General features: G+C 41.0%; 4 protein-coding genes across 6 annotated transcripts in view; 2 read left to right on the top strand and 2 right to left on the bottom strand.

Moving 5' to 3' along the window:
- Positions 1–25,937: 25,937 nt before the first annotated feature.
- TPP2 (tripeptidyl peptidase 2) lies at positions 25,938–84,939 on the top strand. 2 transcript variants are annotated; one of them, XM_064440618.1, is made up of 30 exons: positions 25,938–26,172; positions 32,614–32,742; positions 33,880–33,975; positions 34,397–34,501; positions 35,139–35,263; positions 38,409–38,572; positions 40,643–40,797; positions 41,815–41,891; positions 42,387–42,514; positions 44,399–44,498; positions 46,666–46,814; positions 46,931–47,046; positions 48,634–48,802; positions 50,756–50,913; positions 52,240–52,316; positions 54,182–54,288; positions 55,106–55,260; positions 56,436–56,552; positions 58,100–58,200; positions 60,259–60,355; positions 60,632–60,769; positions 62,529–62,773; positions 62,975–63,053; positions 64,847–64,885; positions 71,947–72,098; positions 72,193–72,289; positions 73,186–73,316; positions 74,517–74,724; positions 82,843–82,962; positions 84,024–84,939. In XM_064440618.1, exons 1-30 carry the CDS (start codon positions 26,011–26,013, stop codon positions 84,111–84,113), a joined length of 3,786 nt encoding a protein of 1,261 aa, XP_064296688.1. In that variant the 5' UTR covers positions 25,938–26,010; the 3' UTR covers positions 84,114–84,939. The 2 variants fall into 2 exon arrangements, with proteins under 2 accessions (XP_064296688.1, XP_064296689.1); XM_064440619.1 differs by lacking the exon at positions 64,847–64,885 and having other exon boundaries at positions 25,939–26,172.
- METTL21C (methyltransferase 21C, AARS1 lysine) lies at positions 84,375–124,395 on the bottom strand. Its single transcript, XM_064446770.1, has 5 exons — positions 124,328–124,395; positions 88,476–88,636; positions 87,539–87,681; positions 85,990–86,107; positions 84,375–85,694 (listed from the first exon to the last, which is right to left on the bottom strand). The coding sequence occupies exons 1-5, from the start codon at positions 124,393–124,395 to the stop codon at positions 85,300–85,302; spliced, it is 885 nt and encodes a 294-aa protein (XP_064302840.1). The 3' UTR covers positions 84,375–85,299.
- Positions 124,396–124,540: 145 nt separating this feature from the next.
- TEX30 (testis expressed 30) lies at positions 124,541–130,621 on the top strand. Of its 2 annotated transcripts, none has more exons than XM_064440617.1 (5): positions 124,541–124,606; positions 125,592–125,822; positions 127,295–127,346; positions 128,887–129,092; positions 130,266–130,621. In XM_064440617.1, the coding sequence occupies exons 1-5, from the start codon at positions 124,589–124,591 to the stop codon at positions 130,437–130,439; spliced, it is 681 nt and encodes a 226-aa protein (XP_064296687.1). In that variant the 5' UTR covers positions 124,541–124,588; the 3' UTR covers positions 130,440–130,621. The 2 variants fall into 2 exon arrangements, with proteins under 2 accessions (XP_064296687.1, XP_064296686.1); XM_064440616.1 differs by lacking the exon at positions 124,541–124,606 and adding an exon at positions 124,653–125,047.
- Positions 130,622–132,505: 1,884 nt separating this feature from the next.
- Positions 132,506–143,700, bottom strand: part of POGLUT2 (protein O-glucosyltransferase 2) — an 11,939-nt gene continuing 744 nt past the window's right edge. Inside the window, exons 2-10 of the mRNA XM_064440615.1 lie at positions 141,671–141,876; positions 141,048–141,253; positions 140,201–140,278; positions 136,189–136,361; positions 134,892–135,129; positions 134,096–134,305; positions 133,640–133,729; positions 132,994–133,098; positions 132,506–132,776 (exon numbers count right to left, since the gene is read on the bottom strand). Of these exons, the coding sequence (XP_064296685.1) occupies positions 132,759–132,776; positions 132,994–133,098; positions 133,640–133,729; positions 134,096–134,305; positions 134,892–135,129; positions 136,189–136,361; positions 140,201–140,278; positions 141,048–141,253; positions 141,671–141,876 (1,324 nt within the window). The 3' untranslated portion in view covers positions 132,506–132,758. The remainder of the gene's footprint in view (positions 132,777–132,993; positions 133,099–133,639; positions 133,730–134,095; positions 134,306–134,891; positions 135,130–136,188; positions 136,362–140,200; positions 140,279–141,047; positions 141,254–141,670; positions 141,877–143,700) is intronic.

Here is a 143,700-nt window from a genome sequence, read left to right as displayed (position 1 = left end):
GGTGTGAGCATCCTTTAGGAACAGAATTGTTTTCTTGTATACAGTACAATTCTTGTACTATACTATCTCCTTGACTTATAAAATGCCATCTTGTACGGCCAAAAAGGGAGAGCTTCTCTCCACAGACAGGATCGGCTCTGCACAGCTGGGGCAAATCCATCCAGGCTACCTCTGATGCTGCACAAATGCAGGTGCGCAGCGTCTGAAGGGACATAACATTTACTCACTCTCTTATATTTCTCTTCTGTCATATTAAAGAAGTTATCTTGTTAAGCCTTTTATTGTCAGCCCTTTACTATTGAGATCCAGGAAAATCTCTGCACAAGCTCACCCTCTCTCACCCTCCCCCAGAACAACCTCCCCATCACTCCCCTTTCTGCTCTCACACTGTGCAAAGTCACTAAGGCTCCTAAACAAGCACTAAACTGATTTTTAAAAGATACCTAAGGAGCAAAAGCTGAAAGAAAAAAAAAGAGGAGAGTGAAGCAGCTTCCAGTAACTGTGTTCAGGACCTCTCTCTGAATTATGCATTGTTTTCTGTGGTCACTGTCTACAAAAACCAGAGGGTTTTCATTCATATAGCTTAGTAACAGGGGGCAAAGCAACACATGGGAGGAAATAAAATTCATGGTATATTTATTGCTAAAATATTACTCTGAGCTTGGAAAACCAGCACCTGAGGACTTCTGATTCTTAGGCAAGAAATTTGGTGGGGCATCTATACGCTTACAATACTTAGATTCCTCGGGCACAGAGCCAGATGATGATATGATTAAATCATGGGAGCATAAATCAGGATTCTCATCCAGGTGACTTTCATGAGAAACTTTAATTAAACTTTAATAAGGTGTAGATTTGAGAGGAGAGGTATTTTTGTCTTGCCTATCCACCTCTGTGTTCACCTCTCTGTTCACTGTCCAATAATTTTTGAACCTACTAGCCAATTTCAATCAAATTTGACAGACTGGTTGAGGTCCTAAATATATCAGGCACCAGGCAAAGCGGAGGCTGGGTAGAAGAAGGTCCCCACAGAACACTGCCATGAAAGGAAAGGTAGTGATTTCTCAGCCTCCTATCAGTCCCCAGGAGAAGCTGTCCCCCGGCAAACAGCAAGTGCCTGAGGGGCAGCTGGCCAGTGCATGACAGCCCTGAGCCTGGCAGAGCTCAGACTGAGCACCCAGGAGCTGGGAGCATGGTCTGCCACACCAAAGGACAGGGAAGATGAGAGCTGGGGTGGGGAAAACCAGCTCATGTCCCCTTGCAGTATAGGGAAAACCAGAACACGCCAGTTCTACTCAGAGAACTATTTGCTTTTTTAAAAAAAATCTTTCTGTTGTATAAGAGATGGAAATGTGTCTGTCCTTTTTGATCAGCCCATAAAATCAGTTAACCCACATCCTATTTCCAGCAGTGGCTGGAACAAAAAACCCATTTGTAGAAGTACAGAACTGCCCATCCACAGTGGGACCTCTATTCCCATGCCCTCTCAGTTAATATCTGTAGCTTGAACATTTTCAGCTGTAGCTGAACATGATGCTTTGTATCACTTCTCTTTTCTAGGTTGGCTTTCTGAGGGCAAAAGGAATTCATATTATTGCCCTGCCTACCTGCTTGTGTGTCCAGGTGTCTCTCACGCCCACCAAAAAGCATTGAACCCGCTGGTTGTTTTTAGCAAAACCTGAAAAAGATAAGAGAAGTCTGCGATAAACCATTGGTCGTTCTAGAAAAGGGCTTCTATTATCATTCCCACTGAGAAAAGGCCTGGCAAAATTCAGCTGCAATGCACCCAGTGTGGCAGCAGCCCGGGAGCCAGCCTGCACAGAGAGCTACAGCAGGGCTGGCTCTGGCAAACGAGCATCGCGGCGCCAGTTAGGGTTAGGGCATACTGGGGGAAGGCAGATGAGAGGATAAAGGATACAGTAAAGCAGTTGGATTACTGTTTACAGACAACTTGCTTCAGACTGTTGCTTCCATAACAAGAAAGCAAAAAGTACAAAAAACTCATAATTTTAATGTCAGTCTCTTCCTGTTAGTTGTTCAGGAGGAAAGGAAGAAAACGCTCTCTGGCACCGTGAGAAACTGTACAGAATATTTGCAGGGAGCAACTCCATTGTACCAGCAGAAGCTTTAACCAAAATGACTGAAGTGTTTATGAATTTTTTAATCCATGTAAACCAGAGTAGTTTAATTACATATAAAAAAGGATTGCATAACCTCTGTAAGGTGTTGAATATTTCATCTGAGCCTAAGGATGCTAGAGTGCTCCATTAGTTGAAAAAGCCCTTGAGGATGTGTGAAAGTGGCGTGTGAGAGTGTCTCTGTGTATGTTAGATCAGGAATGCATGCATACATATAGACATGCATGTGTGTATATATAGGGGAGGAGAGAAAATAGCTATGGGCAGTGTAATATTATGAGGAGTAGGTTGTATCTCACTGAGAGGAAGCAGGTATTTATAGAGAAAGATACAATAAGCTTTCATTGTATGTTCCTATTTTAATAGTACAATAATTTTGACTTGAAGCATTGCTTTGCCTTGAGTCTGGCCTTTGATTTCCTATAAAGAGAAAAGGGAATGCTTATGTAAAATCTGAATAACATTCATAAAGTCTTATCTGAGTATCAGGATGTTAAACAATATCTTGTTTGTAGTATTTGGCATTTGCCTGAGATGTCTTTGTTTTTATGCAATCAGCTTGCTGCTGAATGTTCAAACTCCTTGTGGCTATTTGAAGAAAACAAGATTTAATTTAGCAAGGTATTTACTGTTAATTTGTTAGATAATTTGGTCTCCACTGACGTACAGAGAACTTATTCATTCAGTCATTTATTTTGCTCCTGGCTTCGGCAGAAGCACACTATAAAACATATGAATGCTCCTAATTGCAGTTCAGAGACTGCATATACTACATTCCCTGTAGCTCAGGATTACAGGTTCACATCTTCCGAAGAGCAGGGATTTGAAATGAGTTCATTGCCTATGTTGGGTAAAGGTAAGTTCAGCTATCCAGCCATGGTCAGTCAAGCAAGAACATCCCTCTCTCAGTAGTTATTGAAAACTGCTGCTAATACTTGGTTATATTCATCTGTCCTTGCCATGTCTCCTAGATTAACCCATTAAAAGCATGTAAGAGTTTAATCATTTAAAGCTGTTCCATATTTAGCTCTTATAAATGATAACACTTGGCTTTTTTTGCCTGTCACAGACCTGGAGCCTAGGTCAGCTCTGAGTTAGATAGTTAGAATCATGGAGACAACGTTCCTCTGTAGGTGTCTGGTCGAGAAGACAAGGAGACGTGCCCAGACACAAGGATCACTGCTGCGATGTGGCAGAGGAGAGCAGGTGAGGAAGAAGTTCAGCAAGCGCTGTTGTTGCTTACAAGGCAAATTGCAGTTTACCTACTCTGTCTGACCTCCTAATATGCCCACCCCTCCTCCTATGTATCTCCCCTTAAAGACAGAGCCACTTGTGGAGCGGGAGTCTGGGACAAGATTCATGGTACAGGCACCAAAAAATCTCTCTCCAGGAGTTATGTGGCCAAAAACCTGTAGTTTTCTAAAAAACCCCCACGTTTAATTAAAGGTCTGTAAACGTCTGGGGAAATAAAGCAATAAAAAGCTGGTCTTTGCGATTTTCCTGGGAACATAAAGAGGTCTGACAAGCAACCAATCTCTTCTGCTGGTGAACCAGACTGATGCTTTCCTGTCCCTTCTTTGACTTAGTCCGAGATGTCCACAGCGCTCCTTGGCCCACCTTTCATTCTGGTGCCACAAGAGGAGGTTGTCCTGAGCTCCTCACCAGAAGGCCCCTGGGCTGACCTGCCCACCTTGTGTCCATGTGTAATGCTTCCTCCAGGGTGGGTGGGGTGAACAGCAGACCTGCTGAGCCCATCCCTTTCATACTGCAGGAAAAGCAAAGCCCATGCCAAGGGGAAGCAGAGGCCTGGGCTTTCCCCTTTAACATGCCCTGAAGCTCCTCAAAGCCCTAAGCCTTTAAGTCACGTTGGGCTGGTGCAGGTGCAAGACAGGCTTGGATCCAAAAGGACATGGGCCCATGCTGTAACACAGTGTCCACCTTCTTGTCCAGTATGAGCTCAGGGTTGTATTTCATTTGGCAAGTTTAAACAAGGCTTTTATTGAACATTGGCAGAGGACTTAACCACAGAGGCAAGCTTTTCTGAGGTAAACGTGGGAAATGCCATCAGTGTACCTGCGTGGCAGAAACTCTCTTTTCCCCCTTGATGAGGGGTTAAGAGTTGTAGCTCTCAGGTCTCCTGGTCAGCACCTGCCATATAAACACACTGGGCATCTCCTCAGCAACAACTGCATCTCACTTGGCTTCAAGGGTTCATCCCCTGTGTTAGCCTGTGATCTCACAGACAGTTGCCCTGATATAATGGCTTGTCACCAAAAGGACACCAAAAAGGAGATGATTCACTTCTCTGTCGTGCTCCCTTCCCACAATAAAAGCAACCAAAAACACCAAAGCAAATAAACACACAAACAAAAAGAATGGTTTGCTTTGTGCTAGGTTAAGAAATCAAATTTGTTTCCAAAAGCTCAGCAGGAGGAGTATGCATGCAGGAGAAGGCAGCGAGGCAGACTGAAAAAGAAGCAAGACCTCTCAGTTGGCAGCTCTGGATTTTAAATCTGTTCACCCCGTCCTGTGAAACTAAGTTATGAACGTAGAGAGATGAGTAGCTTCTAGCCTAGTGACTTTAAAATGGCTCTTACCTAACTGCAATTCAAGGCAATTTAACCAACAATTCAGTCCATTCATTTAAAAAGCTAATTGCAGAGAGATGCTTATTGAGATTGCTCAAGGTGCATCAATGCTTTAGCATTGCTTTGTCAGTGCCTCACCCTGTCCACATTAGGAACACACCCTAAATCCCATTTCTACAAAAACTCTTGGTTTTGCCTTTGAAAAAATAGCTTAATCAGTCCTGGTTATCACCTGGAAGATATAATTTCACTCAATGGATTTTAGCTGTTCCCACAACTACTCTAAGCAGTTTTTCAAGAGATATTTCATCTTTGCTTCACTCACCATCCTCTTTCCCCTAATCCTTTACTTTAATGCCATATAATGAGACAGAATACTATCAGTCAAATTAGAGCGCAGATGACACTCCATCAGCCAGAAGGAAGAAGAGGAATTACAGAGGCTGGTCCAGACACATGCCAATATCTAATTAGTTGACATCTTATGAAATCCTGGGAGATTTTTGGAGAGTGGGAGTAGGGAGTAGAAGAAGAGAGGGCGCTAATAGGTGTTGGTGATAATTTTTTCTAATCGTCTCTGAAGGAAGTGACTGGTGCCCCTGTCTTTGAGTATTTTGAAAATTGTCTTGGGTAAAGCAATTTTCTATCTCTAAGCATTTTCCATCTCTACTCTCTATGATGCTGCCAGGAAACACTTCAAAGTTAATTAGAGAATATTTGTAAAGCGCTTTGAATATTCAAGTGCTGTGTAAGTACGAAGGTATTATTAACTGCAATGCCAACGAATTAGGGAGGAAGTTTAGACTCCAACAACACCAAGCAGGCAGTGGTGCCAGGCTGGCTTAGAGAAGAGGGGAGATGGGTGGGGAGAAGAGGGCTTCAGAAATGTATTGCAAACTCACCTGAGACCAGTGAGTACCAACATGAGGAGCTGGCCATCCTAGACATGGTAAACCAGCAGCCGCTGAAACAGCTCACAGGTATAATTCTCCCTTACTACATGTTCCTAAACAGAAATCTCTGCAGCACAGCATTCGTAGTTACCAGTTCCTAGTTGGGAGCAACAACCATCAGCTTCGTCTTTGCTACACTGTTCCAGTCCCTTTTCATATAGAGAACAAAGAACCCACGCCTTTTGGTGTATGACCATTTTCATGTTGACTCTTCGATGTTATATACGGAGCATCTCACACATTCCCAACCTGAAGGGAACGGCTCTTCTCCTGGGGCTCCTGCTGATTTGAGCTTTTCAGCTGGATCTCATCTCTCACCTATCCACAAGCACAAGACTGGAAGTGATGAGAACTCTGTGATGCACTTGATGGTTTTTTGGTAACTTCCCATCACCCTGAGTTACATGAATGAAACTCAGCAATGGGCTGCAGCTCACTGACAGAAAGGATCTGGAAGACTTCTGGGTGGATACAATCCCACTATTATTCCTCCCCAGTTGTGCTGCTAAGCTCAGCTACGTAAGTTTGAGGGAGCAAAACTTGAGGCCGGGGAAAAAGCACTTTCTTATGGCAGTGTGCTGCTCCATTAATGTTCAGTCTTTCCAAAATAGATGGTTCCTTTGAAATCCCTCCAACCTGGTACGGTTTGGACCAGAGATCTGGTGATTGCAACACTAAATTTTGAAAAACAGTTGACTTCTGTAATTTCTTGGATCCACAGAGAGACAGGTAAGCCATTTTACTTACCTTTACTTTTAAGAGAACCATGGAGATCCTCATGGGATGGATTCTTCATTCACTTGGAGTATACTGTGAAAAATGTGATTGGTAGCTACCACCAGCCAGTGCAAATGTGTTTTACAGTGTGTGCAATGGTCTCATGACCCACAGGAGCTTTGACTGACTAGCAGTTTTGCAAATCAGGCCTTTTCTGCTCAACCAACCTAAAACATGTAACTTTAAGTACCCAGCAAAAGTAGTTAGAAATCCATTTTATTGCACAGCTTGTCGTAATTGTCTAGCCTTTCTTATCTTCTGCCATTGTTCTCAGCAATTTCTGGAAAATTCAAGGGAGAAGAAAGGGGTAATAAGCTTAATCAAAAAAGAAAAGAAGCTTCTCTTAAAGCACATTAAAGACATTAGAGGCCATTGTATATTTTATACAAAATATGAGACAATGTGAAGGTGATGAGCAGGACCCTGAACACTGTTACCATCAGGACAACTGCCACTGGTTTTAATGGTATGTGAAGTTATTCTTACCGGTGGTGAGCATTGCCAAAATTTTCATACTTAATTTTAAAAGCCAAGAAACTGAATATTACATATGCCAGAGTGACTGAAAAGGAATCGTTCCTGAGGTCTCAGGGTTCAGAAATGTGCCTTTAACATCTATTAATTAATTTTACGTCTTTTCTCAGGGAATAGGCAAGCAGAATGCCCACACTGACCCCTGGCAGACTCCACTTGACTAAGGAGCACCATGCCTGCATGGTACAAGATGGACAGTTGCCACAAGCCCATCCTTCAGCTTTGAGACATGAGTCTGCAGGCTGAAATCTGAGCACATTTGTACAGGAAGGTTTTGGTCCTCAGCCTCTGCAATGCAGCCAGCCGGTGCCTTGCTTCTCTTCCTGAGCCACTCCGACTGCCCACCCAAGTTTTACTGCTCCAGGTGATGAGCCCTGGATATTTTAAATGTCCAGTAGTGCTTAAATAATTCATTCAGGCCTTTTAATAATGCTCACAGATGGGAAGGTGCCCTGAGTGGTCAGTCACTTCACTTCCAGTAGGGCTTCAAAGGGTCTAGTCACAGGACTGAGAAATGCTACGGGAAGTGCTGGGATTATAGCTATTGCTCTTGCTGTCAGGAAAGCTAAAAAATACTAACCCAGTGACAGAGCAGACTTCACAGCACACAAGGCTGGAAGATCCTCCACAGGACTCTCAAAAAAAAATTAGTTTTAAGCAATCTTATAAAATGGAGAAAGTAACTATTGATTTTACCAACAGGTAAATAACAGCATTTCTTTTTGCCCACACTTCCGAGCGGCAGTGAACACTGGAGCCTACATGACGCCAAAAGGAGTGAGTCCTGCCCCTTTTGGGTACAGCGGCTGCCATGTCACTACTTCTCTCTCCTGCAGGACACTATTTGACCTCATGAACATCAGGGTTTTGCTTTTAGACTTCTAAGAATACCAGTGTAAGAGCTGCTCAAGCTGCCAGCCAGAATCCTGTCAGATCAAATTGCACCACCTGGGCAATAACTTGAATGAGTATAAACAAAGGGGTTTGTATCAACAGTACTTTCTTTGGGGGCAGTATGTGAGGAAGAGAAGGCTGGCAAACCTACTGTTGGACCAGCCTAGGAAACTCAAACTGTTACTAGTCCAGGGGACTACTGCTATCACCTCCTGACAGAAGGAAGCAACTCTCCCTACTCTTCAGTCCTTCCGTTGTTGTAAATAGCTGTTGAATCACCAGGTACCACCTTCCTCCATGCGTACACCCACTGAAACCTGGACCCCAAATACTGGGAAACTCTTGTCTCTCATTCCTGCCAAATGGACAATGCGCAGGGGCCTCATTACCTTCCTGGGTAGCTCTGGTGTCTGTTGTGGCTCTGCCACACAGTAGGGATGCCCACCAGGAGGGTTCCTGCAGGAAGTGGTCATGGCCCCAATTAACAACCATTTCTGCTACCACCACTTTGGTGCTGGTGGCTGCCTGCACTCCTTCAATTGCCAGAAGTCTGCTTTTTGTCAGAGGCATCATCTACAAATGCCATTTAGAACCTTTGCCTGCACCTTTGCCACAAAAAGGGAGACAGCCTTTGATGGCCTTTTTTTGTTCCACTTCCCTTTCAAGGCCACAGCAGCTAACTCAGGTGGCTCCTTCCCCTGGACATTTTTACCACAATTCTCTCATTCAGATATTTTCAAATAACAACACAAATATATGACACATCACTATATGCATGTATGTGTATATATATTTATATATATAAAATTGTATCCCTAAATGGTGTATACATATAAATGGAGTGTATATATATGGGGTGTATGTGCATATATAAAAAATGGTGTTTATATAGATATACGTAGAAATGGTATCTGTATATATGTCTATATATATGCATATATATATGAGGCATATTTTAGGAAAATGTCCTAAACTAGTACTTAATTGCATGGCAAATAAGTCCTAAATGACCCAGTCAACAGAACTCTTCCAGTAAAGGCTGATCCCTGCTTCCTTCCCTAATTGAAGTTCATGAGGACGTTACAAGATCAGCTGGACACCACCCTCTCTTCATGATGGGAGATGAACAGTAACCTTCTCTGCAAATTGTGAAACTACAGGCTTACGTATGCTTCAGAAAAAGCTCGATATTTCACTGTTTGCAGCCTAGGGTTCACTAATAAAGTTTGAAATGCGTATTAAAGCTGTAGTGAAATGGGCACTGAGAATGCTGATCTCCCAAAGCAGTGAGAAAAAGGGAGATCTACTTTTTTTTAATGTTTATCTCTCTGTTTTCATTAATATACTAGCCTGTCACAATCTGATCCGGCAATCTTTACCTGAAGTACTATTAACACATTGAGCCATTTATATATTTTTTTGTTTTATTACAAAACTACCATAATGACTCAAACATTTGCAGCATGCTAGTAATGGTTTTGCCATTTGATTGTACTCCATTTCATATCAAATAACATATTAGTGTAATTTTATAATGGGCATGAATAAGAAACATATAGCTTAAAGCAGAAGCTGGGGCAAACATCATTATTTCTCATGAGAAAAAACTGGTTCTGAGGTTTGACGATACTTTGTTGGCAAAATGACAGCTTTTGATATTTGGTTCACATTCTAGCTGGACAAACTGAAATACAAGAAGGTTATAAGACAAAGAAATCTAATAACTATAACATCTGACAGAGTCTGAAAAGGTGTGACTCCCTTAGGACAATGGACGATGCAAGTTCTGATATGCAAGGGCATGTGGTAAAGATTAATAAATTCTGTAAAAACTGCAAACAAAGAAACAAAGATTGGTGTGATGTGGAATATTTCTTTTTTAAAGGACCAATTAAATATTATAAGAAAAATATATAAAAACTTTTGACTGCAGTCAAAACACTAAAATGTAGAGGAAGGAGAACTGGATCAAGCAGTCATTTCCAATTGACCAAAAACCTCTTTTTTTGGTGGAGAACCAGTAGAATTACATATTTTACTGTAAGCGATCTTGCAAATCCTCTTGGAAGCCACATTATTGTATGTAGTCTCTGATGTCTCCCACTCTCCATTGCAATCTTCCAGCACTCATGGCTATCCAAATGTTAATTATAAAGCAGACAGTTGATCTACGTTTTGTCCCAGTTTACTGTGAAATCTATGAACTTGCTCATCCTTGTAGCTCTTCTCTGAACTTCTTCCAGTTCTGTTTTCTTATTTCTCCTGTCTGGACACTTTTTGTGTTCTTCCTTTTTCGAGATAAAAAAGCAGAACTGCATGTAATGAACCGTCGTGCTGTGACATAATGATGCTCTGTCTTATTCTCTGTACCTTCTGCTAATAACTCTTAATATTTCATTTGGATTTTTGACCTCGCAGGCACTCGTCGGATGATTTCATCAAAACATCCACAATAATCCAAAATGGCATTTCTGAGTACATGTATATATAGAGACATATAAAATGTATAATTATGTCTCATATATAAGATACAATCTTCCTTTGACCTCATTTCCCTGAATGATTTAGTATTATCTGAAACCTACCTTGTCACATCCCCTTCTCTAGGCACATGCACATGTCCCAGCACAGATCCATGCAGAACTCACTTACGACTTCCTCCCATTTAAAGAGCCGAAAACTTATTTCTGTGCTGTTTCCTATTCCAACCAATTACTTGAACACGAGCCAGCAGCATCCCCTGGCAGCAGAGGCATCCAACAACATCTGGGGCTGCATCAGCAGGAGCACAGCCACGAGATCAGGAAGCGCTGGTTATCCCCTTCTGCTCAGCAGTCACTACACCACACGTAGATACTGTGGGCCACTTTGGGTCCCCCAATACAGGAAAGACATTGATAAACTTCAGCGAGTTCAGTGATGGTGAGGGCTGGAGCAGTGCCCTTGAGGAGACCATGGGGCAGGGGGCTTGTCCAGCCTGGGGCAGAGGTGGCTCTGGGGTCACCTCACAGCCACCCCAGTGCCTACAGGGAGCTCATCAAGGAGATGGGAGTCAGAGTCTCCAATGTGGTGTGCAGTGGGAGGATAAGAGACAATAGACATAAACTTAATCTTCTCTAAGTTTCACCTTTTCTGTCAAACAAAAACATTTTAAAACCTGTGGACTGTCTGCACTGACTCAAAACTTAAAAACCAATATGTCATGCCCACGCCTCACAGTCTCTTAAGGCTCACAGAAAATAGCTCTTTTATTTTTGAGGATTCAGAAGTAGCGGAGTCCCATTCTGAACTGGTCTTCACCTCACAATGGCTTGCAATTCCCCTTTGTGATTCCACTTTCCTGATCATATTTGTATTCATCATTAATTCATAGGCAAGGATAAGTAGAAGACTGACTGCAGGAGACAGTTTGGGCTAGTTCTCTGGACAGGACAAACAGGTGTTAGGCATCCTATTGGTGTGATATGGAAAAAAAAAATCACTAAATTTATTGAATTTATTATTACTTAGGCCTAAGGGTTATTTTGGAGCAGGAGGAAATAAATTAGCAATTGAAAAGGCATGTTGTCCATTTTCTCAGTTCTATCTGAACCATAAAATATTTTGAGCATCTAATCAAATCAGAGAATCAAAGAGCATCTAGCAGATTTTCCATGCAAAGAACTACTAATTTATTTTTCTACTACCAATATGATTTTCTAGAATGTTTTCTTCTAATACAAAGATCCAATTGTTAAGAATTCAGAATAATGAAATAACATTTTTTGTTGCTCTTCAACTTCTAAGCTGTAATTTTTAACAGAAATGCTGAATATTCACTGTACAGAATTAAGGACACAGCACTAGAAAGCTATAGTTATCCCACAAATTTTTTTAAGGGACTACAACTTAGAGCAATGAATGATGCTTCAGCTACATTTACATAGAGCAACAGTCACATCTAGTGGCCATAAAGTTAATTATTTCTATATACCTTGCATGGCTAATCTGAAAGGAATTTTTTATATTGATGCTATTATTTTCTATTTACATTGCATGCATCTTAATAAAATTTGAAATACCCGTATTAGGAAGACACACATATATCTGTGTACCAATATATATTTTATAATTCTGAATTCTGTTAGAGAAAAAAATGCTACAAAACTAACAGAAGGAAGAAGAAGAAATTCAGAAAGCATTTAAAAATACTCAAATGGATAAAGAAGCCTTTTTGAGTTTGGCAGGGGATGATGCCATTTATGAATCCAGTCAAATGTAACATGTAAAATGATAATAGAGCCAGAATTATCAAGGATTTGAGGTTTCTATCCCCTTGAAAGCAGAAGGACCATCCTGAGGCTTGCCATATATGACAGAAAGCAGACTTTTACAATGCTTTATTAAACTAATCCTTCAGGGCATGTTAGAGTATATGGACAAAAAACTTTCCTCTGTTGGCTAGCCCAGATAAGTTGCTCTTCTGGCAGAAGAGAGATCTGCTTGGGAAAAGAAAAGGAGCTCTTCATGGAGATCAGATGAGGGCTCCATGGCCACCACTCTCAAGGATTTCAAAGAAGCTATGCTGATTTCCCTGGGTCCCCTAGTGCAGCCACTTACCATGGCACCTGGCCTTCCGGACTGCTCCCTGCAGAGCCACCAGTGCCTTAATTCCCAATGAGGACCAGTCAGCAGCATCCAGTCCTTCAGTTCCCCAACCGAAAGAGAGGATATGGCACAACGCATGGACAAGGGATAGCTCTGCTCCCCAGCCCAGCCCTATGCAGGATGAACGGATGCTTCATCTGATGCTGATCTTGTCCTCTGGCCTCTCTTCAAGCGACGACACAGGCAGGAGGAGGCTCCACATGATCCAACAACAGCCTCTTATAGATGAGCAAGAAACAAGCTGCAACAGCTGCTAACAAGTCAACCATCCCGGAAAGTGATGGGAGTAAGTCCAGCCATAAGGATAGATGGAGCATTGAATTATATGTGCACTCACCTAGATGCAACCTAGATGCAGTTTCCCCTGCACACCATACAGAACAACCTACATGGGCAGGACTCCTCCGTAAGCCTGCATGGGCATGCAACACCCACTGGCTTTCACATCATTATGCGTTTCATTCTTCTGGTCTCCATGATATTCCTTGAATATCCCTTCCCCAAATTTCCTCTGCCTTATGATGAACTGATCAATATCATGAATGAAGAATCTAATTATATGTAAACTACCTGAGGATTTGAGGTATGGGATTTGGATAATGCATCCAGAGTATACGTTCTTGCTACGAAACTGCAAGTATTCCTGTAGAGTGCAGTTTGGTACAAACCAGCTACCCCACACTGAGAATGAAATCCAGCTTTCCTGGGAGCTGGAAGTACGCCACAGAACAAGCAAAGGACCATCGAACTCCTTCCATTGTTCCTGGAGCTCTGCATCACTCTCCAAGTTTGAGGTCATTCTATTTTCTAGTACATGAAGTGAGTTCAAGGGAAGCAGGTCGTTCCTGGGTCAGGCATACTTTCTGGGTCAAAAGCAAAGAGAAAAGTTCTGAATCACAGAGTTTCTATTAATAAGATCAATGTAACGGTAAATTAAGACATGCCAATGTGCGTTTGTAGCATGGCCAGCATGAAATGTTACACTTAGACTTGCCTAATTTATTCTTTTATCTAGCTTCATTCAAATGGTACATAGAAGTCATAGTTATCTTCAGTGGTAAATATAGCACTAGTTCAAGCTGTTCTTGATAGCTTTTTTCTTAATTAAAGAATGATGAAAGAAAGATTGTTCCTTTTAGGCTTGCACTGAATTTGATAACAGCAGTTAAGGAAGTTTGCTGACCATTGATGCAGTACACTGCACCGACAAAAGAAGTAGCAAGAGCAGGTGTCATGCTGAGGTGCAGAAATACTTCCTGAAACCTGTCGCAGACGTACTGACCACTGCAATCATTTGCATTTACTTGTTCAGCAGCATGAGACTGCACTGAAGAATGAAGCTACGTGGGAGACACACAAACAATATACAGGCAGACCCAGCACGTATGCTAGTAGGTTCTGCTATCTTGTTTGTAGTTGTTTCCTTTTCTCTGTTTGAAGGCATAGCACTACGTCCATGATAAAGACACAGTGGACAGAACATAGCCAGAGATGTCATTTGTCCTGGCTGGGCAGGCTCATGAATCATCAGAGCTGTCCAAGGCACCTGAGCTTCTCACAGGGCCTTTGGTTGAGCTCCATTATTATGAAGCCATATTTTAAAAACTAATTTTAAACTTTATCACACACAACTGGCGTTAGTTGCAACAATGCACAGAAAAAGAAAACTGCTTAATTTTTAGTGGATGTGCACATTTTTTCACCTGACCTTACAAACAGTGGTGAGATTATGAAGTGTAGGATGTTTCTACTTCTCAGTTACTCTGTTCTCAGTTGGTTTATAAGGTGAAGCCTTGGTTTCATCTGCTGTATTTTTCACCTAATTTTTCACTTAAGCTTTCAGGCTTTGTCCTTTAGAATAAGAGCTGTAAAGCTGTAAGTAGGGCTATACTCTGAACCATGGAGGCCAACAGGCAAGCTAGCCCTGGCCTATCTCAAATTCAGGATATTCTTTATCACACCATTAAGAAACATGAACAACATTTAGTTCTGATTGTTTGCTGCCCTCAAGAGGAGAACTTCAACAAATATTGAATCCATGACATTATTAAAAGCAATGACCGAGGGGTGTCGTTTTTATGTTTTGCAAAACAAAAACACATCCCAGTCATTAAATCTCCAGCTGACTGTCTTTAAAGAGTTTGCAGAGTCTGAAACACTTAGCTTTAGAGTTATTCATATTTTTAGATCATATAAAAAGAAAAAACATGTACTAGATAGCTGTAACCCCACCATTGCCAACACACAGTTTCAACTGGAGATTAAATATGTATTTGGAAGACAGATCCATGTAAGGTTACTAAATAGGCAAGCCTCATCAGGTTCAGGAAGTCCCCTGAACTGAAAGTAGTAGAAGTTTAGGAGACTACTCACAAATATAATTTGTGTTTGCACAGATCTTACTCCTCCCTTGGCGTTTGCTAATGGGCTTCATTGGGAGACAGGACGCTGGATCAGACAGACCCATTAGCCACTCTTAGGTTAAGTAATCTAGCAAATGCCTCTGAGGAGCCCAGTGTCCTCATTATTTCTGGAAGAAGCTCTGCAGCTCTTCAGAAAAAGTATTTGCTGGAAGTCAAAAAATTTCCGGGAGATTCTTGGTAGTTTGTTCTTTCAGCAAAACTCTACCAATGGATTTACAAATTTCTTTGAAACTTCTGTTTTGCCACATTTTTGTCTTTCTGGGAGAACTGAAGAGTAACAAATGGAATTAGAGAGCAACTTAAGAAAAACAAACCAAAAAAAGATATATTTGAGTATTTAAGCTCAAAAACAATCTAGTTTCAGGTATCATTCAAGCCTTCTGTGAAATACTTTCCTTAATTACTAGATGTTCTTTTAGCCTTGTGCTGCTCAAGAAATTATGTTAAAGGCTCATATGCCGTATACAGAGAGTATGCCTGTGATACTGTTTAGCTGATGGGGATCTCAACAGAAAATGTTGTACCAGATGTCTGCACTTGCATATAAAACACTGGAGGTTGAGACAACAGTTCCATAAAAGCCAAAAACAGCACAGGTTATGCTGTTCTTTGTCACCCACTGGAAAACAGAAGGCCATTACTTTGTACAGGACCTTGTAATTTTCTCCTGTGCTTCCTTTTCTCTTGTCAGTCCAGGCTGTCACATAACTGTCTCCATGTCCCTGAAGAGAGACAGCAATATCCCACTGAGGGCTACTAATGTGTTCAAGTAGTCATTAAAAAAAACAGGGGGAAATTACTTACAAGATGTAAAAAGTTGCTACGTGTTGTAACTAGTTTGTATGAGGTTTGCAGCTGCCTCGGTTTTAAAATGGAGGTAAACTTTCGCTATTTGTGCCACTGCATGGTGCACAACAAAGAAAGATTTATGTGAGAGATAGGCACATCCCTATCTTCAAGGAAAGAGCTGCTTCTGTTTGGAGATATTTCTCACAAAAGACACCCTTTACATTAAAGGAAATTCACAGTAACTTCTCTTACCTTGATGCAAATGTCTTTTTTTTTTTCTTTCAGGACATGCTGGTACTTAAAGCACATTCCTTAATCCTGTCTACTGGAATCCAATAGCTGCTGCCCATTTCATATTTGTGTAAGCCAAAGAGACACTTGGTGTTCAGATTTGTCCCTTAGAGACAAGAACTAGGACTTTAGAGCTCAGGTCATCTCTCCATTTTAGTCCAGGCAGGCTCATCAATAATAAAAAGCATTGCCAAACAATGTTGTAAAAGTGGTTTCAGGAAAATCTGGCAATATTCCTATTTGGCTTATTGTATCGTTTCTGACTATGAAAATATAGTTTCAATCACCTCGTATATTTACTTCTAAGTGAACAAAGCATTTCTCAGGCAGAAGCTCCTGAAATCCATTATAGATAATATGTATATATTTCTGTATGCAGATACATGACACATTTTTCAGCCTTTCTAATGTGGGGCTTTAGAGTTGAAACAGATATATGAAATCTACAGAAACAGCTTGTAAGGATGTATGATTTACATTCCATCATACATGGGCTGGGGCAATCTCAAGCACAAATACAGGCTGGGCAGAGAATGGATTGAGAGCAGCCCTGAGGAGGTGGTCTTGGTGGTGTTGGTTGATGAGAAGCTCAACATGACCCAGCAATGTGCTCTCACAGCCCAGAAGGGCACCAGTATCCTGGGCTGCATCAAAAGAAGCGGGACCAACAGGTTGAGGGACGTGATTCTGCCCCTTTACTCTGCCCTCATGAGACCCCACCTGGAGTACTGCTTCCAGCTCTGGAGCCCCCAACATAAGAAGGGCATGGATCTCTTGAACGGAGTCCAGAGGAGGGCCACAGAGATGATCAGAGGGCTGGAGCACCTCTCTTACAAAGACACGCTGAGAGAGTTGGGCTTGTTCAGCTTGTAGAAGAGAAGGCTCCAGGGAGACCTTATAGCAGCCTTAGAGTTCCTGAAGGGCACCTACAGGAAAGCTGGAGAGGGACTTTTTACAAGGGCATGTAATGATAGCACAAGGGGTAATGGCTTTAAACTGAAAGAAGGTATATTTAGATTAGATACAAGGAAGAAATTTTTCACTATGAGGGTGGTGGCACACTGGAACAGGTTGCCCAGAGAAGTTCTGGATGCCCCATCCCTGGAAGTGTTCAGGGCCACGTTTGATGGGGCTCTGAGCAACCTGGTCTAGTGGAAGGTGTCCCTGCCCATGGCAGGGGGTTGGAACTAGATGATCTTTAAAGGTCCTTCCAACCCAAACCACTCTATGATTCTATGATAAATCAGCATGAATTGCTGTACTTAAATCTTTAGTAGTGTGTGCTGGTTTTGGCTGGGATAAAATTAATTTTCTTCACAGTAGCTAGTATGGGGCTGTGTTTTGGATTTGTGATGAAAACAGTGTTGATAACACAGGGATGTCTTGGTTACTGCTGAGCAGGGCTTACACAGAGTCAAGGCATTTTCTGCTCCTCACCCCACCCCACCAGCGAGGAGGCTGGGGGTGCACAAGGAGTCGGGAGGGGACACAGCTGGGACAGCTGACCCCAACTGACCAAAGGGATATCCCATACCGTAGGACATCATCCTCAGCATATAAAGCTGGGGGAAGAAGAAGGAAGTGGAGGGATGTTCAGCGTGATGGCGTTTGTCTTCCCAAATAACTGTTAAGTGTGAGGGAGCCCTGCTTTCCTGGAGATGGCTGAACACCTGCCTGCCCATGGGAAGTAGTGAATGAATTCCTTGTTTTCCTTTGCTTGTGTGTGCAGCTTTTGCTTTACCTGTTAAACTGTCTTTATCTCAACACACGAGAGTTCTCACTTTTACCCCTCTGATTCTCTCCCGTATCCCAGTGGGGGAAATGAGTGAGCGGCTGTGTGGGGCTTAGCTGCTAGCTGGGGTTAAACCATGACACAGAGTAACTTGCAGAAGAGTATTTGCGTTCCTAAATTTGAAAAGAAACAAAGCTGTGGTGTCTTACAAAATTTGACTAATTTTTTATTTGACTAAGCCTAAAAACCCCAAAGTGACTTTTGTGTAACAGAATAAACACTGTTGCAATGCCGACTGCTTTGGCAATCACCCTATTAGTACAGTATTGTTCCAGTGCTCCACCACCCTCTGGGTGAAGAACCTTTTGCTAATATCCAATCTAAACCTCCCCTGGCACATCTTCCTGCTGTTCCCTTGGGTCCCGTCATTGGACACCAGAGAGAAGAGATCAGCGCCTGCCCCTCCTCCTGCCCTTGTGAGGAAGCTGTAGACCGCAAAGAGGTCTCCCCTCAGTCTCCTCTTCTTCAGGCTGAACAAGCCAAGTGACTTTAGACACTCCTCGTACGGTTTCTCCTCTAAACTCTTCACCAGCTTCATGGTTCTCCACTGGACACTTTCTAGTAGCTTTATATCCTTAATGTACTGTGGCGCCCAAATCAGCTCACAGTTGTAAAGGTGAGGCCGCACCAGCGCAGAGCAGAGCGGGACAATCCCCTCCCTCGACCAGCTGCAATGCAGTGCTTGTTTCACCCCAGGACATGGTTGGCCCTTTTGGCTGCCAGGGCACACTGTTGGCTCATGTTCAACTTGCCATTGACCAGAACCCCCAGGTCCCTCTCTGCAGAGCTGCTCTCCAGCCTCTCGTTCCCCAGTCTGTATGTACATCCAGGGTTGTCGTGCCCCAGGTGCAAAACCCAGCACTTGCCCTTGTTAAACTTCATACGGTTGGTGACTGCCCAGCTCTCCAGTCTGTCCAGGTCTCTCTGCAGGGCCTCTCTGCCCTCAAGAGTGTCAGCACCTCCTCCCAGTTTTGTGTCATCAGCAAACTTAATTACTATTCTTTCAAGTCCTGCATCCAAGTCATTTATGAAGACATTAAAGACCACTGGCCCCCAAGATGGATCCCTGTGGAACCCCACTAGTGACTGGCCCCCAGCCCAATGTAACCCCATTTACTATAACCCTTTGAGCCCAATTCATCAGCCAATTGCTCACCCACTGCATTACGTGTTTATCCAGCTCTAGGCTGGACATTTTGTCCAGGAGGATACTGTGAGAGACAGTATCGAAAGCTTTACTGACATCCAAAAAAATTACATCAACCTTCTTTCCTTGGTCAACTAGGTGGGTAATCTTGTCATAGAGGGAAATCAAATTTGTTAGGTGGGTCTTTCCCCTCGTGAACCCGTGCTGGCTCGGGCCAGTGACTGTGTTGTGTTTCAGGTGTTTTTCAGTAACTCTCAGAATAATCTTCTCCATAATTTTACCAGGCACAGAAGTGAGACTGATGGGCCTATAGTTACTGGGGTCATTCCTGTTGCCCTTCTTGAAGACTGGGACAGCGTTTGCCAGCTTCCAGTCAACTGGGACCTCTCCAGATTCCCAAAAGCATTGAAAAATCACTGAGAGAGGTCTCGCTATGACATCAGCCAGGTCTTTAAGTACCCTTGGATGAATCCCATCAGGCCCCATCGACTTACAGGGATCCAGCTGGAGCAGGAAGCCCTGCACAAATTCAGGGTTTGTTGGAAATTTATCATTTCCACAGGCCTGAGGTTCCCTAGCCCAAGTTTCTGGGGGTCCCAGAGCCCATCTTTGGTGTTGAAGAATGAGGTGAAGAAAGCATTAAACATCTTAGCCTCATCTATGTCCCCTTTGCGTTATCTATGTATCTTTTGCCTTGCCTGCCTGACTTCCTATGCTTCGGGATTGCTTGCTCCGGTGCTTTTAATAGGTGGTACTTAAAAAGTGACCAGCTTCAGAGAAACCTGAAAAATGAATCTGCATGCTCAGGTCTACAAATAGCAAGTATTTTTTATATTCAGCAATTTCTGTGCTCATTTCTGCAGCATAGTTAAAGAAGGCCCCACAGGCGTTCTTGCATCTGTCCTTTGCTCATGAAGGCATGGCTGTCTTGGTTTCATTCACATCCTTAAACAGAACATATTACCTTGGCTTTGAATGCTCTCCAGCTAAGTAATGGATCATGGAGGCTACATTTGCTGTATCCTCATAATTTTGTTACACCATTGCAAACCTCAGCTGTAAGTTAATGAGGGAAGTACCTTCCCTCATTCCTTTAAATGTCTGCTCATCTCCCCCGTGTCCAGCAAAAAAATGCATGTCTAATTTTTCAGGGAAGACAGGTTTTTAAAAGTCACTCTGCAACTGGAACACAACCTCCAATGATTTGGGTGATTCTGAATTCAGAGAAGGAATACTTCCTATAGGGTCTGCTACCAGCTGTGTTGAGGGCCTGTGGTAGCCCTCAAGACGCTTATGATGGGGGATGTGTCTGTCAGAGCCCAATAATCTCTAAGCAGGTTCTTTGAGATATTCCACACGAGAAAGGCTTAATGTTTAATGCCAAATTTCTTTATTTGTAGATATTTGATGTTACACAGGATTTTGATTTAGCAGAGTGATACAGCAATGTACTAAAACCACAAGTGCAATATAGCAGTTGCAGTACACTGTTGGATCACAGTACAAACCCGATTGCCATTACCAGTCCCTGTACGCTCACCATTACAACACTGGGCATCCCAGTCTCCAGGGAGGAGTGAGCTGAAATGAGCTCAAGTCAGTTGCTCTCTTCAAAGTTAGTTCTCTTGATTCTTCGGCTTTTATACTTTTAGGTTTGGCTGAGTTGCCTACACGCTTCTCCATCCATGCTGTTTCTCTCCCCCCATTATCTCAGGGAAGGCTGTTTACACAAATCAAAACCCCACTGGTACAGCTGGATATCTAAAACAAATATGACCCTCAACACCCTTCATGCTGACGCAAGTTCAGCTTCTCTTATGATAATTGGAGGCCATTCCTTATATTCTCCTCTGAGCGCATCAACCTCGCCCATCTCCTCTGAGCCTTCTTTCATTGTAGGCATCTGTTGTCACAGGGTGTGATTCTCTTCTTTACTTCTTTTCATACCAAAAAAAAGCAAACTTGAAAAACATTCATTACATTGAAGATAAAAAGTGAGTATGCCATTTGGCTTTGTGCCTCTATTCTCAGTTAAATATATTTTTTAAACAGCAACCCTACTAATAATTTTGCCACAGAAGACCACTAGATGTTTGAGGTTCAACTGGTACTGAACTTCAGTTGCAGCTTTTTGCTGAGGCCAGTATCTTGCTAAATGAACCCCACCTTCTTAAATTTCCAGGACTAACCGGTTCTTTGAACAGAGTATTGGGAAAGTGTTTAACGCAATATATGAACAGCTCTCCATATGGATATCATTTCAGAAATTTTTTAAAAATTTTATTAATGACAATATAGCCTAAAACCATTAGCTGGGCCTCAAAAGCCTGTGACAGAGGACAATAAGAACTCATTAATTTTAGCTTCTGCTAACTCTGACAGGCATATCTGAAATACGATTATATTGGGGAGTAACAGCCAGTTGTTGATGACTAATGATCTCATCATTTTATGTGTATACAATTATCTTCTTATTTTGTATTTATCAAGGGACAAACATGGCAAGCTGACCCAACCAGGTAAACAACTTCATGAAGACAAAGCTGAGGACACATTGTCCAGGATGGAAGATTTGTTATCAAAACTAAAAGACGGGTATGTGGTTTTCTGTCTACGAAGAAAGAGTGCCACAGTGCTCACCGTGTAGATCTGCTACCTTTGTCCACGCTGAACTCTTTTGTGCTAATCAGAGAAAAAAGTACTAGGATTGAACCTCCTCTAAAAATCTTTATGAAATAGATCCACCAAAAAACTTACACAGGCTTGTAGCTACCCAGGCACTTTATGGAATTCTCAGTACAGGGCCTGGTAAACAAAATCTAAATCCTGTAAACCCAGCTTCCCTGCCAGAGCATGCTGCGGAATGTGTGCGGTGGCCAGGGCTCCCCATGCGGCACTGTCATCCCATGGCCTATTTAACCAGGGAGTGCCATGTTGTGAGGAACCATCTCCACACTGCACCAGAACAAGCATGACAGAGATGGCACAGGAACCTGTCTCGGGTAAACGCTCCCAACTGCTTTTGTGGGATAGTTTTCAGCCAGATTTATTCCTTGATCTGCTCTACCATGAAGCCAGACCAGCACAAGTGACTGGGGATGCAGAGGAAAGAGAGTGAACAGCCAAGGATCAGGCTGGGAAGGAGTGGGAAACTTCTTCTGGAGGACTTGTGCTGATTTACACTTACATGGAAATAACAAGAGCCAGTGTGAAGGTAAGGGAGACAAAAGGCGATGGCAGGAATTAAGTACATCTTGATGTCCACCTCTTTCAAGGATCGTCTATCCCCATTGTGACCTAGAAGTTAAATACTGAATACTCTCATAAAGTGGGAATGGGGAGGAAGGAGTCTTTGCTGAACACCTTGGTAATTAATTAACTCACTCAGAATACTGTAGTGCCTCCCTCACCTAACATGATTTGATCAAACACCTCTTTTCCCGGTCTAACTGGTAGGCTCATTCCTCTTCTCAACGTGTTGTAACCAAGGCAGGGTTGAAAGAAGACATGAGTCGGTGAAATCTGTAACATGGTGACTAAGGTAATTGCTTGCAACTGAAATTTAAAGAGTTCTTGTGCTCAACTCTGATTAATATGTTGCATAAAATAATTAAGTGTTAATTAGAGGAAGAATGAAAACCCCAGTACTTCTCCATCCATGTCAATGCCTGCACGAGTGAGATACTAGGTCATGTTGTCTCCTGTACACTTTGGGGTGCTTCCATGCAAAACAGAAACGCCTGACGCAGAGAGAACCCTGCAGCAGCTAGAGCATTTAGTTTGCAAGAAGATGCAAGCTCAGACAGAAAAGAGATTTGAATCCCGGCATCCAACTTCTGGGTGTAACATCAGGCAGAAGACACAGCAAGTATCCTCAACCTTCTTGCCACAGGTGTGTTGGGGCTGCATGTGGAATCGAAGGGGATCATTGGCCCGGCTTTGCATCCTGACAGGACTAACACAAGCAACACGGGGAACTGCACAGTGCTGCCGAGGCTGAAGCAGCTGGTTCTCAGAAGCAGACCTAGACACACATCCGTATTGGGAATATTCAGAGCTGAATCTGGATGGAGCATCAAATGCCCACGGAAATCTAGCCACCTGAAGACACTTAGATGTTGCCAGGCCTGAAACCTATTTCACAGTAGAGAAATGATTGTTGGGGAAAATGAGCAGCCCTGGTTTCCAATGCTTTCAAAAGGATCTGCAAATCATGTGCACCTTTGAAAATCAGAGTCCTGGGATGTGGCAGCAGTTGCTTTACTCATTCACTTTGGCTCAGTCCCCAGACTTGGATACAAACAGCTGAAATGGTTCCTAACAGGGAGATGTGAATCTATTTAACACAACAAAGCCAGACAAACTGCTGTACAAACTTAGATCCCAAGAGAGGCTAAATCATCACTATGATGGCCAAACCACATTGTCTCAAGAAGTTTTGTGACAAACACTCCTGTGTTTTCAACATGACAACTTTACTTTTGCCTTTACGTCTGTGGAAGAGCAACAGTATTACTCAGAGCAAAATATAGCTCCATCTGTGTCAATTCACAAACTTAGATACAGTAAGGGGAATCAATGTTGAGTGTGCATATTATCATTATAAAATAAATACATTGCCGAATTATTGTAACAAGCTCTATAAGCAAACGAAAGATCAGAAGGCTGAGAAGCTCAGAATCAAATGCAGAATTTAAAAAATCTCAGTATGTTCAGATCTGCAAAGGCTCAGTAAGGTGCACCACCTTAACCCTGTCTCCTAACCCAGCAACTGTACTCATACAATACAGTTATGTTTTAAAGACTGCAACCGAAAGTGGGTGTTCTTTCTTCTCTCACTGTATTGCTTTAAAATCTGTTAAAAGACGTTTGGCACACCTTCCTGAAATCCTGATTTTTCCTGCAGAACCTGCCCTGCTACTTGGCAGTGCACATCATTGGGTTGCACATATCTGTACAATTACTGTACCTGCTAATTAGACGAGTTGTCTGTGGTATAACTCCTAAGACCAAGGCAACAGAACAGAGCAGAAGTTTTCATGTTTAGTAATACATGTTTCCAAATTGTAACATAGAGCTTGTTTATTGCATGGGATATGAAATATTTTGAGAATCTGATGTAGTTTAATGTCTCAAAATATACTCGGAATAGGATATATTAGACTTCTGTTAATCTGAATGTGCTGCCAGAAATATAAGCATCTCCCACGGAGATGCACTTGCAATGAGACACAGAAGGAAAACTCAGCTCAAACGGGCAGTGAATTAGATTATTAAACAAGTGAATAACCATCTTGTCAGAATAATTCTCTCCCTGAAGTAAGCTCAGCCAAGGTTTTATGTAATTCCAAAAAACCTGAATATCGCTGTCAGGTACCAGCAGTGTTCTAAGAAAGTCAAGCACATGGTATCTAGACATCAAAATGTAAAATTTTGATTTATGATTGAAAGCAAAAAGGGAAGCAGATTGAGTTACACGGTAAGTACATATGGTACCGCGTTGACTTTTTTTTATAATATGTATTTTTAAGGCAGTGCTTTTCAGGTTTATTTTAGTACTTTACTTGCATAAAAAACTCCATCGATCTCTAAAGCCACCGATGAGCTGGAATACATTGCTGATGATGGCCCACAACACAGGGAAAATGCTTAACGTCACTATTTGCTAGCAAAGCTCCACCCATTTCTGCTAAGAACAAATGCCAGCTTTAGTTCAATGAAGATTAACGTGTGACAAACATTCAATAACAATCTCATCAGACCCATGAAGCAAAAAAATTACACAAAAATTCTCAAATGCCAAAATCCCCTGTGCTTCACAGCAAACTTGTTAACATATCCAGAAAAAATTAATGTTTTTCCCCCAAGGCAACCCTCTGAACAGAAACTTGCCTGAGGAAATTGAAGTGATATCCAAGTAACCAGTTAGTACCATTACTGCTAGTTAAAATGGCTAAAAAGGCATGTATCAGACACTACAAATAAGACATCTTTTTAATAGAAGTTCTCTGTGTATTTGGTTTCAGATACTCGACAGTTCACCTTTCTTTGCAAGTTGATATGTGACTGCGAAGGCCAGAAACTAAATTTAAAACCCCTCTTCAGACTTGAGATTTTCCCTTAACTACTTCACCAAAAATTTTATTTGGAGCTCGCCGCAGCCTTTAGGTCGTCTTTATAGTTATTCTCTTTGCTGAAAGAAGAACTGTGTTCAGTTCTTGCCGTGCTCAGTTGCCCAGGCATCGAACTGCCGTGCAACACGTTACAAAAGCCGCCTCGACCCACAGTAACGGGGATGCAGCGTTCCTGCAGGCGCCGCAATCACGTAACGTGTTTTTACCCCAGACGATGAATCAGCAAAATGAAAAATTTAAAAAAAAAAAATAAAAATTGGACGTAAACGCTTGCACATCGGTTCCGTTTCCCCTTCAGAGGATTTCGCGCGTTCCCGCGCTGCAGCAGCGGCGTGTCCCCTCACGGCTGAGGAGCCGTGCACGAGGCGGGGTGGGGGTGGGGGGGCACCCGCCACCGCCGCGGCCGGGCAGCGGCCCCGAGGCGGGACCGGCCCCACGAGCAGGCTGCGGCCATCCCGCCCGGGGGATGCAGGAAGCAGGGCCCCAAGGTGCCCCAGGCCGGCGGCTGCGGGAGGCGACTTCCTCCCCCCCGCGGTACGTGGCCACCTGCGGCCCCGCCCCGCGCGGCACGCGCTGCTGCCCCAGGCACCCCTCAGACCCGTCAGCGCGCGCACCGGCTCACAGCGCGTGGAGAACGCCGCTTACTCTGCCTCCACCACAGGCCCCGCCGCGCTCCAGCGCGAGCGCCCCACCCACCGCCCGGCCGTATTGGCCGGTTTAGCCCCGCTGCTCTCGCGCCGCGGGCCGCGAGAGGGTGCGCCTCCCCACGGATTGGTGAGGCGACGCGGCGCATGCGCCTCGCCGTGGCCTCGCCCGCCCTCCCCCTTCCCCCAACCGCCGCCGCCGCCGGCCGCGCTCTGGTCTCGCGCGGCCCCGTGTTCCCCCCCGCCTCCCCCTCCCGCCATGGCGGCCGCCGCGGAGGAGCCCTTCCCCTTCCACGGCCTCCTGCCCAAGAAAGAGACCGGCGCCGCTGCCTTCCTCGCCCGCTTCCCCGACTTCGATGGGCGGGGGGTGCTGCTGGCGGTGCTGGACACCGGCGTGGACCCAGGGGCGCCGGGCATGCAGGTAGCGGGCGGTGGGGAATAGCCAAGCCTCGGCGGCCGCCCTGAGTCACGGCGGATGGACGGGGGGGTGGCGCCGGGGGGAGCACCCGGGCCCTGCCGGACCCTTCCCGTGGCGGGCAGCGGCCGCTTTCCCGGGGGAGCGGGGGCGAGTGCGGGGCCGGGGGCGCTCGGCTGGGGGTGGCCCGAAGGCTCGGCGGGAGCAGGGGAGGCCCCTGAGGGGCTGTCCCGGGGACTTGTCGCTGTTTGTGAGCACACGGCTCCCGCCGAGCGTCCCCTGGCGTGAGCCTGGGCTCTGGCGCGGCACGGCGGAGGGGTCCCGTAGGCAGCGGCTCCCCGCCCGTCACCTCGGCGTGTGTGTAAGGGTCCCTCCCTTAAGCCCTTCACGGGCGATTTGTGGTACTTAAATCTCTTTGGCTGGCTTCCTTCACGTAGAACTCATTATGAAAGAATACTTTGTGTTTTGGTTAAACCTTAGCGTTAGTTCAGCAGCAGGTAGCTAGAGGCTATAAACAGCCGCTTAGATCTTTTACGTGGAAAGCGTACTTCTGGAAAATTTGCATATCTCTCTTTCTCAGTGTGGTTTTTTTTGTGCGTGTGTGCATTGTATTACAATACCAGTCTGTATCAGATCTGGATCTGCTAGCATTGTCGCTCGTATTGCACAGTGATTGCCATTATGATCTCCGTCTCAGATTTGTAAATTTCTGTGTATGTGGTTTTAATCTTGGCATTTCACAGTATTTCCTTATTTCTTTCAACTTTTGTCTCTTAACGTTTCTTTATTGTGTAAGTTTGTACGTGGCCTTTTATGTCACTACTGCTTCAAATTTCTTGTCAACATGTTTACTCTGAGATGTGGCAAAGGAAGCTGTGAGAAATGATTCAGAGAGAGTTGTATGCAACTTGCCTGGATACTGCATCCTTTATTTTTTTTAACGAGGGAGTGCCTGTGTCGGTTTCTGCCCTTTCCTTGGCACAGGCACATATTTTACTCCTTAAGTGACCTAGCTCAGGGACCTAACCATGGCAGATCTTTAGTTCAGTGATCTGAAATGACTCTGTATGGGGTTCAGGTAAGTGAAAGGATGAGTGGCAAGGACAGGTAGGGTGGAAGGAGGGACTGGACAGCTGTAACTTCGATTGACTTAAGCTGGAACGAAACTGGTGCTTTTGGCAAAAAATTGTGGGTAAGTGGAATAGTAATTAGGAAGTTTAAAGAAAGCTAGTTAGAAAGCAAACAAGATAATACCGTGGGCAGACCAGGAAGTAGTAAAAGACAACTAGGAAGGTGTGAATATAAATGGGATGTGAAAAGTTCTGAAGTTTCACATATGAAAGCAAAAAACCCTAAATCTCTAGAGGTTATAAATGAGGAGTGGTCAAGCAAAGAAAAAAAAGGATGAGTTTATTGGCAGTAGAGGGAAGCTTTATTCTGAGATGGGTAACCCAAGGCTCATAAGGGGTACTTATGAACCCTCATGATCTCAGTGTTGACTATACTAATTTTCTTCAACCTGTTTTCTTTCTGTGGAGGATAAAAAGATTTGTAGAGAACTTGGGGTGGGGGGGGGGGGGGCATGTGTGAAATTCATTTTGCAATGGGTGAGAGTGGGTTTGCAGGGATGTTAGAAAACACATAAAGAAGCTGTGTGCTCCCTCCATGCTGCCCGCTTAATACATCTGATTTGGGCTAGTTGCTAAACTACAGAACAGGAGACTTATTGAACAGGGTACAGGGAATTATAAAGGAGACGTAGGCAGCGTGCAGTCTGTAGAATAGCTTTATAAGTGGTTTTTTTCAGTAAGTGGATGTCCTCTGTGGAGTATTGGGCAGTTTACAGTTTGCGTCCACAGAACGTGTGTCCTGGGCACTGACAGTTGAGACAGTGTAGCTCTACTGAGACAAGTAGTTTCTAACCTTGGGACAATGTTTTTTTTTGTTGTTGTTGGGGTTTTTTGGGGGTTGTTTTTTTTTTTAATGCTTCTGTCTTCTCTGCTGCTGCTTTTTGTTACTGTCAGACTTATTGTTAGTTCTTGGCCTGGCATTGAGTTAGAGCTATGAGAATTGAGTCAGTTGCTCAGAGGGAAGAGAAGGCATTATATGTGGCAAGGTTAATAGGTATTACAGTTCTGAGTTCAGGTTAATGTCAGTAATGATTACAGGCCAAAATGAGCTACTCTGTTTTGAATATAGTGGGGGTTTGTAGTCAAAACAAAACAGTTCATGTTTTGCTGCTCCCTAGTGTCTCATACCTGGGTAAAGTTTCTTTGCTTGTTAATGTTATACTTTGGTTTGTAAACACTGATACCATAAATGTATGGCAAAGGATCATTTGCTGAGGGACAAAAAAATTTGGGTACAGAGTATAACAGGGAAGTACCGTTATGTTTATATTCTGCCCTGGACGCTTGCTGCTATAGAGAGAATAGTTACTGGGCTTAAACTCTCTTGCATCAATTTCAGTTTTCTATTTGTTGGCTTGCTTTGCCACACAAAATATTAATCTAACTTGTACTTATTTTCTTTTTCTTTCTGAGTCTTTCTGAGTCTTTTGTAGTCAGTGCCCTCTAGGGAATATTTTTCACCTTGTCTTCCATTGCTTTACATTCCACCTGTTGATGCCAGCTGTAAAGTTCACTTTGTCTGCTTCTTTCATGCTAGCTTTTTCCCCTGTCAGCCTTGGTAGAATCTATTTCCTATTGCTGTCTGCCAAATCATGGCTTATAATGCCTCGTTAAGGCACAGTGACTGAAATTTTAGGTGGGCAGATAAGGTACATTTAATGGTGTATTGTGGTTGTGTATGTGTAGTCTTTGTTCAGCCTCACCCTGTCCTTTCCCTGTTGCTGTTGTCACTTCTTGTTATGTTTCACCATAGACAAGTCAGTTCATCTGCTTATTGCAAGTTTGCGTATTTTTTGAAGTACCTGTTGGAATTATTATTTACTAAAATTAGCTTGTACTTTTATGAGACAACCTTTTAGCAGTAGCAGCTAGTTTGGTTGACTTGCTTTTCAGCACTGAGTTTAAAAAAAAATAATTCTTGAAAATTATTTTATTTGGGATGATGATCTGCTGTCCTGAGATCAAAGTGCTGAAGAACCTGTTCATCTCTTGTTGCCGCAATAGCTGTCAGTTGGAATCAGTAACACTGTATGGTCTGGCAAAAATATGTTCAAATGCATCTGGGTTTGCCTTTTAATTTTGGATTTTCACAGATACTGGTGCTCCTCTGCTTCTATTATACTGATCAGCTGCCAGGATTATGCATACAAATTAGTAAATTGAGCACATTAAAAATAATCTATTTGTTTTACAAATTCAGAGCTAACATAAAAGTATGTTTTTCAAACTTCAAATTAAAATGTATAAACAAAATAATTTTAGAAGTAGTTATATACTAGTAGCCTATTTTATTTTTTTCTAGTGGCTGTAAGCAAACCATGATATTAAAGGGAGGATTGGCAGTTTTTTTATAAATACACTATAAAATATTTTTAATTGTATACAAGTTCTTCCTTTTTTTGAATTTTAATGTGAAAAGTACTTAAGCATGCCTTCTGTCTGTAATAAATTCATTACTTCAGGATTTTTCTGGTCACACAGGGGAATTGATCAAGTTCACGTGATTATTTTTTTTTAATTATTCTTGTCCTCAGAATGACAAGATTTGAAAAGGAAAACGCAGTTGAACTCTGAGTTTCACTGTAGATTTACTACTGGTGGGCAGTATGCCAAACAATGGTTCATGTCAGCAGAAGAAGCCGTATCGGTTACTTGCACTAAATGATCGTGTGCCTGTCTGGATCGCTGCCGTTAGGAATTGAACCTTGGACCTTTTCACGCAAAACTCTGAGTGTCTTGTGTCTGATGGAAAGACTCTGATTTGTTGATTCTAATTGTACAAACTCATGTGCTTGTATGGACCTGCTACTCAGCTAGGAGGCAAAAAGTTGTATAGTGTAGGAGTTGCGCATTGTCTTCCTGGCTAGGAAACAACTTTTAAAACTACCCAAGCTCACTACGGCATAAATCTGTGTTCTGGCCACCTGTTGCCGTATAACTTGTCTACTTCAAACAAGTCGCCTTTGATTACATTTTCAGTCTTATTTTCTTGTGCTTTGATCACTGAATAATTCCCTTTGATTAGAGGCATATTGAAAAATGTCTGATTCTGATAATCTCAATTGCAGTTGCTTTATTATTGGAACAGCTCTTGACTTTTCCGTGCGTGGAGACTGGCATTTGAAGGCATTAATTACAAAGGCTAGAAAATTATGCGGTTTGAGTGCCTACACACTGTGCTTCTCAAGTAAATTTTCACTACTGTGAGACTTGTTTAGTAGATGTTTTACCATGTTAACACGCCTTAACAATTTTCTTAACCAAATATGAATTTCTGTGAACAGAGTAACAGTGTTGGTTTCTGTAATGGAAGTTGTTCCTTAGCAAGCCTCTTCAAAAGCAATGTTTGTTACCTTCTGGGAGATGAAATGAATGTCCATTTTATGGTTGCTATGGGTTTGGGATTTTGGGACTTGGTTCATTTTTTTTTTTTTCTTCAGTTGTTTAAATCTGTATTTATGGAGGGGCATTTTTTGTTATTTTTCTGTTTGGGGTTTTTTGGTTGAGTTTTTTTGGAGCTGTGTTGATTTTTTTTTTGTTGTGTTGGTTTAGTTTGTGGTTTTGGTTTTGTTTTTTTTAACCGTGAGAATTTGAGACCTCAGAAGTATTTGCCCTTATTTGTTGAGGTGTGATAAAAGCTTGACCCTTGTCTTTTTGGCAGCAACAGAGTGACTTTTATGAAACAGCTTGATCATGTTGTTGACTTTAAGCAGCTGAATTCACAATTCCAGAGTGTGATTTGAGCAAAACTACCCTCCATAAATGTTATGTCCAGCATCAAAATTGTTAGTAGAGAATAAAGGCAACAATACCAAATATTTAAATGGTAGAAAATAGCAAATGTTGCTGCTTTTCTGAACAAGAAACTTTTTTTACTTTCAGTGTAGTTAGTGTATAGGAGATGTTGGGAAGATTATTGATCTCCTTTTTTCTTTTTTTAAAAAACAATCTTTAATGCAGAACTGTAAAAATAGGTGCATATGGCCAATTCATAGAACCATGGAATGGTTTGGGTTGGAAGGGACCTTTAGAGATCATCTGGTCCAACCCCCCTGCAGTAAGCAGGGATGTCTTCAACTAGATCAGGTTGCTCAGAGCCCTGTCCAACCTGACCTTGAATGTTTCCAGAGAGGCATCTACCGCCTCTCTGGGCAACCTTTTACAGTGTTTTACCACCCTCATGATAAAAAATTTCTTCCTTGTACCTAGTCTGAATCTACCCTCTTTTAGTTTAAAACCGTTACCCCTTTTCCCTGCTAAAAGGTCTGTCTCCATCTTTCCTATAGTCCCTCTTTAAGTACTGAAAGGCCACAGTAAGGTCTCCCCGCAGCCTTCTCTTCTCCAGGCTGAACAACCCCAACTCTTTCGTCCTATCTTGGCAGGAGAGGTGCTCCAGCCCTCTGAATTCATATTGCCCTTCAAGCAAATTTACTGTCTGTGGACTATAGTTCATTTGCTGAATAGACTCATACAATGACTATTAGATGAACCATTTTATTACAAGAAGATTACATTGAATATTTTTGCTGGATGTTAAAAAAAAAATCTTAATCATACTCTTGGTGATTGTGTAGAAGGTTCCTCTAGGTGAAAAGAACTTTAGTGGTTTTCTTTGTTGTTGTTTATTATCTGCAACTACTGTAAAGTCCATCAGGGCTAGTTTTCATTTAATTTGAGAAGGCTTTAAATTTATGCTCGTAAACTCTTCTTAGCTAGTCAGCTCTCTTTCTCCTCAGCCTAGTAAAAATACTCCTTATACAGTATTAGATGTATATAGCTATAGTTACTAATACTTCAGATTGATTAAAACATGAAGCAGAATCCTTGAAACAGGAAAAATAAGAGCTTGTGTTCCTGTTAGGTTTAAGCTCTGTTAAGAAGCTCAAGCTTGCGAGTGTATGTACTTCAGCACCTTTCATTTTGTTAGTCGTGCACTTATTACTGTAAAATTTTGGCAGAATGGTAGGATAGAAGCAATGCAGCAAATCACTTAACACAAATAGTAGTTTTTACAAATGGCTTTGCAAATTTAGGCCTGGTTTTAAATTGAGGTGTCTGTGCTTTATTGATACAATGTTTCGCCTTGTTTCTCTTCTAAATCCTTTTTAGAAATGACCTAGCGAATTTGTATAAAGCAAAAGGGTGGGCACATTCCTCTTAGTTCCTTGAAAATTTAACTAAATTCAAGTTGGTTTTATGTCGTTGAGTTAAAGGTTGAGCGCTTAAGAAGTTAATCTTTTTATTTGCAATTCACTGATTTGTGTGCTAAAGGGTAATCAACTACATTTTCAAATTTTCTGTGCTTGTGTATTTTCAGATTACAACTGATGGGAAACCCAAGATAATTGATATAATTGATACAACAGGCAGTGGTGACGTAACAACGTGTACCATTGCAGAACCTAAAGATGGGGAAATTACTGGTCTTTCTGGAAGAACTTTAAAGGTGAGTATTTGCTGATACAGAGGCACCACTGGGGATCTTTCCTTTATTTCTTGTTTAACAACAAATTTAGCACCTGTTTTGGTTTCTGCAGAGCTCACTTCCTTTTAGCCAGATCTTATCCAAAACTAATCTTCATAGGATTGCTTGTCCTTTCTTTTGCTTTTCATATGCCTTTATATTGAATAGTCTCTGTAGCTGAATAGAGGGGTATACAGAGTTTTGCTGGGGGCTTGATAATAATTTAATTACTCTTTGTTCAAATGAGTATCTGATATAGTTTTGGAAGTTGGCTGAAGAAAACATGCTAACATGCTTTAAGAATATCATTCACGGTTCTGTCTTTAAAAGTGCTAATATTTTCCACATTAACACGATCCCTCTTATAGGTTATACAAATCTTGTCATAAATAGTTCTGGAGACTGAAAAATCTGTGAGGACTAAGTTGTAGGCTCACTGTATTCTCACTGTGAATAGAAGAGAAATGGTGTAGGGTTTTCAAAACGGATATGATGAAATCTAGAAGTCTAGGCTACGCAGAATGGCTGATGCCGTCATGTTCTTGATTGGCTGTTTAGATTGATGATGTGATATGGAGGCATCAAATATTTGGATCTCTTCGTGCTATCAGATTTCTTCTGAATTTTGCACGGAATATGATTGTAAGGGTGAATCTGTTGCGCTCTCTTGCTGTTGTTACTAGGAATACTGAGTGGATCTGATATACTGAGTGTCTAAACTGCAGCAAGATATGAAGTTAGACATTCAGATATTTGTCATGACCTCTAACCATAATACCCTTTCATGCTAGGGTGCTTCTCTGCATTTCTAGTGCTATTATTCCCCCCAGACCTCTGCCCAATAAAGTCAGTAGTGGGGCTGTATGTTTTAAAAGTAGAGTATTAAGGCAACTGATACAAGACGTTCAATGGCAGTGTCAAGTAAATTGATACTGATTCCTTTAGAATTGGATTGAAATTGCCATGTCATGTTGTTGAAACTTAGTGCAGTAGTTACTGTCATGGAGGCAGGGAATTAAACTGGAGGTATTTGCATATCCATTCTGCTGAGCTCTCTTACACAGAGTTGATTTTTTTAACACCATTAGTTAACGTATTTCTGAATATACTTTTCTGTAGATTCCAGCGAACTGGGTAAATCCTTCAGGCAAATATCACATTGGCATAAAAAATGGCTATGATATCTATCCTAAAGCTCTTAAGGAGAGGATTCAGGTAAGGAATTACATTTTGCTTCTTGTGTAGTTATATTTCACTGTTCTGATTCTTAAGTTTTTCTAGGAAACTAGAGGATGTGATTTGCTAACACACATAGTCTGCTAGCCAGCATTTGAGAGCTGTGCTGCCACTGATTTTTTGTTTAGTTTTGATATGATCCATTTCTTCTGTGATTTTTCAGAACAACAGGAGGTTACTCAGTAGTCCTCCTCACAGTGGTCCATTGAGGCAAAAAGTCTAGAAATTACTGACAATCATTTCTTTTTTTCCTGTGTAGCAATTGATGTTTATTTATAGTATTGTATTGAAATTTTTAGCCATTGTGTCTTAAATCAGAAATTTCAAATTATTTTTGTAGTCTTCATACTTTGACGTATGCATTTGTCAACATATTGAGGAACCTGGTTTTATTTCACAGAAAGAACGCAAAGAAAAGCTCTGGGATCCTGTTCACAGACTGGCTCTTGCAGAAGCCTGTAGGAAACAAGAAGAATTTGATGCTGCTCATAACTCTCCCTCCCAGGTTTGTACAAGTCTAAATAAAGTTGTAAACTTGCTGTTTGCAACAATTTGTTACTGGTTGAGAGGATTAAAGTATTTTATTAGATGAGTGAAGGAGAGATACTTGTGATCATTTTGGCAGAAGCCTTTCCTGTGTATCTCCTGATTAATAAGTCTGCATATGAATTGTGGTTTGATTTGCTTAGTGTTGTTAACTTTCTAAACTTGTCAAATATGAAGCATATTTTTAGTGAGTTTTATTTTTAATTTAGTATGTTCTTTTTTGAGGCTGTTGGTCTTGCTATGTTCAGAGTTGGAATCTTCTAAACATATCCTTTCCTTTGTAAACTAGGTACTATTTCAGTGAAGTACCAGAAATGCCTCAGATCACTTCTGTATCGTTTAGCAATCTGTAAAAAAAAAAAAAAAAAGAGGGCTTTAAATGTTAGTTACAGAAACTGGAAATGGTTACACATAATGGGCCAAAAATAAATAGTGCACTGTTGAAGACCACTGAACTTCTAGATGTTTGCAACTCCTAGGATAGTCTTATATTCTTGATGAAGTAACAGAACAAATATATAGCATCAGAAAGGAATATAGGATTACCTATCGTGTAATAATTTTAGAAATAATCTGTGTTTTTGTTGCTTTATTAGGTAAATAAGCTAATAAAGGAAGAACTTCAAAATCAAGTGGAACTGTTGAATTCTTTTGAGAAAAAATATAGTGATCCTGGCCCAGTATATGACTGTCTAGTATGGAATGATGGTGAGACCTGGAGGTAAATGCCTAAACTTGTCTAAAATGTCTTGTTCTACATGTTAAAGAGCTTGCATTGAAGATTGTGTAACTTATAAATCTACCCACTTTTTAGAGGTCTTAAATACTATTTGCTTTAAAATAATCCTGCTGTATTGTGTTGAGTTTCATGACAATGTTCTGATCCCTAATAGAGATGGGGAAGAATGAAGACTTCCTAAAGACAGCATGATAAAAAGTGTAAGCTTGTGGGATTTTCCTCAGAGGCAGAGTAAAATTGCTTTGAGTATCCGTTAGTAATGGGGAGTGGAAAAGAAAAAACCAAAACCAATGGAAATCTCCACACAAACTTCAGGATGTAATATAGCACTTCTCTTATCACAGAATCATAGAATGTCCTGAGTTAGAAGGACTCACGAGGATCATAGAGTTCAACTTGCCATTGACCAAAACCCCCAGGTCCCTCTCTGCAGAGCTGCTCTCCAGCCTCTTGTTCCCCAGTCTGTATGTACATCCAGGGTTGTCGTGCCCCAGGTGCAAAACCCAGCACTTGCCCTTGTTAAACTTCATACGGTTGGTGACTGCCCAGCTCTCCAGTCTGTCCAGGTCTCTCTGCAGGGCCTCTCTGCCCTCAAGAGTGTCAGCACCTCCTCCCAGTTTTGTGTCATCAGCAAACTTAATTACTATTCTTTCAAGTCCTGCATCCAAGTCATTTATGAAGACATTAAAGACCACTGGCCCCCAAGATGGATCCCTGTGGAACCCCACTAGTGACTGGCCCCCAGCCCAATGTAACCCCATTTACTATAACCCTTTGAGCCCAATTCATCAGCCAATTGCTCACCCACTGCATTACGTGTTTATCCAGCTCTAGGCTGGACATTTTGTCCAGGAGGATACTATGAGAGACAGTATCGAAAGCTTTACTGACATCCAAAAAAATTACATCAACCTTCTTTCCTTGGTCAACTAGGTGGGTAATCTTGTCATAGAGGGAAATCAAATTTGTTAGGCGGGTCTTTCCCCTCGTGAACCCGTGCTGGCTCGGACCAGTGACTGTGTTGTCTTTCAGGTGTTTTTCAGTAACTCTCAGAATAATCTTCTCCATAATTTTACCAGGCACAGAAGTGAGACTGATGGGCCTATAGTTACTGGGGTCATTCCTGTTGCCCTTCTTGAAGACTGGGACAGCGTTTGCCAGCTTCCAGTCAACTGGGACCTCTCCAGATTCCCAAAAGCATTGAAAAATCACTGAGAGAGGTCTCGCTATGACATCAGCCAGGTCTTTAAGTACCCTTGGATGAATCCCATCAGGCCCCATCGACTTACAGGGATCCAGCTGGAGCAGGAAGCCCTGCACAAATTCAGGGTTTGTTGGAAATTTATCATTTCCACAGGCCTGAGGTTCCCTAGCCCAAGTTTCTGGGGGTCCCAGAGCCCATCTTTGGTGTTGAAGAATGAGGTGAAGAAAGCATTAAACATCTTAGCCTCATCTATGTCCCTGTTTGTGAGGTAACCATGCTCATCCAGTAATGGGTCAATGTTATTTCTGGCCTGCCTTTTTCCTTTAACATATTTTAAAGCGCCCTTTTTATTATCCCTCACAGTACTGGCCAGCTTCAACTCTTAACTGATCTTTGGCCACACGTATTTCCTCCCTGCAGTGGCAAACAGGATCCCTGTAGTCCTCCTTTCTTCCACTGGCCATATACTTTGTTTTTGTACCTTATTTCTGGAAGAATGTCCCTGCTCAGCCAAGCAGCCTTCTGCCGCATGTGCTTGACTTCCTACATTTTGGAATTGCCTGTTCCTGTGTTCTTAGGAGGTGGTACTTAAAAAGCAACCAGCACTGATGGACCCCAGCACCTTGAAAAGCTTTTCCCCAGGGGTCCTTACTAAGCATTTCCCTGAGCAGCCTGAAGTCTGCTCTCCTTATGTCCAGAGTTGAGGTTTTGCAGTCAAGTTTATAATCCATGGTAACAGGAGAAAAACTGCCAGCTTCATGGTCACTGTGGCCAAGGCAGCTACCAATTGCCACTTCACCCATGAGACCCTCTCTGTCTGTTAAGTCACCTTTCCTGGTCGGTTCCCTTAGTACCTGTACCAAGAAGTTGTCATCCAGATGGTGTAGGAATCTTCTGGACCTGTTTGTACTAGCTGTGTGGTATTTCCAGTTGATGTCTGGCAAGTTGAAGTCCTCCATAAGGACAAGGACAGCTAACTTAGAGGCAACCTGTAGTTCCTTAAAGAATAATTCACCAGTGTCATCCTCCTGGCTGGGTGGCTGGCCTACAGTAGACTCACACAACATCATCTGCTTTATTTGTCTGTCCCTTAATCCTTACCAGAGGCTCTCAACTGTGCTGCCACCATCTGCAAGCTCCGTGCATTCCAGCTCCTCCACTACATACAATACCACCCCTGTGCCTCCCCTGGCCTGCCTACCCTTCTTGAAGAGCCTGTAACCATCGTGGCACAGCAGTCACAGGACTTGTCCCATCAGATTTCACTTATGCCAGTGAGGTCATATCTCTGGGACTGGGCCAAGGCTTCCAGCTCCTCTTGCTTGTTCCTTATGCTGTGCGCATTTGTGTAGAAACACTTCAGGTGCAGCTAATTGTGCCCATGGCCACACGGAGCACTCTGAAGAATCTCACTAGCATGCAGCTCCTCGGTCTTTGGCATGCCATCCGATTGCTTGTCACTGACTAGCCTGGTATTATCCCTTTCCCCCTTCCAATCTAGTTTAAAGCTCTATCAATCAGCCCTGCTACCTCCTGAGCAAAAACCCTTTTCCCCTTCTGATAGAGTATGACATGGAAAAGAGTGGGTAAGACTTCTAATGTTTGTGTACCAGTACTGACAGCTTTAGTAAAATTTCTTCCTTGAAGAAATTGCCTGAATTTCCATATGCTTGTTTTTCAAAGACAGATTTATTTGAATTTGTTAGCATTTGAACATCGCTTTATTTGGAGATCTCTGTAGTTTCTGAATCGAAGTGTAAGCAACCAGCTTTAAAAATATTGAGTTAAAGAAGGAAAATACATAAACACAGAGCCAGACTTCTTGAAGTCTTTGAGGTACTCTTTGCTGAGGTGGGGAGGGAGATAACTGAAAGTTTACAAAAGCTGGAAAACTGCCTTGTTTTGTTTTTGTTTTGTCAACAGAGCCTGCGTAGATACAAGTGAGAGTGGTGACTTAACTAGCTGTACAGTGTTGAGAACCTACAAAGAGGCTCAGGAATATGGGTCTTTTGGAACATCTGAGATGTTGAATTATTCCGTGAATATATATGATGATGGAAACCTTCTTTCCATTGTGACAAGTGGAGGTAAATGAAAGTAATCTTAAGAAAATTTTGTTCGTGAGTAGGTATCATGAGAAGGAGCAATTTGTATTGCATCCTGATTCTGATACTTGGGATGGCTCAAGGCAGCTGTCTTAATACAGTGTTCATTACTATGGCAATCAAGATCAGTATTCAGATTTCCTGAACTAAACCTATAATGACAGCTCATTATCAAACTTGCCTGCATTTTTGTCTGAAATATTGTCAACTTTGTGTTCATACACATGTATATATAGAATGTGTATACTTAGGTACTCTTTAAGATATTCCTGCATTTTAAAGCCTAAAATAGAGAGAATGTTCTTTCAAAGTACCTTTTTTGGTTTTTTTTCTTAAATATAGGGTGATTTAGACTGATTTTTAGTTGCTGTCCTTTGTGCTTGTATAATTTAAGAATCTTAAATAAGACATCCATGAGCAAAAGGGGTATTAATCTTTATTTTGGTTTATCCAAACTTTCTTGTGTTGGCACGTGTCACTATAGCTGTAGCACCAACCACTCTGAACCTGTATCTGTGCATTCTTTATATCATCATGTTTTGTTTTGGAAGCATCTTGAGTGGTTAAGGTGGTATGGATTTATTCAATTTGAAAAATGCTCTTAATTTCTCATGAAACTATCCCATCTCAGTAGAACTACAGAAGCAGTTCTGTTTTCTAAATCAATGGTAGTTTGTTTGAGGGATTCCTTTTTATAATCCTGTGTAGTTTTATTGCTAATTCTTTTCTTAATCCCCACCATCTGAGTCATCTCAGGTATAAATTTCATAACTTTAAGTAGGAATTGCTGAGCCTTTTAAGTAACTTCTGTTAGTGGAATTAAGTTAATACTTCCTTTCTCTCCGCCTGCTGCCTCCTTCCTTCAAAAAGCTGTTTTACTTTGCAGATTGCTGCTATTTACTGGCGCTTTTTTTTTGTAGCATAATATGATATTTATTAAAGTGATTTGAACCGTGGGCTCATTTTATAGAATCACAGAATCATGTAGGTTGGAAAAGACTCTTAAGATCATTGAGTCCAACTATCAACCTAACACTGCCAAGTTCACCACTAAACCATGTCCCCAAGTGCCACCTCTTTTAAATGCCTCCAGGGATGGTGACTCAACCACCTCTCTGGGCAGCCTCTTCCAATGCCTGACCATTCTTACAGTAAAAAATTTTCCTAATATCCAATCTAAACTTCCCCTCGAGGTAGCTTGAGGCCATTTGCTCTTGTCCTATTGCTTTTTACTTGGGATAAGTGAGTGACACCCACCTCACTGCAACGTCTTTCAGGTAGTTGTAGAGAGCGATAAGGTCTCCCCTCAGCCTCCTCTTCTCCAGGCTGAACAACCCCAGCTCCATCAGCCGCTCCTCATGAGACTTGTGCTCTAGACCCTTCACCAGCCTCGTTGTCCTTCTTTGGACACGCTCCAGCACCTCAATGTCCCTCTTGTACTGAGGGGCCCAAAACTGAACACAGTACTCAAGGTGTGGCCTCACCAGTGCCGAGTACAGGGGTATGATCACCTACCTCCCTGCTCCTGCTGGCCACACTATTCCTAACAGAAGCCAGAATGCCATTGGCCTTCTTGGCCACCTGAGGACATATTCAGCCAGCTGTCAACCAGCACCCCCAGGCCCTCTCCACTGGGCATCTCTCCAGCCACTCTTCCCAAGCCTGTAGCATTGCATGGGGTTGTTGTGAGCCAAGTGCAGGACCTGGCATTTGGCCTTGTTGAACCTCGTACAACTGACCTCAGCCTGTTGATTCAGCCTGTCCAGGTCCCTCCGCAGAGCCTTCCAACCCTTAAGCAGATAAACACTCAACTCAGTGTCATCTGCAAACTGACAGAGAGTGCACTTGATCCTCTCATCTCGCTCACTGATAAAGTTATTAAACGAGACTGGCCTCAACGCTGAGCCCTGGGGAACCCCGCTCGTGACCAGCTGCTAACTGGATTTATATACTTAAAGCTCAATAAGTGAAAATTAATTGAGCTGTAGTGTATTAAATTGGTATAAATGAAGTTCACTAAACAAGCAGTGATACAACTTTTCATTTGCTCAGGAGCACATGGAACACACGTGGCTAGTATTGCAGCTGGATACTTTCCGGAAGAACCAGAACGAAATGGTGTGGCTCCTGGAGCTCAGATTCTTGCAATCAAGATTGGTGATACAAGATTAAGTACAATGGAAACTGGCACTGGTCTAATAAGAGCTGTGGGTATTTTATTGAATTAATGATTAATATCAGCAGTGTGACTTATTCGTGGAATATTATGGAATACTTTCTGCTCTACGTGCTTATAGGCTGTGTTTTTATGGTTCTAGAATATTTCCAGAAAGAAAAAAAACCAACCAAACTCCCACCCCCCAAAAAAAACCCAAAACAAACACAAACAACCCAACCAAAATAAAACCCTAAAACCAACCAGAATATATTTTAAAACCTATCTTAAGACTAATGTTTTAATACGAAACAAGACTTCTGTTGCATAGTGCACTTACAGGGTTTTTCAGATTGATAGAGTTGCAGCGTCTGGCTAGCTTGACACATGGGCTAAGTTACTTGTACGCTTATTTAAAGTTCCTTATTCTGTGTTGTGAGTGTATTTTTATAGTTACTTAGATAACTGTAGAACTCAGATCTAGAATAGAGACTAGTCTCTACCCACGTGGCTGAATTTGTTTTATCTTTGTTTCTTAAGAGTGAGGAAAAGCATCATTCCTTCTCAATGATGAAAGGCCCAAGAGCTTTTCCATATAGTGAGTTGATGGGGAAAAATTTTATGCAGAAAAGGGACTGGAAATAGAAAATTATTTTCGGGGCCCTTATAATATCTTGCTATAGCAACGTGAAGGTGTACAAGAATGTTTTTGTGACTTTGGAATTTAACCGAACTGCACAGGAAAGGAAAACTTTATATTATTGAGGACAGACATTTGAGACAATACTAATGACGTCTCCAGTTTTCTCTTAGGGTAAAGTCTTAATTTATAGCTTGGAACATGGCAAGAGTAAGACTGCTCAGGGAGTGGTTTGGGTTTTTTATTCTGTTCACTGGGAAAATACCACTTAACTGATTGAAGTAAATTATTTTCTTTTGTAGAGTCAAAAGAAATTTATCCCTTTTTCTTAGATCAGCAGATCAGTTTAAGCAGATGTATTTTGCCATTCCTGAAGTGACTTATTCTTTGACTGGTATGTGTTTTTGGCTTTTATTTTTACTTTATCAGATGATAGAAGCAATAAAATACAAATGTGATCTTGTCAACTATAGCTATGGAGAGGCAACACATTGGCCAAATTCTGGGTGAGTACTACTGTGTTTAATATAAAGTATTTCAGTATTGTGGAAGTGGAATTACATCTGTTGAGCTTTGTGAAAATGCACTGTCACTAAGAATTAATTGTCTAGGCTCAAATGACTCATATACATTAAACCATTGCCATTTACATTTTTAACTATCTTTGAAAGTTACGTAAGCCTATCAAAAGTGCTATTGATTTACAATGCAAAGATTATTTTAGAATAATAAAGAGGTTTTGTAGCTGGAACACTGCATGATCTGTGGGGTTTTTTGGAGACCTAACATTTCTGCATAAATGTTACTCCTTTTGAAAACCAGAAGATGCTTTTTGTGGTCAGCTTCTGTACTGGAACAGCCTCTCTTAGGTGTGGGAAGCAGGCTGCATAATATTCCTTGTTCTGTGACTGGTCACAGAGATTCTACTAAATATGGGAGTTTTGTCCTGTGGGAAGAAAGCAATATTGTTGATTATATGACTTTTTTTTCTCTTACATCAGGAGAATTTGTGAAGTAATTAATGAAGCAGTGTGGAAACACAACGTAATCTATGTTTCAAGTGCAGGAAATAATGGCCCTTGCCTTTCTACAGTAGGATGTCCTGGTGGAACTACATCTAGTGTAATAGGTAAATAATCTGTTCTGAAAGAACTTTTGACAGCATTTGGCTTCTGTCTTTTCAAGCTTTGTACTTTTGTTACACATGAGATCAGCGGTTCATTGCTGAACTAAATCTGAAAAAAATCAGACTACTAGGCTATAAGGTTAATTCTGAGGGAGGCACTTGCTGTATGCTTAGGTATAAAAAAAATAGATTATTGTCTTACAATTCAAGACCTTATGTTGAAAGCAAAGGTAGGCGGTAGATGCTCTTGATTTGATGTGGCTTTGTATAAAATTTGCAAGAGGACTCTTTGTGGTTTAACCTATTTGAAGATTTCAAGGTTTGTTTTTTTTAACTGTAACCATCTGAGCACACCACTTCACTCAGACTTTCAGCTGCTGGTAAATGCAACTTGTAAAAATATAAGCAAGTGGGATTCTAATTAATCTTCTGGAAAGTCCTGTAATGCATTCTAAACTGTCAGAACCACAATTTTAGATCATCTGTCTTCATCAGATACTCTAATTCCTATCTGTAGTGAAACAAAGCTTTTTAATTTGGATGTAAAATAATCCCATGACGTGACCTAGACAAGTCCTTTTAGGGGAATAATTCTTTCAGCTGCTGTACCACTTCTGTGCAAGTCTATTACTGGCATAAGAATTGGGTTTCTCTCTGATGGGCTAGCATATGTTTTTGATATTTCAGTGAAAGATTGAGGTATAAGACTTAGCAAAATGTCTAGCATTCATGGGTAACTTCCCTAGTCTTAGTTTTTCTATAAATCCCCTGATGCCACATTACTGCATTACGCAGGATGCTTGTTAAATCTCAGAATTCTCATGCAAGGAGACTAGCACGTAGACTTGAAAGTTGGAGAGACACTGTTTCAGGACAGCTAGTAGAATTAATGCTGATGACTTTCTAAAAGTTAACCTGCAATTACTCCACTACTGAGACTTGAGGTTGGAACTGGAACTAACAAGCTCTTTCCAGGTCTGCATTGGCTTAGTTCTTACAGTGCATCTACTCTCTCAGTTCAGCTTGTTATATCACTAGAGACTGGATGATCATTGAATTTGCACACAAAGTGGCTTGCCTCCTGTCCTTCTTCTGGGGTGAACCAGACTGGGGGGGTGTTGGATTTTTTTGAGGGTAAAGCAAAATACAGTCGGCAGGTTGGCCTGGTTCACAGAGACAGTATGGACATGGACCTTGCCAAATTTGTTGGCTTGGTATGGTAGTTTTCTGCCATCCTAATAATGCTTGTGCCATAAATAAAATAGAGTGTACACTTTAGAATAGGTACATGGCATGGCTGCAATGTCCATCCTAGATGTCGTGTTATAAAAATACAACTTCAGCAGGCTTTGATGTAGTCATTTACATGCTCTGGGCACTTTGAACCTATACAGAGGAAAGTATTGACTGTCTTATCACTGCCTTTGAGCTGTGTGGATGTGGCCGTCTGCTCCAGGTGGTGTAGCTGTGAGCCAGGTGAACATGAACCCATTCACATAGATTGCTTTGAGGTATGGTTGATGTAGTTTGTAACAGTGTAAACACAGACAAAGGTGTGCAGAAGAGAGTGAAGACATGTAAAAGTGATCTGTTGTGAAAGAAATGTAGACGGTGAAGACATTCTATTCCCGTTGAATCAAAATGAAACTTTGATGTTTACATAGTGTGTTAATATTGTACAGTATGACCATCAGCATTGTTATGGTGTAGCATGCTGCTTTACACATGCTTTATAAAAATGTCTGGATTTAATGGGATGGAAAATGTGTTTCCATTTTTAAATGCCAAGCAAAAATTCTTCTCATAATGAATTTTAAACAGTAATATTTTATTTTTGCTTCTAATAAAAATTCATTGTACAACTAAATGCTTCAATATTTTTTACAGGTGTTGGTGCCTATGTGTCACCTGACATGATGGTTGCTGAATACTCTTTAAGAGAGAAACTGCCAGCAAATCAATATACTTGGTCATCCAGAGGGCCTAGGTAGGTTATACTGAAAGAACAAAATCATTACTTTGGGATTCAGATCATGTAATTAAATATCTAAAAACTGATCATTAATACCAGAATTGAAGTATTTCTTTCTCTTGGAAGGGCGTAGGTAGCCTGCTGGTCTTGGAAGGCCCTTGTATGTTGGGCTCTAGGACTTCTGGGGGAGGGGGAAGACCACTAAACTGCCTCGGCACAACCTGTATGTTTCAGGACAGTGTGTTTGATGAGCACAGACCTCTTCAGAAATGATAGAAATTCTTAGGAAGCTTGGGTTTTTCCTGAAATTTATCTTTTCAGATTCTTTTTTCCATAGTAATTATTTCATTAAGTTAATGTGGTGAAGTTAACTGTTAAGATTCTGAAGATTAAAAGAAATACTGTTATGGCAGTGGTGTTACTTCTGGCTTCAGTGACATTGCTGTGATGGCATGACTTACTCAGGGGTTTTACTTCAGTCCAGTAGAGGTGTGAGTAGGCAGAAAAAAATTCTTTTCTACCTTACATTATATAAAACTATCTCAAATATCTATAAAATAAAATTTTGGGGCAATGAAAATTTCATTTTATTTCCTGCCTGGGGAAGCATTTGATAGTAATCTGGTAGCCAAAAGAAGAAGAAAAGAATAGCGTCTCTTCCTGAGTCCTTGCCTGTGTTTAGAGTTTGGAATTGTTCTTGCAAGCCGTGGAGTTACTGTATACTGTCTTTTATAGTTTAGCCTACAATAGTAGTGGGTGAAGGAAAAAATAAAAAACATAGCTTGAGGTTGGTCCTTGGTTTATTTGCTGGTTACATAGCAAATGCTTCCCTATTAAAATTGGTCTTTAAAGTTAGCTGTCTTGGTGTTTGTGTGTTTACAGGCAAGTATATTGTTCCAAGACCTTATGTAGAATTGTCATATTTCATGTAGGGAGAAGACAAATGTGGTCTCTCCCTTCAGCTGAGAAAGGCAGAAAGACGTGTAATTAATATTGATATACATATACACACCCACCCCACCCACCCCCCACATATACAAAAACTACTTTTTGTGTGCTTTGTCGCTTTGCATTGTAAAACAGTCAGAATGAGCATATGTCAGTTGAAAGGCCAAGTCTGGCCAAAGGAGGATTCCCCTTGTGTAAGGTGCAACACACAGGTAACTGGAGAGTTCCTGAAGCTTTGCTAGAGCAGTCTTGGGGTAGGGGATCAGTCTGTCCAGCAGAGGCTTTCAGGCAGATAAGCTGCGCTCTGCTTGGCCAGAAGCTTCATGAGACAGAACCTGTTGTTTATATAGGGCTGTCATAAAATATGTCCACAAACAATACGTTACAGTATCATACTGAGAGTGCTCTGATTTGAGGCAGATTTGACATAGGAAGCTGTTAGTGCGGGATATAAATCCCGTAAAATACCATGCCTCTCTGCAGAACTTAATAGCTCAGGCACAGCACTGTCCTTATCAGAGTGGTGCAATTTTTGTCTATTCTGAGCAAGGAAGATGGAGTATATGTGGCTCAAACACTTGAAAAATAGATGCTGCTTTAACTGTGCCACAGGTACTTGCTCCGTTCTTAAATATGCTCAGGCAAGAAAGAAAGGTAGCTGGGGCCCATCTGATCCTGAGATCCTGACCCACCTCTGACGTTTTTTTTTTTTTTGTCTTCTCCCCTTGCTCTCCTAGTCTCTGGTTTTCTGTTGTAATTGAGAATTTGACCTGGTAGTGAAGTGGCAACATGCAAAATTAAAGATCTGGATTTTGGACCTTTTCTAGTTTTCCTCTCCTTTGACAATTTTTCTTTAAAAATAACAACTGTTAAACAGGTTATGTAGAATACTAATTTATGTATTGAAGTGTTCAATAGGTTTGGTTGCATGCATTTGCTAATTCAAATCCTAGAAGGTATTCTGCTGACTAAACTGAAGACTGGTGAAGAGTGTTGAAGGAGTGAAAGTTTTCTAAACTTTCACTGTAAAACAGCTGTAGCTGATGATTAGTGTGACATTTTAAATTGCTGCTTAGTGGCATGCTTTTTCTTGAGTTTAGTGGATTAATGGATTTAGTGAAGTTATTTACTTGTGAATGTTCCCTAAGATTATTTTTTTAAGTGCATAGATACCTTCAAGACAAAGTGTGCAGAAAATAATATTTGTTTCTCAACCATTCTGTTTTAACACTAGCACTGATGGAGCCCTTGGAGTAAGTATCAGTGCCCCAGGAGGTGCTATTGCTTCTGTTCCAAACTGGACTCTGCGAGGAACACAACTCATGAATGGTACATCCATGTCTTCTCCCAATGCATGTGGAGGCATTGCATTAGTATTGTCAGGTAATGTGCTACGTAGTCTAAAAGAGATTAGATACTTTTTCTTCTTCTTAAAAAAAAAATGCTGTATCTTTCAATTTTTTTGTTGTATTCAATAATACCCTTATTTTTAATTTCAGGACTCAAAGCTAATGATATTCATTACACTGTTCATTCTGTCAGAAGAGCTTTAGAAAATACTGCAGTGAAAGCTGAAAACATAGAAGTATTTGCACAAGGACATGGTATTATTCAGGTACTTGCTAGCAAAAAACCTAACATAATATAAATGACTGCCAGTGGAAAACTAACGCACAAAAAAGAGTAGCTTTCTAGATGTGCTTACACAAGTTTGCTACTTGATTCTGACTGAGGGAGAAGAAGGGAATGTAGTGGGAGGGGAGGAGGAATGAGACGGTTCTCTCAGTTTCAGCATGCAGTTACTGTAGAATGATTGTGTTGACACATTCTTAGACTGATCAAAAAGGTATGTGGACGTAAAAGTGGGAAGTGGGTTTTTGTCACCCACATGTGGATTTGGATACCAAAACTGCCCTAATGTCAAAAAATGTTTTTATGCTATTGTCAGAGCAAGCTGAACTTGTTCTGTGCAGACAAAAGCTGGAACTGTAAGTTCTGGGCAGTGAATATACAGAGATACCCACGCTGGTTCACAAAGCAGTACAGCTGCAGTTGTGTGATGACTTTGCTCTGGGCCCGCGCTGAAAAGACTGAATGTTCCTTGTATCCTGTGGACTTCTAAGTAGCTTGGAAATCTGTGATGTGATCACTTGTATGATGAAGTGAATGACAGTCTCCCTATGCAGAAGCTTAGGTTCTTAAAGAGCTGCTGCTGGTTTTTGCCTAGTCACTCCCATCCTAGTGAAATAGAGGTACTGAGATTTTGCTCTCATGCTTAAAGATGCTAGATATTAAACACTTAGCCCTAAACTCATGTTCTGGGGAGGCTAGAACCTAGTAGGTAATGTCTGCTAAGTGCATCTGTAACACTGATGGAGAAGGCAACAATGGTGTAGCCATATCAGTTAAAAAACATTGCCACAGAAAAATGAAACGCACCAGTAATATCTTATGATTTAGTAGTCTGTGAATAAAACATGTTAAAACGTGGTTAAAACTGATCTGGGAGACCAAGGCTGTTGAATGTCTACTTGTGTCAAAGGAGAGTGTCCCAATCTCCACTGGTGGAAGTAGCTCACTATGGAGAAGAGAATGTAAGATTATTGGAGTCAGTAGAATAGAAAGTGAGATAGGAGGATGTCTTTTCAAAACAAAAAGGTCAACCTGTCATCTGACTTTACTGTGACAGCTCATTTACGTAAATCCAGGGCTGGATTTCATGACCTGATTCTCCTATTTCCTTTGAATATATAAAACTTCTATGGGCATCCCATATTGCTTGTCTCTTTTGAACTGTTCAACGTCTTGTATTGCATAAAAGGTTTAAATGCTTAGCTAGAGTGGCTCCTCATGGGAGACACACTCCTAAATTAGTTTAGTAGGTCTGGGCCCTTTGAAGTCCTCTTTGTCTTTGAAGTAACCTCTGAAAACTTACGTTATGCGTGTTTTGATGGGTTTATAGCAAAGGAGATTGTCTTTTTTTAAATTGACTTTCTGTGCTCTGTGTGGCTGTTGCAGACTGAAAATGTTGCCTCATTTTCTATGCTGAATATTGTGTAAGGTGCAATCAGTGTGCCTCAGGTAGCACGTGAGTTACTTCGCTGTTTGTTGCTGTGTTTGCTGAACACTTCATATTGAAGATAATAGGCATAAATTACTACTAAGTTGAAATTTGTTAATTTGAATGTGTTCTTTCTAACAGGTTGATAAAGCCTATGACTACCTCATTCAGAATTCATCATTCGTAAGTAACATAGGCTTTACGGTTACTGTCGGCAGCAACCGTGGAATCTACCTCAGAGATCCTGCCCAGATAGCTGCACCTTCTGATCATGGGGTTGGCATAGAACCTGTCTTTCCTGAAAATACAGGTAGGAAAGAGCTTTTGTATGCCAGGGCGGGGAGGAAATTAAGTGTAATCTTGAAACAAAAAAGGTGTCATAATGAGGAGTGATAGGAATCTGTACGGTAAAAGGAGTAAGTGCAACTCTAAATTTGATGGTAAATGAAGGCATGCAGCTAAACAACTTTTCCATTCTAACCTCAGATATATAACTGCAGCACTTTCATGTTTTGGGGGAGTCTGTTACTTCATGCTTCTTCTCACTGAAAAAAGAGATGTCTCTCTGTTCTGAAGAAATTTAAAGTGAAGTTGTGAGGCCAGGGAAGAATACAGAAAACCAATCGAATATCCCTAATGTTTCAGGAAACTGTAGAACTTTTGGGTTTTTGTTGTAGATAACTCCTGACAAAGAATGATTACTGTTCTAAAGAGGAAAGAACTTACCCAGAAATCAGTTTCTCAGCTATTTAAAGACTGTAATTTCTAGATTTGTACTTTATCTAACTTTCCATAACCTGAGAAAAATCTTAGCTTAACAAACTAGGCTTACATTCAGTATCTAATAATGGATAAACATGGCTACATCTAAAGGCAATACAGGAATTGATTCAGGTTTTAATTACTAACAGGGTAAAAGTAATTTGTGCAAGTCAAAATAAGGTTTGACATCTTTTCTCCATAATCCGTATTGCCTGCTTTATTTTGTTAAATAAAAATTGGAACTCACCGAGAGACTGAATTACACTCTATTCAAGAAATGATCCATGTGAGAGCTTGTTACTGAGATTAATTGCTTTCCTAAAACCAGTGATCCCCAAGAAGATTGGCATGTGACAAAGGGGTGAGTTTATTTAGGGGGAGAAAGGGTATGAATTAGGACAGGTTACTGACTCAGAGTAACTTAGTTGTTTGGCAGGTTATGCTGCAGTCAGTGCTTTTTAAATTTGCCATATGACACACAGAAATAAAATTGTACAATAGGTTCTTCTGCAGGAAGGAACCAATCTGAAAACATAAACGTTTGTAATGGATGACTGTCTTGTAGCATAACGTTGTTCCCCTAGTACCTGTCCAATTGTTATTTCTGTGCCGTGTCTGGTGTTTTCAACAAGACTGAATTTGAGAAACTGTAGTAAAAGGCTGAGGGAGGCTGATTTGCTCAGTCTGTCTGAAGCTGTCTTTGAGCTTTTATTGCTTCTCATGCACCTGTGAAGGAATTATGTCTGATAATAGAGTGCTCATTTCTCTAGTTAACAAAGATGTAATGAAATGTCTGAAAATAAAGCTAAGGTTAATTAGCACTAGGAAGCGTGGGAGTCTTTTTTTCAAAGTGTCATTTAACTTCAGAGCAGGAGAAAGCTAGTGTTTAATCACTAAAGCATTTCAACTAGGGTCAGATGCTTTTCCAGAAGCTGTGCTTTAACCCATATCTTTTTTGACATGGAAGCTAATTTGTGAAATTGGCTAAATTGACTGTTTGCAAAGTCAGATTAGATTACCGTAGTAATTTTTTAATAGACTATACCTCTCACGTGGATTCCTCTATAATGTAATTTGGTAATTAGCATAACCTTCAGAATTCGTACAAATGCTTTTTATTGTATTTCTCTGCATTAGGCAAGACTTTGTGTCTATACAAGAAAGTTTATACCTGCTTCCAGACTATGTTGTGGGTAACTAAAGTGTTGCTTACTAGCCTGTCTAAGACTCGGTCAGGTTTGACTGTCTCACGGGGGGAAATTTTGAAGCTGTGTACAACCTTTATTTTACTGTATGCTGCTTCTGTTCTGTTTTTCTCAAGTTAAAAGAAATAATCTAGAACACTGTCCTTTTTGGAGAATCTGACATCCAGGGGCCCTAAGGAATTAATTCCTATTACATTTTATTGATGTGTACATTTTAATGGAAAATGCTGTGCTATCGAAGGATATGAGCACATATTTATGTTATTGAACTGTTTTTTAAATTTGTTTCTTGACAGAAAACACTGAAAGAATATCTCTCCAGCTTCATTTAGCTTTAACTTCAAATGCACCATGGGTCCAGTGTCCTAGTCATTTAGAACTTATGAACCAATGTCGACACATAAATATTCGTGTGGATCCACGTGGCCTCAGAGAAGGACTACATTATACAGAGGTATCGAAGTATTGGTGTTCTAAGTAAGATTGTGTGCCCTTACCTTTTCATGTGGTCTCTATCCACTTTTTATAGAAGTAATTTTTAAGGAAATGAAAGCTATGTGCTGTACAGACCAGAAAGTACTGCCACACTCCATTTCAGTGTACAGGCTGAATCCAGGATTCAGCAATAGTTATGCCATGGGACTTTGTATAGCATAACTATGGCTGTGCCTAAAAAATAAAAGCATATAAAAATATAAACCTAATAAATAACCATTCATTAAGGTTTTTTCTCTGGGTATATTTTCATCTTTGGCCCTCTGGCTCGGTTCTGTATTATTATTGAGGATAGAGATTTGTGGTTTTATGGTAAATATTTCTCTCTTTCTGTGCTGGCTTGAGGACTGGCCTAGTTTTTGTGGTGTTGCCATGCAGTCTTATACAGACTCAAGATTTTGTTCTACCTTAGGACTTGTTTGGGTACAGTGATGCAGCCTATTTTCTTGTTTCCTCACTTTAACCCCATCCCATTATGGAAGATGAAGGAGAAAAATATCTGGTAAAGGCTGTGTACGGCAGAAGCATTTTGCTGACTTTGAGTGGCTGTGTTCAAATTTGGACAAATCTAATACGAAAGCCATTAATTTTCTCATTTTCTCTCGCAACCATCCTCTTTCACTCCTGCAAAAGAAACACACTGACAAAAAATATTTTTCAGCCATTTTCATCCTCATCCCAAGCCTTATATTAACATTGAAATGTTTCCATTGCATTGTAGTTGATCATAATGAAGATGATATCAACTTTCTTTTTAGAAGTGACTTGCTTAGGATGCTTGAAGCTTCAAGTGTTCTATGGTACCACTGAGAACATTTTAGCGAAGTGATGGTGGAACAAATTTTCAGAGATGGTATTTAAAGCTTGACCATGAAAAGCATGGTAAATCAAACTGCATTTTCTCAGACATAGTCCTGGAAAAGAAGGGTTAAAATCTGTTTAAGACAACAACAGAAAAGCAGAAATAAAATAATAAGGCTGTTTGGGACAAATTCTGAGTTGAAACTAGGTTGAGCTTTTGGTATAGGGACTATCAAACGTAGGTTGAAAGCTTGAAGACTTCTGGGAAAAAACTGAAATGAGTGTGAAAACTAGTATTTTTTTCTTGGCGAATGTTGCGGTTTTACTATTCATTTGACCACTGTCACCCTAGAAAGATCTTTTTTTTTTTCTCAGTGATAACTACAGAGATTCAAAATATTCTGCAACTACTTTAAGTTGAATGTTGTCTTCTATAACTTCATTTTGACTGAAGGTTTTAAGTGGCTGTATTTTATTTTGTTAGGTGTGTGGATATGATATAGCAATGCCTAATGCAGGCCCTCTGTTCAGAGTTCCAATAACTGTTGTTATACCGACAAGGTCAGTAAACCCAGGCTTTATCTGCATTTTTTAATTTAGGTTGGTTTTCTCTACCCACTTATTGTCATTTATTTCACCACCTTCTTTTTTTGGGAGTTATTGAACTTACTACTAACATTGATAAATGAGCGGACATCTGAAAAGATTCTTGCAGCAGACTTACACAGCAGTGGCTTTTTCTGTAGTTCTGGTCCTGGCAGCCAGAAGGCAGTGTGTTCTGCTGGCCTAAGCCACAGTGGCAGCAGCTTCCTGGTACATAAGAATACAGATGACTTCTGGCTTGTTGACCAAAGTGTCAGACAACACAATCATAGGTGTAGGCCAGGTGGAGCTTGTTTTTTTCATTTCTAACTGATGGACTAGAGTACGTAAAGGCAGGGGACGTTATTTGGCAGGTGAAAGTTGGGATAAGTTTCCGTCATGACTTTAATATAGCGAACTTAGAGAGTTAGTATTGTGCCCATCATTGGTTTAAACATATGACTTCAGTGATGTTGATAAGGAAGGAGAGTATCTTATTAACCTATTCAGTGGACAATCTGCCTTGAGGAAAAAAAAAACCAAAGCATAACTTCTCTACATAATTCATAGAAATATTACTTACAAAATCATAGAATCATTAAGGTTGGAAAAGACCTCTAAGATCATCAAGTTTATTAACACATAGCAGCATTGTGAGAAAAGAGTAAAGGGGGGTATGTTTAATATCTTTATAAATGACATGGATGAGGAGATTGAGTGCACCCTCAGTCAGGTGGCAGATGACACCAGATTGGGCAGGAGTGTCAATCTGCTTGAGGGTAGGAAGGCTCTGCAGGGGGACCTGGACAGGCTGAATCAATAGGCTGAGGTCAGTTGTGAGAGGTTCAACAAGGCCAAGTGCCAGGTCCTGCACTTGGGTCACAACAACCCCATGCAATGCTACATGCTTGAGGAAGAGTGGCTGGAGAGATGCCCAGCGGAGAGGGCCTGGGGGTGCTGGTTGACAGCTGGCTGAATATGTCCTCAAGTGGCCAAGAAGGCCAATGGCATCCTGGCTTGTGTCAGGAACAGCGTGGCCAGCAGGAGCAGGGAGGTAGGTGATCATACCCCTGTACTCGGTGCTGGTGAGGCCACATCTCAAACACTGTGTTCAGTTTTGGGCCCCTCAGTACAAGAGGGACATTGAGGTGCTGGAGCATGTTCAGAGAAGGGCAATGAAGCTGGGGAACGGTCTGGAGAGCAGGTCTTATAAGGAGCGGCTGATGGAGCTGGGGTTGTTCAGCCTGGAGAAGAGGAGGCTGAGGGGAGACCTTATTGCTCTCTGCAGCTACCAGTCAGGAGGTTGTAGTGAGGTGGGTGTCACTCACTTATCCCAAGTAAAAAGCAATAGGACAAGAGGAAACGGCCTCAAGCTACCTCGAGGGGAGGTTTAGAGTGGATATTAGGAAAATTTTTTTACTGTAAGAATGGTCAGGCATTGGAAGAGGCTGCCCAGAGAGGTGGTTGAGTCACCATCCCTGGAGGTGTTCAAAAACATGTAGATGTGGCACTTGGGGACATGGTAGCTCACTTTAGTGGAAAGTTATTCAGTTAGGAAAAACAGATCCACTGAAAACTAGGATTCTTTGATACTTAACTTTAAGCACAGTAACTTCAGTGAGACAGGGAGGGTGCCTAAATAACGTGGTGGAGCTGATGTAAATCTTGTAGATACATTGTGCTGTCAGATTCTGTACTAGTACGGTTTAAAATAATTGGTACTGAGGACTAAATATCCTCATGATACACTTTTTTTGTGAGTATTTTTGCATTTAAAAGTACTTTAAAGAAAAAAGCTTCACAGCTTGTTTGATTACTGTTTGTGCCTTCTTTTTGATCTACAGAGTAGACGAATCATCAAGCTATGACCTGACATATACAGATGTTCATTTTAAACCTGGTCAAATCCGAAGGCACTTCATCGATGTTCCACAGGGAGCTACGTGGGCTGGTAAGGAAAATGACTATGTTAATTAAATGAAAAATTGCATGTCAGACTTGACAAAGTTGTTTTGAAGTAATTGTGAGTTCTGCCTGAATAAGAAACTGAAGGATTTGACCCATGAATACGTAAAATATTTATTTGATTTTAAGCTGTTAGAAGAGCGATTTTGAGTTATCTCCATGGTTTCTGGTGTAGTAGAATCCTGATTTTCAGTCTTCTAGAAACCAGCAAATACAATCTGAAGTGATTGCCCATAACTGGGGAATACCCCATGTTTACGGAAACTTATTTCTGTCTGAGGTTTGCCTAGTTTTTAAGGTGTATGGATGTAGTATTGAAAGATGTCCTAACTGAAGAAAATGTGATTTTCATAATGGGCATGTAGCTCATAATTCTGCAAGGAGGAAAAGAAGGTTTGTGTTTGGGTTTTTTTTCTAATCTTTCTCTGTGAGATTACTAAATAATAATGCATTCAAGAATCTTTTATTTAGACTGAAGTTAGTAGTAAGACTCTTAATTTAGAATTCAGCAGCAATCTGTCCTGTACAGGTTATACATCTGTGCTATCAAATTTATTTTCATCATTTAGTTTAGTCATGTTTCTCTTAACTGATCTTTAAACTTAACTAGTTTTCCTTAATCTGAAAGGGTCTTTGTATATAACTGATATATAAGCATTATTCACATATGGAGCCACTTGGGGTACTGCGTAACTTATTAAATTACAAATTACTTGTGAAACTAGTGTTTTTCTGGTGAATCTCTGCTTTCCTTCTAAAATTCTTGGCTCTTGAAACTAAACTTAATCTTTTCTTTAATGTAGAAGTGACAGTATGTTCGTGTTCAGCTGATGTGACTGCCAAGTTTGTGCTTCATGCTGTTCAGCTAGTGAAACAAAAAGCGTATAGAAGTCATGAGTTCTACAAATTTTCATCCTTACCAGAAAAAGGATCAGTGACTGAAGCATTTCCTGTCTTAGTAAGTTACCGTAGGATGGTGTGGGGGAAGAGAGAAAAAGTAATATATCAGTGCATTATAACATAACTGATTCTGGATTTTTTTTTTTCCAAAGAAAAACTCCAAACCCAGGAAATCATACATTTGTTACAGTAGTGAATGCATCTGCGTTTCAGTTTTGAAAAGATCTCTAATAGCTTGCTAGTGTTTCTTAATTATTTGGTAATGCCCTTATAATATGTGTTAATCTCTCTGGTTTGTTGGTACTTGTTTTTACAAGTCAGTTTGTTTCCCCTTCAAATAGGGGCTGTGACTTCTCAGATAGATGTAATTCAGCATATTTTGCCTTTAGTGCTTAATGTGGTAATCTGGGACATCTCCGTGATGTTGAAGCCAGGTGATAGAACTGACTGGCTTACATTCATACTGCTTAGATACAGCAGGCTTAGCTTGAATAATGCTAGCTCAAGAGTCCAGAACAGAACCAAGGAGTGAGCTAACGGTTCAGAGGTGTGGATGAGAGAGTCTACTTCTCAAGTCTGTACCCTGCCTTGCTTAATTTAGTTGTATAGCTCTAAAGCCTAAGAGTAATTATGATTTCTATGCTATTCAGTTCCATACCCTCTGTGAAAACATCAGGTGCGGACCCTAAGTTAAGTTTGTCCCACTGACACACTGTGAATTTTATCATGTTAATTAAAAAAGAAAACACACAAAAAAGAAACCCCAACCAACCAAACAACAACAAAACCCCCAAACTTCCCAAGCTTCATGTCCTCTTATTTAGGCAGAAAGTGGGATCTCTTTCTGATACACATTTTCCAGGGCACATATATTAAACTTATGTATGAGCTAACCTGTCCACCTAGTTTGAAGGATAGGAAGGGAAGAAGTAACATTTAAAAGCTGTGCCTTTCTCTGTAGGGTATACCCCTGGCGCTCTTTACTTTGATGTGGTCATCAGTCATGCTATTTCGTTGGAGCTGTGTTGTGTTTTCTAGACCAAGTATAATGTCTTACTTGGTACAAACCTATACAATTGCAGTAAACTGGACAGAAGAGGGTCTTTTTGAGCTATACTCTGATGTTTTTTGTTGTTTTGTTTTTGGTTTTTTTTGTCTTGGTATGAGGGAGGCTGGGGTGAATAGAAGGGGAATATGGGAGCTTGAATCTAACATTGTGCTTTTGTTACCCAGGCTGGAAAAACCATTGAATTTTGTGTTGCTCGGTGGTGGGCAAGCCTTAGCGATGTTAGCATTAATTACACAATTTCTTTCCATGGTGTACTTTGTGCTACTCCTCAGCTAAACATGGTAAGTTTTCCAGAGTGTTTATTTTTAATTATTATGAAATCTTGTGGTATCTCAGAATTAAAAAAAGCTTTTCTTCATTCTTGCCTGTATTTAGAAAGATTAAAGGATATACATTAAATGTTCATATTTTCTCTTAAAAATAGGTAAATAGGAGTTCAGTGCCACAGAAATTCCCACTACCATTATTATTTTTTTTCTATGCCTTTTCATTATAAATCAGTAGGCGGGAAAAATAGGGGGAAAAAAACCCCAACCAAAAAACACTTCAAACCCAGCACCAATAGCAAGAACATACTAAAAGGATGAAATTGTAACTATACTTATTTTAGCAAGTGTTTGTGTGAATAAACTTTGCTGGGACCACAGTTCTTGAACTTGAATATCTAGGCTTCCATTGCTAAAAGACAGTACTTTGAATACTGTTTTAAGTACAAAATATCATTAAAATTCATTTTCTGTTCAGTGTTTTATTGAGATGTGCTCATTGGCTTAAGATTAATTGTTTAGGGCAGTTGAAGGCACAGTGGATGGGCAGTGTGGAGATTCCTAAGGCTCTATGATACTAAAGGATTAAAAAGTTGCTAAAAACATTGGTTTCATAATATTTACAGTACTTTGTCTTGCTCCTGTGTTCTTTGCTGTCCTGTGCAACCTGGCTTCACTTGACTTTCCCTCCCTCAGGAGAGGACTCTCTTTGAGAGCTGACATGGCAGTTCCTACATGAAACAGTGCCATGCTATTTATCCTGGCTCCTCCCTTTTTTCAGCTAAGGGCCAGAGCAAATTATAGCTGCCCCACAGGTGAATTTGGATGTATTCAGGCTCTAAGAGCTGAATAAACTGAAAAAAGAGTGGGTGCATTGTGCTAAGGTACTAGGTCTTGAAACAGTAGAGCAGTAAAGGAAAGAGATGGTTGTGGTGGTGTGCGCACAGCACCTTCCCCCACCTCAACATGAAGCTGAATAATAGAGAATTAAAAATGGGAGAATACAAACAGTTTTGCCCTTCCTTCTTGAGCATCTGTAACTTTGATAAAATAAATTTTAATAGGGCTCATATACTGGTAGTTTTGTCATGGGATATGTAGAAAAAAGTTTTCAGATTATTTGCCCATCACTAGCCTGTATATGCAGTATTGGTTTTTTTTGCAATGTTAAACTATTCTGTAATAATAATCCGAAGCAGAACCACCATAAAATATAAAATACTTGTTTTAAGATTTTAGACGAATAATACTGGTATTTATTGAATTACATATTCAGAGGAAAGCGTCACAAATGAAACCCAGCCCTGCCCAAAGTGTGACTTGTACAGTGCTGTACAAAGCACTTAAATTATAAAGGGGAAAAAATATAAATAAGACTTTAGCTCCAATTGCAAAAGTTTTGCAGGTCCAGGTATATCTGCTGTTGTAAAATAGAAGTGTTGTGCCACTTTCAAACTCACACAGTATTTCTTCTTATAGTATAGGTGAATACAGCTTGCATTGGTCCACATCTGATATCATAACTGCACAGAAGAATAATTGTTATACGCTCTTTCCTTTAGCATGCTTCAGAAGGCATCGTACGATTTGATGTTCAGTCACTGTTGAAGTACGAAGATATTGCTCCGTGCATAAATCTGAAAAGCTGGGTTCAAACGCTCAGGTAGAGTTTCTGGGGAACTGCATTGGGAAAGTGGGAGAACTATTTGTATGTAATTAAAATAGTAACAAGTTAACAGTGAAATTTAGGGTAACAACAATATTCTTGTCAAATTTTAAGTAGGTTTGGAAATATCAATTAATTTTCTCAGCATTCTCTTTTTTGGTTCCTTTCACCTTTGACAAAATTTGAGAATTTTGGTGACTTTTTGCATATAAATTATTTTCCTTAAGCTATTTTTAAAAAAAAGTACAAACACATTCCATTGCTTCAGAAGGAGACACTTAGAGGCAAAAGGCACTTCAGTATCTAAAGAAAAAAATTGTAGGGTTATTTGGTGCTACTGTTTGTTTGTGTTTTGTTTTTTTTGTTTGTTTGGGTGGTTTTTTAGTTGTTTGTTGTTTGGGTGGTTTTTTTTCAAGCAGGTCCTTCAAATCCTGTCCAATTTTGACCTGGAAAGACTGTCTCTTCTCTCTTGCTTGATTAGAAGTGTTTTTGTAGGATCTGGTGCAGAATTCTGTGTGGAAAGTTGTGTTTATCTTGTCGGTTTGACACATGCTGGTTTGGAGGAAAAGCTTTGTTGGAAAATTCGTAACCAGTGCAGCAATTACTAAAGTTGGTCACTGCAGGAGGAAAAAGAAATGCTATACAGTTTAAGCAGTACTCTTAAGACTTGGGCCAGACAATTTCATAGTGGTCAGTAATCCAAAGTTTTCCGTTATTTGGGCCTCTAAGTGGAGACCTTGGACTCTGTATGGGGCTTTTGAATACTTGTAACTGGAATTGAGGTGGCTAAGAATTTGTTGTTTAATGAACACTCCACCTAATGTTAGATTCAGAAATACCCAAATTGATATGCCTTAAGTGAGGAAAAAAACCAAACTCCTAATACGTCTTTGCCTCATTCTTGGTTGGTGAAATGGAGATGCTCTTATCTCCTTGTAATATTTGAGGCACATATCTGACAGTAAATAAACTGCAGTTAAGTAAACTCGTGGGAAATATTTATGTATTTAAATTAAGGCATGAATAGTATCTCTTGAATGAAGTAATGAATTGTAACACGGGAAAAAAAGTACAGAATGGCTTCTTATTTGGTCTCTTGCGTTTCAAATGCTTGGAGGCAGGCTGAGTATTAGGGAGATACATCATGTGTGGTATTGCTTGGTTCTTAAGTCTTCTGTCAGCAGTCTATCTGGTGTCTGCCAGACTAGGAAGCCTGGGTTAAATGGACCTGTGGTCTGAGCCAGCACAGATACTTTGCTGGGTGACTAGTCTGTGCTCTTGGCAATGAAAGAGCTGACAGAATCTTAAAGCAAAAAATTTGATCATGTAATTAAAGGCTGTCAGAATAAATAAATGAAGTGCAAACTTAAATGATGCCAGGGCACCCTCATTTTGCTACTCTTTATTTCTGAAGCTCTGATTTTCCTATATCATTATTCAGCCTATATTCTTTGATGCTTAAGATCCAAAGTGTTTGTGCTGCTCTGAACAATAGCTTGTCCTAACTGTGTCTGAGTTAACATATGCTACGTAGGTAGTGTATGTTAACATTCTTCTGTGTTACTAGTCTGATTTCTGTAAAGCCTTTTGCAGATTCTCATCTGATACAACCTTCGATAACAATTATCAGCTGTTTATTCTGTGCTCTAATTACTGTGCCGTTAATCTTTCAATCTCTGAATAAAAGTGCTGATTGCAACATGGATACTAGAGATGTAAAGTAACTTCACTTTTTTTTCCCTAATCCTGAAGTCTGGTTTTCTTTTTTTTTTAAATGGCCTTTAATTTTGAGCATTTAGATGTGCTTGCTATATTCTGTTGGCTTCTTTCTTTGGCAGTGCCTGCAGTGTCACTAAACCTTGTTTTTGAACTGACATTCATTTTAACTGAGGAATTTATGCTGCCTGGATGGTTAAAATATTTTAAGAGATGTTATTATATGTGCTGAATTCAGTTGTACTTCAGATTATGCTTCTGCTTAAGCAAGACAAGTTTTGATAGAGGATACCTGTTTCTTAAGAGTACCTTCTGTTGTTTTCTGTTGTTTAACTGCAGACCAGTGAGTGCAAAAATAAAACCTTTGGGCTCCAGAGATATTTTACCAAATAATCGTCAACTGTATGAGATGATTTTGACCTATAACTTCCATCAGGTAAGGGTTATAGGTGGTTGGTTGTTGGTTTTTTTTAAGTCATTGATAAATGCAGCATGTTTTCTAAATCCAGATTTTAACTTTAGCTTTCTGTCAGAAACAAGGTCTAGATTCACACTTTAGACTCTCTACAGTCAGAATTCTGATATGGTTCTGTTTAGGCGCTACTGTTGCTTGAAATAGGCTTTAGTTCAGGTATTCTTTTTAATGTGTGTGTGAAGATTATACTTGTTTTGTTCGGTAGTGGATTAAATGTTGTGACCTTTCGTTTAATAGCCTAAGAGTGGAGAAGTAACTCCAAGCTGCCCACTTCTTTGTGAATTGTTGTACGAATCTGAATTTGATAGTCAACTATGGATTATTTTTGACCAGAACAAAAGACAAATGGGTTCAGGAGATGCCTATCCACACCAGGTACAGAGTAATTTCTTTATTTTACCTTATGTTTTCTGCACAGTGCAAAAATTTTTTTTCTCACCTCCCAGGCCTGCTACTAGCTCCTAACATTTCATGATACATAGGTATAATGTTCTTATCTTCACAAGAAGACAGGTTCAGTGCTGTTATATTTGTATGAAAAAAGTAATGACAGGTTTGTTTCCATGAAATAGAACATTATGATTTTTTTCCCCTTCCAAGGAAGGAGGAAGAGTTATGGTGTGTTTTATTTCTACAAAAAGCTGTTAACTTATGATTTTGACTGGTGCTTCTCAAGAAGTGAATTCAGGTTCTCTTGCCTTTACTTTTGGGTGTTTTTTTACAAAGATGATACCTTGGACTCTTCTATTTAAGGTGGAGAAAATCCATTATTTTTTCTGTGTCTGACTTGTCCACTGATAGATCAGGTGCTTCTGTATCCATGCAGGCTGTCTTCTGTGCTGCTGCTGTCTTCAAACAGCTTTTTAAATGCTATAGCTTGTTTTACTTCCTGTTGCTCTCTTTCAAAGGGAGTTTTTTGCACAAGATTTATAGATAATTTACCTTCTGTGGGAATCTCTTTCTGCTGGAACAGACCATGTGTCTGGATCACAGAGGGGAGAGGGAGGGCAGGCAGAATTAAAAAACATAGAAGAAACATTTTTCCTAGTTTTTTGTTTTGAAACTATTTTTTACAATCCAAAATCACAGTTGAACTTCATCAATGTAATGTTTATTTTGATCAACCTAGAAGTGTACAAAAGATCAGCTTTAAAGCATGTCTCTTGAATCTTATAAAGAATTACAGAAATCGCATTATTTAAACTTCATTTTTAAGGTGCTATAAAATCTAAAAATCACCAAAGTAGTCTGTTACTTACACCTGGTGGACCACCATGCTGTAATCGCTGGTGTTGTACATCATAGGACAATTTTAAAGCAATTCAAAATTATTTAATCCATGAAGAAATACCAGTAGGAATTATGACTCCCTAACCCAGGAGAGGGAGATTCTGGGAGCAGGGTAATTATAGCAGCAGCAGCAGAAAGGAAATGTAGCATGCTACTGCTTAAAACATCCGCATGGTGCCCTTTTAGGTTGATAAAAATGAAAGAATGTTTTCAAAACTAAGAATTTGAGTCTGGGGTGGTTTTTTTTTGTTTGAGGGTTTTTTGTCTGTTTTTTTGCTTGGTTTTGTTTTGTTTTAATAAACGGAGATTGTTATCTGCGTATTCCTAACTGAATATATAAAAAATCTCAGGGCAAAGAGTATCACCTCTTTAAACTGCAGCCTTAAATCTTACAGGAATACTGGGTCCCTCAGCGTGAAAGCTGGTACAATGTTTGAGACAGTAGAAAATACCCTGTGATGTAAACCACAGAGCACCTAAAGTTATATATTAAACTGAAAGTGTATCAAGGCAAACCTGCTAGAGGTTTTGAACTGAAAGTTTAGCAAGAATTCTGATTATTATTTAAGCAGTTAATACAGTCTTAGAATAGTAACAAATTATGTCAGCCTATTTTGTGGTCTGAAAACTCTTTCCCCTCCCCCCCAATCAATCCAAAATATGTTTTGGCCACTGTCAAGTCTTGAAAGCACTCTGTTTTCAGGAGATTCCAAAATTAAGTGATCTAGCATATTTAATCTAGCTATAGCTCTGTGGGTCAAGAACATGACAATAGTATTTCTGGGTTTCTTTGTGAACAGTGAAGTATTTAATCTTGACATTTATGAGAACTTCTTTCTTTCAGTATTCTGTGAAACTGGAAAAAGGAGATTACACTATTCGGTTACAAATTCGTCATGAACAGAACAGTGAGCTGGATCGCATCAAAGACCTTCCATTTATTGTTTCTCACAGGTTGTCTAGTACCTTGACCTTAGATATTTATGAAAACCATAGCCTTGCTCTCTTAGGGAAGAAGAAATCCAACAGTTTGACATTACCACCAAAACACAGTCAGCCATTCTTTGTTACATCTCTACCTGATGACAAGTAAGTTACTGAAGTCTTGTTTTTCTCATCTACATCTATGCAGCTGCTTCTGCACCTAAGTAAAAATGATACTTTGATAATGTCTGCCTGTTTAGGCTTGGTAATTCCTCCTGTTGCTGTTTCACTGTTTGGATTCTTTATTGTAGTCCCCATGGAACATTAATGAGCCTGGTTTTAACACTGAACTTTTTCTTTGAATAGAATACCTAAAGGAGCAGGACCAGGATGTTATCTTGCAGGAGCTCTTACACTGTCTAAAACAGAACTTGGAAAGAAAGCTGTGAGTATTTGAAATGGATGACTGACTGTTTCTTCTGAAACTTTTGAAGAAAGTAAATGGCATGCCAGGAAGTACTGTATTTCATGGTTTTAGTACTTTAAAGAGCAGATTTTGAATTTTAATTATTTTGCTCTGAATCCTTGTATTTCTAGAAGCAACTGCTTTTTTGTTGGTGTGGAGCCTTTAAAAGTGATTTTGTGTAATTGCCTAGCTTAGTATAATTTTTGAATAAAAAATACGTGCATATATAGTTTTGTGCATGTTGATTCTCTAATAAACAGCTATACTCTTCCTTGCATGCATACAATTTTCAGCAAAAATACATGCTTTCTTAACACCTACATGTTACTGTTACAAAGTAGTAGGAATTTTGCTGACTCAAATGCATAAGCAGATATTCTTACCTGCTGTGTACTGATGTTGTCAACCACTAATATGACCGTATGCTCCAACAGAATGATGTGAGATCTCGGTATGTGATGCTAGAAAACAGCTGTAGGGATTTTTTTGCTCATAATGCAGCATCCTGTAAAAACTGGTTCCTAACTTGTATGAATCTGCAGTGCAACAGTGATTATAGTAACCAAATCACTCTTGTGTGTATCTGGTGCTGAGGTATTTAGAAGATTCCCTTTAGCTAATCTTAAGTAGATGGCAAACCTGAGAATAAATTTGAAACAATCCTGGTGATTGTTAGTGTTTAGAGGTAATTCATCTATGTCCATATGTCACTAGATGTGGCTGAACAACATGTATAAAACTAGAATATGTTTTCATAGAAAATAAGTTGCTGTGATTAGGTGAGCACATACCTTTAGATCTTGTTGAGTAGAAAAGTTTAGTTAATTCAGTCTGAGTTGGTTGTAGATAGTACTTTGGGGGCAGACTGCATATAACTGCAGGTTAGATAATGTCTGTCAGGAGAATTTATGTCTCAGTGAGGAAAAACCCAATAACGAATAACTCTAAAATAGTTTTATATTTCTTTGTGATTCTTGCAAGGTTGCAAGTATACTTTTATGAAATCGTTGGTAAATCCATTGCAGTAGTGTAGTATAGTTTCCCTAACTTGAATCCTGCACTTCTTTCCAGCTGTTGGTTGTAATTCTCATCTACCTTATTTTAAAACCAGACTAAGTGGTTATATACAGTGATTTCTGGGAAGGGACGTAGGAGGTAGGTAGGTATTGCCTATCAAATTTCATGTAATTAAGAATACTTAAGAGCTTACAGGGAGAGAAATTCTAGCTGAGGTGTGTCTGATGTCATAGTCTAAGGCATTACTGTTATGGTCGTTTTTCCCTGAAAAAAGGATGGTATAAAACAGCATCAGATACTTTCTGCTGCCTGTGGTGAACCTCATTATGTACCAGGAGACAAAAGGAGAACTAGGCAGCAAAGTTGTCTCTAGGTCAGCAAGTGATGTGACGTGAGGGAAAATGTATCTAATGTCTGTATATTTATTATGAAATAGAACAATGCCACTAAACAGTCAAAATCTAAATCTACACTTTTGAGGCTGAATTTCTGTAATTTATTAATTTAAGCTAAGTGGTTAACAACACTTGCTTGTCTTACAGGAATAATGGACTGTATACACAATAATGCATTGTTTTATTAATTTAAAAAACCTGAAAGAGCATGCTTTAAGAGCATGTTTGATCATAGATGTGACTCTCTAAAAGTTTAAAAAATCTGTAGGTTGAAAGTATAACCGTAATTGTACACAGAAGGTGTCTCCATCCTGTGTGGTGTGTGCATGTTTTCTTACAGTATGTTATTCTAACTCCCAGGGGCAGTCTGCAGCAAAGCGACAAGGAAAATTTAAAAAGGTACTGAATGTTAGTTTTTGAAAAAGATATACTTAAGTCTTTTTGCATATGACTTAAAGAATTTGTCTACCAGTTTTGGTTTTTTACTTTGTCTTCCTCATCTACCTCCTTAGTCTTGAGTTATTTACTTGAGCACCTTAAGTATGTCTACTGGTAGAACGACAAAACACTATAATACAAAGCTGAGAGGCATGTGAGCATCTGGATACTTCTGCAATAAGTGCTGTAAAAATGCATGTGGTGATTAGTGGTCTGTAATTTTTTCCTTTCATGAAATACTCAGGAATCTTCAGTGTTTGTGGTCAAGGTTTTCTGTGGCAAGTGTTTCTGCCTATTCTATTCTGTCTGCAAATTGAGAACTGAATATGAACCTAACACCTTGTTGTAGAATGGAATATCTAACTGCATACCAAGTCTACTGAATTGAGACCTAGCTTCATTAGTCATAAAAACCATAGTGTAGCAAGCAGCTTTTTCTTAGAGAGATGGACTTGGTTGAAAAGTCTCTCAATTTATTATTCTACTCAAACTGAATATCACTCATTATAGGCTAGAGTTTATACAGTGATGTAGCAGGTAGTAGAATTTACATTAAAAATTTTGGAGTGTATATAAGATATTTCAGGTAGGGAGTAAATGACTTTTAACATAGCAATGTTTAATATTGTGCTTTCTCATATTTTTACATTAGGTAATACAATATTCTGCCAGCAGTCAGAGACTGAAACAGTCTTCATTAAAAAACCTATTTTAGATTACTGGGTTTTTTTCCTCGTTTTGTTCTTAAGTTGTAAGGCTATTTACATTCTTTTGTTTTCAAGGGACCGTGTTCTGGAGTGACATACAAACTAGTTAGGACTCTTCTTAGAAATAAGGCATGAGAATCATGAATAACACAGTTTATTGCTGTAATCTGTTATTTTGTTAACAGTGAACTGGTAATTGAGCCTGCTAACTTATTCTGGTCTTGGTGTAATAACTGTGTGGGAATGTGATTAGGCTTTACAAGAAGGATTTTAATGCATGTTGCTGCAGTTTTATTTTCACAATGCATCTGAAAATTATGCATATCACTTCTAGAAAGATGATTTAAAATCCCATGTGAATGTGTGGCTTCCTGATGATTAGGGTATAAAATCTTCACTAAGTGAATATCTAACAAGGGAGTTAAACTCTAACTGTAATTTAATTTGCATAACAAAACCTATTAAAGAAATCCAAGAGATTGCATGTTCTGTTTTTTTAATCTTTGTTTATACAACAGAGATTTGTGGTCAATCTGAGGAGTGTACCTACCCAGGCCAAAATAAAAATTTTCTTCTTGATACTTCCATTATTCGTAACAGGCATTAGCGTACTAGGAGCAAATAAATTATACAGTGTATTTCAGAGCATTGATCCGTAAGAGCTCCATTAATATATATATTTTTCTGAGAATGCAGCTCTGAGGGCTTCCTAGTTTACAAGTTTTGAACATTTACCCTGCCCTGTCATAAGTTTATAGGTGGTTAAGATGTTTTCCAGCATGGAAAACTTGTTTATCTTGTTTATTTCCTTTGTGACCCAGTGAGTCAAAAAGGTATGTGTAGATTATTTTCGTATTTTCCACAGAAAAGTCCAGGCCCTCTTGTAGGATTAGGAGTGTTAATTTACAAGTCCCATTTTTATTTTATGTTTTTTGCTTGGCTACTGGTGACTAGTCTATGGAAAGCTTTTTTTTTTTTTTTTGTAATGGTTGAGGAGGGAAGGGAGCTTGTCAGCTTGCACCTATGTGCATGATGCTACCAGAAATCCAGGGTGGGCATTTTTGGTTGCTGAAAGTGCTTTTATTTTCACAGAATCACAGAATGGGTGAGGCTGGAAGGGACCTCTGGAGGTCATCTGGTCTAATCCCCCTGCTCAAGCAGGGCCTCCTAGAGTTAGTTTCCCAGGATCATGCTCATACAGCTTTTGAATATCTCCAAGGATGGAGACTACACAACCAATCTGGGCAACCTGTGCCCAGCGTTCAGTCACTCCTGCTGTGAAAAAGTATTTCCTGATGTCCAGAGGGAACCTCTTGTGCTTCTCTTTGTGGCCATTGCCTTTGGTCCTGTCACTGTGCGCTGCTGAAAAGAGCCTGGACTTCTCTACACCCTCCCTAAACATATTTACACAGATTGATGAGATCAATCCCCAAATGCTTCCTGTCCATCCACCCCAAGAATGCCTTCTCTAGGCTAAACAATCCCAGCTTTCTCAGCCTTTCCTCACAGGAGGGATGCTGCAGTCCATCGTCTTCGTGGACCTTCACTGGACTCTCTCCAGTATGTCCATGTCTCTCTTGTACTGGGGAGCACAGAATTGGACACAGTACTCCAGGAGTGGCCTCACCAGTGCGGAGTAGAGAAGGATCACCGCCCTCGACCTGCTGGTAGTATGTCTAATGCAGCCCAGGATACCATTAGCCCTCTTTGCCGCAAGGGGACATTGCTAGCTTACATTTAAGCTGGTGTCCGCCAGACCCCTCAGGTCCTTTCCTGCCAAGCTGCTTTCCAGCTGGGTGGCTCCCAGCATGTAGTGGTGCATGGGTTTGTTCTTCTTCAGGTGCAAGACTTAGCAGTTCTTGTTGTTGAACTTCATGAGGTTCCTGTCAGCCCGTTTCTGCAGCTTGTTAAGGGCCGCCTGGATGGCAGCACAACCTTCTGGCATACCAGCCACTCCTCCCAGTTTGATGTTATCCGCAAACTTGCTGAGGGTGCACTCTGCCCCATCATCCAGGCTATTAATGAAGATGTTGAACACAATTCGATCCAGTAGTGACCCCTGGGGTACACGAGCGGTTACTGGCCTCCAGCTGTGTGCTGCTGATCACCACCCTCTGGGGCCTGACCATTTAGCGGGTTTCAATCCACCTCACTGCTTATCCAGCCCATACTTCAACAGTTTCTTTATTATCCATGACAGCAGTTTGAGGTTATGCCAGGGAAAAGCAGCCTAATCTTCCAAAGATGATAGTTCATTCTTTTATAACTGGACAAAAATCTCAATGGGTACTTTACACAGAATAAACAGGTGTCTTTATTTTACTAGACACATACAGCAAAATTGTGTGCCTAATCCATACTTTTCTGCTCGAACAGTTACTCTGGGGAACTTAATTTTATCTAAAAATAATACCCCAAACCTGAAACAAAACCCAAAGCAACCCTTGGGCATGGGTTTTTACATATTGTCTTCCTGTCTTCAGTGTGTCTGGACTTTTTTTTTTTTTTAAAAAAAATCCTTTCTGTCTGACTGCTGAACCTGTGATATGTATGAAATAGATAATTCAGTGATTTTTCCTTTGAACTGATCCCCACTGAAGTAGAGTGTGCCCTACTGTTGTGGTCTGGGAAGCTGATATATGCTTCAAAGTGCCCTTGGTCTGTAATGGGGAGGCACGTGCTAAAGAACCATGGGAAAAACAAACTGGTTCTATGTACCTTTCTTCTTTCACAATCTAACTTTTGTAATGCAGTTATAATCTGATTTTTTTTTCTGCTTATCTCCCAGTTTTGTTTTGAACATAGAATGAAAACAGATCATAGACTTTTTCTGGTCTGTAAGAAGAATTTTCTTCTTGTTTTACATAATGCAGCTTTTGAACAGCAATATGTGACAACTAAGGGATAGAAAATTTCTACATCTTTCTTTCTTCCTACTCTGCCATCCTTTCCTCCACTTTGAAGCAAGAAATCATTATGCAAGTATGGATAGGTACTAGTGGAAGACTAATAAATACTATTGTGAAGTCAAACGTAAAAGGATGGTTTCCTTCGAGCATTAAGACACTATCCCTGTTACTCAGGGGGCCTTCAAAATAGGATGAAGCACATGTCTGGTATAATTTTGTGTAAGCCTGGCTGGTGACTTTAAGAAACTTCATTAATTTTCAGTTAAATAAGAGTATCACCGTTAAAATAAGCAATGTTGCACAAATTGCATGCATCTTAAAGCAGATACAAATTCCATATGCACATTCAGCTGTGTCTGTGTACAGATGGGCGTGGTATTTTTTAAATGGGAAATGTGACCTGGCATGTGTTCCTTCTTGGAGCGTTTTTCTGTGCCTAGTTTTGCTGTGAATGCTTTAAAGTACAAATAACAGTAGTTCATATGTCTTTTCCACATAAAGTAGCAGATGTTGAATCATTAGACAAAAATCTAAATTCAAATCTTTAAACGAACTTAACTACTAATTAGCTTTTTTAAGAGGTGACTGTTTGGAGGTCATTGTGCTTGCTTATGTGTGGAGTTTCTAGTTAAAAGTAAACTCACTGAGGCTTATCAAACTGCACAGAGTACGCTGGCCAAAATGCATATTCTGTATGCTTCCAAAGTTTTTAATATTGCTTATTTTTTTAAGAGGATAAATGAAGGGCAGCTTTCTCATGAATTTGAAAGTTTCCTTAAAGTCATTTTTTCAGTGGATAATATGCTTGCTTTGCTGCCTTTCTCTGTCTATAGCTCTGTATCTTTCTATAGGTGTATATATAAAATCAAATCTAGTACACTACTGTAGCAATTCTGTTGCTGTGGAGTAGTTAGAGTGAAGTTTGAATAAGAAAACAGATTAAAGCATTGAATTGTGAAGAGTTGCCTTTCTTCTCCTTAATCTCTAATGATGAATGTTTCTGTAATGGCAATGACAGTGGCATTCTGGGATCTTCTGGTATCTAGGGGCTTACCAAGTTTTATAAATGATGCTAGTGTTTAGAGACAAAATGGAGAAAGAAAGAAGCCTTCAGTTCATCTTATGGTCTTGTGGTAGTTTAGTTAAATGTGATAAGCGCCTACACCTTATTTATCCCATGGAAAAAGGTCTGATGTCTGTAGAGGGTGCCTCTCTCTCTGTAAGCTCTTTTGAAAAAGGAGGGTGCCTAGTTCTGAAGCTCATTGTTTTCCCTTCAATGGTCATAGCTTGCAATGCTTGCAGAATCTCATGAGACCAAAAATAACTACCTGAAAGAATGGGGAGATGCCACTTTACTGTTGATAGTTTAGCTACATAGGATTAATCTCTTAAATGAGTGTTCATCCATGTAAGTGGTACACTTGGTTTGCAACTTAAACCAGGGGTAGTAGAGCCTTCTCATATAGACAAGGCTTGAAAATGCAGAGACCATTTAGATACATAATTCCAAACATATGTTGCCAAGTAAGACCAAAGAGGACTTTCAAGAATGAAATACTGAAATATTAGGAGAATATTTCTAGGAAGGCAAGTATCTTAGTAGTCTCAGTAGAGGAAGTCTTTTTAAAAACTCTGTAAAGTACTGATTCAGACTTTTCTACGGAACTAACTTCCTAGGCATCTTAAAATGTTTGGTTTGCTTTAATGAACAGTGTTGTTGCTTTCAACCATTCTAATTACCTTAGCCAGCCCCAAACCACGTTCCTGACTTCTGTATCCTCCACTACATGTGTTTGCCTTCATGGCCTGTTTTGTCATGCACTGGCCTAGGTCTTGCTGAAGTCTTTTTTAAGTGTACTGCCTGGTCATGCACTTCATACTTGAAATGCACGTGTGCAGGATAGTTCCTGTGAAAGCTACACTTTAATGTAGATCAGTAATCTAAACTAAGTTTTAAACAAAAATACGTAAATGTGAATTTTGTGGTTCATCTGTGGTTACATATAAAGTAGCTGGAAAAATTGTTTTAAGGGAATATTGATGTAACTTTCTCTTACCTGTATTGTTTTCAGCAACCCATAGCAAGCTGCTGGTCTGTTGGAACTATCAGTTCAAATAAAACTTTTCTGCATCAATGTTCTTGAATAGTTTCAGAAGTGTAGTGTTGAGGTCTGTTATTTCAAGATTATGCATAGCAGATTCTAACAGTCACCTTTATACTCACTGTTCAAATAACCTGAAATAACTCCATTTTGCATGCAAGATTTCATTTCATTATGCAACACTGACCTCGTATATGGGAAACATATTCCCACAAATGTATCTTGAAATAACTGGTATTAATAATTAAATGCCACAGCAGGTGAGCATGCAGCACAATATTTTTACAATGTTGCAACAGAGTAATGGTATCTAGAGGGTTTAAACTTAAGTGATCTCCTCCGCGAAATATCCTATGCGTAAAATAATGGGACATGGGCCCTCACTGTCTGGAGACAGGCTTTTTCAAAAATTGCAACATTAAACCCAAACCAACATAACTGCCTTCCCCAGCAATTGTAATGTTTTAGAAATAATGACTGAAATCTAATGCTGGCTTATTTGCAAATTTATATGTAAATCATCTTAGGAAATGGACTTCAGAGCGTGGTCTAACATCAGTTAGGATTTTTCTTCTAAATACCTGTAGCTGACTTCCTCACAGTAGTTGTTGACTAGTCTAGCATGAACTCAAACTAGTTCATACCAAATAGTGGTATTTCTCTGCTAGCATATAGGGTTGAAAAAAATCTTGCTGTTGCATCTACTTAATTTGAGCACAGATACAGGTGGAATTGAAAAGTCTGTAGCAGCAAACTGGAAAACAGTTCACTGGATGCATCAGCTACTTCAGTAGGCACATGGAAGAAATACTGTCTTAGGAAGAATAAACTTTGTATCCTGTGGCATGTTTCATATTTATGCTACTGTGGTATTATTTTTTTCAGAACTCAATCATATTTATTCATTTGTTTATTGCCAGATTTGTAGGATAGGGTCTCTACCTGATTTTTTGCCTTTGCTTTTTAACCAAGTTATTTGCTTGTTTTATTAAAAAAAAAAAAACCCCACCCTTCTGATTCCCTGACTAATATTATGTAAAATTATGTGAATACAAAAATGTCAAACTTGCTAAATTTTAGGCTTTCTGGTCTTACACTTAGTATGCTGTTTTAATATTTACATCCTTGCAATGCTTAAGATAAAAAGTTAAGGCAGTTCTTGAATTCTTAATGACTAATATCTTTTCTCTCAGAATTCTTACTCAGTGTACGTGTTGTTGCTTGCTATGATTTAGCTTTTATATAGCATCAGAAAAAAAGTGTGCTGTATCCCTCTCAGTATGTGTCTCTCCTCCTACCTCCAGGATGTACTTACTGTTCACTATCATCTGATACCATCGCCATCAAAGAGTAAAAATGGCAGCAAAGAGAAAGAAAGAGAACAGGAAAAAGAAAAAGATGTAAAAGAAGAATTTGCTGAAGCTTTAAGAGATCTAAAAATTCAGTGGATGACCAAGTACGTCTGCTGTCATGACTACACAAACTTGAATCAGGTGTACAAAAAACAATCCAGAATCTGTACTTTCATGCTATGTCCTCCTCTCTTCTAGGCTGGATACTTCTGACATGTACAATGAGTTGAAAGAAGCTTTTCCTAATCATCTTCCATTGTACGTTGCAAGACTTCATCAGCTGGATTCTGAAAAGGTTATCTACCACTTTCTAAACTTGATTTGTCTCAACACATTAATGTAGCCTGACCAACTGAATCTTTCTTCATACGTGTTTGTTCTTGAACTGACTGCCATAGCTGTACTCAATACTATAAAGCAGAAATTCCTAAGTAGATTGACAGATGCCTCCCTAACTGACCGTGATTTACTTAATCCCACAGCAGAAAGAAAGTACGCCTACCTATAGTATGTTTGCTTATCACTGACACCTTGCTAAGTTAAACACATTGTAAGTTTCCTCACTGGTTTAGGCTACAAGAATATAATTCTAAATGATGGTTACTGAAAGAAGCACACAGACCATTCCATTCCTCTATTGGATTGGCAATTTCTTCTAGCAGAATTGCTCAGGCAGCTGAGGGCAGTAACCCCTTGAAATGACGCAGCTAAATCCACTATCTGTCATTGTTCTCTAAAAATGAAAACTGTGAACAGAAGAGTTTACATATGTCTGCTTTTTTCTGTTTAACTTGAACAGTTTTGTTTATATGTCAGTAGCTTGAATACTTTTCTGTTTACTTGATTCTGATTTCATATTTATTTCTGAAATGAATAACTGCTACCATTATTTAAGAGGATTCATTTGTACTGAAAGGTGGTTTTCTTTCTGTAAACTCTGCATTTTACATATACCCACCTCATACTTTACAGTTTGTTTTCAGTGAAACAGACTACGTATATGGGAAATCTTCATAATGCAGACTTCTAGTCGGGTTTTTTTTAATCAAAAGTTGGAGAAAGTAGAGAAAAAGACATGTTGAATTATCTAATGTTATAGGATAATTGCAAAGGTATGCAGCAATATTAGTAGTATCAGCGTTTTAGTGTGATTTCATAGTGCTAAACACCTTTTTTTTATTCTTCCTTTAGGAACGAATGAAAAGACTTGATGAAATTGTTGAAGCTGCAAATACTGTAATCTCTCATATTGATCAGACAGCATTAGCAGTATATTTTGCCATGAAGACTGATCCCAGGCCTGATGCAACTACTATAAAAAAGTACCTACCCAGTAAATAATTTTCTTGCATCCTATTTCTGTAATCTATGTCCTTTGTCTCTGCTTATAAGAAACGGAATGACTATAACCTTTTTGAATAACTTGTGTTACTTTTTTGTGGCACAGGCAATCTCAAACTTGACTGCAAAATTGTGTTGTTCTCTTATTATATCTCCAGAATGCAGGAACACTGAAACTTTCAAATTTTTACATAAAAATATTAAATAAAATAGAGGGGTGCTTTCAGTATTTAAATGTGTCAGAAAAATGGGGTATTAAGTTTTTTTGTCAAGCTTAATTGCAAATCAGAGGGACACTAGAATATTGGTTTAGAGGTGTGTGTTTTGAATGCTACCTGCCTTTTTCATAATACTTTGCAACCTTTTGGTTGTCTAGCGAACAGTCAAAACAGCTTGGAATGGCAGAAAACACCGGTGTTCCCGCCTAGGTTTTAAATACCACGGACTATAGAAAAACAAGTGATTGCAAAATTTTGAGCTTATAGATATTCCTCCCTCTTGGCTGATTTTAAGCAATGCAAAATCATATAGAACAGGAAAATTTTATTTGGGAGGCATACATGACAAAGCCACTCATCCTCTAGAAATCCAGTTTTAAAACTAGTCTGTCTGTTCTAGCTATCCAGAATATTTGTGTAGAGTTCTGGAATTGCTGATATAAAAGTAAAGCTATGACCTAATAAACTTCATTCTAAATATTTCTTGGTAAGTTGACCCATTAGGTCATGTGGTTGAATCTAACATCTGAAATTGAACACCAAATTCAATGGTGCTTTAAATGGGTGCAATTCCTTTGAAGTCAGCAGAATTGTATCTGCTTATGTTAGTGGTGGATTTGACTCTCTCTGTTTATAATGCCAAGAACCATAAAGCTATATTTCTAGATGCTGGAGTATTCAATTTTAGAATGTTGAGTTGCCCTTGCCTTAAGGCATCGAAGGATTTCAGACTTAGAAGAATGATTGAGCTTGTTTAATGCATGGTGTCTCTAGGTAATTTTTTACAGTTAGATTAATTTATAGTAAATAGCCACGCTTTAAAAACAATCTTTGTGCTTATTTTCATTTTGTGTGTACTAACTGCTGTAAACTCTTAGCTTAAACTCAGTAGAGCACTCAGTCTGTTCTTAATGAGGTAGCTGTAAAAAGCCCTTAGTATTTTTCATGCTGTTTTTCTTCTAGTGAAATGGAAAAACAGAAGACTACTTTAGTGGATGCACTTTGTCGAAAAGGAAGTGCACTGGCTGACCAACTTCTTCATCTACAGGCCCAAGAAGGGGCTGCTTCCAGTGATGCAGAAGGCAAAGATGAGGATCATGAGAGCTGCTCAGAAGCTTTGACAGAGACATTCTGGGAAACAACAAAATGGACTGATCTTTTTGACAGCAAGGTAAGAGCACAGAGCAGATTTTTTTCCGTCTTTTGCATGTTGTGTTTTTTGATGGTTTTTCCTGGAATTATGTACCACCTCTGTGTGCACAGCCTCATACATTCCTCCCTTCTACTTTTTCATGCTGTCCCCGTATGTTGTGATTCCTTAATGACCTTTTTCCACAGAGGTTTTGCCAAGCCTGTCAAATCTGTGGTAAGCCCATCTCTGTGCATGTGAATGTAGAGGTTAAGAGAAGGGTATAGAACAGTACCAGCTTCCCATGGAAAAGCTGCTTGCTTTACTGAATTACTTCTTTCTGTACCTTTCAGGGAATATTTTTGATTAGCCTCTACGCTGTTCTAGCTGTACACACAGAGAAGTATGTAGCATCCTTACTCTGTTCAGTCCTGCATTCTGTAGCCTCTTCCACACTATGGACAAGAGAAGCTTTGTGTTTTACTCTCAGTAATGTTTGTAGAGGTAAAGGAAGAAACTCTTAGAAATAATTGCTTTAATATTTATTAGGACAGTTTTCCCTGTCATTTCAAGGTTCCTAATCCTAAGATTTAAATTTTTGTCTGCTTCGTTCAAGACAGCTATTCCAGAAGAAGAAAACATACCCATTGTAGGTGATTTACTTGCATAGCTTTTAACTTTAGAGTTTGACTTTATGTTTAACTGTAGAGTTACTGAATATTAATTAGTTGCTATATGTAACTCTTGGGTATAGCTGTGTTTTAGTGGAAGATGAAGTGACCAATGTATTTGTATATCATTCAGTTGAATTGCCAAAGCACTTCACACAGTTACAAAAGAAAAACTCTCAAACTAAAAAATTGCTTAATTTCCTTATTAGTAAATAATCTTCCTGGTAAGAACTTGTGCTTTAGCTGGAGCCCTGAACACAAAGGTTGATAGAGGTTACCCTCACTTCTTTTAATATATATGTTCTTGTACACCTACCTACCTTCGGCATTCCTATTCTAATCTTTAAGTGATTATAATATCCTGCAGTAGCAGATTTTGTGCTGTAATCATATTGTCTGGCACACGATTTTCTTGCTGTCTATTTGTAAATACGGTACTGTGTTCCAGTATAGTGACTCCTGATTTACTTCTGTCTTTTGATTTTTAAAGCTGATGGGAATAATTTCAGTGGAAAAACTGCCAATGCCAATATAGACATCTTGTTGGGAGTTTATCGCTCTTTGTTATGTTTGGTTTTTTTTCTCAATGAAAACATCTGTATATTATCAACACTATTTCCATCACAAATCCAAACCATAGCCCCATAGTAGTTACTGTGAAGACAATTAACTAGCCAAAACGAGTACGTTGATGGTACTTTTAGCCCAGAAACATTCTAGAGTGCTCTGGGTATTTTAAATGGGTGGCTTCTGAAAATGGATAAATAAGCCTGTCATACCTCATCATAATGACCCCTGGGGTACATCTTTGTACTGTGCTTTTCCGCAGCCTTTCTGTCTTTTACCTGTGAATAGCCTCACTTACTCAACCCTGCCTGGCCCTCATACAGTTTATCCTCTGTGTTGTCTTGCTGCTGGACAAACTGCCCTGTATTGGTACAGTTATGATTGCTACTATAAGCAGTATTACAAGGGCCACAAAGATGATTGAGGGACTGGAGCATCTGTGTACGAGGAGAGTCTGAGACTCCACCCTGGAGAAGAGAAAGTTCAAGGAGATTTTGTGTATGTGTATAGATATATGATGGGGGAGTAAAGATGGAGCCAGACTCTTCCCAGTGGTTCCCAGTGACAGGACAAGAGGCAGTGGGCAAAAACTGAAACACAGGAACTTCTGCTTAGAGAAACCAAGAACCAAGTTTTTCTTATGTTTCTTCTGGGGGGGTCTGGGTGGAGGGTGTTTGGTTTTGTTGTTTGTTTGTTTTTTTTTACTGTGAGGGTGATGAAATGCCACAAATGCCTGGAGAGTTGGTGAAGTCTTAGTCCTTGGAGGCAGTCAAAACTTAATCGGACATGATCCAGGGTGACCTACTATAGTTGGCCCTGCTTTGAGCAGGGGGATTGGACTAGGCAATCTCCAGAGCTCATTTCTATGTTGAATCGTTTTGTGATTCATGACTGCTTGGCAAGTAATTTGTTTAGCTCACTAGTTTCTCTGGTGGTTTTCTTCATGCTTTCTGTGATCTGGGAGCATGTATGTTGGTTAGTAATGATGTAGTTTTGCTAGCTATCAATTTAGCATGCCTAAAGATCACATGATGGATGTATCCTCTCATCTCTCCTGTGATACTGTTCAGTAATTCTAAACCTAGCTGTACCTATAGATAAGGTGGGGAAAAAAGTTGGAAGGGAAAGAAATATGTGCTGCTACTTAAAGCTTTCATATGATTATTGGAACTGAGACTTTTAATTGTTCGCTTCTATACTTTGAGGTTTTCTTTTTCTGGAAACTCTTTGAACGGGATGAGGAGTGGGAGAAATGACTTGAGCCTTGATGGGATTGAGAATGTTGCTTTGTAAGGAGATAGTAGAGCACTCTAATGATTTTCCGTGATAACAGATTTGGAGAAAAGGACTCAGGCTAGGGCAGAGGGAGTTATTTTCAGTTGAGAAAACACTTTTTTGTTTTACCTTTATTGCTTTCTAGAAGTTTCATGCTTGCTGCTGTTCATATTTTTTCATTTCCTTTACTAACAGGTCTCATGTCCATCTAGTAGGTTTCTTAGGACCTGGCTGTAGTTAGCAATTACACTGTTCAAACCAGCTGTTTCATTTGTCAGCACTACAGTTTCCAGCCAATGACAGAATGGTCTGTGGTTGTTCAAAATCATAAACTTATGATGAGGATCCAGTTATGCTTTATACAGCTTTTTGTTTTTTAAAGGGTCACTACTAATGACTAAGACTACATAATTATGACATGACCTGACACAAAAAAGCATAAGAAAAAAATATACAGTTGTATTCCTACTGTCTGTGTTGTAAACTGTGAGAATAGCTGTACAGGTGTGTCATGGGCTGTAACTTCTCTTCGAAAATTAACTTAATACTTTACAGTTCCTTCATTCCATCCATTTCTGCAAAACTGCATCGTATGTTCTAGCTGTCTGATCAGTATTCATTAATTTTTATTTCTAATGGCTGACAAGTTTTGTAAGTGGCACTGTGCTTAAAGCTCTCTCAGCTTCCTGTTTGAATAAAAATAAGTGTCTTCTGCCCTAGAGATGAGCCAATAGAATGTTTTAAATATCTGCAGTGGCCTTTGGCCTTCCTCCTTTGCAGCTGCTTCTGTCTATTTGGAAGAAACAGTTGTATAAATCTCCACCTCAGTGTTGTGTGCAAAATGCTGTTGTGTTTCTGCAATATTTTGCTATTTTAAAAACAGATTGAATAGCTTAGTGCAAATATTTTTATTTTCCAGACTGTTAGAGGAAAATTTGGAGTTTTGACCGTTTAAGGGGAACTGTGCTGTTCCTCCCTTTGAGATGGGGAGATTAGGAACAATGTTGAGGACTTAATTTTGTCAAGTAGCGTTTAAGGCTTCAAAACAGATTCTGTCAAAGAAACAAGTATTTCTGCTAGGGTAAGGGCAAAAGCTTTGATTATGTTTGTCAGTCCAGCTGGCTTGTGCTCGACAAAATTCACCTTGGTATAGAAAACAAGAAGTTATGGCTTTAATGCCCTTTCTGTGATGCTACCCTGGACTGACTTAAACCAGACTGATAAAATGAAGTGTTGTGACTTGGCTCTATCACCTAACCTTGCATGACTCATTTGCCTTTTGGGGAGTAGAAGAGGTTTGGAAGGAGGAGGGATAGAGTGGAGTATTGATGTAGGATCAGGGCTAGACCTTGTGTGAACGTCCTTCCATTGAGAGTCCCCAAGGGGCAGCCAGCTTATTCTAAAGCACTATGTTGGAAACGAAAGTGTGGAGCTCTTCCTGTATGTGGGCATGGCTTTGTGGCATTGACACTCGAAAGATGGAACAACTGAGTGAGAAAGGATGGAAATAAGGCACTTGAATACTGCTCTGACCATTCAAGTATATATATGGCTTTAGGTAGAAACATTGCTCTAAGTGTGTTTAGTTCTACGCTTCCTACAAGTCAAAGTTCATCCAGATGTCAGTGATTAAAAGGCTAAGTAAAATTTTGAAAACAAAGAGACCATGTTTTCTTCTATGTTGTTTTTAAAGGTGAATCAGGAACATCACTTCTCTGTGCGTTTCTGCTCATCCTCTAGTAAACCAAGTACTATGACTTGTTTCAGCTCTCCTCTGCAGGTGTAACATCTGTGTTGCCACACAGCATTTGTTAGTTGCTTTGAATTGCCTGTTTTCCATTGAAGTGCTTGTCCCTGTATTTTAGCAAGTACGTAGGGAAGCTGGTGCCGACTTTTGACAGTAAGTGCATTTGTTCACACTTTCAGCTGTTCTAGTTAGATCACTTGTCTCTGAAGGTTTATTTTAAATGAAATGTGAAAGAAAATATTTGTCCCCCATGTACACAAAATGTTTCAAATAAACTCCAGTTGAGACAGCTCTATTTGTTTGATTCATGCTAACACATTTGTGATAGTGCTTTAGGGGTTTTATGAATGGGATACAAGTTGTGCAATTTTTCTTTTACCTAGATTATAGCTTTAAAATTTGTAGGCCAAAATCTCCAGTTTCAAACAAAAGTGCTACAGGAGAGTAGTAGGATGTTGCCTGTTTGTTACTGGGGATGACTCCTCTGTAGAATTTGATGCCTCTCAACCTTTAAATTAACTGTTGAGGATAAGCAAAAAGTCATGTTTAAAAACAAGTAAAAGACCCAGACCTTCCCATCTTGTCTCTTAAACATCTTTAACCTGGATTTTTTTTCATATTACTGCCTGCAGTGTCAGATGCAGCTGTCTCCTCCAGCTGTTCATATGCAGTCACTGCCAAAACCTTGTTGCTCTCTAATTGATCCCCTTAACATCCTCCCTCTCTTGAAAATACGATAAGTCAATTTTTTAATATGAATATTGCTTTTATTTGTAATAGGCTAGTTGATAGAGCAGAGAGGAGTCAACAAATGTAGCTAATAAACCTTAGTTTATTACCATGAATGTATACGAACCTGAAAAAAACTTGTTTTCTGGGAATTATAAACATTACAACTTTAGTGTTCTTGCAAGTAGTTGGAGTGTGTTATCTATGGATTATATTGCTTAACCTAGTATTTTAATCACTTGTAAATGTAGATCATTATTGAAACATTTGATTAAAATGTAAGTAACTGATTATACAAGTCTGTTTTCCTTTTCATAGGTAACAATATTAGGATACTAGAAAAGTTTTATTAGGTAGTTCAGTGTTGCTGGATCCAAAAAGTGTACTTTTTTTTAAAGAGTGTTTTCAGGCTTTTAAATACGTTGCCCCGGCAGATGTCATGGGAGAGATCGCTTCAGCATTTTACTGTCCTAAATATGCATCTTTATGTAGCCAGTGTCAAATGAGGCAGCTAATTAGGAGATGGACATCCCACCACTTTCATGGGTCTGGCTTTACACAGTTACAGGCAATTACCTTGGGGAAAATAGTATCTAACAGTGATTTCCTCCCAGTATCCTAGAATTATGCATTGCTTTTTCTTATTACCCTTTGTTTATTGCTGTTTGGCCAATATTTGGGCCATATCACTTGAAAGCTAACCTTAATTATTTTATGGGAATTATGAAATAATATCAAATACTTAAAAATTCATTCCTATTCTTTCATCTAGCAGCTGCTTTTAGATAGTACAAACTCATTTATTTGGTGCTGTCATACATTCAGATAGCAGCTGTTTTCTCTGTTACAGCTTAACAGCACTTCAGTTTACATATTGTTTACACATGTCAAGGAATCATGATCGTCACTTCCGTGATCTTGTAAAGCTTGCAGTATTTTAATTATAAGGCTTAATTTGAACAATATGTGTACAAGTTATAAAGTATTATTTCTTATCTAACATTTTTTTGTTTGTAAACCTATTCTGATTTTAAAGCATCTCATGCATTATTCTTAACTTCTGAAGTGCTAATGACCTTTTAGTAGTTATACTTAAGTCGTATACAGTTGATTGTGGTTTTTTTTCCAAGCACTAAGACAGAAATTATTGTCTCTTATCAAGAGCTCTTGGAGCATTGTTTTCAACCTTTTGGTCCAGCAGAGAACTTTTCTTCTCATTTAGAAATACCCAAACTTTTATTTGGCCAGAGCAAGGGTGTTTCGTAAAATGCTTTGTTTTCTTGCCACAAAAACTCTAGGAAGCCCTGTTACGAAAGAAATGCTGTCAAGTGGCTTTCCTCCTGCCTTTATCACTGATGTTCAATAACCATTCAAAACTTACAGGGTCAGGTAAGAGCTTTCTTAATAGAGCAGTGACATTATTTCTGGTTAGCCTCCGATATGTTTTATTTGCTGAGAGCTCTGATGCATTTTTTTCTTTTTTTCCTTTTTTTTTTTTGTTTGGTTTGGTTTTGTGGTCCTATTGTCTTTTACAGAAGGGATTTTTTTTCTTTTTGTGAAGTTTAGTTTAACTAACTAAACCTGCTAATGGATCCACTCAGCAGTTATTCAGAAGTGTTTGCTAATGTGCGTTGCTTTAGGAAGACATCCAAAATAGTTGGATTGAGAGTGCAGCATGCAAAGTATTCTTCCAATAGCAATATTTGGAAAAATCTGTACGTGAATAGTGCTGTATGCTCATTGTTGCATATATGTGTGTGTTTTAAGCTACAACAGCTTAAGTGAATACTTCAACATAACAAAACACGTACTTGAAGGCAGAAGAAGAATGAGCAACTTTGAGTGCTTGGCATATACTTTAGAGCTTTGAAATTACACCATTACTTGCTTGATATTTAAGCATGTGGGGTTTTTTGGGTTTTTTTAGCTCAATCTTTTAAGTATTGATCCTACAAAGACTTGTGTGTCTGATAAACGTTCAATGGAAGTGTTCAGGGAGCTAAAATTAGGCAGGTTCTTCAATCTTTGAGGATTTGCATCTCAGGTTCCTTAATGTTTATATTCTTAATTTTTTTTTCTGTAATGCAAAATATTTATTTTTGAACATCCTTGAAGTGTTTCTATTAGATTTTTTTAATGGGATATTTTAAATGGACATTGGGAAAACGTAGCTTTTGTTGGGGGGGTCAGAGGAAAGGAATAATACTGTAATGAGTGAGGGGAAGTGAACTGCAAACTCTAATATGAGATTTCATAAACTTTGTCAGCAGTAGAAAGAAACACCACCATATTCACCAACTTTGCTGCTATGTCACTCTTCAGTAAAAAAATGGGGGGGAAGCTATTTACTATGAATGTTCCAAGGGGAATATATGAAACAATGTCTTGCACTAATTCTTAGCACTGTAACTGGTGAAATGGTACGAACTATCTCGGAACACCTGAGCGCTGTCAGCGTTTGGGTGTTAAGAACCTGATTTATTTTACATTAGCTCTTAAGTAGACACAATCATTTGCACGATTTAGTTATAGCATTGACAAGTATTGTAAGCGGTCTCTTTAGAATTAGTGTTATCAACCTCTTCGTAATAAATTTAAATTACCAGTAGTGAGGAGCTGACCCAAAACCTGAGGCTTGTCTTCATGCTTTCCTGTCTTCATTGCTTGTTTATAATTACGTGCATTTCTCTGTGTGTGTGTGTGTGTGTATATCATTCACTGTGTACATTCATACTTGTTTCTCTAGTAAGTCTAGGACTTCCTAGGAATCAAAACTCTCAATTGGGTCTTTGTTTCGGTGGGTCAAAGATATACCTGCCTTGTTCTTGATTTCTTAAATTTTTTTTATACCATACAGTTGCCTCTAGAGAATGAAAATCCAAAGAAGCTAGAAATGTGATGAATAAAAAAATTAGAATAGTGACATTTGTGTTACATAAGATGTTCTGAAGTCAAATATGTTCATGAACTCAGAAATAATCTCTAGGAAATTCATGTTTATAACTACGACTGTGAATCATCTGTTTTACTGCAAAGAAAAATGCAAGCTATCTTGTGTAAATGTTTTACTTTGTTTAAATCGCTTCTGCTACCTGAACCTACTATTATTTGTTAAGCCTTGTAAGATTAAAATATTAAAATATCTAAGTTGTTTTTGTTTTCACGTTGTAGGTTTTGACTTTTGCCTATAAGCATGCATTGGTAAATAAAATGTATGGGAGAGGCCTCAAGTTTGCCACAAAACTTGCAGAAGAGAAGCCAACAAAGGACAACTTGAAAAACTGCATTCAGGTAAGGTGTATTTGGTAAAGTAATGGACTATGTCCATGCTGAGTAAGCTTTTTAAAAGTAAGGTATACATATTTTGAATTTTTGATACCTTTTACACTGTAGAACTCAATAAACTTAACATTTTAACTTTATCCAGGCTTTTGTGGGTTGGCCTCCATTTTTAATCGTGATTTCATCTTTCTTTTTCTCGAATAGCTAGTTTGTGGGTAACTGACATTTTTATCAGGTTTACTTTCTGGAACTTACTTTGGGATATAAAGAAAGTAGACTTAGCCGAAGATCTTCGGCTTATTTAAAATCTCATTATGTTGCTGTTTAACCGCTGTTAATTTTACTATTATTAACCATAATTATTGGAGAGCAGGTCTTGTGAGGAGAGGTTGAGGGAACTGGGGTTGTTTAGTCTGGAGAAGAGGAAGCTGAGGGGAGACCTTATCGCTCTCTGCAACTACATGAAAGGAGGTTGTAGCGAGGCAGGGGTTGGTCTTTTCTCCCAAGTTCTCCCAAGTAAAAAGCAATAGGACAAGAGCAAATGGCAGCAAGCTGCCCCAAGGGGAGGTTTAAATTGGATATTAAGAAAAATTTCTTTACTGCAAGAGTGGTCAGGCACTAGAACAGGCTGCCCAGAGAGGTGGTGGAGTCACCAACCCTGGAGGTGTTCAAAAAATGTGTAGCTGTGGCCCTTCAGGGCATGGTTTAGGAGACACAGTGGTGTTGGGTTGATGGTTGGACTTGATGATCCTAGAGATCTTTTCCAACCTTAATGATTCTATTATTCTATTACTAGTAGAATATAGATGGAGAATTAATGGGAATTACTGTAACTCCTAGGACAAGATTTTTGTGTGTTGAGTTGAAAGACAGTAGATCGTGTAGAATAGTTTTCTTTTTCCCCTTTCAGGACTAAGGATCACCAGTTTTCCAGTCTGTTATCTTTCTGATAATAGACATCTTTAGTAAGATGTTGACATCAATGCAGTGTTTATTGGAAGGACTTAAGCTTTAAAAAGAATAAGGCTCTAGAGCTTCTGAATTTGTAATATTTGCTTTTTTTTCTTCAGCTAATGAAGTTGCTTGGATGGACTCATTGTGCAACTTTCACTGAAAACTGGCTTCCTGTCATGTATCCACCTGATTACTGTGTATTCTAGAAAACCAACAATTGTAAACTTTAAGTGATTTTATATGGGGCAGGATATGAAAAGATAAGTTTGACTTTTTATTGGAATGCATGTTTTCATTACCGAATGCTGATTATTAAATTGTGTGTATTTATCAGTAAAGGCACCTGGGTACAGCTTAATACCTGTTAACCTAACTCCTGTCATCAGGGAGTTTCCTTGTTGTGCATCCCATTGCTGGCAATGGATGTGCCAGAACTGCCAACACCAAGGAATTGGAATTAGGCTGGAAAGGCTTACTTGCATGCATGTTAGGTTCTTAACAGTTCTTTTAACTGCAAACCTGTAAAAGCTCTGTATTTTTTACAGTAAACAGAATTTTAACTTGTTTGATCTTAATTTCAATTGTATGAAGGCCTTAAAGCTACTTCAAGAGTAGCTAAAATCTTATTTATTAGACTAAAGTAACGGGACATCATTACCTGTATTGTCTGCAAGAGTTTACATTTAATTTTTTTTAAGAAAAATTCAACCTCTCAAACTGTTACAATGTTTAACTCGGAATTGCTGATGCATAGGTGCTCTTGTAAATCTTCATTTTGGAGTGATTTCAGGCAAACTCAAAAATCCATGTGAAGTTGAGTATCAGGATAGACTGATACATGTATAAAAGTGCCAGATGGTTAAATCTTGATCAGGTATTGTAAAGCTATACATATATGTTTAATAATGTTAAAAATGTACAACACAGCAGAATAAATGTGCGAAGTTGAAGATCAAAAAAACCCACCATGTGCACACTGATACTTTAAAAGATTATTTTATAATTAATAAAAACAAGTAATGAAGCTGAAAACTGTATTGCTTTCTGAAGGAGTATCTAAATGAAACTTGCTGAAAGAAAAGACCTTACAAACAACAGAAGCTCAGTGCAGCCTGGAAGATCAGTGCTTTCTGTTAAAGCCTTTTTACTATTGCTACTAACATTGTTCCTTCAGTGGAGTGAAGGTGGTCTGTTTGAACAGGTCAAATGTATCAACCAGAGACAAATTGCTATGTCATTTGTCTTACCGTTTTTTTCATAACTTGTAACGCAAAACTCAGATAAAACTGCAACTTTACAAATGTGGATGCACAGAAGGTGCGCCGTAATGCTGCAAAACATTCCAAACTATAAGGTGCTGCCATTACATCAGAATTAGTAGTAGTTTTCTCTTTAATTCTCTCTTACTGTGGCTTTAAGTAGCTTGACATTCGATTCTGGGAATTCTGCTAGAATGGTTGTGTTAAATATATTGGAAAGTTTTTCCAAAAATTCATAGTCTGTACTGAATCTGAATTTATTTGCCCAGAGTAATACTGTTCCTGGCTTACAAAAATACACCATTGTTGCTAGCAGGGGTTCCAGAGCTGCCTGATGGTATACAACATCAGTTGCCAGTAAGAAATCGTAATGGTAAGTTGATGCAGGGAAGTCTTCATTGAGGCTTTCTCCCCATACCAGTTTTCTCACTTCAGGTTTGTGCATATCCATGTTCTGTATATTTCTTGAAATATTATATGACAGATTTTCAAGAACTTCAGGCAAATCAGTAGCTGTAACGTAAGCTCCTAAAGAACACACAAATTTGTTTCAACTCATAGGTATGTAGTTAAGCATATATATACACACACACACACACGTATAAAAACACCCACTTTATCTATGTAACTTCCCCAGCTTTGCCCTCACCAGTAACTAGGGTAGTTATTTTATTAACAAAACAGTATTTTACAGTAATTTTCATTTTAAAAAAGAAGCAGTGACAAAGTTTACTTCAGCTGTTGCTTCATTGCCTTAAAGCGACAGTGGCAGATGTAGATCATCTTTCACAAGAAATCCAAAAGGAAATGTGAATTTACTAACCTAAAATACAGGCCACAATGGAAACCAAGCCTGTTCCAGCACCAATTTCCAAAACTTTTTTATCTTTGAGGTTGAATTGTTCTTGATTTGATTCCAGATATTGAGATAAAGCCAGTGCCTAAAACAGTTAACACATATTCATAAGGGGGTAACAGGTAAGTTGCACAAAAACTCATTAGATGTTTTTATACAGGGTTGTTTTTTTTTAAATACAATGAAAACTGAAGGCTGTAACATAGAAATGTAATGTGGAAAAAATTATTGTGTCCTGTTTTTTATATACACAAAAAAACCCCAAACTTTAAACAGCTTATTTTTAGTTTTAGGTTTGTGGGATGTGGATTTGCTACACACTTCCATACACTGTGAGTCCTCTGACAGCTCAAGATAGACGGTGTCTAGATGTGTACCATACAGTCAGAACAGCAAAAAAGAGGTTTAACAATATGTAAAAAGTAATGTTCTGGTTTATTATCACTCTCATAAAGTAGGTTCAGGCTTCAGCAGATATTTTTTTTGAAAACCGATTTTTTGTTGTTGTTGTTACCTACCAGCTCAACACTTGTCTGTTGATAAAAAAGAAAAACTGCACTGTATGGAAGTATTGCTTATCAGACCTTTGTAAATATCAACAGAACACAAATCGGCTGTTTATAAACAACATAAACTGATGCCAAAGAAACTAATCTCCCTCTCTTGCTTCTTCAGAGTTGTGTTACTGTTTTAACTCTTGTGCTTTTCATAATGCAACACTGGCTACCTGCTCTGGGAAAGCTGACAGCTAATGAATCACCAGTCCAATTTGTGCAGGCTCTCGATTTTCTTGGAAAGTTTCACCCTCTGCATTCTGACACCTGATTAATGCGAGAACTGATGATCTGACATTTCAGAATAAGATACTGTTTCACCCACCCATATGCTTGCTTTTTCTCTATTGTTTTGAAACTGTCTGCCATCATCTGTGAGCTTTTTCAATAAACATGGATCTGAAAAAATCTGAAATCCTAATTTTCATGTCTTCATGAGTTGACCCTCCCTTCCCTCAAAGGCAGTTTTCTCAGTCCGCATCAAACTGCAGAAGCAAAGACTGAAGAAGTTTTCAGGTATGGTTTTCTGTACCGCAATGGAACTGTTCCAGCCTGTTCTTTAAAAGAAGCATATTTAGTTGTTTTAAACTCCCTTATTTAATCTCTCACAGTTTTCTTTTTTCAGCCTCCTTTTCGTACTGCTGATTGTTTGCTTCCCAACAGCGACTGAGTGGAAACGTGGAAGAAGCTGAATGCTTCTTCTCAAGTTAACCTTTCTTAATTTTTTTCAATATCCGCATCCAAATTACAAATACTTACGTGCCACAGTTCTTTTGGCGTGAACTGGCAAATTGGCATAAGGCAGAGCTTTCTGCTGTGAAGTACTTCTCAGCTTTGTTCTGCACAGGGAAACCTCTGCTGTCAGAAGTGTCATCTAAGAAAGCTTCCTTAATATTTGTGTGCCACTGTCGTGGTTTGCTCTTCTTCGTGTCAGCTTTCTGGGTGCCGTGTCACGTACTTACCCCCGGCCATACCACGGCTCCAAAGTGTTCTATGGACTCCTGAATGACGATCTGGTGGCCAACATATGTGTAGTGCTCTTTATCGAAGTAGTGGGAAACTTTAGGAACCCAGTTCTGTAGTATTTTAAGAGTTACTGGTGAATCTGTGAGAGAAAAGACACAACTTGTATTTTTGTATGCAGCTGTTTGTATGCAGCTTGTTAAAGAGCAGAAAGTACTTTGTGAAGATGGTGCGTAGGCCCATGGACTAGAAAAGCTGTGAGGCCATTGTCCTCGAGAGCGGTTGCTGCCCAGACATGGATGGTCTGGCTGGCCGGGGAGCGAAAGCAGTAATGCTCATTTCCTGCCGTTCTGAGTGTTTGAGTGGGCAGCGTATGGACAGAAATGAGCCTTTTAGGAAAAATCTACTAATTCAAATATATAACTCTGCTAGTAACAGCCACAAGACTTTCAGGACCAAGTTAGCTTGTGTTTTGGGGTATGCTCTAGTTCATACTATGCCAGAGTGTGCCATGTAGGGGATACAAAATTATCTTTAACTGCAAAGAAAAATTCTGCTCTGGCTTGCGTGGGTTTTAATTGATGCCTGTCTGGAGTCCTTGGTAGGCGTTCGAGCAGTGTAGCCTGTTGACATTTGTAATACCACAGCTTCAACAGTGCCAGCCCAATTAATAGGTATTATAATCGTATCTCTGATTACAACCTTGAAATGATTCTTAGATGTCTAAATAAAATCCAGAGACCTATTTAAACATACGTCTTAATTATGGAGATAGTCCCTTTTGTAGATTTGGTCTGATAATAATTACAAACATAAGGTGAAACAGTGGAAAAGAAAATAGAGACACGGTGACATCTACTACTTGAGGACTGAAAAAAGTGAAAGTACGAAATGCTAGCCTGCTGTGGCAATTGCAGTATTTAAATTGGATTAAACCTGAGTTGCAGTCTGCTGTTGATGCACACTTGGAGCCGCAAGTGCAGTTTTCAGAGTCGTTCTGCTCTTCGCAGGATTCTTTTTCCTCCCTTTGGCAGTCCATTGCTCTTTGAATTTTGTTGGGGAACGGTGGCTGCTGGGCAGAGATCATGGCAAAAGAGCTGAAATGGAAGGGGGAAAATAATGTTGTAAAAGCTTGGGGGCACTCTTTGTATGAGGTATGATTGGGAGAAGACAGTCATTTGGTGGGCTTTGGTTTTAGTATGTTTTTTTCAGTGACATGCTGAAGGGACAGGAAGCCGTGATGAGTGGTGACATCCCCACTCCTTTGGAAGTTGCTGCAAGCACTTTCTGGTAATGCAGTAATACTATCAGAGCTTTTATCATATGTATTATTTTATCATGTTTACTTTACCATTTATGCAAAATCTCAGCCTTATGACACTAAATGGATGCCACTAATCAGTATGAAAGGTGAGCTACTCGCAGAGCAAAGTGAGCTCCTGTCAACTGAAGCAACATCTGAGAAAGATGAGCTGTCTTTCAATGTCTGACTTCTCATCTGTGTAATTTGCAGCTTCCCAAAGAACCTAGGACTTGGCATTCCTGTGATAAAACTGGTTAATTTGCTGCAGCCAGTACTCTCGATTTCTTGTCTCTCCTTGTATAGTTGCCTTTTCCTGCAAGAACAGCGTCAATCACCCTGAAATGTGGTGAACTGCAGAGGATGCAGATCGCAGTCGGGAAATAATTGCGGTGAGAAGTTTGGATAGGTAAGCCTTTTTAGAGAACTCTGTGTGTGTTATGAATGACTGTGCATCTTCAGCGTACAGGGCAGCACCCAGCCTAAGAAGGAACTGCTTGATACCAGCTAATAAGCAGTAAAAGCAGGAGTAGGACTGGATCTCAGTTTGCCTGGGGAGAAGTGTGCCAGTGAAACTTTTCGGTTAACTGGAGTTTTCTTCAGCGATAGGGCCGATGTATATGCGCGTGTGTGTACACGTGCTTGTATATGTATAAAGAGAAAAAAAATGGTTTATAACTTGTTCTGGCCGGAGGCTGTACGAGTTCACCCTTCCCATGTACCATGATGGCTGGAGTGTGCTGTTTTTATTCATGACTGGCCTTCCTCTGTTCATTTTTGGGAACACGTATGTGTCTGCTCTCTCCAGCCACATGCACTGCAGGCACAGCGTCGTAGAATTTGGGTTGCATCATACTGCAGGCAGCTCTTCTAGAGATCCTGGCCAGAAGGGGGAGAGGCTCAGCGATGCCTGCAGGTAGTTTAAGGAGCAGAGTGGCTGCTGACTTGTGTGGGTGGTTTATTTGCACACATGATACTGACACCGTTGCAGTTTTACTGATACCTCATATATTCCGTATTGCTGCTCTGTTTATTCACAAGGACAGGATTTGTGTTCTAACTCCTCGATCACTGCGTTTGCTCGCTCATGGCCGTGATTTTGTAGGGTTTCAGAAAAGACAGTGCTTTGAAGTAAACAGATTTCTGCAGATGTTGTTTTTTTCTATTATTACTTCATATTTTTTTCCTCAAAGGGCTTCCATCTAGCTAGTAACAAGTTCTAGCTACACACCTTTTGTGTGTAATTTGAGATATGATGATGGTAGGTCAGAGACTGAAGATAATGCTGCAGTCACAGCATTCCCTGACACATGAGTGAATGCATCCGTGTTCATGTTTCACACATGAAATTGTGCCTCCTTACAACAGCAGTGGTTTCTGTGCAATCTCATGCAATCAGAAGTACTTCTGGTGTTTGGTGAGGCCTCCCTTTCATATCTTGAGCTAGAATAAAATCTAGTCATGTTTTAATGTTTTAGGAAACATTAGAACTGGTGATGGCTACAGCCAGAAAACACTTACTTGAAGACATGTTTAAACATGCAAACCACTACATTTTCAAAGCTTAGTTTTGTTTGGGGTTTTTTTGATATTTTTTTTTAGGGGGGGTTTCTTTATTTGGTAAGGCTCTAGTAGCATGAAATCTGTCCTATTTAAGTGAAAGGCCCATCCTGAAATTACAAAGCAGGGGGAAACTGCATTGTCCAATACCCTTATATGTAAAAACCAGAAAAGCTTGTTTAACGAGTAGACTGTCTGACTTGTCAGTTTGGGTAGAAAGTGATCCTTCTGTATCTCTTTTTTTCCTTTGCTTGGATAAGTTTTTACTGCAACAGGTCAAAATTTCGGTTGGCTATGCATAGCAGTGCATACCATAAAATAGCTTGGAAGCAAGCTTAGTAAATATATATTTGTTAATTCACTGTTAAGTACTTGCAGTAAATACAGTTGCATCTCTGATCATGAGATATATATATATATATATATACACACAGCCCCATTAGCACTCATGCAGTACAGACTAAATTCTACATTAAATTAGACACATTACATTAAATTTTCAAAATAAAAATTGCTATGCTTTCTTGTGCTTGGTCCTTTGTGCTCCTCTGAAAGAGGAGTCTGCTTAAGTCAAGATGTTTCGTTGTTTTAATTAAATCCCTTCTTAAAACAATCAGGTCTAGACAGTGCCTAGTGGTTACACCGGTACTGTGGTGAGACTGCTGTGGTCCTTAAGTCCATCAGTTACCTGAGTTCTTAGGTGGTAAACCTGGGGGGGGGGGGGGGTGGGGTGGTGGTGTAAAGATCATGCTCTTTGTGCTTGTATGTCACCTAACACACTGGGCTCCGGTGTATGGCTGGGGCTTCTAGATGCTCTAATAATATCTTTTCGTAGGTGTAGTTTTTGCAAAATAGAAAAGTGGTGTTAGTTTTTGGTTTGGTGGGTTTTGGTTTTGTATTTTTTTATGTAGCTTACTACCAAAATTATGAATTACGTATTTCATAAACTGGAGTAAAAAGTAGGGCTTGTTTTAGCTGCAAACTACAGGACAGATTTAGTCTTTTAATTTTGAGAATTCAAGTATATTAGCATCTTGGCCTTAACAATGCACAGCTTTATTTTATCATTTTAAATGACAAACTGTACCTGAAGACTACAGACACAAGCAAGGACTGAGTAAGCTATTTGCAGGCAGGTGGTGTTTGCATTATTACACACCCCGTGTGTAATATGGTCAAGTTGCTGCTGTGCTTCTAGAATTGTAAATACTGACGTTTCTTACTATTTTGACATTTTTCTGATCCATATTTCACTGAAAATGGTATATCTCTCAAATCATTTTGATTTAATATAATAATATTGCAACCAAAATCTGTTCCCTTAGAAAATGTTGGCTCTTTCTGAATGCTAGCAGCTGATTTCTTTGCAAAATGATCCTGAAGGGAAATTATAATTAAATTCTGTGCTTTTCAAAGTTTTTAAACCCATATTGATTTCATTAACAGTCTTAAACTGTTGTGAACAAAACAATTTATAAGATCACATTTGCTTTCCTGAGAACTTAAGAAATAATAATTCACAAAATTATATCTATTTGACAGTGCCACATAAAATTAACGAGGTAATTGAACACTGAAGGGCAAGTTGTAAGATGATGATAAACCTTAAGGTAACAGTTTATCCCCTATAAGAATTAACTTTGTAGCTCTTAACTTCTAAATTCTGTTGCTTGGAAAGAGATTTTCAAATCTACCTACATGGCCCCCCCCCAAAAAGTAGGTCAGTGAGCAGTCACCGGGTTCTTCAGCTGTAAACACAGTTCTGCTGAAACGTGTTTCTCTCGCCTCCGCACAAAGTTACACAGCACAGTCTGGTTTAGCCTGAATTATTTGGGCAAAAGCCAATTCCATTTACTCATGTGGGAAGTGCAATTGCAGGGTGTTCTTTGCGAGACAGGACTTAGCCATACATTCATACCACACGCAAACATCCGCGTTTCTTAGAGCTCATGCAATTTTCCCGTGTTCTCATGCACTAAATTTAAAAAAAAAAAAAAAAGTATTATAACAAGATGAATATAAATGCTAGGAAATAAAGGAAATGTCAGTGCTAGGAACATCACTATAGTAGACCTCTATCAAATTTCAGTCCACAAGGTAAATGCATCCAAATACTGAAATCCAGCAACGGTAGTCACTCCTTGCGAAATAGAAGGGGTGAGCTGAGCCGGATTTTGTTGGCTACCGCGGCTGACCTGAAATACAAGAATTCAGACGAACGCATTTCCTTCGTTAGTTAGCAGAGAACACAAAGGCGCATCAGATGAGGTTAGCGGGGCAGCTGTGTGGGTACCTGCTGTGGCAGAGGGCGCTGGAAGTCTCCTGTGGGCGGATGCACGCTCCAGAGGTTTTTATACAGGCATGCACCTGGAAGGAGTAACACTCTGCTCCGGCCAGTCGGATTGCAGGTTATTTAGAGTAACATTACCAGGCAGCGCTCGAAGAACTTACTGTGTTACACTAAACTTTTCCACATTTGCAGTACAAAATGGGAACGCTCTTAGGCATTGAAGCCCCGAGCGTACCAACCTTCAAAATAAAACCTCGGCTTCCTCCGACCTCTTGTTCCATTTTTGGAGATTAAGTGTTCCCTGCGTTCGCCTCGCGGTCTGCAGCGCTGACCCAAACAAGCTACTGAACCGTGGGCAAGCCGGCGCGTAAGTAACGTGCGTGAGGCCACCTGGCAGCCGCCCAAAGGCAGAGAAAAGTTCATGAGGCTCCTACTACCCGGAAAAGGTCAAGGCTTCCTTGCCCTGCTGAGCGTCTGCCTGGGGAAGCTCTGGGTTACCCTCCCCTGCCCTGAGCCACAGCAAGTGTGGGGAACTGACGGGCCTGAGGAAATAACAGCTTTCCCGTCGCCTTTACTGCAGGTTGTAACCGTAGCAAAATATTTTATCTACTGAAAGAGAGCGCAAACGTGAAAATCACACTTTCATCAGAAGATCTCACAGCTGCTTGTTTTAAAACAGATGGATATTATAGACATTGGCGCTAAACCAAATATGTATTCCTTACACGGTTTGAGAATTTGAGCGTTTTATATATACATTTACCACTTTGCTGCCCTTCTGCCCTCCCTCCTCTTCTTGGAAAAGATTCTGTAGAAAGAAATTAAACTAGAGGGTAGAAAAATGTAAAAGGAACTTTGAAAGTCATAAAGCTAGGAAAAAAACCCCTGGCTGATCAATGAACAACTGAAGGTTGGTAATAGAAATGAGGGGGAGTGAGGGGGAGTGTAGATTTTTAACTCAATTTACAGGCACCTGCATCCCTGGAGGAACAGCTTTTAAATTCAGGTAATGCTCTCTTGAGTGGCAAAGGGAAAAATGAGCCTTTTCTGTCACCGCGGGTGTGTGTTTCACACGTTAGCCACTGCGTGTCTCCAGCAGCTACATCAAGGATGGGAAACGCTCGGCTGCTCATTCAAATGCCCACCGGTGTCGTTCCCCTGAAATTTGGTAGTTAAGAGGCACTTTTTTTTTCTTTATACTTGGGACCTAGCGTTAAGATATTAAGTTGATATTGTAAACATTGCATGTCACGGGCCCGCCTGACTTTAGAAGTTGTGCAAATGAGCGGTGCCGAGCCAGGTCAGCGGCTGTTATTAGAAAAAAAAAAAAAAAAGGCAGATACGCTGCCGTTGGAATGACCGCCACACCATTTTTAAAGACGTGGTCTTTTTAGCAGGCACGTTCCCCCCGTCATATTTATTGTATTTGTCACCGGGGGTGAATGTAGCTCAGACCAGTGTTGCTGCTAAAGTTCTGCCCTAAGCTTTGGCAATGGGATTGATGCCTAACATAAAAAGTTTATTTTTTTAATCAGATCAGAGGAACTGGCTTACTCTGTATTGTGTGTCTTGTGTAAGCAACGAAAAAGGATGGCAACTGTAGGGACACTGTTACAGCTGATTTACAGATCGTGTGGGTATGGCTTCGTTTCTTGATAATAAGCAATACAGGAATCAACACTAGTACTCTGAAATGGAGCCGCTGTTGGCATATATTCATTATATAATTTCTATAAATGCTTCTCCTGCTACAGTCTGTCGCCAGGCATTTCTTGTTTAACACTGAAGATGAGTGTTGCCTGGAGGGGTAGCCCCATGGTTCTTCTCTGAACCCATCAGGAGCCAGAAGCTTGCCAGATTGTGCCAAAAGAAGGCAGAGTTAAACCAGAAAAGTTAAAAGATATTCTTATCAATTATATTAATAGTCACGGATCACCAGGACCAGATGGACCCAGAGCTCTGCCGTGAAATTACCAGCTCCGAACCAGGGCACGGTGCCTGCCGCTGAAAGTCGGCCTGATACCAGAGCACAGGAAATCGCACAAATGTGAGGCGTGTTTCTGAGGGGGTCTTGGAGGGATCTAGGGGACAGTAGGCCAGTAGGTCTGGCATCTGTGCTAGATAAACCGAGAGGAACCAACGACTGAGAGTGTTGGTGTTAGCTGATAAACAGTAAGGCATAGTGTGGAAGACGAAGAAGGTTTTGTACGTTCTTTGAAAGGGGCTACAAATACGTAGCTCAGGGTACCCTGGTTAATACAGTGTACGTGGGTTTCCACAAGCTTTTGATAAGGTCACTCACTAAAGATCCTTACAGAAATTCAGCTTTGCTTGGGTAAGACAGGGGAGTTTTCTTTTGTTTGAATAATTTGTTAACAGCAAGGAGGCAGTAAATGGTCAGGTTTGCATTGTCCCACGGGGAGCTGTGCTACTGAGTGTAAGCTAACGGGAAATGAAGAAAATAGTGTGGTGACAATAATGTAGAATTATTCAAGACAGTGAAAACAAAAACAAGCTGGAGAGTTCCAAAAGGATCCCTGACACGTTATGAGAGGTGATAATATGATAAATGAAATACGGTGCTGACAAGTATAACGTAACACACAGGGACACTAGCTCAGTACCGCCTAGGAAAGAGATGTTAATGGCGCCAGAGACGACTATATAAAAATACTGCTGTAAACCATATCAGTAATCAAAAACACAAACGGACTGTTGCATTTTCTTTTATAAGGAGAAGAAAAACCCCAAAACAGCAAAAAAGGAACAATGTTTTTCCACTCTAGGAAGTCAGAGTTTGCCTCACATGTTCAGTGTGTGTGACTCAAGTCTTTGATTAAAGCATTTGGGGTCTCAAAGTTCTTGCAGGATTCGCCAGAGGTCCTGGGTGGCCTGGTGAATGACTGGCAAAGGATGGCAGACTCCCAGTTCTAGAGCGGATTCTCCTCGTCCTTCTTGCTGGAGGCATCTGCTGGACTTTTCTGGATGTGGAAAGCACATTTGCATTCTCCAAATCGCAGGGACTTCTTAACTGCTGTCAGCAGCCAGCTAAACGTCTACAGCGTGGTGTTGACAGGGCCTGTGCCGTTTGCTGAAGTACAAACAACTGCAAGGTGAAATTTGTTCCAGGTTAGCATCTTCATGTGGGTTTTTTTTTTTTCCTATTCCTTATGGCTGTGAGGTGAATCCCCAGCTTAAAGTCGCTAATACCCAAAGGTAATGCTGGTGGCCTTCCTGATCAGCAGCAGCCAAAGGCGTGGAGCAACGCAGAATCTGATCCTCAAACCAAACCCACTGTTTTCATTATTTTTAAAATGGGAAATCCTTTCTCCTTGGTACAGGCCTTCTTTTCCTCACCTCGCTGAGGTGACTCAGGGATAGTGACTCAGCCACTTCCCCGGGCAGCCTGTTCCAGTGCTTGACGAAAGCATTCTTTCTGGATTTTTTTTCTCTTTAATTGATTTAATGTTGCATGTTAAGTTAATCAAGCTTAATCGTATTTGCACATACAGTGAGATGACACGCATCTCAAAGAAGGGAGCAAAGCAGAGTGTTGCCAGATGAATAATTATTTAAAATTGTGCTGTGGCGTAGGGGATCTTCATGTTCAGCAGCATGGAAGAATGAAGAAACGCTCCAAAATTTTATGCTGAGAAGAGGGACACCAGGCTGCGCCCGCCTGGCCAGCAGCTCCTGACTGCTGTTAGCCACGTATCGTGCATTTAATGCCTGCTCTGTCCTTCCCTGGCTGTGCAAGCGCTGCAGCTCCGCAGCAAAGCTGTTGGCGAAACCAGTGCTGTGTCACTTGGTTCCTGCAGCGAGCCCAGGCTGGTGAGGAATGGGGCTATAAATGGAGCATTTATTTCCTCCACTAACCACCCCCTGTGACTTAAGCTGCTGTGGATTAGGTTGAAGAGCCTCGTTTATGTGAGAACAGATGTGTTCTGTACTTTCTGTGCCTGTCTTTATGATCTGCTGAGCAAGTGCCCTTCCTGCCTTGCAGGAAAAGAGGAGGCAGGTGAGTAAAAATTTGGCTTTGGGTGCCCTGAGTAGGACCCCCCTTCGCTTGTCCTTAAGTGAAGAGCCCTGGAGTGTTATTAAAGCACATGCTCTGTAATACCAGATGTAACAGTTTTGTTTGGTTTTTTTTTTTTTCATTAGTAATTTCCTTGCTGAGGTTTTTGTCCAGCTTCTGTGTCTCCTGTCCCAGCAAAGGCCTGTTACATAAAGGAACACAAGTCATTTAGGTACCATGCACTTGCATGGGGAGACTGATCAGAGAGCTACAACTGCAGAGGGAGGGCAGTGGAGGGAACAGGGAGGCACAACATCTGGCACTGCTGGATGTGAAAAGTGTGTTTGACTGTGTGAAGTCGGGGTGAACCGGATGCTTTGCCCTCGTACTCACTATATTGACTGCAGAGGCAAGATAACACACCCAGGGATTTCTCTGCAGCTGGTTAACTCCTGTTTTATTATAAAGCCACACACTTATGCTCCTGTCAGCAATGAGTTTTGGGGGATGTCTTCAAGCCTTCTGTAGTTAGTTTTTCAAAATCTGAAGCCATTTGCTGTTTTAGTTTTGATTTTCCTCGTTAATCTTAGTTCTCCTCTGTGTTTGGACAGCACTGCTTTTAATAGGGACAGGTTTTTCCCTTGGTACCACTTCTTTCTCATCTGCGTGTTCACCGCACCTGTTTGGAGATCCTCTGCCTCCTGGGGAAAGAAGTCATTAAAGCTGAACTTCCATCTGAACTCTCTCAAAGCTTGGGAAGAATTTTACCTCTTCGCTAAGGTGCCCTCTGCCCTGCCACAGGGTGTTGTCTTACCTCCCGTGGTCCCTCTGCCATTTCTCAGCCGGTTGCTCAGAGAAGGACTCGATGCCATCTGCTATTTTTTCCTTATGGCAAGGAAAGAGACCTTGAACTAATTCTGTGGGGCTTTTTATAGAGCAAAGATTGTGATGGTCTTAATGTGCCGGACCGGAGGTTTTACAGCAGGGCTGCCTTTACACGATCTGTTTGGGGCTGTTACTGTACACACAAATGAGGGACCAACAATCTGGCTGTGTGAAGGATGAACACACCGCGCTCAGTGCCACAGCTCTGGTTGACCACAGTTGCCACCATTCAGAGATAAAACTGGCAGGGCTTTTTTAAAAGGCTTTTTTTTTTTTTTTTTTTTTTTTTTTGGCGGGGGACACTTAGTTATCCCCTGGTTATGATAGTATTTGCCTCGGATTAAATTCTGCCAAAGGCAGGGAGAGCTTTGTTGTGGTGAGAGATGATTAAATGGCTGAATGACAAGAGTGCAAGATATGATGAATGGTGTCCCACTGAAGAGTCTCCTTGCCTCTCTTCCACTTGGGGAAGGTCTGGTGTTTCTCTAGAAGGCAGATAAAAGTGGCTTTAAAGTAATTTCAAATGAATGACTAATGAGTAGCTCAAGAAACATTTACAACTAAGCAATTAGTTTTGCAAAGGGAATTATTTAGAAATTAGTCTATGCAGACTATTATTAGAAGTAACTTGACCTTATTAAAAAGCATGGGATGGAAAAGTCTCTATCGACTTGGCAGCCACCTTAATGCAGTGTTTTTTAACAAACTTGACCTTCCGTGACCTTATCTGTGCAAATACAAAGGGCGATGGAAAGTCTGTGTCCTTAACTATTGTGCACGCAGATCAAAAATCTAATGCAAATGGAGCAGCTCTGTGCCCGAATTAGTCCTTGGCTTAATGACATTATTGAAACCATAATAAAAGTGTCAGATTGTGACCATAAGGTAAATTTCTATGTCACTGGAGTCAGTGGGATTTTTCCCTTGGACTGCAAGGAATATAATATTTCATCATTTCCTCAGGTTTAGCTGTAGGAGGGATTTTGTGCATTTGGTGATTTTTTTTTTCCTTGTTCTTTTTTTTTTGTTTGTTTGCATTTATAGAATGAGTTTGGGTGTGAAAGGGATACTTCGAAGCCTCCACTTTCACTTGGCTTTAACCAACACCTGCATGTTGCAGTGTGCAATGTGTTTGAAAGCTCAGCAGGTTTGTCTAAGCAAGAACTGCAGAATGTAATCCTGAGTCACTACTAATATTTATTTAAAAAAAAAAATAAATCTTTTAAGGTCTTAGATCTATCACCACATTTTTGTAACTGCTGTCCAAAGCTATAAATGGGCTTTAAATTCAGTACTGACTTACCTGCTGTATCCTGCTGGGCACCTGCTTCACAGGCAAACCTGTGCTGGCTGTCTCTTAAGTAGGAATTAGAATGCTGACTTTGCTCTGTAAAAGTCTAAAAGGATTACAACCTGAATATTTAAGAAACAGCTTTCTTCCTACGACAATCAGAAGTCATTGTTAAGCCCTTCCTAGCTCACTAAAGGGGAAGCTGCTGGCCGCATACCCATCATGATTTCTTTAGGGCATTGAAACCAGTTCCTGGTTTTGGTCTGCAGAAGCACAGGTGGGCCTTTGTTGCCTTTTGGGGATATAAAGCAAAGTTTGACCGTTTGAAGGGAGAGTGTTGACTTTGTTTGTTTGTTTGTTTTGGTCAGAGGGACACTGGGACCTTGGCATATTTCCTCAGCCTCACCTCCCATATCAGAGTGTTTTGTGGAGGTGAGGAGCGAGAAGTCCCAGGAGCTCGGCTCCAGGGAGGTAGTCGGTCTTGGCAAACCTTTTGTTGTCCTGCTGCCTCTGCAGTCACGCAGCGTGTGTGTAATATGTTAGGAATGGCCCAGAGAAAGCAGAATTACGTTATCTGGAAAGTACCAGTAGTACTTAAAGCTATGAAAGATTTGCCTGGCAGCTTTTGTAAGGCTGTTCAGAAAAGATATTTTGGGATGACTATTACGGCAAGGTTAAAACTATTCCCCAGCAGCACCACCAAAAAGACGAGGGGTCACTTCATGCATTTTATGCCAGTGATAGGCCCCGCAGATACGCCTTCGGCCTGCTCCCCTCCGAGGACGCGGTCCCAGGCGGAGAGCCGGGGTCTCGGTATTTGAGCCCGCTTGGGAAAAAAGACAATTATTCTGAAAGCTGTTTCAGGACCATGATTACAGCATTTCAGTGCAGACAGAAGCTCAGAGGCGGCGTGGCCGTGCTGTGTAGGAAATTATCAAGGGAAATGTATGCCATGAGTAACAGTATCCTGCCACAGAGCGCAGCCTAATCCACAGCTACAGCAGTAGCAATCCTGGGCAATTACATCTGGTGTTGCAAACCGGCTTTTGTGTCCCTTACTCATCCTCTCCTCCGTCCCAGAGCTCTAATCTGCCTGTCTGCAAGCTTGTTGTCACTGGCAGGCACGGTGCCTTTTTGCCCCCACGCGCTTGGGTGGTGGAGAGCGATGCTCGTGCTTGCGTGAAGAGAGGTGACCTCCTCTTCTGTCACTGCTCTGAGTGACGCCTTTCTGCAGGGAAACTATTATTCATGTATCTCCAGAAGAACACTGTGCTGTTGTACGGATGCGTTTATGTTATTTCCCTTTCTGGTGAAATACTGAAATGTATTGCTAAGATTGCAAGGAGCCCTCTCCAGCTGTTTCATACGGAAACAGTTATTGTGGATGCTAAAAAGTAAATGCTTTCCAGTGCTGTTATCCATGCATGAGTTATGAAATTCAATTAGAAGAATAATAGTCTTATTTTGGTTTTAATTATCACCTGTTCTGCAATGCAGCTCTTCTAAAGAATGTAGTTAGTGGTAGCACCATGTGGGCTGAGCCAGTTTTCCCTGCAGCAACTGCCAGCTACAAAGACTTTAAAAAAATAAGCAAACAAGAATTGAGCTTTGCAGTATTAGACTTGTTTATAAGAACACATCTTCTTTGGCCCAGGTCCTTGATCTAACATTTTGGCAACTCCGGACAGTCGTCTTGGTTCAGTTGGTAGCAGCTCGATCCTCAGCAAAGTCTGTCTAAAACATGATCTACCCAAAAGGGAAAGACAGGAGCAGAGACCAGAGACATTGTCTGCTATGAATAAAACTTGTTGTTGTAATTAATATGGCTCAAGTTTTTGCAAAATGTGTAATTGTAACTTGCATAACTCTGTGTTGTAACACTAGTTTTAAATACATTATTTCTGTAATATTAATTACTGTGGGTATATCCAGCATCTGCGTGAGTTAAGGCAGCTCTGCCCTCTTTCGCTGCAGCCTCCTATCGTTCCCATGCTGAGCAAGACGCTTGTAGGTGGGTGCTTGAGGCATCGCTGGTTTATCACTTGGATTTGAACGTGGTCAGTGCCGGACCCTGCATGTCCCACCAGTAAAGGTCTTCCTCTGCAGGACTTTTTTTTCTTCAGTCCTTGACCAGATCCCGCGATGTCCCACAGCCGCTGGGGAGGACGCGAGAGCACGGTGATGTTCACACCTCGCTGATTCTGTGCCAGGTTCGCAGGTTGGCGACAGGAGAGGCTGCTCACATACTCCCCGCAGCAGGGCCTTTTTTTAGGCATTCGTTGGTAACTGATGCTGATGGTGGGAACCGGATGCTCCTCAGGGACCACCCCGATTGGCCTCAGGGCAATACATGGTGCTCTAAATCTTAAACCTATATTTAAGCACCACCAACAAAGAAATTCAATATCTAAACACTGTGAGCAGACTTGTCCCACTGAAAGTCAAGTATGTGCTGAACATGGGTAGTTCAGTGCTGGTGAGAAGCCGAGAGCGCCAGGGAGTGAGGATGGTCCGGGCTCGTGCCTGGGGCTCTAGAAGCATCTATAACTCTTCTGTCCCCATCTCCTTTTTACAAACTGAAGGGGAGGGGAGTCCTTTACAAAAATCTCGCTATAGCTGTAGAAGTCTCTGAAACACTAAATGAAGGAATTTTTTATTTTGTCTAAAGGAGTTGCTGCTACTTTCTTCCCCAGTGAGTGATAACTTGTGAATTGGTTCAACTGAATCAAGTACCAGGGAAAGACAATTTGCCGTCCTGGAAAGCCTGCACGTATGCAGGGTGTTGCCGTGCTTTTAGCCTCCTGGTTTGCACTAAAATGGCTTTTTTTTTTTCTTAAAAAAAAATTATGCTTCTGAATTTTGATGCCAGGGAATTCCTTGGATTATACACGGTGAGTTGAGTTTGAAAGCTGGCTAAGGGGGAGCAGAATTTATCCCTGTTTTAGTAAGAGAGAAGATAAATATGAACTTATCTGCAAATACAGAAATGCTCTAGATATTTATTGCCTGTCCCTGTGCAAACTGTTAATTTAAAGCTTCCATTTTTGAAACAGCCGGGAATGGGGTTCAGGGATCTCAAATAACAAATAACCCATCTGAATTTAGGTGCCGTCTTTGGTCTCCTGTAATGCTCACATGGTTGCCTCTGGAGCTGACAATGGAAACCTTTCATCATCTCGGCACCGAAGTTTCCTTTTATCCCTGCTACTCCTCGGCTGACACAAAACAGCAACACAGCATTAGGGGTTTATTGGAAGGGAGTTTGTTATCCTTACACCTGCTCAGTGAGATTAAATAAAGAGATTGGAACTACATGAATTGTTGTCTCACAATAGAAAAACATGCTCACAAGCAAGAGTGTTTAAGAGTACTTACATGCAAAGACAATTCTGTACATTTGCCAAGTGAATCTCTTTGCAAAGTCAGAGGAGACATCGTAAACAATTAAGTATGGGAAGGTATTCAAGCTCCTCCTTTGTCTGGGGATGACCCCCATTAATTTCTTTGGTTTAGCCACTCCTGTCACGGCTCCAGTGCAGGTCAAGATTTCTCTCACTCTCTACTGTCTCTACCCCCTTTCTACTGTGCACAGCAGCACAATAAAGTGTGTCTTCACCCAAAAAGGTGAGCGGAAAAAGCCTGTGTCCTCCAATGATAAATTTTATCTGAGTAATTCAGATACGTGGTGCCACTCTGCAAAGTCTGTGCTGATACCAAAAAAAGAATTTCAAACTACTGAATATTGGAGTAAAATTCACAAATCTCTCGAGGACTGGGTTTGCAGTAAAAATACAAAAAGCTAGCTGTGCAGCTCCAATAAGAAAGCGCTGGGGGGTCTGTGATGGGTGCTGTTAGTATGAGAGGGCGCAGCTCATGTTACTGTGCTAGGGTCAATGGGTCAGAGAACCATAGGATAAAACCAGAAATTTCAGCATCAGCCTCCGGTGCGCTTCTCAAGCCAGAAAGCAGTACATAGCGCAAAATCAGCATGGAACAAAGCGGTGCTGCCCGTGCAAGCCAGCGGTGAAGCCACCACAGCCAGTAGATGTGACAAAAATCGTATGAACAGCATCAGTGCAGACTTCGGTTCTGCCCTGCCCAATGACATCGGAGTGCCCCGGCACTGACCATACTGACAGCGTCCTCCCAGCCACCTTCATGACACTACAGGCAGGATGCAGTGGCCTAAATACGAGTGCCCAAAGCCCTCTGAGACACCTCGGCACCTCCAGAGTAATTGCTTGGGGCTGACAGAGAAGACACGGCACTGCTGGGGCACCCTCACCCTCCTGCAGCGGTGGCTGGAGTCTAGGTGGGGTACTCAAGCTTGTACTAGACACCCATATTTAGGCCACTTAATCCTGCTGGGGGAGGAGATTCGATTCCAGGTGAAAACACCTAAATTCAGGCATCAATGTGGGAATTTGGTTCGTTCCTATCCATGGAGATATATTCTGTAAAATCGATGAATCTAGAAGTAATTAATCTCTCTAAAACCAGGATTCAGTTCCCTAAAAGCAGGTGTCTAATGCTATTTTAGGTGTTGTGGAGTATCCCGGTTGGCATCCCGTTGCTGCACCAAAAAGAACATGGGCTTCCTCCGTCTTGCGTCGTGTCTGCCAGCCCCATGCAGATGTCTCAACTGCCCTGGAGTATCAAATGGCGCGAGGAGCCAATGTTAAAGGAACTGAAGACCGTTCGTGCTTGTAGGGCATCTGAATCGCTCTCCAGGCTCCTTTGACTGTATCAACCAGGTCTCTGCCAGTTATAGTAGGAGCCAAGAGACTAAATTTTAGGAGAAGCTATAAGCCTGACTCCCCAAAATAGCTACCTCACTGACAAAATCGCAAGAGTTGGGACACTGAAAGCCCCTTTTTATCTGGAGTTGGATGATTTATGGGTGCAACTGCCTCTGTACCACCCTTCTCTGACCTCCCAAAACAGCGATCATTACAGGCTGGTGGTTATTTTAAAGGCAGTTTTTCACAGTCCTTACTGTTATAACTGTGCCCCCAATATGAAGAGGCTGGAGCATCCACTATTACCTAGAGAAGGGTGCCATAGACACGCTCAACCAGGCAGTCAGCAGCAAAGTACAATGTAAGGCGAAGGCTAGGCTTGAACTTAGGTCTTCCCCTTGCAAGGTGAAATAGATCGGAAAGCATCTTTTGGGGAAATCTACTGGGTCTTGTGCTTGGACAACAGCACTTGGATTTGACTAATTTTCACTACAGCCAGCAACTGATGGGATGGATATTCTACCATGGAAACAGAGCTACAGGGTAGATTTTGCCAGAGTCACGTGGCAGCTTAGGGTGGAATTCACAGGATATACATTTTGGATTTAGCTGCCCAAGTGGGGCTTATGATCGATCGCCCTTTGTGATTTAGACTTTTTTCTGTCTGTGTCAACCCTTGGGAGAAATAGCAGGTAAAATGGGATGGAAAGTATATCCTCTCAATCAGTAAGTTGAAAAGGATTATTTTCCCAACAGGAAAACATTCTCTTTCCTCCAATCTTCTCTTCTTGGGGAAGGTATCTAGGTAAACTTAAAAAGGTTTAAGAGCTACAGAAAAATCTGCCTAATGAATATAATTTTTAATTTTGGCTACTAACTAGGAGCTGTACTTGTCATCCATGTAATAGTCTAACCGTCACGTAGCATAATTTCCTAGAAGTTGCAGAAAATTGGGTTGCAATTGCTTGTAGAAGGCCATTCTTCCAGCCCAAGGCAGGAGCCTTAAACCTAAACCATTCCTGGCAGACATTTCTTTGCTCTTCAAGACCACCAAAGAGATGCAGTCTTCATTTTACTGAGGTCTGTGATGAGCAGTGGATTGCAGATGCAGGGCCTGGGCGCAAGGGTGACAGCAGGTTTGCATGGTTTGTTTTTGTACAGCCTCCAGTTGAAGCTCCACGTCAGATCATCACTCAGCTGTAGCGCAGTCTTTAAGGATGTTCCAAATCCCATTAAATCCAATAAGATTAAATTGAAAAAAAATATATGTAAGCACTTTGCCGAATGACAACTGCAAATGTGTTTGAGCGTGAGCTGGGATTACTTGCCGCCTTACCATATCACTTGGTGCCTCGTTAGACTGAGACTTACATGGCAAGAAGTCGCTCCGACCCCTTATAAGCCAACAAGTTTCACAGGGAACAGTAAGTGTTGAGTGTCCCCTGAGTTAAACTGTGCTTCTTAGCGAGGTTTCAGGGAAAATGTTCATTTAAAAAGAATTAATAGCATAGGTAGACAGATACATTGCTCTAGTCCCACCCCCACTAAATTTCAAAACTATTTCTAAACTGCAAATTTGATGTCACCCGCTGGTGCAGACATCTCTCCTGACAGAGGACCGCATGGAAGGAAACTTTGCTTTGGCATGTTTATTTTTCCAAACTGCATCAGTCTGAAGACTGGACAAGAATGTACTCGCTCCTCAAACCTGGAATGAGATCCTGCAAACGGAGCTATATCCAGCAAAGTTTTATAGACTCAGAATTATCTCCAGCATCTGTGCCGGAAACATGAGAAAGGACATTCTCTCTCTGTGGTTTAAGATGTTGCTAATGAGGGTAAGGTTGCCTCCGCTCCCTCTTGTCAACTCCCCCATGCACACTCAAGCTTTTCCATCATTTCAAGCCTTCCCCTTCAACACTGAACTGCTAAGTGCTCTTTTCTGAAGGCAACCACCTCACGAGTCCCATGTGCTGTAGCACACCTGTAAAAGCAGGAAGACTTGTCTAAGAGCATTCTCTGTGGCATCTGACAACCTTCTCCTGCATAAAGCCATATCACCCTTTTGTGTGTCGTCTGACTAGAAAAACGTTTCTCAAATGTTTCTCTGCTGCTCATCTGATAGGAGAATTTGGGACCAGTGAGTCATTGCCTTGGTTCTTGGTGGTAAAATGCATCTTCGAACACCAATGCTGGCAAGACTATTTCAAGCATCTTAGCACAGCTCTTTTCAGCCAGCTGCTATCTGGGACCAGGACAGCAATAGCCAAAGCCACCAGAGTCAACTGGAAGTAGCCAAAGCAGCAGCAATTCCTTAAAAACAATGGCACTTTCCATTTCTTTTAAATGATTGACAAAATGGATATAGCCTCAGTTGAAGGGGACAGTTTCTGCAAACGTACCGCTTAACTCACGGCATTTTAAAGGTTTACTTCTGCGCTTCTAATTTAATATCTGGTTATGCTGCTCTGAATAGGGGAAGACCTGCTTCTATGCAGGATCTTTAATTTGTTGGTTTTAAATTACAGATTACAAAACATCAAAATTCTTATCTGCTGCTAAGCAATATGTAATAAGCAACAGGAAAAACACACATCCAGCTAAGCTTGTCGTGTGTAATATTTATCGTTTCATTTAAATTCACCAGTGAGTAATAGTGACGTATTATTTAGGAGAATGCCTTGCCAGTGTTTGCTAATCACTCTTCCTAACGGTAACAGATATCCTGGATGGTCCAACAAATTGTAAGTCAATCTTTGGGTTCAGTGCAAGGCAATATCCTGAAAGAAAAATGACTTTGGCAGTTTGTGATCAGCAACTTGGATTACAGCCTTGGTACTCCAAGCATCACACCCTTTCATTTAAGAAGCATGACCACATGTTTGCTAAGTGAGGACTGGTTTTTTATTTCATTGCAGAAGCCAGGTCAGAAATCATAAAGATAGCATGATAGCAACAGCCTGCCTCATCCAGGGGAGGAAGAATCAGAAATTAATTGTTAAGTGTAAGAGGGAAATAATGATATATATAGGTATAATGTATTATATAATATATAAATACTAATTAAAATATTGGTCTGATGACTGTTTATTAAAAGAGCTTCTGTGCTTGTTCCATTGCTCCGATCTCTGAATACAAATGTGGTATTCATTTTTTCCACTGTATCAGTTCTTACCAATTTATCGGAAGCATTTAAATGACTGGTGTCCCCTGTCTCTGGAAAGGCCCCTTTGATATGATTTGGGCTCTGCAGTGTTGCTGAAAGGTGGGGCAGAAGAGAAGCAAAGGCCAGGGGCTGCCTCGCTTTGCATCCCTGTTGGTGATACGAAGGACAAGGCTATGACCCTTGTGGGCTTCACCCTTGCTGCCAGAGCCGACCTTGGCTGAGCACATGGGGTTAATCTGAATGGTGCCCAGCACACGCAGGGAAAACCTGCTCTGGTTATTAATCCAGAGGAACAATAACCTGAGCCAAACACGAAGCTACAGGCCTTTTGGGAGAGCCAAAATAAATTAGGAAAAAGCATTCAGGAAACCCTTCCTCCATCACCCCTCAGCAGACAAGGCCGGGTTGAGCAGGGGACACCTGGACAGGGTTTGAGATGGCTAATGCAAGCCTCGTGGCATGTGCCAGGTGAGGAGCTGCCCAAGCACAGAAGTGGGAGAGGTGAGCTTTCCTGGTCCTGGTCTCCACCCGTGCCACCCAGAGCCAGATGGGATGTTTCTGACCTGCCGTCTTCAAGACCTAATTAGCTCAGGCTGAGTTTCCAATGAGCCCCGAGACCCTCCTGAGTCAAGCATCACAACATCAGTCACTCAGTCATGGATCTCTCCGTGGGGTGGGAGTGGACAGCCTGTGTGGGCACCTGAGCTGGTTCCCAGGAGCTCTCCAGGAGGGGGGCCACCAGCAAGCCAGGGCTCACGGGGAGCTTGGCAACATAGCACCCACCTGCTCACCCACCCCCATGTCACGAAGTAGCCACCCTTGGTGCAGCCAGCCAGCCGGCAGCTCCCCCTCACAGGAAGCAGGACATTTTGTGGTGAAGGAGGAACAAGAGAAACCTCATTCTTGCTTCCATGCACCATCCTGTGCTGGCACGGAGGCTCCCACCCTGCCAAGCGCCCTGCAGCTGACTCGTCTAAATCAATCCAACAGGGTACTCACACACCAGGAATGAAGCCTGTGTTTTGAGGGCTTGTCCTCTGCAGGAGTTCTGCAGCCACCCCTTCTCCAGCCATATTCAGGAGTACCCGGACCCAGCACGTTTGCATTGTACATGGACAGCGGCAGAGACGTTGAGGAGTCACGTCTCTCACCCATTTTTCCCCATCCTCCCTCTTACCCTGCTGTATTTCCAGGACGCTGGCCCAGTTCTACATAAGCAAAGACTCCTTTCACAGAAATAAGAGCTTTTCTAATCTTGTCCTCCCTCTGCTTTAAAGACCTGCATTTAGACCTCTGCCAGGTGCCTAATTAGCTGTCGTGGCTATTCTGGTGCTTCTAGTTTATTTCTGTCAGGGGTGCAAGTCTTCACAAGTAATTATTCTTGTATCCTGGAGCTTCCCAGCCTCCCTCAGCAACTTTTCCTAAAATCCTTTGGTTTTACTGTATAAAAGGATCCTGACAGTGTTGGGAATAATCTGATCCCAGTGCACTTAAGACGTATAACCCTCCTGGAATAGCCTTGCTAGCTCATTCAGTGGTCCTGACTATACACCTAAGAGAAATTAATTTTCAGTTGAAATATATATATCCATATGTGTGTACATGGACTCTACACACATACATGCATGCACACATTTCTTTAAAAAAAGACCTCACAAATCCTCTGACATACACCTACTTAAAAACGTGCAGTGAGCTTTTTGAATGGAGGCGACCATGTCTCACTTCAAGCACCCCCAAACACACCTGCATCTTTAGCCCTGCAGCTGGATCCCTGCGGCACCGGGAAATACGCTGAAGTTGGACACCCGACACGGCCAGGCACCATCAGGCCAGCCCTGTCCTGATTCTGGTCCCCACACCCCCAAGGAAAGAGGAAATATCCTGGCATGGTCCTTCCCTGGGAAACTGAAACCTGAAGTCAGAAGCACATGTTACAGCCCTGCCGTTGCATCAGCTACTGATCTGCCGGGATGGTGCCAGAGAGTCGCCTCTGATATCTGTCATAGTGTCAGAGGTGTTAACATCCAATTACAGGAAAAAATGAGCTCTGCAACCGAGGGAAAAACTAATGCTGCCTTTCCATTGTTCTTGGAGATTTTTGTTCCTGGGAGAGAGGGGTTTTTGTCAAGTATGAAATAAATTAAATTACTGTGAGGTGTGCTTCCATTCAGTTGAAAACAAGGGGTTCTTTTAATGTGTAGCTGTTCTTCCACAGTACAAGGGACATTATGCACAGGAAGATTTTGCTAATGTATGAGAACGGGGAAATTAAACTGTCTAGGACTATCAAAAACTAACATCCAAGACCTCACTAAGATTCGGAAACACAGTTTACTTTTCTCCATTTCTATTCTGTTCATTTCACATGTCCATTGGCATGGGTTTTTATGCTTGTGGTTTTCAGAGTCGGTGGCGAACTGTTAAAAAGGCTGATGCAAAGAATGGCACCAGATATTACCCTCTGCGCATCAGTATTTAGGAACCCCTGCCTCTGTGGGGATTAGGTTACTCGTGACTGAGAAGGCCTTCACGGTCAAAAATACCCTGGGGACACTCCACTTCCCAACTTTCCATAATAAGCAGCAATGAAAGAAAATCTGCCATGTGTACCCGCAGACATAGCTGCTCTCTTCACTCTCTTACACAGGTTTGGGGTGTCTCAGCCTCGGCAAGCTGCTGTTCCTTCCCTCTCCTGTCACCCCATAGGGAGCCGATGCAGAAAACAGAGTGGGCAGGAAACTAACCCTACAGGGGCAAAACAGGGAATAATTTTCTCCAGCTTTTTGCCCATTCAGTTCCCTGAACGCAGCAAGACTTTATATGGGTGCATCATCAAGCAACTCATTGAAGGAATACAGGAGAGAGCGGGAGGAGTGCCAGGCAGTCACTGACAGGGAAAAGAGCAAAGTTAAAGGGAGTGTAACCTCATGTGTCCACCTTCCAATGGGACATGGACATCTTCACAGCACTGCAGAATCACAGAAGGGTAGGGGCTGGAAGGGACCTCTGGAGATCATCTCATCCCCAACCCCCCTGCTTGAGCAGGCACACCTAGAGCAGGGGGCACAGGAACGCATCCAGGTGGGGTTTGAATGTCTCCAGGGAAGGAGACTCCACAGCCTCCCTGGGCAGCCTGTGCCCCTGCTCTGGCACCCTCACGGGAAAGGAGTTTTTTCTCATATTGAGGTGGAACTTCCAGTGTTCCAACTCGTGCCCGTTGCCCCTTGTCCTGTCACTGGGCACCACTGAAAAGAGCGTAGTCCCATCCTCCTGACACCCACCCTTTAGATATTTATAGTTATTGATGACATCCCCCCTCAGTGTTCTCTTCTCCAGGCTGAACAAACCCAGGTCTCTCAGCCTTTCCTCAAAAGGGAGATGCTCCAGTCCCCTGATCATCTTCGTAGCTCTTCACTGGACTTGCTCAAGCAGTTCCACGTCCTTCTTAAACTGGGGGGTGCAAAACTGGACACAGTACTCCAAATGCGGCCTCACTAGGGTGGAGGCAATATCTTGCAGGGACTGAACCACGTGCTTCTGACTTTTGGCAGTTAGAAGAAAATGCAAAAAGATGAACCTTCGAAGACTTGCTACAGCAGCAGGAAATCCACAGCCCTGCTCACAGCCCCTCAGTGAACTTGCTGCCCGGTCCCTAGGGGGATGCAGGCAGAGCATCCTTCCTCTCCAGCAACTGAAACAAATACAAAAGTAGTCATCACGTCATCCCCCACAGCCCAGCCCAGTGGCCTCTAGCCACCCTGGGGCTGCCTCCTGCCTCCGAGGTTTGTCACCTCTCCTGACTGACTGGTAACAGCACTTTTTGCCGCTGAGGCCAAGATGGTGGTGCTCAGCAGCCCAGAAAAAGAGATCCCATCCAGGGAATGGGAGCTGTGGGGCACAATCCAGTCGGGACTTTGTGGGTACTTCTCCGCTGCCTCGTGGGGAACACCCAGGCATAGCCGTGATGGAGGTCAACTCATGCTTTTGGCAATGTCCTCCACAATCGTTCCCAGCACTGCCTTCCTTGCCCTTCCTGCAGGTACCTGGCAATTTATTGCTCATATCCTGGCATCATTTCAAAGTCTATCACTCTGCTAGGCCAGGCAGCCTGAAATTACTGTTTGGGGCATGGTGGGAGGCTCCTCCAGGGCTAGACATTGCAAGCAGTTAGGGAAGTGGGCCCCGAGAAGAGCTTTGTGCTGCACCCAGACCACTCCTGTCTCAAATACAGCCTCAGACACAGTCTTGTATCAGCAGAGCAAACTTCCTGACCTGCCTACCTCTTGCTCACTGAGCTGCCTCATGGGCCGCCTACTAATGCTATGTATATCAAGCACGGCCTGAGGAGCATATCTAAAAAATCATATTCCCTGGGGGTCATTGATCTTGCAGCAGCTGAATGCTGAAAGCAAGGAGGACGCTGCCACCGACGCACACAGCCATGCCCAGATGCAGGCATTTTCTGAGGTTTCTCATAAGCCTCGCGGCGCACGTGAGGATGTGCCGCCCTCACCTCTGTGGCATTAGCCACGCACATTTTGCCTGAGCTGCACACTAGATGCCTTTCATAAACATGGTGTCCCTTGCACAAAGATGTATTTATTTATATATTGCTGACTGACTGATCCCAAAGGACCGGGATGTCAGGGAGATGCTCAATACGTGTTTCTGCCCTGTGAATGTGCCTTCAAGCTCGTTACCCTAAGCACCGGTGGCTGGCGACCCACAGCAGCATGGGGTTCGGTCTAGGCTTCAAACCCTACCCCACAAATGAACAAACCAGCTCAAGCTGAGCTCCATGCCGCAATGTTTTACTGGTTTGACGCTACCGACCGAGAAGTGTTTTTGATGGGCTTATCCAAAATGAGAGCACTACAGATATACGTCAGGCTGTTTTCATAGCACCGCTGCTCTTTCTCTTCTGACGGGCATTTTAATGGGGATTTCTGCTGTCTGGGGAATATCTGGAGAAGAATTTTCTGAAGGGAGCAGCTGACCGGCAAGGGATCCAGCTGCCCTCAAAGCTGTCATGTGAGACCTTTCACAGGATGCCAGAGAGGGCACTGAAATCAGCAAGATCACAGGTTTTCCAGGCATGGTTTCCCAGTCACCCTACCTGTAACTATTAACACAAGCATTACTTCACAGTGAACAAACTCTACCCACTCCCCTTGCAGAGATGTGGCATGAGGCTCCTGCCATTTAATACTATTTATTAATACTATACATGTAGTACTATTTAAGCTCTCAAAATAGGGCTTTAACAAGGCTTAAATAATGAGTATGTACTAGACCTTCTAGATGGAAGTTTATTTCATCCTGCAGGCCTAATATTTAAGAACTTGAAAGCATCTCTGGTATAAGTAGAAAGAAAAAATTGCTGCTTTACATGTGCACATCTGCGTATTTTTGTGGGTATTCCCATGTGCTGGTATTTGAAAATGCACCCCATGAAGTTTCTAGCCAAAGATTGAATAGTATAAATCTAGACATGAGACAAGCTTGGGGTTTTTTTGGCTATATTTTATTGGCTGCAATAAGCACCACATTAGCACTGCAAATGAAAAATGAGAAACTCCAAACCTGTGAACGTAGCCCACTGATGTGTATGTATTGCAAGTCTTCATGTGAACCCACAGTGCACTGGACGGAAAGTGTTACTGATGATCCCTGTAGCCCTTTGAGGCTCAAGATGCTCTAACCGGTCCTTGTGGCTTGGAAAATCCTTTTATCAATTGCCTGTATGTTAGTCAAGAATTGCCTGCTGTCACAGAAATTGTGTAATAAACGGACATGTATCTTCCAAAGATGTCGTCTTATTTTTACAGCTGCTTTGGGACTGGGAGAAGTAAACTGGGAAATAGATAACATTTTCTATTAACATTTCTGCCATTTTCCTCCCTTGCTTTTTTCAGCAGTTTCACCACCTCTAAGATGCAGAAGGAAGAAGCCTGCGCTTACTATGCTCCTGCAGTTCTGGCTACGACAGGAACTCAGGCTCCAGGAGGACCAAGCACTTCAACACGCAGAGCCAGCAACAGGCCATCCATACGGATGACACCTAACTTGCAGCATGTATTAGCTTTACCAGCACAGCCACCACTTTGGTGGCTTCAGTGCTCTTGCTGCTGAACCAATATCCTGTGGTATGTGCAGGTACAGCGTAGGTCAAGCTAGTATGAGAAAGTGATATGAGTTAGTATGAGAAACTCTTAGAACAAGTAACACGAGTAAACTTTCCTCAAGGTGATAACAAAGAAAAGCAACTGCCACTGGAGGATTTAAGGGAGAAAGAAAGAAAAGGAAGAAAAGGAAGGAAGAAAGGAAGAAAAGGAAGGAGGAAAGGAAGGAAAGGAATGAAAAGGAAGGAAGGAGGAAAGGAAGGAAAGGAAGGAAAGGAAGGAAGGAAGGAAGGAAGGAAGGAAGGAAGGAAGGAAGGAAGGAAGGAAGGAAGGAAGGAAGGAAGGAAGGAAGGAAGGAAGGAAGGAAGGAAGGAAGGAAGGAAGGAAGGAAGGAAGGAAGGAAGGAAGGAAGGAAGGAAGGAAGGAAGGAAGGAAGGAAGGAAGGAAGGAAGGAAGGAAGGAAGGAAGGAAGGAAGGAAGGAAGGAAGGAAGGAAGGAAGGAAGGAAGGAAGGAAGGAAGGAAGGAAGGAAGGAAGGAAGGAAACTAACTGAGAGTGTCTTTGGAAAGAAGAGAAAGGGATATAACTACTGGAGGAGAAAAAGCAACACTTGACTTATTTGGGATATTGTGAGCCTCAAAAAATAAACTAGAGGTCTTGTGAAAGGTGGCCAGAACAAGAACCCAAAAGTAGTGTGGTTACACTTAAAGGAGTACATCTTCATGAAGGTGTGAAGTCTCCATCTTCAGGTCCCCCAGAGTCTCTGGGTATTTCGCCAGCTGGCTGGTGATGAGACTTCTCAGCAAGGTCTGCAAGTCACCACTTGGTTTCACACAGTTACATGCGTATCCAGTAGAGCTGGGTATCAGAAGAGACACTCGGCTGCTGACGGTTCAACTAGTGGCCACCTTAGTAACAAACGACTCTGGCACACCAGTTTCCTTGGGATGTATCTGAGAGATGACAATGTGGCATTTATGACCACTCTGCTATGCTAAAACGTGGAGGTGAGTCTGGAAGAGTCAAAGAATGGTAGTGTTGTGGAAAACAAACTCTTCTCTACAATTCTCCATGGAATGAAGTGAAAGAGGACAGACAGAGGTCAGTCCAGGAAAGAGAGGCCCCAAACTGCATGTAACATCCTCCACCTTCTTGGTCAATTCACCTGTAGTTACGTGAGAGCCCTGCCTGGTCTCAAGTCAGCACAAAGTGCTCAAGCCAAGCCACTTGGCGTGCCCACAAACTGTGTCAGCCTGCAGAAAACTTGCCTGCCCTGCCAAAGAAAGGGGAAATGTTCTTGGGAGTAGTTGAATAAACACAGTGTTAAACTCTAGGTGCAGTTTTGGGCCCCTCACTACAGAAGGATATCAAGTTGCTGGAGCATGTCCAGAGGAGGGCAACGAAGCTGGTGAAGGGTCTGGAGAGCAGGTCTTATGAGGAGTGGCTGATGGAGCTGGGGTTGTTTAGTCTGGAGAAGAGGAGGCTGAGGGGAGACCTTATCGCTCTCTACAACTACCTGAAAGGAGGTTGTAGCGAGGTGGGTGTTGGTCTCTTCTCCCAAGTTCTCCCAAGTCACTAGCGATAGGACAAGAGCAAATGGCCTCAAGCTGTGTCAGGGGAGGTTTAGATTGGATATTAGGAAAAAATTCTTTACTGCAAGAGTGGTCAGGCATTGGAAGAGTCTGCCCAGAGAGGTGGTGGAGTCACCATCCCTGGAGGTGTTCAAAAATGTGTAGACATGGCACTTTGGGACATGGTTTAGGAGACATGGTGGTGTTGGGTTGGTGTTTGGACTTAGATCTGATCTTAGAGGTGTTTTCCAACCTTAATGGTTCTAAGATTTTATGATTAAACATTATGAGAGAGTATTCAGTATTTTAGAGGCAAGTCCTGGGACTTTGCACATAAATACTTTGTCATATGAACATTAAAATAAATATGCACTAACCTGCATTGTGTGTGCAAACAGAAAACAAGCAATCCATTTCAAAAGAAGATATGCAGCTGGTTGCACACTTCCCCTTGACAGAGCGGGAGAGGGCAAACTTCTGATGTTAATGATAATCTTTAATATAGGTATATACGTACAGGGGGCAAGAGGGCTAAAGGGAGTAAACAGATTACCTGCTGTGTTTCTACTGGCAGTCTCTTCCTTCCCCTATTTGGGGCTGTGTCACTGCAAACACAAGGACTGCTGCCATCATGTAGCCTTAAAAGTTCTCAACAGCTACCAAGGTGCATGTCATAAAATGTTGCACTGGCAGGTATAGGACTAGATGACATGCCTGGCTTCTGAATCTCTAATTTATATGGTCCTCGGAAAATGCCCTACCACTTACAAGATACTTAACTGCAGTGATGTCAGAGCATCTACTGAGATACACTTCTGCTGTAGGATCCCACTAATAGTTACTGAAAGAAAGATTTTAAGAATTTTAATAGATTGATGCATTAATGCAAAACTGATGCAAACTCATTATTTTCTTCCAGCTCTTATTTGACAAATCAACTGACTGATCTCACCAATCAACTGAACTGACCTCCTTCTTTGCTGATACAAATTCATACCTGATGTCTAGTTTAGATAGGGTGCAGACCACGTGAGGGCCTACAACCTCAGCATTTAGACAAGGCCAAGAGCTCAAAGCGAACCGAGCATCCAAGAGAATGACAAGTTAATAAACACAGTTGGCTACCTAAGACTGATTTGGCCACAGTACAACACACTGCTAAATCTGATCTTGATCCAAACTGAAGGCTGATAGATCTCCCTTAATCTGGAAGTGTTTCATTTTATTAAGGGTCAAAATTCTAAACTCACTGCCCAGAAACCCTGCAGTTACTACCTTTGGAAAATTAAAAAAAAAAAAACAAAACAAAAAACCAAAAAACAACCCACAAAAGCAAAACCAAGAAACGCCACAGGGAGCAAATATTCCCTTTGGAGCATATAAAATTGCTGCTTTCAGTCCTTCCAATTAAACCACAGAACAAATAGCACCATAAATTCAATCCTGCGGATGGTCTTTCCGTAGGTCCCCTTTTCACCACCCCTTTCATTAGCTCTGCCCCTGTCCATCACACTATAAAGCACAAGGCCAAAACCTCGCCGTGTGCACCGGCGCAAGCTGGCATTGGCGTGATGCAGTTTGCCAAGCCTACCTCCTTCTGACTTTATCACCAACTTGCCTCTTGACTCCAGGGGCGGTGTGCCTGATGTCATTGCTCAGACATCCTCAATCTGATTTACTGCCACTGGCGAAGACCTACGAATTCCCTGTGGAAACGAGTCCTCCAGCCTCTGAGTGTAATGTTACTATCCTTAGCATTTTCCCAGAATTCTAAAGTGCAATGAGCTTTTTTTTTTTGTGGTTGTTTTTCAGCTAATGGTATTAATTGCAGAACAGACATGTGAGAGACCTGTGATCTTCGATCTAATCTCTGAGGTAAATTATTGGGCTTTGCTTGCTGAAGTAACCAGGTGATCGACGCAAGGCTGCATGTCCCAAAGTTCAAAGGTTAAAACTGGGATGACCAGTCTCACATAAATAGAAGTCTTGTGACGCTACAGGATCTTTGAAGTACTCACTATGGATGAAGTCCTGTGCTTCATCTTTCTTCTAAACTTATTTGTGTCATATAATCTATTGATTTACAAGTGCTGAGGAAAAGAAGTATCTTTTCCAAATGTATCTGGGACTAAAAGCCATCACGTGGACTCCAGTAATTTGTTGCCCCTGCAGCATCTCATAGAGGATTTTCCACTTGGCACTAACAGAGTCCTTGTAAAAGGAAGGCAGATTTAGTGAGATGCAACCCATAACTTTGAGTGGAGTTCAGGATACCTGGCATGGCTAACTTTGCAATAGCAAGAAGGTCAGAGATGAAATAGGTCAGGACACATTTAGTGGTGTATCACAGAAAAGAAATAGGTCACTTGTATCAGAGGATGTCCTATGAGGCTCAGTTTTATTTAAAATCTGTATTTTAAATGAGCCACATGTACAATGTGAGTGTTACTACGTGCACCGTTCCCAGATCTTCTCTTCCAGCCTATCAAAGTCTTTGTGATGGCTATAAAAGCCATTCCTGTACGACTTCGTAATATCTTTGATCCATTAATTTCAGCTGAGTTCCAGAAGACCGACCCCATCATGAGAAATAAACTAGCACAGTCTGACCAGGTCTTATTCAAAGAGAATTCTTTGTTTGGTCCAGAAATAATACTCAATTTTTCTGTGCATCTCTTGCATAGATTTTGCAACCAAAACTACAGAGCACAAAGAGGTGGGGTAGGGATCACTGACACCATACTTAACCATTGCTTTCCAGGTAGCTATAAAAGATGTGAAGCACATTTGTAAGATCTGAGGTGACAAGTACCGTTCGTCAGGATTGGAAGCTCCTGAACAACATTGTTTCTGGCTGGCCTTTCCCTGGGAGTGAGACTGTGGGAAAAAAAAGGAGGTTGAATGTAGGACAGCTGAGATTATAAAAATATAGTATACAGAAACAGAAAGTGGGGATCTCCTGCTCAGTTGAGAGAGTATGGATACAAGGGCCCAAGAAAAGGGTAAGGGAAAGGCTTTTCAGCTAGTGATGTGGCTGGGAACACAGGAAGGCTGTAAGGCAGGACATTGTCTCTCTACAGCTGATTTCTCCGGTACTCAGAAGAGCAGGTCCTGTAAATAAAGATATTTGCGCCGAAGATACTTGACTCCAAGACAAATGTAATCTCTTCAGATATGCTCAGACTGGTTTTAGATACGGCAGTAAATGCAAGACTTCATGAATGCCCACCTATTTGGGACTACCGAGTGCAGCAAGATGTGAACTGCTGAAAGCACTGGTGCGTGGAGCACACATGCCAAGAGGAGTTCACTAGTTTGCTGAGCTTTGAGCAGAGCTCTGCAGGATTTAAAGTAGCTGGCAATAGCCATGTAAGCGTTCCCCCACCCAAGATTCATCGAACATAGTCAGGCCATGTCTGAACTGTCCTTTGGGCACACTGTGAGCTAGAAGATGGCTCTGAGCAGTACCAGGACTTTTAAAAATTATTCCTGAGGCCATCCATAGCCACATCTGTCAGTTTTCAGACATTTACAGACTCGTTTCCTTGCTTGCTAACACTTTTAGTGTGCATATGTTGGTAGCAAACTAGATGCTGTTGCATATGTAGATTTATGACAATGTGCAAGTTAAAAGAGGAAAATTAGGTGAAGCCAATAATTAGACCTTTCAGTTTAACTTCAGTTTCTAGGCACTACGAAAGCAAATACACACTCTTTGTGTGCACTGAAATCTACTTAGAAATGAACACTATCCAGAATGGATTTTCTAAGTTTGTCAAACCAAATTGTTTTTCCTCCTACCCCAGTATAGCAGATTTTGTGAACAGCAGTAGATGTTGACTTTACTAAACTTTGCTACTGCTTCTGTCAGATTAGAGATTCGTAATGTAAATTAAGCTTCCAACAGCACATGTGCAAAGCCAGAAAACACTTCTCAGATGCGAGTGATATTCTATTGGAACAGAAGAACAAATCAAAGAGGGCTCCACACCCTCCTTTCTGGCACTCACTGTGTTTAGAAATATCTTGGATGACAGAGAAGATAATGTACTTCTTAAGCATACAGGTAATGTGAGGCTGAGAGGGATTGCTGGAATGCTTTGGAGAATGAGGTTAGACGGCAAACGTCTGCATATATGAAAGAAATGACCTAGAGGAATGATAACTGAGCAAGGTACAACAGACATCTGCAGTGTCTCAGGGTTACTCTGCAGCTGCCCATGCTCTGATGATTTATGGATGAACGAAGGGCTTCATTTTCTAATCTGTGTGAATCTCTGAGTTAAAGAGAGGTACAATGTCATTTTCTGCATATTAGAATGAAACAATTTATTAATGGAAGTGAAAATGGCCTAGGAGCTTGCAACAAGATGCAAAATACACCAGGTTCCCATATTTAGGGGCTGTAACGTGCTGGTTGTAATTATAAATAGCGATAATCTCCAGATAAGTAACTCACTTGGATGACTGCTGATATGACCGCAGAGGGTATGAGTTTTTCGGACTGAGAGTTAAATGTGAAAGAGTTTCACATCTTAACACAATGTTCACAATAAAGGTAATCCCAGCAGCAGCAATAACATTCTTTACCATCCCTAACCACGCTAATCTTCTGAAGAAGCAAAAGACAGAAACAGAGTGAAACTTCAGAGTGAAAACATACTTGGAATTGAGGTCAGCACTCAAAGATTGCACAAACATGCCAAAACTATTAATTCTTCCCTTGCAGCAGTGGAGCAGAAACGTTTGTTCCACTGGCTCCTGGCCATGTCAGTTCACCATCAGCCAAGGGGAGAGAATGGCCAGAGCCACGTCCCGCCAGCAGTCCCCCGTGCAGTCCAAGCACAGGAACGAATTCTAACAGCTGCCACTGGAAAACAAAGTGGTTGCATTTATCAAGAAGAATGAGGGAATACAAAATCCCTAACAAAGACCCTGAGAAATGTATAGCATCCAAAAGTGGCCATCCAGAAGCATGCATCATGATGACACCTTCCTTAGTTAAAGTAAACACCTTCCATTTAGCACCACAATTACAAGGCCAGAGATGTTCCCAAAGAGCCTCATGCAGTTTGAAAGGGAAGGTTTTTATGCATTGCACATTTGCTACCTGACGTTATCCGTGCTCACAGAGTTTGTGACCAATATAATGCTACAAAATACACCAGTCCTCTGTATATGTCATAGTTTCACAGAAGTCACTATCTAACAAATAGCCATTACGGTAAGTGTATTACTGATACATTACAGTATGAATAGGATGGACACAACGAGAAAGCTGAGATCACAGGAAAAACTAGAATAATAAAACAATGTTATTGTTATCAATGTCAAATAAACAAATAGCCTAATAAATGCGGGGGGTGGATTAGATGACCGCTAAAGGTCCCTTCCAACCTAAACCATTCTATGATTCCAAATGCATCTTATCAGCCTGAATTACAGAATTACCACTAATAGAAATGTTTTCAGTTTGGTTTGCGTAATTCACCTTCTGACCAGCCTAAGGTCCCAAGGGATGTTACAGCCAAGACAGTTTCTGACCTCGCTGCGTGGCGACATCCACACCTGCAGAATGTGAGCACCTGGCTTGCTCTTTCACCCTTCCTGGAGAAAGTCATCCAATGCAAACAGCCGAGGTCTCCGGCTTGTCATAAAGACATGGGGATTTACACCTGCCACCCTAAAATCCTGCATTTTTCTGCACATTATAGTGGTCTCTGCTTATCACCTGCCCAACACTTCCTACATCACAGAGGAGCTCAAAATCTTTTCAGACCCTCAAGAAGTATGATGCAATAGTTAAAATCAGTCAGCGTTATGGATATCACTACTTTTTAACTCAGGAAACTATACTGGCTAATCAAACAAGTTTGCTGATCACTTTTCAGAAAATCAGTAAAGGTGCTTTTGATACCTCTGCCCACAGCATGTGCATGCGTTGCTGTGCATCTACATCCTCAGGAAGAGAAAAAATAAAGGGTCTTGGTCAAAGCCAAGTTTCTAATTTAGAGTAAGAGTTGAACTTTTAAAATAAGTATGTATGTCTCCAGCCTAAACCAACAACAAATTCTTTTGATGGTCTTTTATTAAGAAGTTTGAGAAAAAAAAAAAAGGTCTGCTTCTGATTTCTGATCCCCACATGCCCTTCAGCCTTTAGTTATTTCACACTGAAACTTATGAAAAAAGATGTATTATTTTATACTTTTATAATTATTTTAATACATTTTTTGAAAGAAATCTGTTCCAACATGAGATTAGTGGGAAAGGTTGTCTCTGTTGTTCCTATTGGGTGCAAATCTAAGTCTCTGGTATGAAAAGCTGTATTTATAATCCAAGGAAAAGAACAGGGATTGTCTGATGTGCTACCAAAAGTTGGCAGGTCCCAAGTTTAGAGTGGGGATAATGTCATTCTTTGATAAACTGCCACTGTTTCCTCAAACGCAGCTGTCTTTGGCATATCAAATCTGTCAGAGGTACTTACAGCAGTGTATAGATTATCATAATAGACAACATATATTCTCATTGAGACATGTCAAATCACATGCCTTTCATAATTTTCGTATTTTGTCACAAATTTAGATTATTATGCACCATATATTGTTTTCAGAATAAATTTCTATTTCCAGGAGTGATGCAAGGTTAAAGTTATAAAATGATGCCACACATCTAAGGAACCATGTTTTCTTAGATGTTTAATTAAAATCATTAATTCAGAAGTTCTGCATAATTGGTATTTTCAAAGGTGGGAGCTTAGACTCTTAATTCATATTTAAGCATGTAAAGAAATGCATTATGATTTTCAATGACTGCTGGCAGTGAATACTTCTGGATTTCAGAAGAGTTACTCGGCACACTTGAGAATCAACCTGAATCTACATAAATATTCCCCTAAAACCACAGAAACCTAATTTTGAGTAGCTAGATATGAGAGTTGCCTTACACTGCAAAATTAAAAAACAGTTCCTTCACATTTAAAGAAACAGATTTCATTACATATGCAGAAATTCATAAAAACAGAATTTATGCACTATAAAATACATACCCATGAGTTGGAATCTAATATATATATATTTTTCTCTCTAAAGTTCCTAGTCTTTGACATATTAGCAATACTTGGGCCACTATAAAGGACCCTTATTTTCCAGAAGGAAAGCTATTGCAGAAAAAGCGTGGCCAAAATAGACTGGTCCAGCCCTATTTCCATGGACCAGCGGATTAAAGAACAGTCTCTCCTTCCCCCACACATTCACAGGCTCATCTGCATTGCTCAGGACTCTCCCGGGTATTAGCTCGCCTACCTTGAACACTGTGCTTATGCAGAGAAGAGTTTTACGTACTGAAAGGAGATTGGGGCTAAAAAAAATGAACAGAGAAAATAGGAAGTAAACTGGTAGCAACTTGCTGTATGCAGAAAGCATAAGAAAATAGTTTTCCAGTGGCAAGGGGTTACACATGGAGAGATTTAATAGGCTACACGTTCCACATGGCCTGCCCTGGAAAGAGCATATGAATAACCAAAATCAGGAGAAATACAGCAGGGAGACTGAAGAGGGAGGAAAACTAAAAAAAAAAAGAGAGAATGCATGCAAAAATCAGACCAAGAAAGAACAAAAACAACACCAAAAATATAAACTATACCAGAACACAGAAGCATCCATTAAGTACAGGTAAGAAAGCAACGAAGAAGAAGAAACTAGAAGCATATTATGAACTTTTCCGTAACTCTCTTCTTTCTTGCGTAACCTTGGTCTGAATTGAGGTTGAGGGTGTAACTGCTTCAGGATAACAAATATCAGTCCCCTTTTGCCAAGTATCTCATTTATAAAGGCTTAACTGGTATTAAGTATTAATCAGAATAGTGCAATCTCCACCCAAGACAAATTAATCTGGCATTACTCTGAAGCATTTACTTCCCCCTAATCTGCTGGACTCCCCAAATGTGAGCTATGGCTCAAGAAGCCACCGTGTCAACATCACCAGTGACCTGAAACACCTACAACTCATGCAGGCTGTGCTGGTGGATTTCACTCAGCTTTATGCTTCCACATCTCGCTTTACCTTGACATTTTTTAGGCAAGGTAGAAATTTAGACAAATCAAATCAAGCTTCCCATCTTTTTCAGCTTGATTAGAGCTAAACTTCTCCACTTCTGTCCTTAACACTTATATCTGCTTGAGGGTAGGAAGGCTCTGCAGAGGGACCCAGACAGGCTGAATCAATAGGCTGAGGTCAGTTGTGTGAGGTTCAACAAGGCCAAATGCCGGGTCCTGCACTTGGGTCACAACAACCCCATGCAATGCTACATGCTTGGGAAGAGTGGCTGGAGAGATGCCCAGTGGAGAGGACCTGGGGGTGTTGGTCGTCACCCAGCTGATCATGAGCCAGCAGTGTGCCCAGGCGGCCAAGAAGGCCAACGGCATCCTGGCTTGTGTCAGGAACAGTGTGGCCAGCAGGAGCAGGGCAGTGATGGTGCCCCTGTACTCGGTGCTGGTGAGGCCGCACCTCGAGTGCTGTGTGCAGTTTTGGGCCCCTCAGTACAAGAAGGACATTGAGGTGCTGGAGCGTGTCCAGAGAAGGGCAATGAAGCTGGGGAACGGTCTGGAGAGCAGGTCTTATAAGGAGCGGCTGATGGAGCTGGGGTTGTTCAGCCTGGAGAAGAGGAGGCTGAGGGGAGACCTTATCGCTCTCTACAACTACCTGAAAGGAGGTTGTAGCGAGGTGGGTTTTGGTCCCCATTCCCAAGTCACTAGCAATAGGACAAGAGGAAACGGCCTCAAGCTGTGTCAGTGGAGGTTTAGATTGGATATTAGGAAAAAATTCTTTACTGCAAGAGTGGTCAGGCATTGGAAGAGTCTGCCCAGAGAGGTGGTGGAGTCGCCATCGCTGGAGGTGTTAAAAAGATGTGTAGACATGGCACTTTGGGATATGGTTTAGGAGACATGGCGGGGTTGGTTTGATGACTTGATGATCTTAGAGGTGGTTTACAACCTTAATGATTCCATGATTTTATGGTAATAACGCCTGGGCTGGGAAAGTGCCTACGAGGCAGTCAGTCCTCAGATGGCAGGGGTGGTGACTGAGACAGCGGGTACGTCTGAGCTGCCCTGCCAGGCTCGCTTCTCAGAGGGCCACAATATTTGGATCCCAGCATTTGAGAACATGCAGCTGGCAGTGATGGCAAGATGCTCGGAGCACAAGCCAGAGCGCGCTTATTTTCCAGCAGGTGAACACATGAAAACCAAAGTTACACTTGGTGGTGGCATCTTCAGTCTGCTAAATGATAGGGCATCCCAATTTGTATGAGTTTTATGCACTGATAAACAAAGAAAATGTGATGTCTGGGTAAATACCTCGCCACAGAGGATGTTAGAAATTTTTTTTATGTATCTGTGAAATACCCAATATATAAATACTGCAAGTGTTGTTGCAGAATATTGGCGCTGCCCTCCATCACTTTAAGGCTGTGTTTTGAGCAGACTAGTTTTTTTCATTGTACAATAAAGTACAGCCTGGGGGACGGCTGTGTGTTGACACCGCTCCGGTCGCCCAGCTCACGGTAAGGGTCACACCTGCACTCCTGGAAGCCAGTAAGAACCTGCTTTTCCAAGCAATTTCTAAGCAACTGTCTTTATTTCTTCTGAAATAAAGTCTGTGTTTTCCACTCATGGACGAATGAAATCTATTTAGGGGGAGCGGTGTGACCTCCCCCAGCAGCACAGCTCAGACGCGATTAATTCAGCGGCTAAACAGCCACTGTGTTTTAAATTCCCTGTCTAGCCGCTACGATTGTTAAGACGTTTGTTCTTGGCAGACCGGCAGCTTTTAGACACACCGGTACCGTTACCGGTGCCGGTGCCGGTGCCGGTGCCGGTGCCGGTGCCGGTGCCGGCCGCCGGCCCTCCCCGCCGCCATTACCTCTCCCCACAGCCCCCGCGCGGCCCGGCCAACTAACCCCGCCCTTCGCCCGCCGGGGCGGGGCCTCGCACACCTCTGGGCCAATCAAGCACAGCGGCCGCCCGCCCACCCGGTGAAGCTCCGCCCAGCGGCGGGGCGGCAGTGGAGGGGAGGGCTGTCATTTGGGTGGCGTCACGGGTGCGGGAGCGGGATGAGCGGGCACGCGGAGGTATGGCTGCTGCCGTCGTCCTCCTCGTTCCCCCGGCGCGGGGCCCGCCCCCACCCTTTCAGCCCTGAGGCGGCGGCGGGTGTCCCGCGGGTGGGAGGCGGGCCGCTTCCCCCGGCGGAGGGATCCCGAGCCCACGGAGCCGCCGGCCGTGGGGCCCCGCCTGCCGGGCCTGCCTTGGGAGGGTGCTCCGAGGGCGGAACACCCTGAGGCCAGCGGCAGCCTCCGCACTCCCGCCGTGCCGAGCCTCCCGGGAGCGCCGCCGGGAGCGGCGCTGTGGGCAGCGGCGGCACGGAACAGTGCTCGCCCCAGCCCCGCCGTGCCCTCCTCGCTCGCAGAGGCTGCGGCGGGCGCGGGGCCAGGCGTGCCGCAGCGTTGAACAGTTGCCGCCAGCACGGAGCTCTCTTCCCCATGTATACTCCATATGGTTCTGCAGACCCAAAGGTCATTTGGTTGTAATAAATGTTTAGGGGCTTCCTTAGTTCTTTTATGTAATAATGTCTGTGAGAGATGTGAGATGAAAATAACTTTTTCCATGACAGGAAACTGTAATTACAGAAGAGTTTGTGTTTCCTATTTATTTTCAAGTCTTCTAAAAGAGTTAGTTTTTCTTGTTCTAAAGGACTTAATACTCAAGTCAGTTATGGCAGTTGGCTCTTGAATAGCTAGACAGAGGTATATAGGTATATAGAGAAGCTAAGAAGTGTTTCAGTTTATGCCTTGAAGCATCCTTTGAAGCCAGGGATGCTTTATTTTCTCATGGAGAAAATAAGGTGTGGAGTGATAAGGTGACTTGTCCATTATTGCGTGGAAAATCTTTGAGCCAAAGGTAGAGATACTCATTGAGTGCTCTTAGAAGAAATAAAAGTAGACTTGCAATTTTGGTTTCTTTCTCAATTGTCTGATTTCTCTTCATCATAACGTGTAGACTGGGAATATGCTTGCTTGCTTTTATTTTTGTAATTATATTTTTTCATTTAATTTCTAGGTTAAAGTGAAAATACCTTTTGGAAACAAATATCTTGATGCTATCTTTTCTGTCCCAGAGAAGAAATCAAGATATGGGGTGATTCTTACCCATGGAGCTGGAGGAGATATGAATTTCCCTCACTTAGTGTCTCTGGCAGCCTATCTTGCATCCCATGGAGTTCTGTGCCTGCGGTTTACTTGTAAAGGCCTTAACATTGCTTATAGGACTAAAGCCTTCAAAACAGTTGTGGTAAGAAGTGACCAAATAATGCCAAAGTTTAGATCCACGGGTGCGCAGGATTAAAACAAAACAACCAAACCCCAAAACACTCCTGTCTGCTTCTGGCTTTCTTAAATTACCACCACCTATTAGTCAAGCAGCAATGGGAAGATTAGAATGATGGTTAGCTGAATGGAGCAGTGCCTGTGAGCAGAAACAGCAGGAGAAGTTTTAATGCAGGCAATAGCTAGAACAGCTGCAGCAAATACATGGGTTTGAGTTCAGGGAGAGAAAGAAAAACTTGGGGGAAAATATGTTAAGGAAAGGATGTTTTGGGGAAAATGTAGTATTTGGGATGGAATCCAGAAGGTGGTGTGCTGGGAGGGCTTAGTGAGGGCAATGGGATTAAGGGATGCAGCTTTGGGAGTGCTTTCGAGAGGAAAGAGGCTGACCTGGGGATTGGGCTGGGTCTCTTGAGGGTTGGCAGCTGGGAGAACAAGGCTTTGGGGAAAGAGTAGTGGACTCTGGGTCGCAGGAGGGGTTGAAGCAAAAGAGATTGCGTGTAGCATATGGGAGCCCAAGAACCTAAATAGTCTTTGATTTCCAAACTGTTATATGTGTATGTTTTTCTGCTGCTGCTACATTATTTAAGGTGTTCTTGTATGCCTAGATTTGGTTAAAATGAGCAACCTTTGTGATAATCGTATCAGCTTAGTGTATCTTCCTGTTCTGGAGTGCATAGGAAAGAATGGAACTACTTTTGCTGGGGCATGGGAAGGTAGCTTGAGTGCTTTGCATTAAGTATTGGACATTTTTATCAGGGAACTAAGTCCAGTTCTTAAGGAATTTGTTTCTATGATGTCATTGTGATTATATGTACATTAATTTGAGTTTCGACTTTGCTAGCTTTAGTGAGGAACTGTTCTCCATTCTTTTTTGAAGAAGCATAATGTTGTTAGTGAGTTTATATTAATACGCTGCTGTGTAAACGTAATTTAAAGGCCTCTGCTAAGATAGCATCTGATTAGTTATCTCCTAAAATTCAGCAACAAATTTTTCAGTTTTTATCTTCTCTGTCAGACATATCTGATTGTATCTTAAACTTTCCTTTGGAAATATGTGACCTCAGCCTCAGTGAAGGGCATTTTTTCTAACTTATTTTGCCTTTTGCTGGGCTAAGAGTGTGCATGTGGTCTGTTACTAGAACCAAGTTGATACACAGTAACCTTTTACATTTGGATAACTTCCTACAGGGCATTTGAAATTTTAATCTTGCTTACAACTAATGTGAAATTGCCTATCTTTATTATGTTGTTACTGCAAAATGTTATGAAATCATGTATGTGAAAAAACCAAGATAGCAACTTCTATGTATCTGTTCTTTGTTTAATCTGCAGTGCTGAAAGAGTTTCCCATTTTATGTTTAGTAGCTACAAACAAAAAAATCCCCAGCCTTTAAGCTGCCTTAATTCTAACTTGTGATGTTTATCTTATTTCTTTAGGAATATTTAAAGCTTTCTGATGATTATAAACTTTTGGGTGTCTTCCTTGCAGGTATTGTTTTTATCACCTATAATTTTCTCTCTTATACTGCCTCTGATGATAGCAGTACGTAATTACTCCATTTTTTAAGTCTGTCCCACTTTGGTGTGAACAGATGTAGATGACAGGTTCCAGTTTGAGGTAGGCACTAGCAGCCCGCTGTCTAACTTGGGAATAAGCTGAATAAACTCCCACTAGTCAGCATTGCCTGGGGAGAGCAATTCAGCTATCCGGGAGGGCCTCCTTTATGGAGTTGAATGCACTGTAATCTTCATTAATTGATTAGCAGCCCACTGACTGCCATGGGAATGCAGGTGCCAGGCCCGCTTACAGCTCTGCATTCAGGTGTCTGAATGCTGCGGGCCCTGTAGCCGGTGGCTGCGCGGGGCGGGCCGCAGCTTGGCTCTCTCACGGGTGGCTCGAGCAGCACTGCTTCTCGGGTCGCAAATGGGAACATCCAGCCCGCAGCTTTCACTGCATTCTCTTGGGAGCGTGGCTGTCCAGAACTATTCACCCTACTGATGCCGCAGATCTTGCTCCAGAAGGAGGAAGGAAAGAGCAATAGACTGTGTTCTCCAGGTACCTGGGGAGAAAGCTTCCTTGTCGCTTGTAAGTGACAGGGCATGGGTCCTCTGATAACCCATGTGTACTTTTTAACTGCAGGTCTTGAAGAATTCCAGTTACTGGTAAATGGAAAACCATTCTGCCAAAGGAACTTTTGGTAGATAAAACCCAGCAGCAGATAGCGAATCAGTTATATTATGTGAAAGAGGGAAGTAGATGGGTGTGATTAGGAATAACTTGATACGGGAACCCTGAATGTTCTCTGACTAAGCGAAACCAAATCTGCGCTGATGCAAGTTAATCCCGGTGGAATCAGCCACTTCTACCACTCAATTACACAGAATTGTCAGCTTATGTGCCTCTTCTTTGAGGAGGTATTTTGATATCCCCTTGCTGTTGCCGACTGACCTCATGCTACGAGTTCACACTTTATTCACACACCCCCCCCCCTTTTATTTTTAGGCTGAAGTTTGAGCTGTGTATAAACTCTTGCTGGATTTGTTTTCAGAATAAGGTGTGCAAAACTGTTTTTAGTTTGAATAGTTTAAGGTTGCGTGAAAAAAAAAAAACCAACAATAAAAATAATAGCATTGCTATCTGGAATTTCAAGGGTCTGGAGCAGAGGACCCGTCCCTCTCTTCCTCCTGGATGGAGGGGAGGTTGGTTGTGATGCCCGTCCTTCCAGGATGGGCTGCTGTTCCTTCCAGTATTGCAAAGGATCCCTCGCTGTTTAGCTTCCTCCCTGCCACCTTTTTTAAATGGAGGTATGAAAACATAATATAACCAGACAAATATTTTAGCACAAAATGTTGAAATTCGGATTAATATTTTTCATGCAGTAGTTGAATAAAAGCACCCCTAACATCTTGTACTACTAATATGCTGAAATACGCTCAGTTGGATTGTTTTTAGGAGTTGTTTCTCAAACAGAATGTAGATGAGTTGACAGCAGATACACTTTGTTCCTTTATTTTAACATGGGAGAAAGGCCGGTCCATGGGCTCACGAGCTGCTGCCTCTGTGATACGCCATCTTAGCCAGGAGGATGATGATGACTTCATTCAAGGTCTAGTGTGTTTATCTTACCCATTGCATCGACCAAAACTTCAGTCCAAGCTCCGGGATGAAGATTTATTATTCATCAGGTGTCCGGTGTTGTTTGTCTCAGGATCAGCAGATGAGATGTGTGAAAAAGTGAGTGCCCGCATCGGTCCTGCTATGAAGGGGCAGCGTGGGGGAATGGGAATGAGCATGAGTGATGTCTGTACTGGCGCACACAGCTGTGACTTTGATTAACAGCCTTCTCTAGATAGAAGTATCTTCTGAAGGAAGCCTTGGGCAGGAAACTTCATCAGACATAAGGAAGCCTGGGTGTGCGTTCTTTTGCTGCTTGGAACTTCTGGATTGTGCTTGATCATCCACTTTAGCAAACTCATCTTTCAGTCACTAAAATGCTGCTCATGTAAATGTTTTGTCTTTTTTTGATAGGGAAAGATTGTAGAAATTGAAAGTGGGTTATGGAAGGAGCGAGTTATTTGCTATTCTGTTTTAACCATTTCAGGTTACAAAACATAAACACTGTGCTGCGCTACCAGTCCACGTTCACCATGTTTTCATGAGAAATTCTAGCAAAGCTGCTCTACCCACAAGTCAGACTTCTGTGGTAGAAAGCAGTATTTTCACAGAGATGAAGAACAGGTGCGCAGAGGTCAGAACACAGTGGCTTTTTGCCTTGCTTTCTGGCAAATAGGTATCTGTTGTTCTTCAACGGTTCAGCTTGAATTTGGGACTGTGCAACTGGCTTTTTCCATGCTTGGACAGTTTCTAAGGAGTCATAATGCTTTCATGAGGAGTTCTCACTAAAATAAGTCAGGCTAGCAGCCAGCAGGTCCTTGGAGTGCCCTCTTAATGGGGAATCTTTAAGACTTTCTGAGCTGGTTCTTAGATCTGCTTGCTGAGAAAGCTGAACAGAGTCAAAGCCAGTCTCTAGGGAATCGTATTGCTACTCTGCCACTGCAGACAAATCTGACCTAAGAAGTTCCGTCATTTTATTGCTGGTGCTACCCTCTGGCAGTAGAAGTGGATTCCTTCGTCCTTGCCCCTTTGTGGAGAAGCAGCCTGCACAGGGTTGTGACCCGGGCAGTTTTAGAAGTTCTGACTTCCTGCTATTCTGTGTTTCACTGAGGGCTAACCTCTGAGCGGTATCGTCACGCCTTCCCTATCAACTTGTTTGTAATGTGCACGCGGATCCGTTTTGTTTCTAAGCTCCTATTACGTGTTGAGCAGGCAAAGCGTGAAAAGTCTGTGAGTTGCAGTTTGTAGCAGCTGATTCTCTAACTAACTTCTTCATTCTTTTTTCCTCCTTAGCAATTGCTAGAAGGTGTGGCAAGCAAAATGAAAGCCCCTAAAAAAATCCATTGGATTGATAAAGCAAACCATGGGATGGCAGTCAAAGGACGAACAACAGACGATGTCATGGAAGAAATAAATGCACAAGTTTTTTCTTGGCTTAGAGAGAATATTGAACTGGAGCACAGATGATCTGCAGTGTATAAGCAGTATTTTCATTTAGCTTTTCCTAAATACAGGAAGTCAGAGTTTGTTATTTCTGAGAGACATATTTTAGAACAGTTATTTTTCAGAGGTCTCTGTGTAAATGCAAATAAAACATTTTTGTGTGAATAAAAAAAATTATGTAAAACATTAAAGAACTTTTTAAAGGACAGCAAATTTACCAAATATTTAATACCATGGAGGGATGGGGGAGAGAATCAGAAGGCTGAAAGTGAGAAAACTCATGGGTTGAGATAAAGACAGTTTTCTGTGTTTCTATGCAAGTAAGTGGATATAACACTTAGTGCTCTGCACTAACGAGTAAACGCTTTTGCCTGTTACTTTAAGTCATGTACTGGAAAGAATCTACTTTGGCAGCAAATTTTTAGATGCATTTCGTGTCCTAGTATATTACTGATTCTATACTGGTTGGAAATTAAACCCTGCTGATCTGTAGAATTCTGCGAGCGCACCCCAAGGCAGGGCAGCATGGGTTGTGCTGCTCTGCCTTGGTGCCGTATCCTGGCACGCTAGCGTGGCAGAGGCATCTCGTCATTTACAACATCGTTCTCCTAAAGATCCCTGCGTAGGGAGGAGGAGGAGGTAAGGCAGGCACAGTTGTGCACAAGAAGCAAAGAACATGGGTGAGTTTTGAAAAGTCACCCTCCAGTAACTTCTGTTGTGTAAAGGACTGATCACAGAGGTCCTTGGGAGAGATGGGCACGGAAGAGTATTCGATCTGATAAAAGACAAATTATGTTTATACTGGTGGAGGAACTCATGGGCTGTGAGTAACCTGTTGGAATAACCGAAGGTTATAGCAGTATATTACTTGCTTTCAGCCAAGTCATCAGCGGTATCAGCTGAATGATGACCCTGAGATGAAACGGCTGGTTGGTCCTGAGAAAAGCATCTTGGTTTTGTCTCCCAAGATGGTGGGCTTGCCTCTGCTGCCAAGAGTCGCCCAAAGCCTGCCCCAGTCATTCTGCGTCTTACGGCTTGCAGCTGCAGTGTGGCAGGTGAACGTGAACAGGCAGCTTTAGCCTGGAGGCTGTTCTTGGGAGGAGCTGTTGAGACAGTGCAGCGCTGCTTAAACATAGGCTGAGTCAGCCCTGGTGAGCCGAGAGGATTTCTGTGATGTGCTTAGATCGGATAGCTGTATTTTGGCGCTGTCTTGTATAAAAGATCTACTTAAGACTCTAGGTTAGCATAGTTAAATTATAACATATATTGTTTACCACATGATCAAACAAAGTGTTCCTTAGGCTTGCTTTTAATACAGTAAAAAGAACTGGCAGATGAAAGTTAAAAATCAAATACAATATTCTTCTGCCGTTTCTCACAAGATGCCTCAGGAATGCTGATCTCCCAGCAGTAATGTTGTTCGATATGCATAGCACCCATCCAAGTGTTTGCAAAGAAAAGAACCATGTGGTTTTTTAATTGGCTGCGTTACAGAGAAAAACCCTCACTTTGGACTGGAAACATATGCGCTAACTTTAGAATTCAGTGAATTTAAACTTGACTTTAAATCCACCTATGGATCATTTTCAGATGATATTGCTGTGCTCAGAAAGTAACAGTTGAATTACTTAGTATCAGTGGAAAGCAAGTATTTTAAAAATAGACTGTCTAAACAATGATCGGTTTAGTTTCAGTAGTCGCTGCTGAGTGCTACCTGATTCTTTTCGTATTGCCAAAGAGACTGAATTTCACAGACAGAGCATCTGTGAGAAATCATATGGAACTTAAAACTTTTCTCTAATATTCCTTTAGTGTCCAATAGCACTGTGTTTTTCCTTCAGGTTAAAACCTGATAATAGCAGGATAAAAGGATAAACCCCAATGAAAAAATAGGACAGAGGGTAAACCCCGTGTCATCACGGTCTCTGAGAATACTGCATCTCTCAGAAGGAACAAAGTCATGGTCTGAAAAAGACGACAGTTCTTACCTGCCCTTTTTTGCAGAACACACTTGCGAATAGACTCGGTATAACAAGCATGTGTAAAAAGTGCCTGCATATCCAGGCTATCTCAGGACAGTAACACATGGCTGATACAAACATGTTTTTTATTTAAAAAAAAACCAAAACAACTATAAAAATGTATTTGGACAAGGCTCCGCAACCACTGCCTGATAAAAAGGAAACGGGGTCCTCAGTTTTCTTCCATATGTAGATCATGATACAGTAAACTTCATAATATCCATTGACATCCATTGGCATTCTGATCCAAATATTTCTTCTTTCCTAAAGAAGGTGCTCTGAACATAGGTAAATATTCAGAAAATGATTTCCTTTCTTTCTGTCAGAGTTCATCTTTGGCCTGTAGTCAAGACAGAAGAAACATCTTTTCAGTGAATTGGAAGCTCGATTTTTAACTGTCTAGTCCTGCAAGCACACTAAGAAATGTCTCCAAGTTTGATAGGTGCTGTCGGTCTGGTAACTGATACCAGGGGCTACTGCGCAACGGCCGTTCCACCTTGGTTGCACGTGAACTGAAGACACCCAGCACCTTCCGTGTAACAGCGCAGGTACCGTACCTTTCTTCTGTGGCAAGTACATGGAAAAAGGTCATCATCGGGCTGCTGCACTTTCTCCATCCCATCTCTGATTTTCGGCTCACTCACTTGCAAGCTGGCATATTCCTAGTTTTAAAAAAGGAAGGTATTGTTAATTTGTAAACTTGTTAGATGGTACGTCTGGTTGTAAATACTGCACCGACTCAGCTGAGTAATTCTGCAAGAACTCTGGGGCTACGCAGTCGGTTACTCTGTACTGGGTCACTGATGACAGGGTAAGCAGATACTTAACTGCAGACAGGAGCCCCTCCGGGTGCCCCACTGGCGTCTCGCTATGCCGGTGCTAATGCACAGATATTTGCAGCTGTGGTTCACAGGGTGTGCGTCTGACGTGGAATTCTTTGATCATTGTGGGCAACATATTCTTGCAGATTAGATCAAGATTTATGGGATCCGACTGCTTCTCTCAAACCACCAGCGTAGCCTTAAGGGGTTTCACAGGGAAGAAATGCATGCAGTGTTTGTAAACCAACTGAGGTTCTTAATTGCTGCTGCTTGCTTTGCGGCTTCGCGTACTGGACTGGCCGATCGCCAGCAGCTCCGGGACCCTGAATTCTTTCTGTGGGGTTTCTATTTTTGTGGTAGTAGCTGTTAAAAATATACTAACCTGGAAAAGTTTGAAATAATAACAAAAAATGTGATCTCCCATGAGATTGCTTCTTGCAAATTCTTGTCCAGATTTTGCAATGTTTTTTGCCTGTCAAGGAAAACAAAAGGGTTTTTAAAAAAAAATTCTCAAGGAATAGTAGTTATTTCAGTATTGATTCTGGGGTTAAGTATAGTGTTGACAGTCTAGGACAATGCATCTATTTTTATTTAAGCATTCTTCATTTTAAAAGTAAGGTATTCTTACGAAAATACTCTTAATTTTTCCAAAGTTCAATTAAATTTCATATTAAGGGCAGCATTATGTATTTTTAAAAAAAGTGTTGTTCTTATCTGTAGAGTTGATGACAATAATTTTCAAGTCCTTCTAGTAGATTTTTTTTTTGTTTTAAAGAAATGCACTTTTTGCTCTATTTCGTCTAGAAACATCGCTGAGTACTTCTAAACATATATTTACCTCTTCATCATGCTCTTTTGCCCACTGTATTTTTTCTAGTAGATCACTCAGGTCACTTTTAAATGGAATATAATGTTTCCACGGCTGCAGCTCGTTGTAAAAATGCTCATAGTAGATGGAGTCTTGCTTCAGCACCACGCTGTTTCCTGCTAGTAGATAAGGCAATCTGTATGCTGCCACTGTGCCATCAATATTAATTTGATATTTATACTGGAAAGAAAATGACCGTAAGTTACTAACAAACAGAAGATCCAAGTAGCTTGGTTAGGTTATATTATTCTGAGGGCACTGGTATTACTGACTTGCTGATATTGAGAAATGTAGGATTGGCTAGGCAAGCATCAATGTTTAAGTAGCTTTTATTATTTAGTTTGGCATTCATCACAGTGCAGGGTACAGAGAGATGCCCTCTTCATCAGTTAAGTTCTCCAGAAATTCTTACATGCTCATCCTCGGATGCGAGGGTAGTTGTGCCACTTCATCCACTGATTTTCCCGCTATGTTAGTTATGTTAGTAGTCCTGATCGCTGAATCAGGAAAAAGAGATAGAAAGGAACTTGGAGTTACAAAGATTACACAAGGTTCTACAGAACCTTTAGATGTAAATCAAACATTATTGGCCACAGTGGAAGAGCTACATAGCAGTTAATCCCACTGGAGGGATGCCTATTCACGCTTGTTATTGCCGGTGTGCTGAAAAACTAAAAGTCGCTTTATTATCAGTAATATATACAAAGTTATTTGATACGGGGAAACACCAAGAACCTAGTTCTGTGAAAAATGGCTAGTGGCTTACCTTAAAAAAATCAAAAAATGAAATGTGCTTAACAATGGGGCCATAGAGGCTTTCATCATGTTTAAAAAAAAAAAAGTTTGTGAAAGCAGCATCTATGATCTCTGGGTATTTTCTGCTCAGTTTTACGAGTTCAAGCCTCTCTTTGCGGCTGTCGCGTCCTCTCCAGAATGCTGTGGTATTCTTTTCTTCCCATGATGGGCCAGTATTTGCTTGAACTGACATCATATCCAGACTGACTCTGGAGGAGAAAGAAGTGATTTAATAGCGAAGCCTACTGGAAGTTTTTTTAAGTGCACTTACTTAAAAGAGTTTACAGCGCCATTAGGCAAATACCAGTGATGAAGGTAAGTCATGAGCACACCTGTACATGTATCGTGTCAGTATTTTTGCAGCGATAAAAATAGATAAGGAATGTCAAATTCACAGGCCTGTGGCAAGACAGCATCAGCTCAACGACAGCACGGTGTGTGGAAGGAGTACCTACCTGCCAGTTGTCATGGAAAAAAGTGGCTAAAAGTGGATACGGTTGCCGGGACAGATGAAGGTGATACAGGGTAATGCAATAGCTGATAATGGTGATGAGGCAGACCTCATAGTCCAAAGCAAGTTTTTAATGTAACTAGCTTAATACAACATATTTATCTTCCTTTGCTAAATTAAAGCACAAAAATTGGGGCGGGAAGGCAAGAGGGAGCATATTTAGGAAAAGTCTCAATACGAAAGACAAGGAACCTGCACTGAATGCAGTGAAATGGTGAACAAGTTCAAAGTGGATAACAAAGATCTCTTAGAAGCTGGCTTTGTAGTGTTTCAAGACAGCGATGGAGCAGGTACGAAGGGCAGTTATGATCAGTAATCAAAGTGGGAGATGGTAGGCCCTAGGTCGAGAATTCTGGCTACACAGGGCTTTAAAAGGTACAGAAAAAAGATTCTAGGAAACTCAGGAAAAAAGAGACCCAGCCAGTTGTCAACATGTTCATGGCGGGGAAACAAAGCAAACAAAATACCTACTCCTCAAACATTCCCTCTAAGTGCTGTTTTCAGTGACTTGACCATATTTATATGAATTTTGATTTTTTTAAATAAAACAGTGAAGTATTTTAATATATGTCATTTATGTTCTAATACATAACTTGGTTGATGTTAAGATATTGATTACACGGTTATTGCCTACCTACCAGGTGCCAATGTCTCAATGAAAAATAAAGAGTAAAACGGTTAATATACCGTTAATGCAAGTATCTTTTTGGAAGATCATTCACTGTGAATTTTGTGAAAATTTTAAGCAATTTCTTACCGTCCCATAGTCTCCAAAACTGAGTCTGTTAAGTCATATGTTGGCATGACAATGTCTTTTGACTCACTGGACCCACACCATGAAAAGATAGGGTGCAGGTTCTGCGGGGGCTTCTTTTTCTCCAGAGGCCAGTCCCCCAAGTTAACAAAAAATTCTACATCCGGCATTTTCACCTAAACAGAAGCAAAGTAGGCACAAATGCATTTTAATACAAAGCACTAGTCTTCTGCTGGCACCTTGCATTTTGAAAACAACCTCGCTAAGAGGAAAAAATAGCCAGCTCTCTAATAAATCGTTGAAATTTAGAAACATTTTAGAAGTGCTTGAGACCACAGAGTAAAGCCTACAAGGTAATTCCTTTTAATTTAAAGATTTGACAAGTTGCATAAATAGTCTCTCTTTTTTTAAGGGATAGAAACACCTCAGTTTAGGGGATGGTTTCTTGTTATACCTTACATCATTGGCCACACAATCTTTGTACCAGGCTAGCACTGGGATCTGGTAAGCAATAATATACAGTTCCAAGACAAGTTGAACCACCTTGCTGGCCGTACAGAAAATTGAGGTTGGGTGGTAAATTGGTTCTCTGTCGCATCAGTGAACTGATTTGCCCAGTGTCTGCATGATGACTAAATCCAACAGAAGTAACAGAAATGAACAGCCATGATGGGAAGACCACATTTAGTCAGCGCTGGGGTTAATTATGAAGTGTAACATCCTCACTTACTTAAAATAGTTGGTAGTATGGAACTGTATCTGAAATCACTGTCGCAGCCAAAAAGCAAGCAAAATACTGTTGATGGCCAGGAAATGTTGTAACAACAGGACAGAAGGTGTAATTTTGCCATTGTATTAAACTTTGATGCACCCCCACCTTGAGCACTGTGTGTAGTACCGGTATTTGCAGATGGCGTAAGAGAAGGTACAAAGAAAGGCAGCTACTGTGATAGGGGTGGACCAGCTGCCTTGGAGGAGAAACTGAAAATGGTGGGACACTTCAATATGGAGAGCAGAAGGCTGAAGGTGACACACGGTTGAGTTTTACAGAACCCTGAAGGCATGTATAATGTCAGTGCAGAACTGATGCCCTGTTCTATGAACTATGAACTGATGTTCTTAGTTCACCCTCTTTGTGACACTGATATTTTTTTTAAATATAAATTTCCACTACATCTCCCTCAGCTGCCGCTTTCAAAGCAAAAGAATCCTGGTCACATTAGCTTGTCTTTGCATGCCCAAACAGCCTTCTTGCTGTGTAGCTCTTTTTGAGAATGAGAAATGAGAACTGCACCATTTTCACACGACAGCCATGTCACAGGTTTTATACTGTGACACAACCATTTTTTCTTTTGTTTTTGCCTCCCTCCTCAATAAATCTTAATTGGGTATTTGACTACTGTGGACATTTGATTATTACACTGGCATTTCTGGAAAACTGTTGGAATAACTCCAAGATCTCTGTCCTGACTACTAACAGGTAACTTAGAGATCAGGATTGTATGTGTGTAATTCGCACATTTTGTTGAAGTGTTATAATCAGCTATCTTAATATCTTACATGAGAAAGTATCTTCTCTGAAGAAATAACAGTTATGAATGTTAATTTTCAAATTACACATATACATATAAAAATAGATTTTAAACATATTGCTGACTCATAATACATATGCATCAAAGCATTTCTCCTCTCAAACCCTGTTATTCTTCAGATCAGAATGGCTGGTCGCAGGCTAACATTTCAGGATCCTTCTGCAGTTTCTAATTTAATTGATATTTATAGATGGGATAGAAATTAATAATTTGCCAAATATCAACCATCCTCCTAAATGGTTGGAGATATTCTCCTCTAATTTGACGACACTGGAAAACTTCTGGCAGAGACATCCAGAAATTCTAAAGATGGAGACCCAAAGCAGTACTTTTTGTCTTCAGTATAATACACAGACCAACAGAAAAGGTTTTATCGTGTACCTTCATTTCAGCGGGGGTTTGTCTACACGTTCTAATCTTCAGCACTAAACTTTGTTAGCACAGTGCCATCTAATGGTTATAATGGATATAGAAAAGCTACAAATTGTACGTTCTACATCCTCAGTGGCAGAATCATTCAACAGGGTAAACCTTCTCCTCCAACCCAATAGTTCTATTGTCTTTCAGTAACACCGTCTTAATAGAAATTCCTGCAGTATTTAAGGGAGATGAGACAAACTGTTTTCTAGATCTGTAAACAGTTTCTGTCTTTGGAGTTAGCAAATCTTTTCCAATATTTAGCCTAAACACCTTTGATGCAATTTAATTCCATTATTTCTTGTCCAACACTACTGCCACCGAGAACAGCTTACTTCTATCTTCCATAGAGCAACCGTTCAGATAATTAAAGGTGACATTCATGTCTTCCGTTAGACACTCTTAGATGAAACAATCCCCACTTAAACGAATCTTCATTTGTATCTCTAGTCATTCTCAGCACTTTCCTGTGCCATGTCAGTAACTGAACAATCTTTCCTAAAGCGTGACACCCAGAGGTACACACAGGAGCGTAACTGATCCATTACTAACCCTGAGTACAGCAGAAAGGTTACTTTACAGTTCTTTCATGTGTTTGTTCTGTTAACGTGTGTGTGTGTGTGTGTTCAGCTTTTCGCAACAGCATGCCACTACTGACTCATGTTAAATTTGTGATACTGCAACCTTCACACTTTTCTGCAGAAAATAACCACTCAGTCCCTGTTTTAAATAGGTGTTGTAACTATATGATGTATCCAGCCTTCGTGTAGTATCCTGCCCTGGTCACTTTATTTTATCCATTTGCCCGTACAATTTGTCTTGCTTGTCAAAAAATTTTTTAATTATCATGCTATTCTGTGAGGTGCTGGCCGGTTCGTTCATTTTTGTTATCTTAAAATTCAATAAGCATATTCTCTAGTCCACCATTCAGTCAAAATATTATTAAGTTATTAAATGACGACTGAACCTAGGACAAATCTCTGCAGAATACATTTGTGACAACTTTTGTCTCTCTGGAAACATTGGCAGCTATTATTTAAGTAAGGTTTTCCAAATACGCCACAGAAGTCTCTTCTAGGCAAAGTTTTCCTATCTTGTGAGACCTACCCTCAAAAGCCTAACTAAAATGAAGATTCCTGACATCCATACAGGAAGCCTATTATCTTGTTATAGAAAGAAATTATATAGTTACAACTTATTTTTTATGATAAATCCATATTGTTTCATACCAATTACCTTATCTTTCAGCTGCTTATAAATAATGTGTTTATTTTTTATGAGCTTTTTAAGGAACATTTTTTAGGTGAACAACTCTGTACTTCAGTAGCTCCTCTCTCATTTCTCTCCTTCTTAAAAGACAAAGCAGTTTGTCTTTTTACAGTCAAAAATAGGTATTAACTCAGATATCTTAATATTTCTCTTACTGCTCTCTTTACATAATAATCACATATTTCTGTGTGCTGAAACTACAGCCCTGCTATATTCTGTCACTCTGTACATAACGTCGTTTTTTTCCCAAAGTTGCTTGTACATCAAGGGAGTTTCCCCACGTGTCACCTGTTGGGCTTTTGGTGCCCTTCCTCAACCCTTCCCATCTTGTTTTCAACACATGGAATTTAATGGAGAATGATATGTGTTCCTTATTTTTTTCAGTCATCCTATAAAGTGTACTAGCAGAGACAGAATTTTCTATTAGATGCTACAGGATTATTTATTTAGTCTATAGGGAAAAAAACCAAACCCACACTCTGTTCAAGTCTATCAAACTCCCCTATAAAAGCCTGCTATTCAATTAACATTTGTGATACTCCATCCATTGATCAGACAGCATACTAGAACATGGAAACTTCAAACAAGGAAAACCCATCTAACCTTTCCATTATTAATCAAAGAACAAGAAGGGCTTTTTAACAGAAATAGCAACAAATAAGCTGAAGTATACTTGTTAAGCCCAAGCTTCTATACATTAGGACATATAGAATAAATGACTGTACAGATGTACTCACTTTTCTTGTCAAAGAAAGCAGTATGGCATCCATGAAAATTCTGAAGCCAACATGTTCCCCATATGTCTTTATATAAACCTGAAAATAAACAAAGGTTTTACTGCTCTGGTGTTTTCATTTCAGAGAACGGCTGGCACAATTTAGAGCTCTTTTAATCACTTAGTAAGTAACTAGTCAGACAGATTGTATGGCTATATGAATTTATGAATCAGCTGGGAAGCTTTAGAAATCTCATCCCTCCAACTTGTCACAGAAAAGTCACCAAAAAAGGAACAAGCTTTGTTTACTTTTGCAGACGTTTTAGGTCTGTCTCATAGAAGTAAAAATTAGTTGCCTGTTTCTGTTGTGTTCCATTGCTCTCATTTCCTTATGAAGCTCTACTGAAGTCCGTAGAATTTTGTTAAAAAGAACTGCAGCCCTGATCCTCAGTGGAGCTAAAAGTGGCATTTCTTTACCTCACAATTATGCACAACATAATTTATTGGTGCATGTCAAATTAGATGATTGTGACACTCCACAGCAATGTTACTCAGCGAGCAGGAAACTGAGTTGGTATGTACGAGACTTGGGTCCGTGCCCAGTACTCACATCGATTGCTTGGAAAGCAGTTTGCCTTCACTATGCTTCAGTTGTGTTGTGACGTGGACAAAAAGCACTTTACAAAGCAGGACAGATATTGTTGGGCTCATATACAAACTGCAAAGTATTCAAGGACAGCGAAGCAAGCAAAGGAAGTTTCTTACAGAACAGACTACAAGAAGCCTTTCAACTGGGAACAGCCAAAGAGCCTAGCTGTATGACTTGCCACCAAATCCCTGTACGGACTTTAGATCAATGCATTCCATACCTTGTTATCTTTGATGGTGTAATGACACAAACTCTGTCTTTGTCCAAACCTCTGTGGAATTTCTTTTGCAATCTTATCTGGATCAACAATGGGAAAATTTGCTAGGTCTCTCTGAATCTGTGGAATGATTTGAGGGCAGTTCATCTCTTCCAGCCATACACTGCTCTCCTCCTGAGGGCAGTCACAGTTTTCATGGTAAATAGGTCCTATCAGGAACACAATTATTATTTTATTTTTAGTAAGTCATGCTATTGAGCTGTTTTGATCACAAAAGAGGGTCAAGGCACTGACCATTCACTCCTTAAAGCCAAACCTTCAGCAACTCTAAATGGACATGTCTGAACTCTTTTTGACTCCAATGGAGTCACACCAAGCTACATTAGCTTCTGTGTGACCCTTCTACATGTATTTGCTGGGCAACAGCTTCACAGCGTTTGTTTCTTTTTATTATTTTTAATAGTACATGCAGGACACTTACAATGATTCCATAATTCCAATGGGAATTGATAGTCTGGAGAAGTACTGAGATCCTGCAGAACCCTATGCTAATCCTAGAAAACATTCTGGGACACAGTTTGTGAGAAGCAGCCATGATAGGAAATCTGCGTAGCGCTACTTCTTACCTTTTAAAATATATGGAGACTTTGCGACATGTTTATCTCCAGTTTTGACTTCTATCTTCAGGTTGTTGTAGCTTGCGTACATCCTGTATCTTACAAGGAAGGAACCATCTTTCCTGTCTAATACTTGCACACCAACCCGAGTGAACTGTTCATCGGGAGCAGTGATCTTCACCTGGAATGCATTTTCACCCGGTGATGAAGTGAACCTACCCAGAAAGTAAGTGGGAGCTTAATAAAAAAGGAAACACACAACAGCTTTCTTAGTCTGATCCATTCCTTTTCAAGCTGACAGATTTCCAGTGACTTCACTGAGCCATGCTCGGTCTTTATGAGCACATCTTAGCATTCACACACAAGGCATGATTTTTCCAAAGACAATTTTGTTAGGCTACCTGTAACATCTCATGCTGTTAGAAGCATTAGGTATCAAGGTTCCCCTCAGATACTCATGAACACATCTCCAAAATCATTTGGTGCCCTGCATGTTGAACAGTGTTGCAAATGCAGTCTTTTGATTATATGGGAACAGAGCACATTTAAAAATCCAGAGCTATGGCTCTTGATTAGTAGTAGCTCAACTGTAGAAGGATGGGAAGGTAGAGAGCATGCAGATAAATGGATCTTGGTAGATAAGTCTTGGTATCCTGTCCTCTAGGGACAGGGCGAGGGGCAACAGTTTTAAACTGAAATAGGTTAGATTTAGACTGGACATAAGGAAGACATTCTTTACAATGAGGGTAGTGAGGTGCTGGAACAGGTTGCCCAGAGAAGTTGTGGATGCCCCATCCCTGGAAGTGTTCGAGGCCCAGTTGGATGGGGCTTTGAGCAACCTGGTCTAGTGGAAGATTATGTCCCTGCCCACGGCAGAGGGGTTGGACTAGATGATCTTTAAAAGTCTCTTCCAACCCAAACCATTCCATGATTCTATAAAAAAACATACCAGAGCAAGCTTCACTTCAGCAGCTTAGTACATCTGTTATTTTACATACACAAGCAAAATGTTTCCAGATTATTTTATTTTCCAGGTATTGTTTAAGGAAGCAGAAAACAGTTAAGCTTCTTAATCATTATGGTAGCTCATACAGCGGAAAAAAAATCATATTACAGAAGCCAGTATCTAGGTAGGGAAAAAACATTAGTGGGATCATGTAATTCAATGTGTACTTTGACATTTGGCTAAAATTCACCATATACCAATCACAGAAAAATCTCCATAAAACCAAATAAAGTAATTTGAAAAATCACGAAGTTATCACATATCATTGAGGTATTAACAAAGTTGGCACAGTTAAAATGCTGCATGTGCCAACTTTCTTCCACCTCTTTAAACATGGTCCCAAATATGTAGGGAGAGCTTGGGATAGAGAAAGAGGTGGTGGGAGTGGCTGGACTAACAGATTACAGCCCAGCAGCCTGGTCACCTTTCCTAAAACTTGTCCAGACGCACTAGGGAGCTGCCAGTTCAACTAAATGCAGGAAATATTTACTCTCCAAGATAAGCTGAACTGGCAGCTTCCGGACTTGCACGTGCCATGGTGCATCTAATCTGGACAACCTGGATGGAGCGCTCTGAGCTCTTATCTAGCTTGTACGGTCAGGGTTTCTTTCCTGTAGAAATGGAAAGCCGTGAGTGTCCTCTGAAAGTTAAGTTTACCTATTTCATTCCTATGAAGTTTAACTAATGGCCTACAGAGTAATTCCTAAAGGACTCTACTGACCTTGTGCCTATGTGTTTAGGAGAAATACTGGTGGTCCTAACAGTGGAAACAAGCAGGATGCCCGAGCAGGTATATTAATTATATATATAATATCATATATATATTATTAACACTATATATTTTTAAGGTTTTGACAAAGCAGAATAAATCATAGATTGTTGGTTGGACTAATATACGTGTCTGGCTGTTGAACATTCTCATCCTCTTATCTCGTCCCCTTCTGCAGTTACTTGATACTCGTAAAAAGATTAATTAGCTTTTTCTAAGCGATATACATAAAAAAAGCCACGCAGGGAGCCTTCAGCCTTCCCT

The sequence above is a fragment of the Phalacrocorax carbo genome, chromosome 1, assembly GCF_963921805.1.
Source record: "Phalacrocorax carbo chromosome 1, bPhaCar2.1, whole genome shotgun sequence".
NCBI lineage: Eukaryota > Metazoa > Chordata > Aves > Suliformes > Phalacrocoracidae > Phalacrocorax > Phalacrocorax carbo.
Note: the sequence above shows the minus strand (reverse complement) of the source record. Positions and strands in the feature narration are given on the sequence as shown.

Bases quoted from the DNA above. Each gene is read 5' to 3' on its own strand.
- TPP2 (XM_064440618.1), top strand. From the start codon at position 26,011: ATGGCGGCCGCCGCGGAGGAGCCCTTCCCCTTCCACGGCCTCCTGCCC. The intron at 40,798-41,814 runs GTGGGTATTTTA...TTACTTTATCAG, and splicing joins GCACTGGTCTAATAAGAGCT to ATGATAGAAGCAATAAAATA. The intron at 50,914-52,239 runs GTATCGAAGTAT...TTATTTTGTTAG, and splicing joins AAGGACTACATTATACAGAG to GTGTGTGGATATGATATAGC.
- METTL21C (XM_064446770.1), bottom strand. From the start codon at position 124,395: ATGGCGGCGGGGAGGGCCGGCGGCCGGCACCGGCACCGGCACCGGCAC. The intron at 88,637-124,327 runs GTAACGGTACCG...CTTCCATTTCAG, and splicing joins CGGCACCGGCACCGGCACCG to CTCTTTTGCCATGATCTCTG. The intron at 85,695-85,989 runs GTTAGTAAATTC...TGTGTTCTTTAG, and splicing joins CATTGTGGCCTGTATTTTAG to GAGCTTACGTTACAGCTACT.
- TEX30 (XM_064440616.1), top strand. From the start codon at position 125,015: ATGTATACTCCATATGGTTCTGCAGACCCAAAG. The intron at 125,823-127,294 runs GTAAGAAGTGAC...TTATTTCTTTAG, and splicing joins AAGCCTTCAAAACAGTTGTG to GAATATTTAAAGCTTTCTGA. The intron at 127,347-128,886 runs GTATTGTTTTTA...CATGGGAGAAAG, and splicing joins TTTGGGTGTCTTCCTTGCAG to GCCGGTCCATGGGCTCACGA.